Source organism: Rutidosis leptorrhynchoides, chromosome 5, assembly GCF_046630445.1.
Source record: "Rutidosis leptorrhynchoides isolate AG116_Rl617_1_P2 chromosome 5, CSIRO_AGI_Rlap_v1, whole genome shotgun sequence".
Lineage (NCBI taxonomy): Eukaryota > Viridiplantae > Streptophyta > Magnoliopsida > Asterales > Asteraceae > Rutidosis > Rutidosis leptorrhynchoides.
In genome coordinates, this window is record NC_092337.1 from 196,717,832 (window position 1) to 196,862,010 (window position 144,179).

The 144,179-nt window shown below is 35.3% G+C and overlaps 1 protein-coding gene across 1 annotated transcript; it reads left to right on the plus strand.

Moving 5' to 3' along the window:
* Window positions 1-24,943: 24,943 nt before the first annotated feature.
* Window positions 24,944-28,486, plus strand: LOC139849215 (uncharacterized). Its single transcript, XM_071838877.1, has 5 exons — window positions 24,944-25,834; window positions 26,021-26,132; window positions 26,790-27,030; window positions 27,118-27,509; window positions 28,143-28,486. The coding sequence occupies exons 1-5, from the start codon at window positions 24,944-24,946 to the stop codon at window positions 28,484-28,486; spliced, it is 1,980 nt and encodes a 659-aa protein (XP_071694978.1).
* The last annotated feature ends 115,693 nt before the right edge of the window (window positions 28,487-144,179 follow it).

The following is a 144,179-nucleotide window of genomic DNA, read 5'->3' on the forward strand; positions in this document are numbered from 1 at the left end:
TCATTGTTTTTCATTGATGACATACTTATTTACTCAAAGAATGACCAAGAACACGGTGAACATTTGAGAAAGGTGTTAGAAGTATTGAGGAAGGAAGAATTGTACGCTAAATTTTCAAAGTGTGCATTTTGGTTGGAAGAAGTTCAATTCCTCGGTCACATAGTGAACAAAAAAGGTATTAAGGTGGATCCGGCAAAGATAGAAACTGTTGAAAAGTGGGAAACCCCGAAAACTCCAAAACACATACGCCAGTTTTTAGGACTAGCTGGTTACTACAGAAGGTTCATCCAAGACTTTTCCAGAATAGCAAAACCCTTGACTGCATTAACGCATAAAGGGAAGAAATTTGAATGGAAGGATGAACAAGAGAAAGCGTTTCAGTTATTGAAGAAAAAGCTAACTACGGCACCTATATTGTCATTGCCTGAAGGGAATGATGATTTTGTGATTTATTGTGACGCATCAAAGCAAGGTCTCGGTTGTGTATTAATGCAACGAACGAAGGTGATTGCTTATGCGTCTAGACAATTGAAGATTCACGAGCAAAATTATACGACGCATGATTTGGAATTAGGCGCGGTTGTTTTTGCATTAAAGACTTGGAGGCACTACTTATATGGGGTCAAAAGTATTATATATACCGACCACAAAAGTCTTCAACACATATTTAATCAGAAACAACTGAATATGAGGCAGCATAGGTGGATTGAATTGTTGAATGATTATGACTTTGAGATTCGTTACCACCCGGGGAAGGCAAATGTGGTAGCCGATGCCTTGAGCAGGAAGGACAGAGAACCCATTCGAGTAAAATCTATGAATATAATGATTCATAATAACCTTACTACTCAAATAAAGGAGGCGCAACAAGGAGTTTTAAAAGAAGGAAATTTAAAGGATGAAATACTCAAAGGATCGGAGCAGCATCTTAATATTCGGGAAGACGGAACTCGGTATAGGGCTGAAAGGATTTGGGTACCAAAATTTGGAGATATGAGAGAAATGGTACTTAGAGAAGCTCATAAAACCAGATACTCAATACATCCTGGAACGGGGAAGATGTACAAGGATCTCAGGAAATATTTTTGGTGGCCGGGTATGAAAGTCGATGTTGCTAAATAGGTAGGATTGACGTGTTCTAAGGTCAAAGCTGAGCATCAGAAACCATCAGGTCTACTTCAACAACCCGAAATCCCGGAATGGAAATGGGAAAACATTACCATGGATTTGATCACTAAATTGCCAAGGACTGCAAGTGGTTTTGATACTATTTGGGTAATAGTTGATCGTCTCACCAAATCAGCACATTTCCTGTCAATAAGAGAAGATGAAAAGATGGAGAAGTTAGCACGACTGTATTTGAAGGAAGTCGTCTCCAGACATGGAATACCAATCTCTATTATCTCTGATAGGGATGGCAGATTTATTTCAAGATTCTGGCAGACATTACAGCAAGCATTAGGAACTCGTCTAGACATGAGTACTGCCTATCATCCACAAACTGATGGGCAGAGCAAAAGGACGATACAAACGCTTGAAGACATGCTACGAGCATGTGTTATTGATTTCGGAAACAGTTGGGATCGACATCTACAATTAGCAGAATTTTTCTACAACAACAGCTACCATTCAAGCATTGAGATGGCGCCGTTTGAAGCACTTTATGGTAGAAAGTGTAGGTCTCCGATTTGTTGGAGTGAAGTGGGGGATAGACATATTACGGGTCCGGAGATTATACAAGAAACTACCGAGAAGATCATCCAAATTCAACAACGGTTAAAAACCGCCCAAGGTCGACAAAAGAGCTACGCTGACATTAAAAGAAAAGATATAGAATTTGAAATTGGAGAGATGGTCATGCTTAAAGTTGCACCTTGGAAAGGCGTTGTTCGATTTGGTAAACGAGGGAAATTAAATCCAAGGTATATTGGACCATTCAAGATTATTGATCGTGTCGGACCAGTAGCTTACCGACTTGAGTTACCTTAACAACTCGCGGCTGTACATAACACTTTCCACGTCTCGAATTTGAAGAAATGTTTTGCTAAAGAAGATCTCACTATTCCGTTAGATGAAATCCAAATCAACGAAAAACTCCAATTCATCGAAGAACCCGTCGAAATAATGGATCGTGAGGTTAAAAGACTTAAGCAAAACAAGATACCAATTGTTAAGGTTCGATGGAATGCTCGTAGAGGACCCGAGTTCACCTGGGAGCGTGAAGATTAGATGAAGAAGAAATACCCGCATCTATTTCCAGAAGATTCCTCAACACCTTCAACAGCTTAAAATTTCGGGACGAAACTTATTTAACGGGTAGGTACTGTAGTGACCCGAACTTTTCCATGTTTATATATATTAATTAAGATTGATATTTACATGATTAAATGTTTCCAACATGTTAAGAAATCAAACTTATTAAGACTTGATTAATTGAAATATGTTTCATATAGACAATTGACCACCCAAGTTGACCGACGATTCACGAACGTTAAAACTTGTAAAAATGACATGACGATATATATATGGATATACATATGGTTAACATGAGATTATGATAAGTAAGTATCTCTATAAGTATATTAACAATGAGTTATATACATATAAACAAGACTACTAACTTAAGGATTTCGAAACGAGACATATATGTAACGATTATCGTTGTAACGACATTTAAATGTGTATATATCATATTAAGATATATTAATATATCATAATATCATGATAATATAATAATTTAACATCTCATTAGATATAATAAACAATGGGTTAACAACATTAATTGAGATCGTTAACTTAAAGGTTTCAAAACAACACTTACATGTAACGACTAACGATGACTTAACGACTCAGTTAAAATGTATATACATGTAGTGTATTTAGATGTATTAAAATACTTTTGGAAGACTTCAAGACATATATCAAAACACTCATACTTAACGAAAATGGTTACAGTTACTTTTTCCATTCTTTTCTTTCATCAAGAATTCTAGTCGTATTCTTATCCGTATTATACACAGCTTCAAAACGTACTTACTATGAGTATATACCAATAGGAACTAGCATGGGATTCCACTCTTGATGATGTCATGTATGACTAATCAATTTTAACTTCTACCATGAGCTAGTCAACTAACTAGAACTCCTTTTAACCCCACTCACCACTCACCAATTACCACTCATCATTCACTCCATTTCACTACCAATTCTCTTTCTAATTCTATCTCAACACACACACACACACTATAATGAACGTATTTTTCCAGTAGTTAATCATCATCTTCATCAAAAATCACTTCAAGAATCAAGCTATAATCATCATAGGAAGAACACTTCAAGAACACTTCAAAAATCCCTTCAAGTTTACTAATTTACTTCCAAGCTTTCTAATCCATTCCAAGTAATCATCTAAGATCAAGAAACCTTTGTTATATACAGTAGGTTATCTTTCTTATTCAAGGTAATATTCATATTCAAACTTTGATTCAATTTCTATAACTATAAACTATCTTAATTCGAGTAAAAATCTTACTTGAACTTGTTTTTGTGTCATGATCCTACTTCAAGAACTTTCAAGCCATCCAAGATCCTTTGAAGCTAGATCATTTCTTGTCACTTCCAGTAGGTTTACCTACTAAACTTGAGGTAGTAATGATATTCATAACATCATTCGATTCATATATATAAAACTATCTTATTCGAAGGTTTAAACTCGTAATCACTAGAACATAGTTTAGTTAATTCTAAACTTGTTCGCAAACAAAAGTTAATCCTTCTAACTTGACTTTTAAAATTAACTACACACATGTTCTATATCTATATGATATGCTAACTTAATGATTTAAAACCTGGAAACACGAAAAACACCGTAAAACCGGATTTACGCCGTCGTAGTAACACACCGGGCTGTTTTGGGTTAGTTAATTAAAAACTATGATAAACTTTTATTTAAAAGTTGTTATTCTGAGAAAATGATTTTTATTATGAACATGAAACTATATCCAAAAATTATGGTTAAACTCAAAGTGGAAGTATGTTTTCTAAAATGGTCATCTAGACGTCGTTCTTTCGACTGAAATGACTACCTTTACAAAAACGACTTGTAACTTATTTTTCCGACTATAAACCTATACTTTTCTGTTTAGATTCATAAAATAGAGTTCAATATGAAACCATAGCAATTTGATTCACTCAAAACGGATTTAAAATGAAAAAGTTATGGGTAAAACAAGATTGGATAATTTTTCTCATTTTAGCTACGTGGAAATTGGTAACGAATCTATTCCAACCATAACTTAATCAACGTGTATTGTATATTATGTAATCTTGAGATACCATAGAAACGTATACAATGTTTTGACCTATCATGTCGACACATCTATATATATTTCGGAACAACCATAGACACTCTATATGTGAATGTTGGAGTTAGCTATACAGGGTTGAGGTTGATTCCAAAATATATATAGTTTGAGTTGTGATCAATACTGAGATACGTATATACTGGGTCGTGGATTGATTCAAGATAATATTTATCGATTTATTTCTGTACATCTAACTGTGGACAACTAGTTGTAGGTTACTAACGAGGACAGCTGACTTAATAAACTTAAAACATCAAAATATATTAAAAGTGTTGTAAATATATTTTAAACATACTTTGATATATATGTATATATTGTTATAGGTTCGTGAATCAACCAGTGACCAAGTCTTACTTCCCGACGAAGTAAAAATCTGTGAAAGTGAGTTATAGTCCCACTTTTAAAATCTAATATTTTTGGGATGAGAATACATGCAGGTTTTATAAATGATTTACAAAATAGACACAAGTACGTGAAACTACATTCTATGGTTGAATTATCGAAATCGAATATGCCCCTTTTTATTAAGTCTGGTAATCTAAGAATTAGGGAACAGACACCCTAATTGACGCGAATCCTAAAGATAGATCTATTGGGCCTAACAAACCCCATCCAAAGTACCGGATGCTTTAGTACTTCGAAATTTATATCATATCCGAAGGGTGTCCCAGAATGATGGGGATATTCTTATATATATGCATCTTGTTAATGTCGGTTACCAGGTATTCACCATATGAATGATTTTTATCTCTATGTATGGAATGTGTATTGAAATATGAAATCTTGTGGTCTATTATTACGATTTGATATATACGTTTAAAGCATGTTTATTCTCAGGTGAATACTAAGAGCTTCCGCTGTTGCATACTAAAATAAGGACAAGATTTGGAGTCCATGTTTGTATGATATTGTGTAAAAACTGCATTCAAGAAACTGATTTCGATGTAACATATTTGTATTGTAAACCATTATGTAATGGTCGTGTGTAAACAGGATATTTTAGATTATCATTATTTGATAATCTACGTAAAGCTTTTTAAACCTTTATTTATGAAATAAAGGTTATGGTTTGTTTTAAAAATGAATGCAGTCTTTGAAAAACGTCTCATATAGAGGTCAAAACCTCGCAACGAAATCAATTAATATGGAACGTTTTTAATCAATAAGAACGGGACATTTCAAGTGCGTGACCCTTAGGTCATTACAAATCATAGTTTCAAAAGTAATAATGTTTATGAATGCAAGATAAACATTCATGCGGTGACATCTCTAAAGCAGCAGGTGTCTACAGCAAGACTAGTACAACAGCGGAAGCAACCAACCTTAAGCACCTGAGAAAAACATGCTTAAAACGTCAACACAAAGGTTGGTGAGCTATAGTTTAAGTATAACAGTAATGTAAGGTAGGCCACGAGATTTCAGTGCTACAAAGAGCGTTTCAAAACAGTATGATAAAGTATATGTTTAATCGTGGGCACTTGGAAACTAACTTAACGTTTATAACCCCCTGAAAGTACACTTGGCGAGTGCGTATGTTTATGAAGTATTAAACACCCGTTAAATGCTAGTGCTACTAGCCCGAGTGGGGATGTTAAACCCTATAGATCCATATCTAAGATTCGCGTTCACCGGTTCAAAAACCAATGACTAAACGTTACCGAGCTAAAGGGAATGTTTATGCCGTTGTATAACCCACACATATATAAAGTTTCAGTACTCGTGCCTAGTATGTAAAACGTAAAATGCGCATGTATTCTCAGTTCCCAAAATAGTTAAAGTAAAAAAAAAGGGATGCTATAACTCACAGTGGTAAAGTAGTAGTAAAGTTGAGTCGGGAAGTAAGCAAGTATGTAGGTTCGGAAAGTCCTCAACCTAAGTCAAATATTACTAATTCAGTAAATCGTCCCAATAGGTTTAAATGTATGTAAATTAGGTCTTAAGGGTCATCATCATTCATCATCAAACAAAAAGTGTAAAGTAAGTTTCGTTCTAGAAAAGAGTTTAAAACAAAGGCTAACTTCGATCAGTCACCACGGCCTCAATACCTACTGAAATAAGGTGAGACCAGTGGCCATGGCTCCGTATATAAGTCCTTTAGTTGCTGTAAAAGTTCCACAACCAAACTCGTCTTCGTTTGACCATGGCGACGGTTTAAGTGCGAGTAGGTCAGAATTTTCAGCACAACGTTAAAAGGACATAGTGACGTTCGGAGGGCCATAGATCCTAAACCGTAACTCGGATTAAGACAAGTCTTAAACGAAAAATTATATACTCAAACAGAGCTAACTGAAAATCAACTTTACAGTAGCCCAGGTATTCTGATCAGTTCCATAAAATAGTAAACAGTGTGTTCCGGTGGGTTCTTGGTGCTTGACGTTCATCACGGTTCTCATCCTTGATGCATATAGCTTCAAGTGTATAACTCGTTGATGTGTTTACATCATATTTACCAAGTTTTGACCATCATAACACAAGTTTAAGTCTAAGATAAGTAGCACAACTCAATTAAGTGTTGCAAGTAGTTTGATGAACCAAAGTTACATCAAGATCTAAGATCCGACATATACACGAACTCTAAAAGTAATATTAAGCTACAAACTTGAAAGTAAACTAACTAATCAAGATCTTAAGTTGTAGAACATAGTTCTTAGTTTGATCTTGAAGATCCAAGACCCAAAAGTCTAGATCTAAAGTTATTAAGTTTGATCCTAAGTAATAACGCTTGAATCTTTACTTTAATGAAACCATAAGTTATAAAACTTAGATTTTCATCTAGTAAAGTGTATGTAAGCTTACAAGCTCTTGTTTATAACAAAATAAGTAGACCATAAGCTATATAAACTTAGATCTTTCATAAGTATATGAAGTTGTAACTAGAAAGTAAACTTCCATGTTCTTGAACTTACAAAGTTAACTTTAGTTCAAGAAAGTATGAGATCAAGATTAACTAGTAACACTTGACCATTAAAACAACAAATCACGAATTCAAAAGTGCTTGAAATGAAGAAATAAACTAAATAAACAAGTAACTAGTTCATGGTTGTTCATACTTTAAAGATTGAAGCCAAGGCTTTGATCTTTAAGAAAGCAAACTTTAAGTTTACAACATGAACTTCAAGTAATGATTTACAACACATGAACTTACAATCTTTTAAAACATTAAGTGTAGAACATAAACTAGGAAGTTTTGTTCTTGTATGTTCTTGTAAATACAAGATAATATGAAGAATCTAACTAGAAAGTTTGATTCTTGTACTAGTAAGTAAACAACTAACAAAGACAAGTAACAAAACAACAACAACAACAACTAGCAAATAAACATTAAACAAGAACAAGTAATGAATGAATGATGGTGGCGGTTTTGGTTAAGGAGAAAGAAGAGAAATTATTTCATGTTACTTACAAGTCTTGAGAGAAAATGAGAGTAAAAGAGTTGCAAGTGAGAGTGTGTGTGAAATGAATGAAGTTTACAAGAGATTAAGTAATACAAAAATGAAATAAAACCTCCTTGTATCTAGCTAATGCCGACGGTTTTCAAAAGGGAAGGGGGGAGGGAAAAATCCACAAGTTACTTCATGTATTTGGCTCAAAAAGATGGAAATAAGGTTGCATGGTGTTGGAAGATGGTGTAAGGATGTAGTAACTAGATTCCATAAGCACTAAATAATCTAGTTAAGTCTAAATGTAATACTTACATGAAAGATGGGCTAAAAAGTCCATTTAAGTGTGTAGGGTGGGCTTCTAAGTCGATTAGCATTAATAAAAGCCCAAGTTCAAGTAGTTAACAAATAAATCCAATAAAAGCCCAAGTAATTAACTAGTAACCTTAGTTAATTAAAAATGATTAATAATAATTAATCATGGATGCAAATAATATCCGAAATATTATTCGTGAAAAGTTCGTGTGTCACAAAGACGTGTCGGGCATTTAAAGTCATGTATGGTAACAAGTAAATGTATAGAAATACATTCATTAACACGCGAGCATTAATAATAAACATTATTAATAAAAGATGGAAAAACCAGGGTCGTTACACAAACAGATCATCGATTCTAGGCAAAGTATACTTGTTCTTAACTGTTCTCTTATTCAATTCTCGATAATCTATACACATTCTCAGAGTACCGTTTTCTTCTTTACAAACTACACCGGCGCACCTCACGGTGAAGAACTAGGTCTTATAAACCATATGTCTAACAATTCTTGTATCTGAGACATCATCTCTCTAATTTCAGAAGGAGCTAACCTATAAGGAGCCTTAGCTACTAAAGTTGTTCCCGAAACCAACTCAATCTTATATTCCACTTCTCTTACCGGCGGCAACCCCGGTAACTTATCAGGAAATACCTCAGGAAATTCCGAAACCACCGGAATATCGATAACAGATTTCTTCTCTATTTTAGCATCAATAACATAAGCCATAAAGGACTCACACCCCTTAGAAAGTGACTTCTTCACCTTCATCATTGAAATCAATGAAAAACTAAACCCACCCCGTTCTCCTCGCGCCACAACTCGGGTTCCATCATTCAAACGGAAGGTCACAATCTTCTTATCACACTTGATATGGGCCTTATGTAGGCTCATCCAGTTCATCCCTAACACTACATCAAAACTAGGGATAGGAAACACTAAACAGGACATAGCAAGCGGCCTACAATCAATTTATATACTAGCTCCAGACACATACGTTGTGACTAGAACCGTCTTACCATCAGCTACCTTTACTCTAACAGGCTCAGGCAACACAGTAGCAGGTAACACTAACTTAGTATAGAAATCTACAGACATAAACGTCCTATTTGCACCCAAATCAAACAATACTCTAGCAGGTATTGAGTTGATCAAGAACATACCAGTTATGACATCATCATTGTTGGTAGCGGCCTCAACTGTCATCTCAAAGGCCCTGGCCTCCGCAGTCGGCATGTTTTTTCTCTTCTGTCCACTAGAGGCTGTGGAACCCCCGACAGATGCCGAACGCACCCCTGACCTTGCCCTGGAACTTGCTCCCTTTGACGCATGACAACTAGCTGAACGGTGACCCGGCTGGTGATAGCTCCAACTTACATTATCCCTGAAGGAACACCCCTGAGACTCATGAACTACCATACCACATCTTAAACATCTTCTCATTGTCTCTGAACACTGCCCACTGTGAGAAGACTTACAACCTTTACACCATTCTCTCTTTCCAGAACCAGATCTTGAGTTTGCTTGATTACCCTTACCCTTTTGTCTAAACCCAAATGATTTCTTAGACTTAGAACCTGATTGACTGGTAGCCTGAATACCCTACGATACCACATTCCCTATATTCATACCTCTTGCTACTCTAACATCAGTTTCTGATGCGGGTGAGTTGGGCGATGAAACCAGCAACACAACCAGCACAAGTTCAAATGATGTTACACCCGAGTTTGGTCAAGCAATGGTCGTGTTATCATCTCTTTCTTATCATCTAAGTGTTTTTGGAGCTGGCTCAATAAGCTCAGGGGTTACCCTACTTCAGTACTTAAACTGAAGTAGTTATGTTTTCATGAATAAAGTTTTTGATAGTTGAAGGAAAGCCAGCAACGAAGAAGAACCAGCTAGTCGGACCAGCAAATGTACTTTAGTTCAACCAGCGAATGTCCTTAGTTCCACCAGCAAAGCTTTACTCAGCCGATAAAGCTAGTTTAACCAGCAAGACGAACTTCAGTACAACCAGTAAGATGAACTCTAGTACAACCAGCACGAGACGCTGTTTTCTTTCTGAATGGCCAACTTGCTGATATGATTCAAAGTTTTACATTATACTTTTCAATAACCAGGCCAAGTCATGTGCTTAACACGTGTGTGTGGATGTTCTAGAATGTTGAGCTGTCCAAGGAAGATTCTCATCTATCATTGACTGCTTTTTATCATGGAAGGAGCACTACCAAATGGTAAGTTTTTTGCAGATTGTGTCCTTTACTCTTATTGGCTAATTTGTAATTGTTTTTCTTTTTTGTCTCAATTTCATTTTTATGTTTTTGTCTTATCTAGAAAGTAGCTGTTATGCTTCTCCTATAAATAGAGAGCTCTTGTAATTGTAAAAGTTAGTTGATGAATAAATGAAAGTTTGATAGAGCTTATCTATTTACAAAATCTCTGTGTCTTTACGAATCTTTGATTTCGGTGGCTAAGATTGGTTTCTTTATCAGTGTATGTGGTGTTACCTTATCAAACATTGTGGTGAAATCCAAATCTTCATGTATAATATTATAGTTGTGGTGGAATCTTTAGCAGCTGTAGGTGAAGTTTTGGAGTGTTTCTAGATCTCTAATTATGGTGGTATCTTTATCAATTAAGGGTTTAGATTCTTTATCCTTTGTGTTCTTATTTCAGAATTTTATACTGTAGTGACCCGAACTTTTCCATGTTTTTATATATTAAATGAAATTGATATTTACATGATTAAATGTTTCCAACATGTTAAGTAATCAAAATTGTTAAGACTTGATTAATTGAAATAGGTTTCATATAGACAATTGACCACCCAAGTTGACCGGCGATTCACGAACGTTAAAACTTGTAAAAATAATATGATGACATATATATGGATATATATATATATATATAGTTAACATGATATTATGATAAGTAAACATATCATTAAGTATATTAACAATGAACTACATATGTAAAAACAAGACTACTAACTTAATGATTTTGAAACGAGACATATATGTAACGATTATCGTTGTAACGACATTTAATGTATATATATCATATTAAGATATATTAATACATCATGATATCATGATAATGTAATAATTTAACATCTCATTTGATTTAATAAATAATGGGTTAACAACATTTAACAAGATCGTTAACCTAAAGGTTTTACGTGTAACGACTAACGATGACTTAACGACTCAGTTAAAATGTATATACATGTAGTGTTTTAATATGTATTCATACAATTTTTAAAGACTTCAAGACACTTATCAAAATACTTCTACTTAACAAAAATGCTTACAATTACATCCTCGTTCAGTTTCATCAACAATTCTACTCGTATGCACCCGTATTCGTACTCGTACAATACACAGCTTTTAGATGTATGTACTATTGGTATATACACTCCAATGATCAGCTCTTAGTAGCCCATGTGAGTCACCTAACACATGTGGGAACCATCATTTGGCAACTAGCATGAAATATCTCATAAAATTACAAAAATATGAGTAATCATTCATGACTTATTTACATGTAAACAAAATTACACATCCTTTATATCTAATCCATATACCAACGACCAAAAATACCTACAAACACTTTCATTCTTCAATTTTCTTCATCTAATTAATCTCTCTCAAGTTCTATCTTCAAGTTCTAAGTGTTCTTCATAAATTCTACAAGTTCTAGTTTCATAAAATCAAGAATGCTTCCAAGTTTGCTAGCTTACTTCCAATCTTGTAGAGTGATCATCCAACCTCAAGAAATCTTTATTATTTACAGTAAGATATCTTTCTAATACAAGGTAATACTCATATTCAAACTTTGATTCAATTTCTATAACTATAACAATCTTATTTCGAGTGGAAATCTTACTTGAACTTGTTTTCGTGTCATGATTCTGCTTCAAGAACTTTCAAGCCATCCAAGGATCCTTTGAAGCTAGATCCATTTTTATCATTTCCAGTAGCTTTATGCAGAAAACTTGAGGTATTAATGATGTTCATAACATCATTCGATTCATACATATAAAGCTATCTTATTCGAAGGTTTAAACTTGTAATCACTAGAACATAGTTTAGTTAATTCTAAACTTGTTCGCAAACAAAAGTTAATCCTTCTAACTTGGTAACAAATCTATATTAATCATATCCTAGCTAACTTATATTGTATTATACATGTATTCTAATATATTATGTAATCTTGGGATACCATAGACACGTATGCAAATGTTTTGACATATCATATCAACCCATGTGTATATATTATTTGGAACAACCATAGACACTCTATATGCAGTAATGTGGGAGTTAGCTATACAGGGTTGAGGTTGATTCCAAAAATATATATACTTTGAGTTGTGATCTAGCCTGAGACGTGTATACAAATGGTCGTGGATTGATTCAAGATAATATATATCAATTTTTTTCTGTACATCTAATGTTGGACAACTAGTTGTAGGTTACTAACGAGGACAGCTGACTTAATAAACTTAAAACATTAAAATGTATTAAAAGTGTTGTAAATATATTTTAAATATACTTTGATATATATGTACATATTTGTTATAGGTTCGTGAATCGACCAGTGGCCAAGTCTTACTTCCCGACGAAGTAAAAATCTGTGAAAGTGAGTTATAGTCCCACTTTTAAAATCTAATATTTTTGGGATGAGAATACATGCATGTTTTATAAATGATTTACAAAATAGACACAAGTACGTGAAACTACATTCTATGGTTGAATTATCGAAATCGAATATGCCCCTTTTTATTAAGTCTGGTAATCTAAGAATTAGGGAACAGACACCCTAATTGATGCGAATCCTAAAGATAGATCTATTGGGCCTAACAAACCCCATCCAAATACCGGATGCTTTAGTACTTCGAAATTTATATCATATCCGAAGGGTGTCCCGGAATGATGGGGATATTCTTATATATGCATCTTGTTAATGTCGGTTACCAGGTGTTCACCATATGAATGATTTTTATCTCTATGTATGGGATATATATTGAAATATGAAATCTTGTGGTCTATTGTTACGATTTGATATATATAGGTTAAACCTATAACTCACCAACATTTTTGTTGACGTTTAAAGTGTGACGACCCGGAAATTTCCGACCAAATTTAAACTTTAATCTTTATATTATTCCGACACGATAAGCAAAGTTTTTTTAAAGTTAAATCTCAAGAATTTTAAACTGTGTTCATACATTCATTATAACCTCGACCAAATTCTGACGATTCACGAAGCGTTATATATAAATAGATATGTATATGTATATATATATTATAACTTGAGAATATTAATAAAGTATTAAACGTATAATACTTTACACGAACGTATTTGTTTCAATATGATTTTCGACGAAATTAAAAAATATATATTAAATGATCGAATTATCAGAAACATTGAATTATGATTACAAGTCTCTGTTGAGAGGTCCACTATGATTTGAGAAAATCTATTCTTCTTAACGATATTCAGAATAATTTGTAAAGCTATTTATAAATAAAAACAAAAAGTGTCATTTACGAAAGTTAGACAAAAGTTAGTGGAGAATTGGTTTCCATAATATTCTATTAATCTATTTTCAAACGTACAAAGACGTTTTCAGTTTAAAAACAACTTTATTATTAAAATGTATATAACTTTTATAAATATCTAGAATCACTTTTGACAACTCATTACTTAACCAGTATAATAAATATAACGATATTTATATTTTATTTTATTAAATATATATAACGATTTAAATTAATATTATATATATATTTATACGCGTATTATACATACATAGTTTTTATACTTTTACTATACTTTAACTTTACCTTTACTTTACTTTTACTTTACTTTAACTTTAATAATTCACTTTAATAATTCATACTTTAATAATTCACTTTAATAATTCATACTTTAATAATTCACATTAATAATTCATACTTTAATAATTCACTTTAATAATTCATACTTTAATAATTCACTTTAATAATTCATACTTTAATAATTCATTTTAATAATTCATACTTTAATAATTCACTTTAATAATTCAAAAATCTGTTATAAATATAATTCAATAAGTTTCATTATTTCATAGAAACTTGAAAATATATTTCTCTAAACTCTCTCAATCGATTTATATATATATATATATATATATATATATATATATATATATATATATATATATATATATATATATATATATATATATATATATATATATATTTGCTCTTTATTATTTCAAGATATTATTAGTATATATAAAATATTACGACGGAGTGCTGTCCGAGTAATTTCAAAATAGTTTTTTTTTTGAATGAGTCGAAGCTAAGAAAATTATGGGTTATAGCTATGGAGGTGATGGGTATGGTTCATGGGTATGCTCGTGAGGTCAATCTAGTGTTTATCATCTCCGTTGCATCTACGTACTTTCCTGCAATATTGAATCTCAATATTGATACGTTCGTGAATCCGAGGCCAACCTTGCACTTGTTAAATGACGTTACATGTATTTTTACTACGAAATACAGTATTGTGAGTTTCATTTGCTCCCTTTTATATATATTTTTGGGACTGAGAATACATGCGCTATTTTTATAAATGTTTTACGAAATAGGCACAAGTACTAAAACTAATTCTACGTGGGTTTAAACCAGAAATATACCCTTAGCTTGGTAACATTAAACTACTTGTCTATGTACGGTAGGCGCGAATCCTAAAGATAGATCTATTAGGCCTGACAAACCCCATCCTGACTATGGGATGCTTTAGTACTTCGAGGTTATTTTAAACACACCTGATCTGGTGTACTTCAGAGGGTAAAACATGAACGTTAAGGCTTGTTACCGGGTGCCTACAACTTATAGAATACATTTATACACTTACGAGTGTACATATATTTATAAACGGAAATTTTGTGGTCTATTTATATATTGAAATGATTGTTATGATAAACCTATGAACTCACCAACCTTTTGGTTGACACTTTAAAGCATGTTTATTCTCAGGTATTAAAGAAATCTTCCGCTGTGCATTAGCTCATTTTAAGGATATTACTTGGAGTCATTCATGGCATATTTTGAAAGACGTTGCATTCGAGTCATTGAGTTCATCATGATTATTATTATGTCAATTATAGTTGGATGTATTATGAAATGGTGTGCATGCCGTCAACTTTCGTTGTAAAGAGAGTTTGTCTTTTAAAAACGAATGCAATGTTTGTAAAATGTATCATATAGAGGTCAAAATACCTCGCGATGTAATCAACTATTGTGAATCGTTTATAATGTATATGAACGGGTCCTTTCAGTTGGTATCAGAGCGGTAGTCTTAGCGAACCAGGTCTGCATTAGTGTGTCTAACTGATAGTCATTAGGATGCATTAGTGAGTCTGGACTTCGACCGTGTCTGCATGTCAAAAGTTTTGCTCATCATTTTTGTCAGAAATTACCTGCTTATCATTCTTAGTCTAGACACATCTTATTGCAATGATTGCATGAATAGTGTATAGACAAAATTCATATCTTAGCGTATCTGCTAATTCATATCTTAGCGTGTCTGTTACTGTAAACTTTTCCTGACATATTCCGTAAATTCCTCCGTAATCTACGAAACCTTTTGCTCTATATAATTAGAATACCACCCGATAGCCGGAAAATCATTTCATATCGAAAAATTCTTTATTCAATCGTACGAAATGGAATTTGTCATTAGTTCAAGTCCCTCGGATTCCGAAATGGAATCCCACTCAAGTTCCGAAAGAAGTATGACCGGAATGGATCAACCAATTAGTCATCATCTATTATGGATGAATTGGGGATGGGTTCGTAGCCTCCTTAATCATTGGAGACAAGAAGAAGGTGATCCCTTCCATCCACCACATTGTCCTCTTGACGAAGAACCTGAAGCACTTACCGGCGAACCTATCCGAAACACCATTTTCTCTCTTATTTCTAGAGTATCTCGTCACGATTACATACTACACCAAATTCTAGATTTTATTTATCCGCTCATCCGAACCGACAATCACCCCGGTGTAATAGAAGAAGTCAACGAGCTTCGCGCTCGGGTAGTGGCTTTGGAGAATATGGTGCAAAGGTTACAAACACCACCAGCAGCAGCAGCACCAGCAGCATAAACAGTACCACCATCAGCAACACCAACAGTACCATCATCACCACCAACAACAACATCCACATCCCATACCGCAACATCACAATCTGTATCTCAAACATCAACGTCATACGCCCTGTAAATATCCAAGAATATCAACAACAACAAACGATGAAGTATTAATTCATAAACTTCATTGAAGAGATATCTCTGCGACAGTTATGTAATCTCCAAAATCTTAGAGATTATTTAATTCTGAGCGTAAATCAGATGAGTGAACGGAGATGGTAGAGTAGAAACTTTGATCGAAAATGGTGTACGATTTACATGCTAGAATTGTTTTACCAACAGCATCAATAGGACCGTAGCATCATCAACACAGTCAGTGACGTCAGTATCGTCAGAATCAACAGCACCTGTAACATCACAAACTCTGTCAGTTCAAGAATCATTGTAGACATCATTACGAATCAACAACAAATATATTGTATCAACGAGTTATGAAGTATTAACTCATTTCCAATCGAAAGATTTATATGTATATTTTATATGTATAAATTTTTAAACCATAATAAATCTTCCCGTACTAAGCTATTATGTGTGAATCTTAACTACTCAGTTAATTCATATTACAAATATGCAATGATGTACGTCCTTCGTCTGCAACTTAACCATCGTTAATTACAATCTCTATCTCAATTCAATAAAAATCCAATTCATAATAAATCAAGTGTATTATTCGAATATATGTTTGATTTTACACTTTCATCATCGATGTACTCGAAACTTTTCAAATAACATCATTCGTACCTTGCGAAGTTCACAAGAGTTTCACGAAAACCAACAAATAACAAAGTAATGATTCATAATTTCAATATTATTGAAGAAATACTTATGCAATTTATAAAGTTTTAGGGATTACTCAATTCTATTTCCAACCATAAAACAAATGAGTTTAATTTAATATTAACTCATTAAATCTATATTACATCTAAAGAAAATATACACATATATTTTCATAAAGACTGTAATAAACTTCTTTTGTACAAAATATTAATTGTGAAATTTTTTTTTAACGGGTAGGTAATACCCGAGAGATATATAAATTCATAATTAATATATTACATTTTTCGAAACTGATTCAGCAATCATCAACTATACTCCCTACTTTCACAACAATATCCATTCTTTCATATAAATCAAAACAATCATACTCATTCAAATTCAATTATATATTCTGATTTTGAAATCGCATAATTCAATTCGAAATATAACCAGTATCATCACTCTTAGATTCCTATATCTTTCAAAGCTATACTTTGACTTCAAAACTATGTTAGAACATCATATGTATTAACGATTACAATATGTGCTCAAACCCTTCGAAATTCCTGAAGACACTTCAACTAAGGAACAATCGAGATGATGATCATAGCACATGTTACCCACAGTTATACACCTGAAAAACTCTCAAAACCCAAGTCATAGTTCGACACGTATCCGTGTTAGACCCTTTGGCATTTACTAGCTAAAATAACTTTTCAATTCAGTTTCAAAATAGACAGTTTTGTCACAGCTCCAGCAAGTCAACTTCGACTTCTCAATCAAAATAGTCTTATTATAACCTCGATAGATACGTTGCCCTTTTCGCCAACGTTACCGGGGAATCGTTTATATTCACCACATTAGCAATAAACTTACCAACAACTTCATTGATCTTTGACTTTCCAAAAAAAAAAAAAAATCATTATAATTATCGAAACCCTATCATATACTCATTCGTACCTTATAACAAGAATTGTCATACCAATTATTGAGAATCAGCAATCAGTATTTTGAAACCTCGCAACATGTTTACATCAACAATTACATATACACACAACGTCTACCTCCAAGACTTATATTCTTTGAATGAGAAATTTCTGAAAAACACCCTAAACTGCGAACCAGTTCTCGAAATTTTGAAAAATGCTGATGAAGCAGCAAAAACTGTAAACGACCTTAACAGTAAAAAGTTAGATGATAAAGGATAGTATATTGGCAAAGCTCAGAAAAAGAGAAGCTTTGAAACTGGAAAACGGATTGAGCAAAGTATGAAGGAGGCTATGGACAAATCACAAAGGCTAAACCTGTCTTCAAAGAATCCAAATGATTCAGTACTTGCTGAAGTCATTAACCAATACCTTGCTCCTGACTCTAAACCCCTGCGGACAATATCCTTCATCATCCTCTGATATTAGACATTCTAAGATATTTTTATAATTATTCTTATCTGAAATCATTTACCTCTTCGCGCTATCTGTATTATATCATAAAAGAAACTATTTTAGTTTCTAAATTCTGAAACATTCGAGTTTAAAATAGGAATATTCTTGAAAAAGTGTTGGGAGCTGAAGCATGAGTTAGTATAATATAATGACACTTGATCAACGTGATTATATTACAGTAATTCATGCTGAGTTTTTAAATGGAACATGATGATTCACAGATCATAACGTCATCAATGTTACACGACTCTTATATTCTCTTTGATCTCTAAATATCAAGAAAATATTTCTTGATGATTCGGCCTTTTCCGAGGTATTCTGGTAATTTGACAAGTCAAGATCGTGCCATTACAATTTCCTTCCTAGAACATTAACAATGTTCATTCCGAAATTTATATCTGCGAATTCTGGACCATTACAAGCGGTGCTTAATCGCAAGAAGAAGAAAAGAAAGGACAAAGCTCCGAACTAGAAATGGGAGTATAAATCATAGCAAATAGAGGAGAGCATTAACTGTGGATGACAATGATTATAGAAGAAGCAAGGACTTTGAAATATAAGGGAAGATATAAAACCCAACAACAACCCAGAAATCACAAACTGCATATATCAATGCATATAGCAATATAAAGACACGGGAGAACTAAAAACACTATAAAACCAAGAGTATAGTAGAAGTAAATAGATTCTTCCTGAGGCAGATGAAAAAGAAGAGCGACAGATATGAAAGTGAGGAGTATATCAAGAATCAGCACTGGATGAAGCATATTGACAAATACTTTAAAATATGAGTTGAGAAGGTGTGAGTTGTAAGAAAACAAATGAGGTGGATTTATAGTGAAATATCCGACAGAGAAATCAAAATGGATTATCGCATTAATTCCAAGAGGATCATAATTTCCTTAATCGCCGAATAATCAAATCCAATATAGATTACAAAGATTTTCTTTTCGAAGATCAATCGTGATGACGTCAAAAGATACGACGAATCACTATTATCTTATTTCATTCATTTACGATAACTTCACTCACACGCTTCGAGTAATCGAATTATTTTATCCATTCTTCTTGAACATGATAAAACTCTATAATCGTTATAATAACATTCTTATTGTTAGTCATGACGACCTCTATCAAATTTCGGGGACGAAATTTCTTTAACGGGTAGGTACTGTGACGACCCGGAAATTTCCGACCAAATTTAAACTTTAATCTTTATATTATTCCGATACGATAAGCAAAGTTTGTTAAGTTAAATCTCAAGAATTTTAAACTGTGTTCATACATTCATTATAACCTCGACCAAATTCCGACGATTCACGAAGCGTTATATATAAATAGATATGTATATGTATATATATATATTATAACTTGAGAATATTAATAAAGTATTAAACGTATAATACTTTACACGAACGTATTTGTTTCAATATGATTTTCGACGAAATTAAAAAATATATATTAAATGATCGAATTATCAGAAACATTGAATTATGATTACAAGTCTCTGTTGAGAGGTCCACTATGATTTGAAAAAATCTATTCTTCTTAACGATATTCAGAATAATTTGTAAAGCTATTTATAAATAAAAACAAAAAGTGTCATTTATGAAAGTTAGACAAAAGTTAGTGGAGAATTGGTTTCCATAATATTCTATTAATCTATTTTCAAATGTACAAAGACGTTTTCAGTTTAAAAAGAACTTTATTATTAAAACGTATATAACTTTTATAAATATCTATAATCACTTTTGACAACTCATTACTTAACCAGTATAATAAATATAACGATATTTATATTTTATTTCATTAAATATATATAACGATTTAAATTAATATTATATATATATTTATACCCGTATTATACATACATAGTTTTTATAATTTTACTATACTTTAACTTTACCTTTACTTTACTTTTACTTTACTTTAACTTTAATAATTCACTTTAATAATTCATACTTTAATAATTCACTTTAATAATTCATACTTTAATAATTCACTTTAATAATTCATACTTTAATAATTCACTTTAATAATTCATACTTTAATAAATCACTTTAATAATTCATACTTTAATAATTCATTTTAATAATTCATACTTTAATAATTCAAAAATCTATTATAAATAGAATTCAATAGGTTTTATTATTTCATAGAAACTTGAAAATATATTTCTCTAAACTCTCTCAATCGATTATATATATATATATATATATATATATATATATATATATATATATATATATATATATATATATATATATATATATATATATATATATATATATATATATATATATATATATATATATATATATATATTTGCTCTGTATTATTTCAAGATATTATTAGTATATATAAAATATTACGACGGAGTGCTGTCCGAGTAATTTCAAAATAGTTTTTTTTTTGAATGAGTCGAAGCTAAGAAAATTATGGGTTATAGCTATGGAGGTGATGGGTATGGTTCATGGGTATGCTCGTGAAGTCAATCTAGTGTTTATTATCTCCGTTTCGTCTACGTACTTTCCTGCAATATTGAATCTCAATATTGATACGTTCGTGAATCCGAGGCCAACCTTGCACTTGTTAAATGACGTTATATGTATTTTTACTACGAAATACAGTATTGTGAGTTTCATTTGCTCCCTTTTATATATATTTTTGGGACTGAGAATACATGCGCTGTTTTTATAAATGTTTTACGAAATAGGCACAAGTACTAAAACTAATTCTACGTGGGTTTAAACCAGAAATATACCCTTAGCTTGGTAACATTAAACTACTTGTCTATGTACGGTAGGCGCGAATCCTAAAGATAGATCTATTGGGCCTGACAAACCCCATCCTGACTATGGGATGTTTTAGTACTTAAAGGTTATTTTAAACACACCTGATCTGGTGTACTTCAGAGGATAAAACATGAACGTTAAGGCTTGTTACCGGGTGCCTACAACTTATAGAATACATTTATACACTTACGAGTGTACATATATTTATAAACGGAAATCTTGTGGTCTATTAATATATTGAAATGATTGTTATGATAAACCTATGAACTCACCAACCTTTTGGTTGACACTTTAAAGCATGTTTATTCTCAGGTATTAAAGAAATCTTCCGCTGTGCATTAGCTCATTTTAAGGATATTACTTGGAGTCATTCATGGCATATTTTGAAAGACGTTGCATTCGAGTCATTGAGTTCATCAAGATTATTATTATGTCAATTATAGTTGGATGTATTATGAAATGGTGTGCATGCCGTCAACTTTCGTTGTAAAGAAAGTTTGTCTTTTAAAAACGAATGCAATGTTTGTAAAATGTATCATATAGAGGTCAAAATACCTCGCGATGTAATCAACTATTGTGAATCGTTTATAATGTATATGAACGGGTCCTTTCATAAAGCATGTTTATTCTCAGGTGAATATTAAGAGCTTCCGCTGTTGCATACTAAAATAAGGACAAGATTTGGAGTCCATGTTTGTCTGATATTATGTAAAAACTGCATTCAAGAAACATATGTCGATGTAATATATTTCTATTGTAAACCATTATGTAATGGTCGTGTGTAAACAGTATATTTTAGATTATCATTATTTGATAATCTACGTAATGCTTTTGAAACCTTTATTGATAAAATAAAGGTTTTGGTTGTTTTAAAAATGAATGCAGTCTTTGAAAAATGTCTCATATAAAGGTCAAAACCTCGCAACGAAATCAATTAATATGGAACGTTTATAATCAATATGAATGGGACATTTTATATACTCTGTTTTGGGGCTGTTACTGTCACAAATTGGGGGATTCCTGTTCAGCTCTGTTGAGTGAAGAAAACTTGTTCTAAATCGCGTTTTTAAAGTCATAATTACGCATCAAAGTGGTATCAGAGCTTAGGTTGTTTAATCGAAGCTTTATTCTCATTTTTATTGTTGTTTCAGTTCATACTCTGATTTTGAGCAGAAAAGCTTATTTCCAGATCTGATTTGAAATGGTTGAGAATCCTAGAAACATGACTCTTGAAGAAGCTCATAATCTTAGAAGAGATAGAGCTATTGAAGATCTACAACATCAGATGGAAAGAATGGTTAATTTGTTGGAAGATGGTGTGCAAAGAAGAAATAGAACCAGATTTGAAAATGGAGATACAACCATTGTGTCCTCTAGTAATGAATATGAAGATGATAGCCATGGATCTACTGATGGATCTCATGCTTCTTCACAACAAAGAAGAAGGCTTAGGAAAAGAGCTGATGATTTGAAAGATATCAAGATAGATCCACCTGATTTTGAAGGATCTTCTAATCCTGAAGATTTCTATGAATGGGTTCGGACCATGGATAGAATTATTGAGGTTAAAGGCTATTGATGTTATGCGAGGTGTATACGAAATAGTTATATTTTTATTGCGAAATATTATTAAATACGATACAATTTTACACAAGTTATTTATTTATTTATAGAGTGAATATACCTAAACCTTGCTACAATACTATAGGCAGTGTACCTAATCGTAGAGTAGTGTAGTTTTTAGTAAGTTCGGTTCGTTCCGCAGGGAGCTAGCCAAGTTTAATGCTATATTTTTAAACTATATTTGTGTATATATATATATATATATATATATATATATATATATATATAAGTAATATTATTATTATTATAAAAGGGGGGTTTTACCGTTTAGTGACCGGTTTGTCGATTTTATGTCTTAAGTCGCAATTAAAACCTAATGTAAAATAGTAAATATAAATACAACTTAATTTAAAGCGTAAAGCAAATGACGATAAATAAAAATGCGATAATTAAAAGTACGATAATTAAAAGTGGAATAAATAAAATGACAATAAATAAAAGTACGATGAAATATGAAATAAAGGAATTATGCTTATTTAAACTTCCGTAATCATGATGTTCGACGTGTTGATTTTAATTTATTACCATGGGTTAATTGTCCTTTGTCCTGGATTATTCGATATGTCCATTTGGTTTTTGTCCATAACAGTCCATCAGTCATAAATATAAAGTGCGAGTGTCCTCGTCAAATTATCCTTATATCCGAAGTCAAATATTCCAACTAATTGAGGACTTAAACTGTAACAAGGTCTTAATACTTTGTTTAATAATTACACCAGGATATCGACTGCGTGTAACCCAAGATTTTAATACTTTGTTAACAATTACGTCAAGTGTCCTTGTACATAATTCACCCCTGTTTTAATGAGTCCATTGACTATTAATTCATCCCCGTGTCCAGTTAAATGAACGATTATTAGTACTTATAAATATCCCGTCCATCGTGTCCAATCGAGTGTATGTGGTTATTTATAGGTACGTCCAATTGTAAATCTTTATATTAAATTAACGAACTATCATTCAATTAAACAAATATAAAGCCCATTAATAGCCCATAGTCCAATTTCCACAAGTGTCAGTCTTTTGTCCAAACCCCAATTATGGTACAAAGCCCAATAACCCCGTCTTTAATATTTAGCCCAACATCACGATTACTTCGATTTAAATAAGCATAATAGTAATTTAGCTACGAGACATTAATTTAAAAAGGTTGAATATAACTTACAATGAGTATTAATAGCGTAGTGTTACACGGACAGAGTTTCGGCTTACAAACTTAAAACATTCGCCACTATAACCTTATTATTATTAACTTAAAATTAAAATTAAAATTATAAATATATATATATATATATGTATATATATATATATATATATATATATATATATATATATATATATATATATATATATATATATATATATATATATATATTTCAGAGATAGAGAGTAGATGAATATATTGTGTAAATATTTCGTCCAAATTCGCTGCTATTTATAGATGTGGCCAGGTATTGGGTTCCATGCGATCGCATGGGAATAAGCCTTCCTGGCCATACGATCGCATGGCCTGCTTTTCTAGCTCACCAAGCAACAAAAATGTGGGCTGCTGTAATTTAATATATATATATATATATATATATATATATATATATTTAATTATATATATATATATATAATTTTATATAATTATATATATATTATATTATATTCTTGTGTATAGTTGACTTGTAATTTTAGGCCCGTTGCGTCGCGCATTGATAGTTGGTTCATGTCCCGGTTTCGGATTTTCGAACGTCCTTTCGTACTATTTAATATCTTATACTTTGCATTTCGTGGCTCATACTCTTGTAATTTCTAGACGTTTCTCATCAATAAATTGAACCTCTTGGATTGTACTTTGTACTTTTTAGTGTTTTGGTCATTTGCGTCTTCAATTCGTCGAATCTGTCTTTTGTCTTCACCTTATTATTTAAACGAATATCACTTGTAAATAGAACAATTGCAACTAAAAGCTTGTCTTTCTTGAAGGATAATGCTATGAAATATATGTTCGTTTTTAGCATTATCAGTTATGATGACAAAAAGGCCTTTAAAGTTACTGTAATCAGATTAAAGAAATATGCTTCCATGTGGTATGATAATCTGAAAAAGGAAAGGCAGTATGAAGGAAAGAAGACAATCAAAACCTGGTCCAAGTTAAAAGAGTGTATGCAGAAGAGATTTGTTCCTCAAGCTTACAAACAAGATCTATATATACAAATGAATACACTCAAGCAAGGCAGTATGAACGTTGTTGATTACATCAGAGAGTTCGAGCAGCTCAAAATTTGTACCAATGTCAAAGAAGCTGAAGAACACACTATAGCAAGATTCATTGGAGGCTTAAATGCTTCTATTGCTAATCAAGTTGAAATGCAATCTCTATGGACTTTCGAGAGTGCTTGCAAGCTGGCTATTCAAGTAGAGAAACGAGTAAAGAAGAAAAATAATTTTAAGTCTTATTCCAAACCAGTTGTGCTGCCGATGAAGGGTAAATCATCAATGCTGCCTAAGCATAACGAGGCAGCATCAAAAGCAGTTAAAGGCAAAGAGCATGTTGTAGCTGGTCCTAAAGATGATAGAAGGAAATGCTTCAAGTGCCATGGATTTGGGCATTTTCAAGCTCAATGTCCTAACCAGCGTGCTCTTACATTGAAGGAGATTGAAGATTTAGAAGGGGGTTTTGAAACTGAACCAGTATATGATGAGTCTGATAGTGAAGAGTTTGTTGCTGCTGATATTGGAGAGTTTTTAATGGTTCAAAGAGTAATGCACTCAGCAGAAACCATTGAAGATAAGAGCCAACGTGAAAATATCTTTCATTCAAGATGCATAGTTAAGGTTAAAGTATGCAGTCTGATTATTGATGGAGGCAGCTGTGCAAACGCAGCATCTACTCACATGGTGGAAAAGCTTGAGTTGATTTCGAAGAAGCATCCTCATCCCTACAAACTTCAATGGCTTAACCAAGACAGTGAGGTAAAGGTTACTCACCAAGTTACTATTTCATTTTCTATTGGTACTGTTTATCAGGATAAGATTACTTGTGATGTTATTCCTATGGATGCTTGTCATTTGCTGCTTGTTAGACCTTGGTTATTTGATAAGTATGTCTATCATAATGGACACCAAAATAATTACTTGCTGTATGTTAATGGTAAAAAGATCACATTCACTTTTATAAAGCCTACTGAAATACCTAGAGTTGATCATACTGCTAAGAATGATAAAACTTTGTTTATGACTCAAGCTGAAGTTGATACTGAGTTAAAGCATGGTACTGGTGCTTACTTGTTTCTGCTGGTTGAAAGTGATGAGTTGTACTAGCATGATGAAGTACCAGCTCGGGTAAAACCATTGTTGTCCGAATTTTCTGATGTGTTCCCAAGTGAATTACCTACTGGTTTACCACCAATCAGGGGTGTTGAACATCAAATTGATCTTGTACCTGTATCTGTTCTTCCTAACAAAGCAGCTTACTGATGTTCTCCTCATGAAGCAAAAGAATTAGAAAAGCAAGTTAATGAGCTGGTTGCAAAGGGGTATGTTAGAACCAGCATGAGTCCTTATTTAGTACCAGCTTTGCTGTTCCAAAGAAAGATGGTTCCATGAGAATGTGTGTAGACAGAAGAGCTATTTACAACATCACCATCAAGTATAGGTATCCTATACCTAGATTAGATGATATGCTGGATGAGCTGCATGGTTCTTGTGTATTCTCCAAAGTTGATCTTAGAAGTGGGTATCATCATATTCGAATGAAAGAAGGAGATGAATGGAAGACAGCTTTCAAGATCAAGGTTGGATTGTTTGAGTTGCTGGTCATGCCTTTTGGATTATCTAATGCACCCAGAACAGTCATGAAACTTATGAATGAAGTGCTCAGTGACACTTATTGGTCAGTTTGAGGTTGTTTACTTTGATGACATTCTAGTGTACTCAAAAACTAAAGAAGAATACTTGGATCATTTGAGGAAAGAATCTGAGCAATTGAGGCAGTATCAATTATATGCAAAGCTGGAGAAGTGTGATTTCTTTGTCAGCAAAGTAGTGTTTCTTGGATATGTGGTTTTTGAAGAAGGCATTTCACTGGATTCATCTAAGGTGGAAGCAATAAGATCATGGCCTAGTCCTTCTTCCATCACCGAAGTCAGAAGTTTTCATGGTTTAGCTTCGTTCTATTGAAGATTTATCAAAGACTTCTCCACAATTGTTGCTCCAATTACTGATTGTTTGAAAAAATGGTTGCTTGAATGGTCCAGTTCTGCCCAGTCATCATTTGAATCGCTGAAAGAAAAGTTAAGTTCAACACCTATACTTGCTTTACCTAATTTTGATATATTGTTTGAACTTGAATGTGATGCAAGTGATGTTGGCATTGGAGCTGTGCTAGTGCAAGGAAAAATACCAGTAGCTTATTTCATTGAAAAGCTAAATGGGTCCAAACTAAATTATAACACTTATGATAAGGAGTTTTATGCCATCATTCCAGCTGTTGATCACTGGTCTCATTATTTGAAGCCAAGGCAGTTTGTTTTCTTTTCTAATCAAGAAGCATTGAAATACATTAATGGTCAGCACAAACTAAATCCAAGGCATGCAAAATGGGTTGAATTCTTGCAGATGTACTCCTTTGTGTCTAAACACAAGGCCGGTACTTCTAATATTGTTGTTGATGCTCTATCAAGAAGATGTTCTTGTAGGGATGGCAAAAATACCCGTACTCGATGGGTAAACTCGAAACCCGATATTATTGGTCCGGGTTTGGTTCGGGTATACGGGTTTAGGGTGGGGTATGGGTATAGGTTTACTGTTTTTCACGGGTTCGGGTTCGGGTTTGGTTTTAAATAAAAACTCATATAGCCGACCCGTATGCCCAATTAGTTTATTCAATATATTACATTGAAAGTTACAAATAGATACCAACTTGGGCTTATATCCTACTAGCGCATTTCATAAGGCCCACCAAAATGGACAAGAAAAACATGCATACATTACATTCGAGTACAGACATGTAACTGAGATTAATCCTTGGATACTACTATGAACAAGCTGCACAGTTTGTAAATTCTTTAACATTTAATTTAATTTGATTTGAATTAAATGGTTACCCGATTATCAGTGGGAAAATCCGTTACCCGACGGTTAATTAGTTAATGGTTACCCGCCGGGTATGGTACCGGGTTTGGGGGTGAGTTTCTTAATCGGGTTTGGGTTTGATATTGCCTATACCCGACCAAACCCGACCCGATGCCATCCCTATGTTCTTGGTTGTCAATTTTTGAAGCTAGAGTTCTTGGATTCTCATTTGTTAAGGAGTTATATGAAGCTGATCCAGACTTTGCTCCTATTTTGAATTGTTCTCCTGTTAAGTCCAAAAGAGATTATGTGGAGCAAGATGGTTTTCTATTCAAGGGCAGCAGATTATGCATCCCAAAAGATTCAATCAGGGAGTTGCTATTTAGAGAAGCACATGGAGGTGGTTTGGCTGATCATTTTGGGATTAATAAGACATTGGAGATCCTAAATGAACACTTCTATTGGCCATGTATGGATAAAGATGTCAAAGCTATGATTAATCGTTGTGCTACATGCTTTCAAGCTAAGTCGACTTTCACAAGGGTTTTGTGACGACCCGGAAAATTTCAACTTATTTTAAACCAATTCTCTATATGATTTAATAATTTCGTCATGATAAGCAGTGAATTTTGACAAGTTTTAAAACTTTTGAAATGAGTTTTATACAAACAATTGACCATCCATTTGTCCGACGATTCACGAACGTCATAACTTGTATTAGTTATATACTTATGTATATATATGGATTATATCTAACTTGAATATATGATAATTAAGTATCTCATTAAATATATTAACAATGGATTATATACATAAAATGAGACTACTAACTTAAGGACTTCGAAACGATACATATATATATATATATATGTATATATGTATATATATATATATGTATATATATATATGTATATATATATATGTGTATATATATATATATGTATATATATATGTATATATATATATATATGTATATATATATATGTGTGTGTATATATATATATCTATATATATATATATATATATATATATATATATATATATATATATATATATATATATATATATATATATATATATATATATATATATATATATATATATATATATATGTATATATATATATATACATATATATATAACGCTTAACGACGTTATAACTTCTAAGTTAAAATAAATATATATGTATTGTATTAAGATGTATTAATACACAGTTTCTAGATGTATTTACTATTGAAATATACTAATAGGAAAACATCATTTTCAACCTTTTATCATGGAAAATGACATCCTTGTTATTACATATGACTCATGAGACATCTTTAAACACATTAACAAAATAATTTTGTATTTATACCCGTATTATACACAACTTCTGGATGTATTTACTATTCGTATATACCAATAGTAAAACATCATTTTTAACCTTTTTAATCATGGGGGAGACATATTTAACAACTCTTAACATCTAGTATTAAACTTCTAGCTAAAATTTCAACTTGGAATCTCTTTATATCTATATACATATGACATTTTATATATCTATATATATATCATTTCTATTTCAATTTTTATTCTAAGATTTTACTCCCTAAAAACACACACTTGAAAGCCTTTGTTCTACTACTTCAATTCAGCAAAAACACTTCAATTATAAGCCTTAAAACAACCTAAAATTATCATAAGAAAAACCAAACAAGAACACTTCATGAAGATCATCCATTTCAAGTTTATACTTTCAATCTTTTGAACCCATTTCAAAAACTCTTTGAAGATCAAGAATTATACTTCCTTTCCAGTAGCTTTATACAAGTAACTTGAGGTAGTAACCTTATTCATAATCTTATTCGATTCATATTCATAAAGCTATCTTATTTTGAGTTATAAATTATAACAACAAGAACATAGTTTGAATGATTTCAAACTTGTTCGCAAACTAAATAGATCCTTCTAACTTGAATTTTTAAACACTTCAAGACCTGTAATATATCATAAATATATGCTAACTTAACAAGATACAACTTGATTTTACAAAGAACACCTTAAAACTGAATCTACGTCGTCGGAGTGCAACCGGGGCTGTTTTGGGTTGGATAATTAAAAACCATTTTAAACTTTGAATTGGAAGTTCATATTCTGGAAAAATGATATTTATTATGAATATGTTAACATATAAAATTCTCATGGTTTAACTCAAAGTGTAAGTATTTTTATAAAAATGATCATCTAGATGTTGTTTTTTATGACGGAAATGATCACTTTCATAAGATTCACCTAAGTTTGACCTATAACCTGTGATTTCGAATACAAACCAAGGTATTTACTATTCATATTCATAAATAATGGCTCGATCCAAGGAAGTGGCAAGTTGAATCAACAGAAACGGAGTTGTATTGAAGAAACTACGACTAAAACAAAATCGGGTATCCGAAGCTAGTTTAGCTACGAAAATATTTTGACTAAAACCAAACTAATCATATCTTGGCTAATTAACATGATATTTTATATATATTTACTCATGATTTGATTTTACATATTTCAGGACCACCCGTAAACAACACGAGAAGATTAATTATAAGACCTCATGATTGTACACAACACGTCATTTGACAACACGGTACTTTATGTACACAACACGTCATTTGACAACACGGTACCATGGGTCGAGATTAATTCCGATTAATACGAATATGATGGGGTCTTTATCTTATTAAGCAACTAATTGTGGACCACTAACATCGGACTGCTAACTACGGACTAATAGATAATAAAAGTATTATAAGTATATATGTAACGATTATTTGAAAAGAAAATATGTTGATATATTATATATATGGTTAGGTTCGTGATATCTATCGGAGACCAAGTTGTGTTAAATATCTTCAAGGCAAAAGTAAGTATATAGTCCCATTTTTAAACTCTAAATATTTCGGGATGAGAATACATGCATTTTATGATTTACGTTATAGACACAAGTGACTAAAAATATATTCTACGTTGAGTTGTACCACTGGCATACTTCCCTGTAGCTTGGTAACTACTATTTATATGTGGTATTGTAAACGCGAATCCTGTTGATAGATCTATCAGGCCTGACAACCCCAACCGGGCTGGACGACCAGTATTCAACGGTTGCACAGTACTTCATTTCGGTGACTACACTTGGTACGGTGTAGTGAGATTTCATAATAAAGGGAATATGCGACGTTGATTAAATGTTAAGTATGGTTATCGAGTGCTCAACCACTTAGAATATTTTTATTAAAACGTTTATGTATATGAAATCTTGTGGTCTATATTTATAACGCTGCTAGCATTAAACCTATATCTCACCAACTTTATGTTGACGTTTAAAGCATGTTTATTCTCAGGTTTCTAGAAGTCTTCCGCTGTTTGAATATATGTTAGAGAAACCATGTGCATGGAGTCATGCATGTTTTATACGAGGAAGCATTGCATTCACAAAATCATCACCGTGTATTTATTTTGATTGCATTATCAACGGAAGTATTCTTGTAAACTGTTATTTACGGTGATTGTCTATATGTAGAAATCATCAGATGTCGAAAAATATTGAATTTTAAATATTCATTTATGGTATATCTTTTCAAAAGAATGCAATGTTTATAAAACGTATCATATAGAGGTCAAATGCCTCGCGATGTAATCATATGTTATTGTATTCGTCCCTATGGATTGGGTCGGGTCGTTTCATGTGGTATCAGAGCGGTGGTCTTAGCGAACCAGGTCTGCATTAGTGTGTCTAACTGATAAGTCGTTAGGTTGCATTAGTGAGTCTGGACTTCGACCGTGTCTGCATGTCAAATTTTTCTTATCATTTTGTGTCGAAAATCATCTACTTATCATCCGTAGGAAATTACCTGCTTATCATCTTAAGTCTAAACGTGTCTTACTGCATTCATTGCATGAATGGTGTATAGACAAAATTCATATCTTAGCGTATTTGCTAATTCATATCTACGCGTATCTGTTACTATAAACTTTGTCTGACATATTCCGTAAATCTCTCCGTAATCTACGAGATCTTTTTTTCAATATATATGGATATTCTATATAATTAGAATACCACCCGATAGTCAGAAAATCATTTCATATCGAAAAATCCTTTATTCAATCATACGAAATGGAACTCGTCACTAGTTCAAGTCCCTCGGATTCCGATATGGAATTCCACTCAAGCTCCGAAAGCAGTGTGACCGGAATTGATCAACCAATCAGTCATCATCTATTTTGGATGGATTGGGGATGGGTTCGTAGCCTCCTCAATCATTGGAGACAAGAGGAAGGTGATCCCTTCCATCCACCAAATTGCCCTCTTGACGATGAACCTGAAGTACTTACCGGCGAACCTGTTCGAGAAACCATTTTCTCTCTCATTTCCAGAGTATCTCATCACGATTATATACTACATCAAATTCTACATTTTATTTATCCACTCGTCCGAACCGACAATCACCCTGGTGTAATAGAAGAAGTCAACGAGCTTCACGCTCGGGTAGTAGCTTTGGAGAATACGGTACGAAGGTTACAAACACCATCAGCAGCATCAGCAGCATAACCAGTACCGTCAATAACATCAACATCACAAGCCTCAATACCCTAAGCACCAGCAACATCACCAGCATCAACGTTATCACCATCATCAACATCAACAGGATCATTACCACCACCAACAATCACATCCGCATCACACGCCTCAATATCACCATCCGTACCTCGGATATCAATGTCACACGCACCATAGATACCAAGAAGTACCAACAACAACAAACGATGAAGTATTGATTCATAACTTCATCGGAGAAACATTCTATGGTGATTATGTAATCTCTAAAGACATAGAGATTACCTATTTCTGCCTTAACCATAAATCAGATGAGTGGACAGAAATGATAAAAGGAAGAGTAGAAATCCCGACAAGAATGATGCGTAAGGTACAAGCTAGACTTGTTTTACCAACAGCATCAGTAGTACCCTTAGCCTCACCAACACAGTCAGTGCTGTCAACATCGTTAGAATCGTCAGCACCTTTAACATCACAAGCTCCACCAGTTCAAGAATCACCGTGGACATCATCAATAACGCGTATATTGCATCAACGAGTTATGAAGTATTAACTCATTCTTCTGAAGAATTTATATAAATATTTTATATATATGAATTCGGGAACCAAAATAAATCTTTTCGTACTAAGCTATTAAGTATGAATTGAAAAAGGGTAGATACTACTCGTTCAAATTCATACTACAAATATGCAATGATGTACGTCCTTCGTCAGCAACTTAATCATCGTTAACTACAATCCATGTTTCAATTCAATGAATTCCGTTTTATAATAAACCAAGTGTATTATTCAATAATATGTTTGATTTTACACTTTCATCTTCAATGTACTCGAAGCTTACTGGGAAACAACATTCATATCTTGCGAAGTTAGCAAGAGTTCAATGAGTATCAGCATGATTCACTAAGGAAATATATATAAGAATAAATAATGAAGTATTGATCCATAACTTCATTAATATTCTGTGAAGAATATGTGGTTCCTAATCGTTTTAGAGATAACTTATTATAGCTCAAACCGAAAATCAAATGAGTCTAATATTATATTGACTTATTAAATTCATGATTACATCTGAAGAAAATATATATGTACATATATTTTCATAAAGATTGTAATAAAATTCTCTGGTACAAAACATTACTTGTGAAATTTTTTTTAACGGGTAGGTAATACCCGAGAGATATATAAATTCACAATTAATATGATTATATTCTTTGACTCTAATTCAACAATAATCAACTATACTCACTACCTTCACAATAATATACATTCTTTCATAGAAATCAAAACAACCATTCTCATCCAAATTTGATTACGACAAAACAAAATCCAAGTCAAGACTTAACAGAAGACATCACTCTTAGGACTCTTACATCTTTCAAAACTATACTATGACTTCAAAACTATGCTAGAACATCATTCGATTCTTAGAACCCAGAAAAATATTTGTATCATTCAAAGTCCTAAAACATCATATGTATATTAACAATTAAAATCTATGATCAAACCCTTCGAAATTCCTAAAGACACTTCAAATAATGGACAATCGAGATGATGATCTAACCACACATTACCCGCAGTCTTGCATCTGAAAAGCTCTCGAAACCAAGGACATAATTTAACACGTATCCGCGTTAAATCTTTTAGCATTTATTAGCAAAAATAACTTTGTGATTCCTTTTCAAAATAGCAAATTTTGTCACAGTTTCAGCAAGTCAACCTTGACTTTCCATTCGAAGTAGCCTTATTATAACCTGTAATACATGCGATTACCCTTTTGTTACCAGGGAACCTTTTATATTCCACGACATTATCAGCAGATGTACCAGCAACTCGTTACCCCTTTGGCGGAATCAACAATTGGTATTTTGAAATCTCGCAGCGTTTCTATTTCAGCAGTTTTATATATATATATACAACGTCTATCCCCAAGAATTACATATTTCAAATGTGAAGTTTCTGAAAAATGCTCCAGTCTACGAATTAGTGCTATGAAGTTTTGGAAAAGACTGATAAAGTGGTAAAGACAGTAGACAACAATTACGGTCAGAAGTTTGACAATAAAGAATAATAGATTGGAAAAGCTCGAACGAAAAATTTGGTACTGGAAAACGGATTGGACAAAGTATAAAGGAGGTCATGGACAAATCACAAGGATGAAATCTACCTTTAAAGGATTCAAATGATTCAGTGTCTGCTGAAACCGTTAGTAAGAACCTTACTCCTTATTCTAAACCTTCACAGACAGATTTTCCGCGTCATTCCCTGATCTTAGATATTCTAAGATATCATCGTATCTTTCATTATAAATATCTCTGATATTTCTGAAGATATATTCCCAACTATCCTCATCAAAAATCATTTATATCTTCACAATATCTGCGTTACAACATAAAAGAAACTGTGTTAGTTTCTAAATTCTGAAAAATTCGAGTTTAAAATATGAATGTTTTGAAGTAGTGTTGGAAACTGAAGCATGAATTAGTATAATATAATGACACTTGATAAACGTGATTATATTACAGTAATTCATGCTGAGTTTCTAAATGGAACGTGATGATTCACAGATCATAACGTCATCATGTACCATGTTACACAACTCTTACATTCTACCCAATCTCCAAACATATTAAGAACATATCTCCTTGATAATTCTATCTTTTCGGACATTCTGGTAACTTACCAAATCAAGATCGTGCAATTACTATTTCCTTCTTAGAACATTAACTATGTTTATTTTAAAATCCATACCTACGAATTCCGGACCATTATTCGCTTGACTAGAAGTCGGGAAGAGGAAACAGAAGTATGGAACTGTTGAATATAAAAGAAAATATAAAGCTCGACAACAACAAATAAATTACAAACCGTGTATATCAATATGTATTGCAACGTAAAGGCACGGGAGAATTAACAATACTATAACCCCAAGGTAATAGTAGAAATAAGTAAAATCCTCCGGTGGTAGATGAAAAAGAAGAATGACAGAGATGAAAGTTATGAGTATATCCAGGATCAGTACTGGATGAAGCATACTGATAAATGTTTTAAAGTATGAATTGAGGGAGGAAGAATAGAAGGTATGAGTTGTAAGGAAATGAAGGGAGGTGGATTTATAGTAAAAGTTCCGATAGAGCAATCAAAATAGATGATCGTATTTAAAGCAGATTCTAATTTCCTTGATTATCGAAGAATCAAATCTCATTATGAAGATTTTACTCCAAATCTCTTGAACTTGGAAATCAATCCTATCTATGTCAAAAGATATGACAAATCTATACCTACTCATTTCACCCTTTGGTGATAGCCTCACTCGTACTCTTCACAAAAATCAAATTGCTTTATCAATATTACTTGATGATAATAAAACTCTAATTTTCAACTCGTATACGTCATGAAAACATACTTATTGTCAGCCATGACCATCCCATTTAAATTTCGGGACGGAATTTCTTTAACGGGTAGGTACTGTGACGACCCGAAAAATTTCAACTTATTTTAAACCAATTCTCTATATGATTTAATAATTTTGTCATGATAAGCAATAAATTTTGACAAGTTTTAAAACTTTTGAAATGAGTTTTATACAAACAATTGACCATCCATTTGTCCCCTCACGAACGTCATAACTTGTATTAATTATATACTTATGTATATATATGGATTATATCTAACTTGAATATATGATAATTAAGTATCTCATTAAATATATTAACAATGGATTATATACATAAAATGAGACTACTAACTTAAGGACTTCGAAACGATATATATATATATATATATATATATATATATATATATATATATATATATATATATATATATATATATATATATATATATATATATATATATATATATATATATATGTATGTATATAACGCTTAACGACGTTATAACTTCTAAGTTAAAATAAATATATATGTATTGTATTAAGATGTATTAATACACAGTTTCTAGATGTATTTACTATTGGAATATACTAATAGGAAAACATCATTTTCAACCTTTTATCATGGAAAATGACATCCTTGTTATTACATATGACTCATGAGACATCTTTAAACACATAAACAAAATAATTTTGTATTTATACCCGTATTATACACAACTTCTGGATGTATTTACTATTCGTATATACCAATAGTAAAACATCATTTTTAACCTTTTTAATCATGGGGGAGACATGTTTAACAACTCTTAACATCTAGTATTAAACTTCTAGCTAAAATTTCAACTTGGAATCTCTTTATATCTATATACATATGACATTTTATATATCTATATCTATATCATTTCCATTTCAATTTTTATTCTAAGATTTTACTCCCTAAAAACACACACTTGAAACCCTGTGTTCTACTACTTTAATTCAGCAAAAACACTTCAATTATAAGCCTTAAAACAACCTAAAATTATCATAAGAAAAACCAAACAAGAACACTTCATGAAGATCATCCATTTCAAGTTTATACTTTCAATCTTTTGAACCCATTTCAAAAACTCTTTGAAGATCAAGAATTATACTTCCTTTCTAGTAGCTTTATCCAAGTAACTTGAGGTAGTAACCTTATTCATAATCTTATTCGATTCATATTCATAAAGCTATCTTATTTTGAGTTATAAATTATAACAACAAGAACATAGTTTGAATGATTTCAAACTTGTTCGCAAACTAAATAGATCCTTCTAACTTGACTTTTAAAACACTTCAAGACCTGTAATATATCATAATGATATGCTAACTTAACAAGATACAACTTGATTTTACAAAGAACACCTTAAAACTGAATCTACGTCGTCGGAGTGCAACCGGGGGCTGTTTTGGGTTGGATAATTAAAAACCATTTTAAACTTTGAATTGGAAGTTCATATTCTTGAAAAATGATATTTATTATGAATATGTTAACATATAAAATTCTCATGGTTTAACTCAAAGTGTAAGTATTTTTATAAAAATGATCATCTAGATGTTGTTTTTTATGACGGAAATGAACACTTTCATAAGATTCACCTAAGTTTGACCTATAACCTGTGATTTCGAATACAAACCAAGGTATTTACTGTTCATATTCATAAATAATGGCTCGATCCAAGGAAGTGGCAAGTTGAATCAACAAAAATGGAGTTGTATTGAAGAAACTACGACTAAAACAAAATCGGGTATCCGAAGCTAGTTTAGCTACGAAAATATTTTTACTAAAACCAAACTAATCATATCTTGGCTAATTAACATGATATTTTATATATATTTACTCATGATTTGATTTTACATATTTCAGGACCACCCGTAAACAACACGAGAAGATTAATTATAAGACATCATGATTGTACACAACACATCATTTGACAACACGGTACTTTATGTACGCAACACGTCATTTGACAACACGGTACCATGGGTCGTGATTAATTCCGACCAATACGAATACGATGGGGTCTTTATCTTATTAAGCAACTAATTGTGGACCACTAACATCGGACTGCTAACTACGGACTAATAGATAATAAAAGTATTATAAGTATATATGTAACGATTATTTGAAAAGAAAATATGTTGATATATTATATATATGGTTAGGTTCGTGATATCTATCGGAGACCAAGTCTTGTTAAATATCTTCAAGGCAAAAGTGAGTATATAGTCCCATTTTTAAACTCTAAATATTTCGGGATGAGAATACATGCATTTTATGATTTACGTTATAGACACAAGTGACTAAAAATATATTCTACGTTGAGTTGTACCACTGGCATACTTCCCTGTAGCTTGGTAACTACTATTTACATGTGGTATTGTAAACGCGAATCCTGTTGATAGATTTATCGGGCCTGACAACCCCAACCGGGCTGGACGACCAGTATTCAACGGTTGCACAGTACTTCATTTCGGTGACTACACTTGGTACGGTGTAGTGAGATTTCATAATAAAGGGAATATGCGACGTTGATTAAATGTTAAGTATGGTTACCGAGTACTCAATCACTTAGAATATTTTTATTAAAACGTTTATATATATGAAATCTTGTGGTCTATATTTATAACACTGCTAGCATTAAACCTATATCTCACCAACTTTATGTTGACGTTTAAAGCATGTTTATTCTCAGGTTCCTAGAAGTCTTCCGCTGTTTGAATATATGTTAGAGAAACCATGTGCATGGAGTCATACATGTTTTATTCGAGGAAGCATTGCATTCACAAAATCATCACCGTGTATTTATTTTGATTGCATTGTCAACGGAAGTATTCTTGTAAACTGTTATTTACGGTGATTGTCTATATGTAGAAATCATCAGATGTCGAAAACATTGAATTTTAAATATTCATTTATGGTATATCTTTTCAAAAGAATGCAATGTTTATAAAACGTATCATATAGAGGTCAAAAGCCTCGCGATGTAATCATATGTTATTGTATTCGTCCCTATGGATTGGGTCGGATCGTTTCAGGTATGTATACTCCTCTTCCTGTTCTCAACCAGCCATGGGAAGATTTGAGCATGGATTTCATTGTTGCTTTACCAAGAACTCAGCGATGCAAAGATTCAATTATGGTTGTTGTTGACAGGTTTTCAAAGATGGCTCATTTCATAGCCTTCAACAAAACCAATGATGCTGCTATTATTTCTGCTTTATTCGTCAAAGAGAGTGTTCGTCTTCATGGAGTTCGAAAAACCATTGTGTCTGATCAAGATACAAAGTTCTTGAGCTATTTTTGGAAGACATTATGGAAGTTACTTGGTACTAAGCTTTTATTCAGCACTTCTCACCATCCCCAAACTGATGGCTAAACTGAAGTTACTAATAGAACTGTGGGAATGCTGCTAAGAACACTTATGAATAAAAGTTTGAAGGAGTGGGATTAGAAGCTTGCACAGGCTGAATTTTCTTTCAACAGAGCACCTAATTACTCCATTAGAAAATCACCATTTGAAATCTGCTATTGTGCAAATCCACTCACACCCATTGATCTGGTTCCTTTTGTAATTGAGCCTAAGACAATTGTTGAGGCAGTAGCAAAGGCAAAAGAAATGAAGAAGCTGTATGAGCAAGTGAATGCAAAAATTGAGAAGACCAACCAGCAATACAAGGCTAAAGCTAACCGGCATAGAAAGCAGCCCACTTTCATTCCTGGTGATCTTGTATGGATTCATCTAAGGAAGGAAAGGTTCCCAGCAAAAAGAAAGAACAAGTTGATGCTAAGATCTGAGGGTCCATTAATGGTGTTAGAAAAGGTTGGTGATAATGCTTACAAGGTCGATCTACCTGGTAATACTGATGTGTCTAGCACTTTTAATGTGGGTAATTTGATGCCTTACTTGGAAGATGACAGCCTCGAGAACTTGAGGTCAAGTTCCTTTTTAGAGGGGGAGGATCATGCGGGTGAGCTGGGCAATGAAACTAACAACACAACTAGCACAAGCTCAAATGATGTTACACCCGAGTCTGGTCAAGCAATGGTCGTGTTACCATCTCTTTCTTATCATCTAAGTGTTCTTGGAGCTGGCTCAACAAGCTCAGGGGTTACCCTACTTCAGTACTTAAACTGAAATAGTTATGTTTTCATGAATAAAGTTTTTGATAGTTGAAGGCAAGCCAGCAATGAAGAAGAACCAGCTAGCTGGACCAGCAAATGCACTTTAATTCAACCAGCGAATGTCATTAGTTCCACCAGCAAAGTTTTACTCAGCCGATAAAGCTAGTTCAACCAGCAAGACGAACTTCAGTACAACCAGCAAGATGAACTCTAGTACAACCAGCACGTGATGTTGTTTTCTTTCTGAAGATCCAACTTGGTGATACGATTTAAAGTTTTAAATTATGCTTTTCAATAACCAGGCCAAATCATGTGCTTAACACGTGTGTGTGGCTGTTCTAGAATGTTGAGCTATCCAAGAAAGATTCCCATCTATCATTGGCTGCTTTTTATCATGGGAGGAGCACTACCAAATGGCAAGCTTTTTGCAGATTATGTCCTTTACTCTTATTGGCTAAATTATAATTGTTTGTCATTTTTGTCTCCATTTCCTTTTTATGTTTTTGTCTTATCTAGAAAGTAGCTGTTATGCTTCTCCTATAAATAGAGAGCTCTTGTAATTGTAAAAGTTAGTTGATGAATGAATGAAAGTTTGATAGAGCTTATCTATTTACAAAATCTCTGTGTCTTTATGAATTTTTGATTCCGGTGGATAAGAGTGGTTTCTTTATCAGTGTTTGTGGTGTTACTTTATCAAACATTGTGGTGAAATCCAAATCTTCATATCTGATATTATAGTTGTGGTGGAATCTTTAGCAGCTGTATTTGAAGATTTGGAGTGTTTCTAGATCTCTAATTGTGGTGGTATCTTTATCAATTAAGGGTTTAGATTCTTTATCCTTTGTGTTCTTATTTCAGAGTTTTATACTCTGTTTTAGGGCTGTTACTGTTACAAATTGGGGGATTCGTGTTCAGATCTATTGAGTGAAGAAATCTTGTTCTACATCACGTTATTAAAGTCATAATTACACATCAGTTTCCATCATCTTTGCCATCACAAAAGCCTAAAATAACGTCGGCGCGGACCTCACAAACGTCCTGTATTCCGGCAAGATCATTTTCACAAAATGTTAGATTCTTGATTGTTCATCAGGCACCCGTTGTTGCACAAACCTTAACTTGTCCATGTATTTCTTAATCACCTCATCAATTAACATCTGAGGTGTCATCTTCATTTCCAAAAACTCCATCTTGATTCTGTTCATGTCAAACACATTACAGTACTGTTCACATAATTTCGCGTAAAACTGCTCCCAAGTGATCATTCTAACTTGCTCTGGAGGGACACTAGCTGTCACTGATTCCCACCACACCATAGCTCTATCTTTTAACAACCTGCTTGCATAAGTCACCTTCAGTTCTGGCTCACACTGACATGCCTCAAATACCTTTTCAACCTCCCTTAACCAGTTGAGAGTTACCGTTGGATCAGAACTTCCCAAGAAAGGAGATGGTCCACAATCTCAGAATTGTTTAAAGGTATATCCTTTTGGTGGCTGGAATTGTTGTTGAAGTTTTTGTTGTGGAAATGGTTGTAGGTATATGGGTGGTTGAACTTGGTTCATCATCATAGGATTTTGATACTGGTAGTTAATCTGTGGTGGCATGATGTACTGAGGGAATTGATTCTATAATAGATATTGGTATTAGTTCTGGTGTATTTTTGGTACAGTGTGTGACTGAGCAGTGATAAAACCCGGTGGTGTATCCTCATTACCTGAATGTCTTGCTAATTCAAGCTCGGTAACCTTGTCTTGAGCTTCTTTAAGCTTGCTTTCAAGCTCATGCACATATTCTGCCTCATAGATCTCTACTTCATCCTCCTCATTCGGAGCACTAAACGTTCCTGGGTGGATCGGGTTTATAGCGTTTGCATCTCTGTTATCTGCCATTTGGTGCTATAAAACACTCGCACAAAAGCTTAGTGGATAACTGTTAGTTTACTAGACACTAACATGCACAACATCCTACATTCACTAGGCTCCCCACCCCACACACATGTTTGACTTAACTCAGAGTTTAGGAACAATTACGTGCACGTACTTGCTGCTAAACCACGCTCTGATACCAACTTGTAAAACCCTGATTTTTTTACACAGCGGAAGTAAATACTTAATTACCAAATTAACCTTACTTAATGTTTACAAACCATAGTTAAGAGACCAACTTAGTTAACATTCAATATAACATTCCAAAACGACGGTGTTACATAAAAATAGTACAAAAAGAGAAAACATCAGAGTTAAGCTCGTAGTCAAACATGTCTTCAACCCATCCGTAACACCCTTTGATATGGTCAAAAGGGAAGGTTTTATTTGTGCGGTGTCACTAGGTCGCAATACGTCAGAATTAGCTACCAAAAGGGAGTAACGGTTTTAATATTTATATTTAGCTAGGGTTTCCTAGCTATAACTCACATACTTGTTTTCCTTTTAACGAGTAAGTAGTAAATATAACTCAAGTTCGTATTTTTGTATGTTTTCTCTGTAACGTGGGACAAAATTGCCTAAATAGTTAACCCTAGTTGACAAGTGGTGATAGATTAAGATTAACTACTAATGCTATAATATAACTATAAAGATAGAGATGGATAGGTATGAAGAATGGAATCCTGATGGGGAACTATCACAAGAGTTTAACTTCCTAGAATAAACACTAAACCTTAATCAATTAGGCTATGAACCTAACTGATTTGTCACTAAGAGTTTAGGCTTTGAAGATTATGGCTAAGATGGATATCCCTACTCCCAACATTAACCTTAGAGGGTTTAAACGACCTTATGGATAGAATCCTAGGTACATAAACAAAGTGGTATATCCCTAAAGGAAAGTCTCTCCTCAATAGATGTGCAATCTTAGATATTCTAAGGTACTTCTAATTGGATTAGAAGTCTCTCCTTTGCGATCAGTTACACAACCCCGGATCATCTTACAACATCTCAAAAACGTTGCTTCCGACGCGAATCATGCTTCTGAGCAAGCCAATGTTCACTGAACTCTATATTGCCTACTCTAATCACAACCTAAATGGGTAGCTCTTCTTTGACGAATAAATGGTTATTCGTACGTAGCTACTATTTCCCTATTGTGACGTTAAGCACACATAACTACTTACCTTGTACCTTAGGGTTGATCAAGTCCTAATACTAGGTTATAGCCATGTGAATAAGCGGAAAGGGTGATCCGTAAATTAAACTTCTAAACCGTCAAGGTTTCAGCATAACAATAGCATAAGTTTCAGATAAAGTATTCAACACATAATAAACATTTGCAACGGATAGATAAGCATGCAGGATGAAAGCAACTTAAAATAACAAGATAACTTTATTAAATTAAGGAAAGCGTTCACCGTTTACAGACGAGATCTGGACCATTACAAGTGCTGACATCCTCTAGGCCGCTCCTATTACAATCTTCAGCTTTCGCCTCCAGGTACATAATTTCCCGCTCGGAGGTGAGAAGGCCTTGAAATCTCTAGTGAGAGAAAGTGTATTGTAGTGAGAGAGTGAGGAGAGGTGTGTTGAAATTAGATGAAAACAAGCCTTTAAATAGAAGTGGAAATTGCCTGCAAAAGGCTGGCTGGCCGTTTGGCAAGCCGTTTGCAGGGCTCGTTTGACCAGTCAGCCCGTTTACCATGCTCGTTTGCTTTGGGCGTATGGCAGGCCGTTTTCCATAGTGGCAAGTTGTTTGACAGCCCGTTTGGCAAGCCGTTTGGCTTTCTGATTTGTTGGATCGTAACTTGATTTCTTGTCTTTCACCGTTTTCACTCTAGAATCTTCGTTTTAGCTCTGATTCTCATGATTATTTTTGCATCGTCTTCGTAATTACTTTATCTACAAATTTAACCGAAAAACGATTATTTTTCCAATAAATCTTTGAACTTTATACTTTTGGGACTCAATATCGGGGGTAAAAACGTGACTTTTTAGCCGATATCAAATATCCCACACTTAGACTTTGCTTGTCCTCAAGCAAACTTTCGAGCTTTTAACACCGAGGATTTTTATTCGTAGTGATCAAACGTTCTTTGTTTCGCAAGAAGCAGGGGCGAAAATTTGGTTTTAGTCTTTTTGTTATTCCCAAACCCTTTTTCGCAAGCATGAGAGGAGGTTACATAACTGAGGTTATCTCACTCGGGTCACTCAATTCACTAAAGTGTTTCGGGTGTCCTATAGTTCTAAGAAATGAAATTGCTCTTAGCCAGTCATGTTCACATTCTTTGTCATACTTTGATCAAGACTCAAATCTCCATCACTTATTTGAGAGAATTTTCAGTTATGGACTCAGCTTGTATCGTGAAGAGATGGTGATTTTGGAGGTTTTGGGATATGAAGGGTTTGATAGATAAGAGTGCTTTAAAAGATCAGTTTTGGTGATCCTTTCAGCTTTTTGTCGGGAATTTCAGGATGAGCATCCTTCTTTTTGACTGCCAGGAGTTCTTTTCTCGAATCTTTCTGGTTCCGCTCATTTTCTCAGAACCTTTATTCATCAGAATTTTTTTTTTGGCAAGCATCTTTTGCTTTTCTCTTCGAGGTCTCCTTTTATTGGCGGTCTCTTTGATATTTGGTGTGGATGCTCGCATTTTCCATTTGCGTCTTTATAGAAGATTTCTCGTGATTTAAGAATTGTTGGGATTTTATTTCTTTATTTATGAAATGAAACGAGTAGGTAATGGTGGATGAATTTGTGGTGGCTTGGAGTGAAAAATGGGAATGAAGGTATTTGATGGGGGTGTTTTGTCTTCACGAATAGCCGAGGTTCTAACTTAGTAGTTCTCGTCAAAAGGTGTGATTCCGAAATGTAGATCAAGAGCAAGTTCTAATTCAGAGATGCTAACATCGGCGCGCTCAACGAAAGTATAGTGAAGCACTGAAAATGATTGCTGAATAAGCCTTATTTGGGGGTGCCTCAAAACAATTATAATGGGTTAAATTGCGCCTTTCGTTATGTAATGCTCTTTTGGAAAATTTGGTTTGGTTTTCACAAAAAGTTTTTAACCTTGTTATACTCTTTTGTCTATTTTGTAACTAAAACTTTTTGATCGTTTATAGAATTTTATAATCCCTAGTGTTTTATAGCTCAAAAGTTTTAAATTTTGTGAAAAAATTAGTTTAAAAACACTTGAGGATTTTACGAGAATCATTATGTGCAATATTTGCAATCCCACACTTTAAAATAACATTGTCCTCAATGTTAAGGATACGGCGTATCCCACACTTAGGTTTTGAAAGAGACATTTTGTTATTAAAAGTTTATGTTGATGGGGTTGCTAATCCCACACTTAGTGTTTAAAGTGGTATAGTAGTTTGAGTATATTCTATTGAAAAAGCGGTAAAGAAGTATTACTCCCCTAATGTTGCAAGGCGCGTAATAGATGGTTTTCCGATTATGGTTTCTTCTATTCTTGTGCTAGCGCCATCCTCGTTTAGTGCGTCCTTGCTACACGTCGTGCTCCTGTCTTGTTTGGTCTCGATCATCGTTTGTTTGTGAGGTTTTATTCATGTAATTTATTCTAATTATCATAAAAACTTAAAAACATAAAAGTAGTTATGCCCAAGATTGGGCGTACAGACATAGCATAGTAATGTAATAACGTGTCAAAAATTCACAAGTAATCATAAAATGTAGTAGAGAGATAGGGAAAGTCATGGCTGATCTGGATGGTAGGGGAGAGAGTAAGATACACTCGTGCTTGGCCTCGTTGGGTTCCTTAAAGCAGACTGCCCCTCATCGGCCATTGATATGGCCGAATCGGACGGTTTATTTATGCGGTGTCGTTAGGTCACAAAACATCAATTCAGGATATCAACAGAAGAAGTTGATTGTTTAATTTATATATGTTGGGCCTAAATCTATTATTCCTTCCTATGGGTTAGCACAGGCAAATATGACATATGGTCGTTCCTTGAGCGGTCGAATTTGAAACTGAGCATATTCAAATAATTTAGTAATTAAGATTGGATTTGTACACAATTTAGTATCCAACACTAATGGCCAGGTACACCTTGTGTGGAGAGGTGGGATCCTTTTGGTCCCAATAAATTGGCGACTGTTCGGAAAATTCAACAACCAAGTCCAACCGGTTTATTCTAGACACCACTTTATCCGGAATATCAAATTATGTAAAGGAAATAGTTGGGTTGAATAGTTTATATAATTGTAATTAAGATATTAAAGCAATATAATTAAAATAAGCTAGCTAGCATGTAATAACTAAGGACAGAGAAGACGTGGTTCGCCATGATTTAAGATAACGTAGTGTCAGGATGATTGCGAGACACTCATTGGATAGATATACCTTGGTGTAAATACTAGATTCCCTACTAATTGATTTCTCGATTAGCATGTCACGAGGAACTAGGCTATCGTGATTCTGATCGGATGGACTATGCTCAACTCCCGACGCTTTATCCGGTCTAAGGATATAAGCGGCCCATCTTGGATGCAGTATATACCTTGGGCGCACGAATAAAGTAGCACAGCCATATATATAGAATATCCAACCTTTCTTAACACCTTAGTGTATGATACTGTCGAAACGGACGGTTTTATTTGTGCGATGTCGTCGGGCCGCAGTATATACCTTGGGCACACGAATAAAGTAGCACAACCATATATATAGAATATCCAACCTTTCTTAACACCTTAGTGTATGATACGGCCAAAATGGACAGTTTTGTTTGTGCGATGTCGTCGGGCCGCAGCGCGCCAGAATCAACCACCAAGGGGGTAGTACTGTTTAAATTTATATTTAGCGGGGCCTAAATCGTACTAATCCTTAGCATGAGTAAGGGAAGTATGACCTAGAGTCGTATTTTTGATATATCAGTAGAATCGAACCTATATTTAAGCCTAAGATAGTTATGAAGGAGTAGTGGTTACTTAATTTTGGGATTTTCTAATTTATAAGACAGATAAAGTAAATGCGATAAAATTCGTAATTCAGATAAGGTTAAAGTGAGTGCATACTATTATTTCATCAGTTATTCTGCCGAGATTATGGAATGCTGGCTCATGAATAGGCAGAGGCCTTGTATTCATTACACTGGTCCTAAACGCCCCTTTCATAAGACATGTCACTGGGTACTGTGTTAGGCTTAAAGATTCTGAATAGACAGCAACGTCCCTTAACCCCGACGCCCGTGCAGTCTGACTACAGGCATACACGTTCAGACGGCTCATCTAATTGAGCGACTCGGTTGGGTGACGTATTAACATTCCACAATGGTCTAAACTTTCTTAAGCATAATAGAATACATGGTTTACCATATCCGAGAGACGTGATGTGTTTTACTGCTTTCGTTAATGATTGGTTTTAAAAGATAGCTAGTCCCTTAAAAAGAGTTCAACCATAAAGAACACCATGGCCAAGTCAAGCTGACTTCCATGAACACGTTCGGTTATCCTAACGGTCCAATCCTTTATGTGTCTAAACAAACAGTTCCTTAATTAACTAATAATCCCTCAAGCGGGGTGCAATGCTTGAGACCGCGTTATGGTGCAGTGTACTAATCAACACTGATCGGGTTCTATGGCCTTACTTAGCAGAGGTACATCTTACAACAACCGCTGTGCTTCAGCATGCACGTACGAAGTTTATATGCTTGGTGACTACACTAGCATGGTCTGGGACTGACAATGTACTAAGGGTCTAGTCAGATGTTTCACTACAAAAGAGTCCTCAGTCGGAATCCAAAGATTGATAGACTTACTACAACTGGTGTGCCTCAGTCGATCTTACGTTGTATCCGATAGACTTCTCTTACCAAGGGGTGACACAGATAGTGTACACTGAATCGGGGTTCGTGATTTCCCAATAATAGAGCCAGTAACTACGTTCTATTAGTTGGAAAAGCGATTGAGTTTAAAGCATAATCGGAAAGCATTTCAACAGCATACACAAACCATAACATTATTTCGGCATTATAACTGCTTACATCATAGCATACACTAAAGATAACTACTCGCTAATCATGGCAACAATATCACAGAACATAATGATTATATAAAGATAAGGGATAGAAGTACCAGTAGATTAAATGAGTTCCGAATACAAAAGTGACAACTTCAAGACTCCAGACCACTCCTAATACAATCTTTAGCGTTCTTCTCCGGGTACTAGGTTTCCCGCACAGAGTCGAAGGCCTTAAGAGTATGAATAATATTGTACAAAAGAAAGAAAGAAGTGAATGGAAGTGTGGTAGGCCCTTAAATAAGCACAAAATTTGCCTGCAAACTGCTGGTAGGCCGTTTGGCAAGCCCATTTGCTAAGGCAAGCCGTTTAACGAGGCCGTTCGATCTGTGCATTTAGCAGGCCGTTTTCCACACTGGCAGGCCGTTTGGCAGCCCGTTTGGCAAGCCTTTTAGCTTGCTGATTCCCTGGATCATAACTTGATTTCTTGTCTTTCACCGTTCTTGCTCTAGAATCTTCGTTTTAGCTCCGATTCTCTTGATTCTTTTTGCACTGTCTTCGTAATTACTTGTTCTTCAATTCTAACCGATGAAGTGACAAAGTTCGAATCTTTCTTGTTTTTGGACCTTAATACCGGGGTGAAAACGTGACTTTTTAGCCGATATCAGTGTATCACCCAAATGAGTGGTTATGATTGTGTTTCGAATCCCTTTCTGTCAATGGTTTGGTAAAATCTAAGCATTTGTAGACAAATTAGAACCTCTGATAGTTCTCAGTCATCCTTAAAGATTTATAAGCTTGGTTTGTATTGTAGTGCGTTAAACTCTCATTTATGATTTAAACCAGCCCTTACTTAAATCTACCCAATAAACCCCTTAGTTATCCACCATGTACTATACTTATATTGGTTCCATAGCTTCTAACATTGACCATGCTCAAGTGGTCCTATAGTACATCAACACTGTACTCTACTATTGCAATGGTATTTTCTCGAGTCTTATACTCTTGACCAATGTCTTGATCCGGTCCTATGGTAATTCCCCATGTACTTTATAATATTTCCAATGGGTTCATACCTTGACCAATATATAAACACAGATAATTAATTACTTTATAATTGTCGACTTTATAAAAGATTTTAATCACGTTTATTGGTGGAAGATGATAATAACGAGGTTTAATATCATAGACAGAAAGAGAGTACGAAACGATAATCATCCCTAACTAACATTATTAAATCATGGCAAACAATCAAGAAATTACTCACACATCATGGCAACAAGAATTTCTAATATTAATAAATCACAAACATCGAACAAGAATATTATAATAAATTAATAAAAGAAAGGATAGATATTACCGAATAACACCGGCAGAATAACATTTGTATTTCTTCATAATATCCATAGCATCACTAGAGAGCGACTATAGAGAGATATTTGAGAAAGAAGTGAAGAATTGGTGTGTGTTGAAATAGTGGGATGAGCCACCTATTTATAGGAAAGCTTGATGCAAAGTTGTAAATAAATGGCTGAAAAACCCCTGGCAAGTGCGATGGCAGGTGGTATGCATAGTGGGTATGTCTAAACCCCTGGCAAGTAGGATGGCAGGTGGTACGACAGGTAGGATTTTTGTTGAAAAAATGGCTAGCAAACGACTGGCTGGCCGTTTGGCAAGGCGTTTGCAGGGCCCGTTTGACCAGTCAACCCGTTTACCATGCCTGTTTGCCTTGGGCATGTGGTAGGCCATTTTCCATACTGGCAGGCCATTTAGAAGACCGTTTGGCAGAACGTTTGGCTTGCTGATTCGCTGGATCGTAACTTGATTCCTTGTCTTTCACCGTTTTTGCTCTAGAATCTTCGTTTTAGCTCCGTTTCTTACGATTCTTACGCGTTCGTAATTGAATATCCTACAACATGAGATTAAGTAAATAAACTTTTCCAAAAATTATAAAATAAGTTATTTAAACACGAGTTAATCGTTTTACCCGGTTTTGCTCGTTTTTCATTTGTTTTTAGTGATTCTTGAAACATAGCCTTTGTAATGACATAATCTACCAAATGAAGCAAATAAATGCTTATTTAGATGATAAAGTCAAATAGGTTATAATAAATGGGGCTAATATCAGGGGTAAAAACGTGACTTTTTAGCCGATATCAGCTATCTCCTCGTCGGTAGTGAATTGATGTGCCAATTCTGTAGTGTTCATCCCCGAGGATATCCTGAACTGGACCTCGCTTGATCATGTGATCAGTCCTGTGAGTAATAAGGTGCTCATGTGAATCATAGGCCCTGTACGCCACCCATGTCCTTCCTATAGATCTCTACCCCAATCCGTGTTCATACCCATTCCTCCCATACCCTGTGTGACATCCTCAGTCATATACCGGCTCGCAGCCTGATCCCATACACTGGTCTGAGCAGTAGTGGATATGTCTCTGTGGGTGCTGACGCGGGTTGTTCCAAAAAGGCTAGTAATAAAATCCACAACTCTTGTGCTCTGTTCCCTTGGAGGAGATGGAATGACCGTGTATTGTGTATAATGATACTGAGGTGGTGGAGGAGGTGGTGGATACTGATGGCTAGGCCCCGCGTCTCTAAGGTCTCTGTGGGCGAACATCAATGGATACTCGTGAGGATACAGGGGAAGGTTAAGATGCCTGCTCGCGTAGTGCATGAAATGATCTAGTTTCTGAAAGATAGCAGCTTCAGTGAACCACCTCTTCCGTCCGGGCAAATCCCCAATATGATAATGGTACGGCTCAAATCTCGGCTGATCTCCTTGATCTACTGATGAATGTGTGCGGGTGTCAGAGGGCCTTCCCTGCATAGTGGTATCATCCTCATCCCATGGTTCCTGTGAACCTTGTCGTCTCCTACCATCCCTAGTCCTTGTATCAGGCCTAAATCCTTTAACTCTCAGCCCTGGCACTGTTCGATCTTCCGAGTCTGGGATTACTGGATTAGCTACAACTATCAACTGCTCATCCTCTATCCGAATGTACTGCCAAGTGTGCAGTAATCTATACCCTATCTCTTATGACTCAGTTGCCCTTATATACCCAAATCTTTCAATAGTACCTAAAACATGAATCCGGCGAAGGAGTTTGGTGACAACAACTCCCAAAACTAGCACAACTGTTCTCGGGGCATTTCTTTCATTAGTAAATGCTTGAGCTAGAAGGTGTGCTACTTGAATATTTTGGTTATGAATCATGGCGTGCATTAGGAGCATATCATTAACGGTGACAGCACCGCCATATTGGGTTTTCGGATGAAGAGTTTTGGCGATGAGGTGGTGGAGAATGCGATAAACGGGGTTAGTGAAATTTGAGGCCTTTTTACTTGACCTCTAGGCTTCATTGTCGGAGGTGTAGGTCTGCCAGAAAGCTTGATGATCGATTTGGTTTAGTGTGGTGTATCCTCTCTCAAACACTGATTGGTTAACATGAGCTCTCTTATACAGTTCTAGATGAATATGCATATGGTTCTAGTGGCGGAAATGGATGCATTGATGACTATTGTATTCTTCCTGGTCAACATTTTCTTCGAATCTCCATGTTGCCATAAACTCTGCATGCTGCTCCTGATACACTTGTTCATTGATTTTAAACAGATTTTGCCACGCGTTGTTTGTTTTTTCGTGTGACGTAAAACTCAAAATCTGTCTCAGCTCATCGGCCCACCCACACTGCTCCATTATCTCCCAGTTTATGTACTTGTTGGCACCCTTTTGTCTGTTTATCCAGTTTCTCATGAATGGTTCATTATCCGCCAGGTAATCTTGCTCGTAGATGGAGTGGGGCAACTCGTACTCTTCGGGTAGATAATTAGCCATCTGCGAGAGTCAAATAATGTAGGTTATGTTCCAAAATAGTAAGACTTATAATAACACTTAGAAATGAAAAATGCTTATATTTTTCGAAAAAAATTCGAAATGAGGGCTTTAAAAATGGCATTTTCCATATCCCTGTTATAGTCAATTATAGCCTAAATTACCGCAAACAATATCTAATCTTACTATAAACTTATTTCTAAGCAAAATGCAAAGCGTACCCGTGATTGCAACAAATAATGCTAAAAATAATAATTATAGTGAGTTAGTCGTAATAAGCAATTTTGATTAAAGTAAGATAATTTTTAAGCATACAATGATTTTAATGACCATTTTTAATTACCTTAAATATTTTTAAACATCAAACTTTGCCTATAACTTCCTTAAGTCAAGGTTTAAGACCGTTTTTATCGAAAAATATTCATTTTGATCAAAACGTACAAAATAAGAAAAGTCAAAGACTAGGCTCAAATTTCATTTGCAAGTCAATGATATATTCATTTAGGCTAATTTCCAAGTCATCCTAATTTTAAAAATGCTTTAACTATAGGAAAAATCTAAAGCCTAATTTTGTAGTTTTATCAAAACTTCAATTTTCAATCAAACAATCCTAAATTGTTCCAAAACTAGTTTGTAAGCATACTAGATGAATCACTAAGCCTAAATGAGCAAGCAAAACATCAAATTTTCAAAAATTTCACCAATTTCTAACATAAAACTTAAACTAACGAATCGAAAGCTAAAAGTGAACCAAAATGCCTCAATCGGGCCTAAAAACTAACACATATCAATCACATTGTCTAACTAAGCATATAGGAATTCAAAATTGGGCACAAAACACAAATTTTCTCAAAAGTCAAAAATTTGACTTCGAGTAAAAACTCGATTTTTAACAGTAAAAAATTACCTTTTATGCAAAATTGATGATGGAAACGTGTTTAGGAGGCACGAGAGATGCAGATTAGTACTTTGAATCGTTGAATTTGATCAAGATTTAAAGTGTGTGTGTATTTTTTGTTCGGCAGCCGAAGGGAAGGGGAGGGAAGAAGAAAAGGAAAAGGAAAGAAAAGAGGAAGAAGGAGAAAGGAAAAGAAAAATGTGCTCGTGTAGTACACGGGCTTATTTCCCCGACTCGACTCGCGAATTTTTATATTTTTTAAAATTTTAAAATTTTTACTAAATTAATAAAAGATAAAATTTTGCTTCGGATCTTAATCCGGTTATTTTTACTAATTAAAATAAAAGTTAAAAGAAAAAGACAAATGGCCGGAGTAAAATAAAAATTTTATTTTATTAATAACACAAATTACACAGGTTCCACAACTAAGTTTCAGAAATGAAGCGGAAAGAAAGATAAATTCAAAGCTTCTTTGACCATCCAAAGTAAATCAGCGGAGTGTACTGAAAATATTTCAAAATCACTTAGCATTTTACGCTCACGCTTTTGTAAATCTGTGATATCGTCCATAAGTTTAACCAAAGCCCTTCTAACTTTTTTAATGTTTGAAATTCCATCCCTAGGTCCAGTATCTCGATAATTAAGTTCGAAAAGAAGTTTTGACACTGTGTCTTGGAATAAAAGATCTTCCGCGCAGTCAGGATCATCGATAGTAAATTTAAAGTTTTCAGATATTTCCCGAATGATCTTTCTTTGCGGAGTTGTAAATGGAAATTTTGACATAGTGAGGATTTGCACGAGTTCAGAATATATTTCCTTTCTTTTTGCGAAGAAATTCTGATGTATTCTTTCCTCGATTGAATCTGGAAAAACTTCGATTAATCGTTTGATGATAACTGAGGCTGGATCAAAGTAAAAGAAATCTCAATCTCCATATTCTGAAATAGGGTTAGGTTTTTTGCTTTCAATCCAAAATTCTAATTCAGAAATCATTGCAGCGACATAACGGTTGATATGAATTTGAGAAAATTCCTTATCACTGATGTGAGGTAGAAAACTGACAAATGACTCTAAATCAAATTTGAAGTCGATTTCTGCATCCCGATACTTGACAAAAATATCATCTCCACATTCTTTTAACAGTTTGTGAAGAGAACGAAATTGAGATCGCAGCTCTTTTAACAGATTTATTTGAAATGTTGAGAACGGGAAGTCTGATTAATAGAGGTGCCTAATGAATTCTCTATAGACGTCTAACCTTCTGTTAGGATTTAAAAGATTTCCAGTAAATGAAGCTTTTGACTTATCAATGTGTCGTTTCTCTTTTGGATTAAATTCAAACAAGTCTGGATATTTGAAAATAGTTTGGTATTCTTCCCGTATTTCATCTTCCATAATGAGGAGTTCGTTAAGACTGAGCCTCCCTTTTGGATCGTGAAGAGGGTCGAATCTGTAGTGACCCGAACTTTTCCATGTTTATATATATTAATTAAGATTGATATTTACATGATTAAATGTTTCCAACATGTTAAGCAATCAAACTTGTTAAGACTTGATTAATTGAAATATGTTTCATATAGACAATTGACCACCCAAGTTGATCGGTGATTCACGAACGTTAAAACTTGTAAAAACTATATGATGACATATATATGGATATATATATATATATATATATATATATATATATATATATATATATATATATATATATATATATATATATATATATATATATATATATATATATATATATATATATATATATATATATATATATATATATATATATATAGTTAACATGATACTATGATAAGAAAACATATCATAAAGTATATTAACAATGAACTACATATGTAAAAACAAGACTACTAACTTAATGATTTTTAAACGAGACATATATGTAACGATTATCGTTGTAAAGACATTTAATGTATATATATCATATTAAGATATATTCATACATGATAATATCATGATAATATAATAATTTAAAATCTCATTTGATATTATAAACATTGGGTTAACAACATTTAACAAGATCGTTAACCTAAAGGTTTCAAAACAACACTTACATGTAACGACTAACGATGACTTAACGACTCAGTTAAAATGTATATACATGTAGTGTTTTAATATGTATTTATACACTTTTGAAAGACTTCAATACACTTATCAAAATACTTCTACTTAACAAAAATGCTTACAATTACATCCTCGTTCAGTTTCATCAACAATTCTACTCGTATGCACCCGTATTCGTACTCGTACAATACACAGCTTTTAGATGCATGTACTATTGGTATATACACTCCAATGATCAGCTCTTAGCAGCCCATGTGAGTCACCTAACACATGTGGGAACCATCATTTGTCAACTAGCATGAAATATCTCATAAAATTACAAAAATATGAGTAATCATTCATGACTTATTTACATGAAAACAAAATTACATATCCTTTATATCTAATCCATACACCAACGACCAAAAACACCTACAAACACTTTCAATCTTCAATTTTCTTCATCTAATTGATCTCTCTCAAGTTCTATCTTCAAGTTCTAAGTGTTCTTCATAAATTTCAAAAGTTCTAGTTTCATAAAAACAAGAATACTTTCAAGTTTGCTAGCTCACTTCCAATCTTGTAAGGTGATCATCCAACCTCAAGAAATCTTTGTTTCTTACAGTAGGTTATCATTCTAATACAAGGTAATAATCATATTCAAACTTTGGTTCAATTTCTATAACTATAACAATCTTATTTCAAGTGATGATCTTACTTGAACTTGTTTTCGTGTCATGATTCTGCTTCAAGAACTTCGAGCCATCCAAGGATCCGTTGAAGCTAGATCCATTTTTCTCTTTTCCAGTAGGTTTATCCAAGGAACTTAAGGTAGTAATGATGTTCATAACATCATTCGATTCCTACATATAAAGCTATCTTATTCGAAGGTTTAAACTTGTAATCACTAGAACATAGTTTAGTTAATTCTAAACTTGTTCGCAAACAAAAGTTAATCCTTCTAACTTGACTTTTAAAATCAACTAAACACATGTTCTATATCTATATGATATGCTAACTTAATGATTTAAAACCTGGAAACACGAAAAACACCGTAAAACTGGATTTACGCCGTCGTAGTAACACCGCGGGCTGTTTTGGGTTAGTTAATTAAAAACTATGATAAACTTTGATTTAAAAGTTGTTATTCTGAGAAAATGATTTTTATTATGAACATGAAACTATATCCAAAAATTATGGTTAAACTCAAAGTGGAAGTATGTTTTCTAAAATGGTCATCTAGACGTCGTTCTTTCGACTGAAATGACTACCTTTACAAAAACGACTTGTAACTTATTTTTCCGACTATAAACCTATACTTTTTCTGTTTAGATTCATAAAATAGGGTTCAATATGAAACCATAGCAATTTGATTCACTCAAAACGGATTTAAAATGAAGAAGTTATGGGTAAAACAAGATTGGATAATTTTTCTCATTTTAGCTACGTGAAAATTGGTAACAAATCTATTCCAACCATAACTTAATCAACTTGTATTGTATATTATGTAATCTTGAGATACCATAGATACGTATACAATGTTTTGACCTATCATGTCGACACATCTATATATATTTCGGAACAACCATAGACACTCTATATGTGAATGTTGGAGTTAGCTATACAGGGTTGAGGTTGATTCCAAAATATATATAGTTTGAGTTGTGATCAATACTGAGATACGTATACACTGGGTCGTGGATTGATTCAAGATAATATTTATCGATTTATTTCTGTACATCTAACTGTGGACAACTAGTTGTAGGTTACTAACGAGGACAGCTGACTTAATAAACTTAAAACATCAAAATATATTAAAAGTGTTGTAAATATATTTTGAACATACTTTGATATATATGTATATATTGTTATAGGTTCGTGAATCAACCAGTGGCCAAGTCTTACTTCCCGACGAAGTAAAAATCTGTGAAAGTGAGTTATAGTCCCACTTTTAAAATCTAATATTTTTGGGATGAGAATACATGCAGGTTTTATAAATGATTTACAAAGTAGACACAAGTACGTGAAACTACATTCTATGGTTGAATTATCAAAATCGAATATGCCCCTTTTTACTAAGTCTGGTAATCTAAGAATTAGGGAACAGACACCCTAATTGACGCGAATCCTAAAGATAGATCTATTGGGCCTAACAAACCCCATCCAAAGTACCGGATGCTTTAGTACTTCGAAATTTATATCATATCCGAAGGGTGTCCCGGAATGATGGGGATATTCTTATATATGCATCTTGTTATTGTCGGTTACCAGGTGTTCACCATATGAATGATTTTTATCTCTATGTATGGGATGTGTATTGAAATATGAAATCTTGTGGTCTATTGTTACGATTTGATATATATAGGTTAAACCTATAACTCACCAACATTTTTGTTGACGTTTAAAGCATGTTTATTCTCAGGTGAATATTAAGAGCTTCCGCTGTTGCATACTAAAATAAGGACAAGATTTGGAGTCCATGTTTGTATGATATTGTGTAAAAACTGCATTCAAGAAACTGATTTCGATGTAACATATTTGTATTGTAAACCATTATGTAATGGTCGTGTGTAAACAGGATATTTTAGATTATCATTATTTGATAATCTACGTAAAGCTTTTTAAACCTTTATTTATGAAATAAAGGTTATGGTTTGTTTTAAAAATGAATGCAGTCTTTGAAAAACGTCTCATATAGAGGTCAAAACCTCGCAACGAAATCAATTAATATGGAACGTTTTTAATCAACAAGAACGGGACATTTCAGTTGGTATCCGAGCATTGGTCTTAGAGAACCAGAAAATTTGCATTAGTGTGTCTTATTGAGTTTGTTAGGATGCATTAGTGAGTCTGGACTTCGACCGTGTTTTCTTTAAAAATGATTGCTTAACATTTTTGTTGGAAACTATATATTTTTAACATATGAATATTATGTGATATATTAATCTCTTAACGTGTTTGATATTATGTGATAGATGTCTACCTCTAGAACAAGTCCCATTGACTCACCTAATAATAATGAAGAGTCAAATGTAAATTGGAATGATTTGTGGACTGATTCACAAGTTCCCGAAGAGGAACCGGAAGAAGAGTCGGAACCGGAAGAAGAATCGGAACCGGAAGAAGAATCGGAACCGGATGAAGAAATAGAACCGGTGGGGGAAATAATAAAACGGTTAAGTAAAAGAAAATCCTCAACCAACCGACCAAAGTTAATTATGGTCAATGGTGTTTCCGCCAAGGAAGCAAAATATTGGGAGGATTACCAATTCTCCGATGAATCGGATTCCGACGAGAATTCCGATGATGTTATAGAAATTACCCCAACTGAATTTAAAAAGGCAAAAGAAAATAATAAGGGAAAGGGCATAAAAATAGAGAAATCTAATTCCAACCCCGATGAACTTTATATGTATCGTCAACCCCCGAAGTCCTTAAGTTGTAACAATGACCCGGGAACCTCTAAACCACCAGGTTTTTCTAAACCAATGTGGATAACGACGGCTCGTATTAGGGGAACATCATATATCCCTAGAAACTTGGCAAAACGAACCAAAACCGAAGAAGAAGAAACAAGCGAGTCGGAATAAGATAGTTGTATTCGTGTGGTGTAATATATGTAATATAGTGTGCTTATGCTTTATGATATATGTAAAAATTGCTTGTATTAATAAGTATTTTTTTTTATGAATCTAACTCTTGTCTATTTTACAGTATAAAAACACAAAATGGATAGACAACCCAATATTTTAAGAGACCTACCCGGAGACATGATTGATGAAATCTTGTCTAGAGTCGGCCAGAATTCTTCGGCACAACTATTTAAGGCGAGATCAGTTTGTAAGACATTCGAAGAACGTTCCAAGAATGTCTTGGTTTATAAGAGACTTTCATTTGAAAGATGGGGGATATCACATTGGGAAACCCATAAGTTACGATGTGTTTACTTTGACGCATATATTGCGGGGAACCCAAATGCTATTTTACGCAACGGGTTAAGAAATTATTTTGACTCAATATATCCGAATATTGGACTTCGTGATTTAGAAAAAGCGGCTAACATGCAACATAAAGAAGCATGTTATGCTTACGGATTAGTAATGTTCGCTTCTCACCAAAGTGAGAACAAGAACATCGGGCTACAACTATTAAACAAAACGTTTCCACAAGTGACGGACTCGGTAATTGGGGTAAGAAATGAGGTTTTTAGATTATTACGGGACTGTTGGACATTACGAAACCCTCGTCCCTTTGATGACGTTACAACACGCTGTCTTATCAACGGCCATAACGGTTATGTTGCACAAGACCAAGGATGGGAAGTAGTCCTAGTAAAACCAGAATGCATGACTTGTTTCTGGACGTATGAATTACGTGTCTTTATTGCCTTTGCTGAACGACTTGTGTACTAGCTAGAATTGTCTTCACAACTATCTTGTATCAAAGTTATTGTGTGCTATATTTCATGCTTTATGTAAAATAAGCGGTATTGTAAGTTTGTAAAATATTGTATAAAAGTTTGAACGCGAAATATTATTACAATCAGTTTTTCATATAGAATTGTAGTAGTTGAATTGTATATTAGCTACTAAGTATGAACTTAACGGGTAGGTACTACCCGAATTTAAACTTATAAAACGCTAATATGAAGAAAAAGCTTTTATAAATGAGTTCATATTATGCTACGAAATACTATTAACTACTCTTAATATTCTGTATGATTAACTTGTTCCATTTAACTATTTTGAAGGAAATGGCACCGACTACTCGACACACCGTGAATATGAATGAAGAGGAATTCCGTACTTTTCTAGCTTCAAACATAGCCGCAGTACAGGCTGCGCTACATACCAACAATAACCTTGGATCTAGCAGTACAGGAAATCGTGTAGGATGCACCTACAAAGAATTCACTGGCTGCAAACCTTTGGAATTTGATGGAACCGAAGGACCGATCCGATTGAAACGGTGGACCGAGAAGGTTGAATCGGTGTTTGCCATAAGTAAGTGTACTGAAGAGGACAAAGTGAAGTACGCTACGCATACCTTCACAGGTTCTGCGTTAACATGGTGGAATACCTATCTAGAGCAAGTGGGACAAGATGATGCGTACGCACTACCGTGGTCAGCATTCAAGCACTTGATGAACGAGAAGTACCGTCCCAGAACCGAGGTCAATAAGCTCAAGACAGAACTTAGAGGGTTACGAACCCAAGGATTTGATATTACCATGTACGAAAGACGATTCACAGAATTGTGCCTATTGTGTCCGGGAGCATTCGAAGATGAGGAAGAGAAGATCGACGCGTTTGTGAAAGGATTACCGGAAAGAATCCAAGAAGATATAAGTTCACACGAGCCCGCCTCCATACAACAGGCATGTAGAATGGCTCACAAACTAGTGAACCAGATTGAAGAAAGAATTAAAGAACAGACTGCTGAAGAGGCCAATGTGAAGCAAGTCAAAAGAAAGTGGGAGGAAAACGGTGATAAGAATCACCAATACAACAACAACAGCAATTACAACAATAATCGCAACAATTATCCCAACAATCGCAACATCAATCGCAACTACAACAAACGGCCCAACAACAACAACAACAACAACAACAACAGCAACTACAACAATCATCCCAACAACAATAATAACTGCAACAACAACAACAATCAGAAGCAGCTATGCCAAAGGTGTGAAAAGAATCACTCGGGGTTCTGCACCAAATTTTGCAACAAGTGTAAAAGAAATGGTCATAGCGCGGCGAAGTGTGAGGTCTACGGACCAGGGGTTAATAGAACGAAAGGAACAAATGGTGTCGGAACGAGTAATGGCGGAACAAGTAGTGTCGGAGCAAGTTATGCCAATGTAGTTTGTTATAAATGTGGAAAACCAGGCCACATTATTAGAAATTGCCCGAACCAGGAGAACACGAATGGACAAGGCCGTGGAAGAGTTTTCAATATTAATGCGGTAGAGGCACAGGAAGACCCGGAGCTTGTTACGGGTACGTTTCTTATTGACAATAAATCTGCTTACGTTTTATTTGATTCGGGTGCGGATAGAAGCTATATGAGTAGAGATTTTTGTGCTAAATTAAGTTGTCCATTGACGCCTTTGGATAGTAAATTTTTACTCGAATTAGCAAATGGTAAATTAATTTCAGCAGATAATATATGTCGGAATCGAGAAATTAAACTGGTTAGCGAAACATTTAAGATTGATTTGATACCAGTAGAGTTAGGGAGTTTTGATGTGATAATCGGTATGGACTGGTTGAAAGAAGTGAAAGCGGAGATCGTTTGTTACAAAAATGCAATTCGCATTATACGAGAAAAAGGAAAACCCTTAATGGTGTACGGAGAAAAGGGCAACACGAAGCTACATCTTATTAGTAATTTGAAGGCACAAAAACTAATAAGAAAAGGTTGCTATGCTGTTCTAGCACACGTCGAGAAAGTACAAACTGAAGAAAAGAGCATCAATGATGTTCCCATTGCAAAAGAATTTCCCGATGTATTTCCGAAAGAATTACCGGGATTACCCCCACATCGATCCGTTGAATTTCAAATAGATCTTGTACCAGGAGCTGCACCAATAGCTCGTGCTCCTTACAGACTCGCACCCAGCGAGATGAAAGAACTGCAAAGCCAATTACAAGAACTTTTAGAGCGTGGTTTCATTCGACCAAGCACATCACCGTGGGGAGCTCCTGTTTTGTTTGTCAAGAAGAAAGATGGTACATTCAGGTTGTGTATCGACTACCGAGAGTTGAACAAACTTACCATCAAGAACCGCTACCCACTACCAAGAATCGACGACTTATTTGATCAACTACAAGGCTCGTCTGTTTATTCAAAGATTGACTTACGTTCCGGGTATCATCAAATGCGGGTGAAAGAAGATGATATTCCAAAGACTGCTTTCAGAACACGTTACAGTCATTACGAGTTTATGGTCATGCCGTTTGGTTTAACTAATGCACCAGCTGTGTTCATGGACCTTATGAACCGAGTGTGTGGACCATACCTTGACAAGTTTGTCATTGTTTTCATTGATGACATACTTATTTACTCAAAGAATGACCAAGAACACGGTGAACATTTGAGAAAGGTGTTAGAAGTATTGAGGAAGGAAGAATTGTACGCTAAGTTTTCAAAGTGTGCATTTTGGTTGGAAGAAGTTCAATTCCTCGGTCACATAGTGAACAAAGAAGGTATTAAGGTGGATCCGGCAAAGATAGAAACTGTTGAAAAGTGGGAAACCCCGAAAACTCCGAAACACATACGCCAGTTTTTAGGACTAGCTGGTTACTACAGAAGGTTCATCCAAGACTTTTCCAGAATAGCAAAACCCTTGACTGCATTAACGCATAAAGGGAAGAAATTTGAATGGAATGATGAACAAGAGAAAGCGTTTCAGTTATTGAAGAAAAAGCTAACTACGGCACCTATATTGTCATTGCCTGAAGGGAATGATGATTTTGTGATTTATTGTGATGCATCAAAGCAAGGTCTCGGTTGTGTATTAATGCAATGAACGAAGGTGATTGCTTATGCGTCTAGACAATTGAAGATTCACGAACAAAATTATACGACGCATGATTTGGAATTAGGCGCGGTTGTTTTTGCATTAAAGACTTGGAGGCACTACTTATATGGGGTCAAAAGTATTATATATACCGACCACAAAAGTCTTCAACACATATTTAATCAGAAACAACTGAATATGAGGCAGCGTAGGTGGATTGAATTATTGAATGATTACGACTTTGAGATTCGTTACCACCTGGGGAAGGCAAATGTGGTAGCCGATGCCTTGAGCAGGAAGGACAGAGAACCCATTCGAGTAAAATCTATGAATATAATGATTCATAATAACATTACTACTCAAATAAAGGAGGCGCAACAAGGAGTTTTAAAAGAGGGAAATTTAAAGGATGAAATACCCAAAGGATCGGAGAAGCATCTTAATATTCGGGAAGACGGAACCCGGTATAGGGCTGAAAGGATTTGGGTACCAAAATTTGGAGATATGAGAGAAATGGTACTTAGAGAAGCTCATAAAACCAGATACTCAATACATCCTGGAACGGGGAAGATGTACAAGGATCTCAAGAAACATTTTTGGTGGCCGGGTATGAAAGCCGATGTTGCTAAATACGTAGGAGAATGTTTGACGTGTTCTAAGGTCAAAGCTGAGCATCAGAAACCATCAGGTCTACTTCAACAACCCGAAATCCCGGAATGGAAATGGGAAAACATTACCATGGATTTCATCACTAAATTGCCAAGGACTGCAAGTGGTTTTGATATTATTTGGGTAATAGTTGATCGTCTCACCAAATCAGCACACTTCCTACCAATAAGAGAAGATGACAAGATGGAGAAGTTAGCACGACTGTATTTGAAGGAAGTCGTCTCCAGACATGGAATACCAATCTCTATTATCTCTGATAGGGATGGCAGATTTATTTCAAGATTCTGGCAGACATTACAGCAAGCATTAGGAACTCGTCTAGAAATGAGTACTGCCTATCATCCACAAACTGATGGGCAGAGCGAAAGGACGATACAAACGCTTGAAGACATGCTACGAGCATGTGTTATTGATTTCGGAAACAGTTGGGATCGACATCTACCGTTAGCAGAATTTTCCTACAACAACAGCTACCATTCAAGCATTGAGATGGCACCGTTTGAAGCACTTTATGGTAGAAAGTGCAGGTCTCCGATTTGTTGGAGTGAAGTGGGGGATAGACAGATTACGGGTCCGGAGATTATACAAGAAACTACCGAGAAGATCATCCAAATTCAACAACGGTTGAAAACCGCCCAAAGTCGACAAAAGAGCTACGCTGACATTAAAAGAAAAGATATAGAATTTGAAATTGGAGAGATGGTCATGCTTAAAGTTGCACCTTGGAAAGGCGTTGTTCGATTTGGTAAACGAGGGAAATTAAATCCAAGGTATATTGGACCATTCAAGATTATTGATCGTGTCGGACCAGTAGCTTACCGACTAGAGTTACCTCAACAACTCGCGGCTGTACATAACACTTTCCACGTCTCGAATTTAAAGAAATGTTTTGCTAAAGAAGATCTCACTATTCCGTTAGATGAAATCCAAATCAACGAAAAACTTCAATTCATCGAAGAACCCATCGAAATAATGGATCGTGAGGTTAAAAGACTTAAGCAAAACAAGATACCAATTGTTAAGGTTCGATGGAATGCTCGTAGAGGACCCGAGTTCACCTGGGAGCGTGAAGATCAGATGAAGAAGAAATACCCGCATCTATTTCCAGAAGATTCGTCAACACCTTCAACAGCTTAAAATTTCGGGACGAAATTTATTTAACGAGTAGGTACTGTAGTGACCCGAACTTTTCCATGTTTATATATATTAATTAAGATTGATATTTACATGATTAAATGTTTCCAACATGTTAAGCAATCAAACTTGTTAAGACTTGATTAATTGAAATATGTTTCATATAGACAATTGACCACCCAAGTTGATCGGTGATTCACGAACGTTAAAACTTGTAAAAACTATATGATGACATATATATGGATATATATATATATATATATATATATATATATATATATATATATATATATATATATATATATATATATAGTTAACATGATACTATGATAAGAAAACATATCATAAAGTATATTAACAATGAACTACATATGTAAAAACAAGACTACTAACTTAATGATTTTTAAACGAGACATATATGTAACGATTATCGTTGTAAAGACATTTAATGTATATATATCATATTAAGATATATTCATACATGATAATATCATGATAATATAATAATTTAAAATCTCATTTGATATTATAAACATTGGGTTAACAACATTTAACAAGATCGTTAACCTAAAGGTTTCAAAACAACACTTACATGTAACGACTAACGATGACTTAACGACTCAGTTAAAATGTATATACATGTAGTGTTTTAATATGTATTTATACACTTTTGAAAGACTTCAATACACTTATCAAAATACTTCTACTTAACAAAAATGCTTACAATTACATCCTCGTTCAGTTTCATCAACAATTCTACTCGTATGCACCCGTATTCGTACTCGTACAATACACAGCTTTTAGATGCATGTACTATTGGTATATACACTCCAATGATCAGCTCTTAGCAGCCCATGTGAGTCACCTAACACATGTGGGAACCATCATTTGGCAACTAGCATGAAATATCTCATAAAATTACAAAAATATGAGTAATCATTCATGACTTATTTACATGAAAACAAAATTACATATCCTTTATATCTAATCCATACACCAACGACCAAAAACACCTACAAACACTTTCAATCTTCAATTTTCTTCATCTAATTGATCTCTCTCAAGTTCTATCTTCAAGTTCTAAGTGTTCTTCATAAAATTCAAAAGTTCTAGTTTCATAAAAACAAGAATACTTTCAAGTTTGCTAGCTCACTTCCAATCTTGTAAGGTGATCATCCAACCTCAAGAAATCTTTGTTTCTTACAGTAGGTTATCATTCTAATACAAGGTAATAATCATATTCAAACTTTGGTTCAATTTCTATAACTATAACAATCTTATTTCAAGTGATGATCTTACTTGAACTTGTTTTCGTGTCATGATTCTGCTTCAAGAACTTCGAGCCATCCAAGGATCCGTTGAAGCTAGATCCATTTTTCTCTTTTCCAGTAGGTTTATCCAAGGAACTTAAGGTAGTAATGATGTTCATAACATCATTCGATTCATACATATAAAGCTATCTTATTCGAAGGTTTAAAGTTGTAATCACTAGAACATAGTTTAGTTAATTCTAAACTTGTTCGCAAACAAAAGTTAATCCTTCTAACTTGACTTTTAAAATCAACTAAACACATGTTCTATATCTATATGATATGCTAACTTAATGATTTAAAACCTGGAAACACGAAAAACACCGTAAAACTGGATTTACGCCGTCGTAGTAACACCGCGGGCTGTTTTGGGTTAGTTAATTAAAAACTATGATAAACTTTGATTTAAAAGTTGTTATTCTGAGAAAATGATTTTTATTATGAACATGAAACTATATCCAAAAATTATGGTTAAACTCAAAGTGGAAGTATGTTTTCTAAAATGGTCATCTAGACGTCGTTCTTTCGACTGAAATGACTACCTTTACAAAAACGACTTGTAACTTATTTTTCCGACTATAAACCTATACTTTTTCTGTTTAGATTCATAAAATAGGGTTCAATATGAAACCATAGCAATTTGATTCACTCAAAACGGATTTAAAATGAAGAAGTTATGGGTAAAACAAGATTGGATAATTTTTCTCATTTTAGCTACGTGAAAATTGGTAACAAATCTATTCCAACCATAACTTAATCAACTTGTATTGTATATTATGTAATCTTGAGATACCATAGACACGTATACAATGTTTCGACCTATCATGTCGACACATCTATATATATTTCGGAACAACCATAGACACTCTATATGTGAATGTTGGAGTTAGCTATACAGGGTTGAGGTTGATTCCAAAATATATATAGTTTGAGTTGTGATCAATACTGAGATACGTATACACTGGGTCGTGGATTGATTCAAGATAATATTTATCGATTTATTTCTGTACATCTAACTGTGGACAACTAGTTGTAGGTTACTAACGAGGACAGCTGACTTAATAAACTTAAAACATCAAAATATATTAAAAGTGTTGTAAATATATTTTGAACATACTTTGATATATATGTATATATTGTTATAGGTTCGTGAATCAACCAGTGGCCAAGTCTTACTTCCCGACGAAGTAAAAATCTGTGAAAGTGAGTTATAGTCCCACTTTTAAAATCTAATATTTTTGGGATGAGAATACATGCAGGTTTTATAAATGATTTACAAAGTAGACACAAGTACGTGAAACTACATTCTATGGTTGAATTATCAAAATCGAATATGCCCCTTTTTACTAAGTCTGGTAATCTAAGAATTAGGGAACAGACACCCTAATTGACGCGAATCCTAAAGATAGATCTATTGGGCCTAACAAACCCCATCCAAAGTACCGGATGCTTTAGTACTTCGAAATTTATATCATATCCGAAGGGTGTCCCGGAATGATGGGGATATTCTTATATATGCATCTTGTTATTGTCGGTTACCAGGTGTTCACCATATGAATGATTTTTATCTCTATGTATGGGATGTGTATTGAAATATGAAATCTTGTGGTCTATTGTTACGATTTGATATATATAGGTTAAACCTATAACTCACCAACATTTTTGTTGACGTTTAAAGCATGTTTATTCTCAGGTGAATATTAAGAGCTTCCGCTGTTGCATACTAAAATAAGGACAAGATTTGGAGTCCATGTTTGTATGATATTGTGTAAAAACTGCATTCAAGAAACTGATTTCGATGTAACATATTTGTATTGTAAACCATTATGTAATGGTCGTGTGTAAACAGGATATTTTAGATTATCATTATTTGATAATCTACGTAAAGCTTTTTAAACCTTTATTTATGAAATAAAGGTTATGGTTTGTTTTAAAAATGAATGCAGTCTTTGAAAAACGTCTCATATAGAGGTCAAAACCTCGCAACGAAATCAATTAATATGGAACGTTTTTAATCAACAAGAACGGGACATTTCAGAATCCTGGTTCATTTGAGTAAAACTTATCTAAAAGCAATGAAATCTCTAAGTCGGATGAAGTTATCCTGCTTCTTGGACTACAAGGATCAAGAATTAATTCTTGATAAGATTCATCAGGGTTTAGATTTGTTTTGGTTTTATAAAGAAAAACTTCTCTGAATTCCGAAGTTGTGGGAGAGCAACTGCCTTTCGCACTTTCTTCGTAATCAGTTTGAACTGGAATCTACAGAAATTAATACCATAATTAATATTTTGTTTTTATAGTTTTTAAAAGGGTTTACTATAATGGCGACTTTAAATCCTATACCGACAAACTCCCTGTTTGTTAAACATGTGTGTTCCTTATCAATTTATCTTTGAAATAAGTGGTCAGGCCGACAACGGAGAGGCAGGATCTTTTTTGTTACAATATAATTGGAGACTGTTCAGAAAATCCAACAACCAAGTTCGTGTATAATTGTCTTTCTTAGAGACCACTCAAGAATCTCAGATATCTTGACAAAATCAACGATTACCTTATGTAAGACCCTAATATTTATTGTACATAGAGTATTATTGGTGTACATCAAGTGTCTGAAGCGTGGAACAATTTATAAACTGGCAGGCTGTTCTGACCTCTGTGCGCGCCGCGCAAGGTCAAGGGTGCACACCGCGCACCCCATCAGGGATAATTTTCCTGTTTCGTTTTGATTAGAGTTTAATGAGGGGCTTTTTGGTCTTTTCACTTGAGTACAGATCTGAGAGCTTATCAGCTGGTTTGGATCCAATTTTGGATCACTTTCACATCCATTCAACACTCTCATCCATTCTTAGAGAGAGAAAGAGTTCTAGAGAGAGATTTGGGGTTTTGGAGAAGAAGAAGCTCGAATTGATCAAAAGCTCGAGTGTTAAAGTTGTTCACCTCGTTCCTAGCTACATTTTGGTTGTTGCGGTAAGTTCTAACTCCGAATTTCAATGTTTGATTTGATATTCAAAGTTAGGGTTTGAACTTGAATTGTAAAAAAACCCATTTAAACTCTTGAAGTGAGTTCGTTGATGCTAGTAATCGGGTTTATTGTTGTTGTTGGTGGGTTTTGGGTTGAAAACCGACTTGGCCATGATTTAGGACTTCGAATTGGGTTTAATCACTAGGTTTGATGATTATGGAACTGTTGAAATCCATTTTAGTGTATTTGAAAGACTAATTTTGAATTTTGAATTGAGTCAAAATTAGGGTTTATGGGTGATTTTGAGAATGATAAGTGTTTAACACTTGTGTTTAAGTTTAATTGGCGTATTAGGACCATTTTCACTTGTGTTAATGATTATTGGTTAGTTTGGGCGCGTTTTATGCTTGGAAGTACAATTGGTCGAAATTGCACTAAGTGTCGTTTTGAGTTGGTTTATAAATCCACTCTAAGTGTGTTACTTGTATTGTGATATTGAAATAGGTACATTCTGTAGTGACCCGAACTTTTCCATGTTTATATATATTAAATGAAATTGATTTTTACATGATTAAGTGTTTCCAACATGTTAAGCAATCAAACTTGTTAAGACTTGATTATTTGAAATGAGTTTCATGTAGACAATTGACCACCCAAGTTGACCGGCGATTCACGAACGTTAAAACTTGTAAAAATGACATGACGATATATATATATATATATATATATATATATATATATATATATATATATATATATATATATATATATATATATATATATATATATATATATATATATATATATACATATAGTTAACATGAGATTATGATAAGTAAGTATCTCCATAAGTATATTAACAATGAGTTATATACATAAAAATGAGACTACTAAGTTAAGAAAGTCGAAACGATATATATAACGATTATCGTTATTACAACGTCTTACTAAATACATATGTATCATATTAAGATATTTTTACACTACATTTAACATGATAAAATGATAATTATATATGTTAACAATGAACTACATATGTAAAAACAAGACTACTAACTTAAGGATTTTAAAACGAGACATATATATATAACGATTATGGTTGTAACGGCATTTAAATGTATATATATCTTATTAAGATATAATAATATATCATAATATCATGTTAATATAATAATTTAACATCTCATTAGATATAATAAACAATGGGTTAACAACATTAATTGAGATCGTTAACTTAAAGGTTTCAAAACAACACTTACATGTAACGACTAACGATGACTTAACGACTCAGTTAAAATGTATATACATGTAGTGTATTTAGATGTATTAATATAATTTTGGAAGACTTCAAGACATATATCAAAACACTCATACTTAACGAAAATGGGTATAGTTACATTCCCATTCTTTTTTTCATCAAGAATTCTAGTCGTATTCATACTCATATTATACACAGCTTCTAGACGTACTTACTGTGGGTATATACCAATAGGAACTAGCATGGGATTCCACTCTTTATTATGTCATGTATGACTAATCAATTTTAACTTCTACCATGAACTAGTCAACTAACTAGAACTCCTTTTAACCCCACTCACCACTTACCACTCATCATTCACTCCATTTCACTTCCAATTCTCTTTCTAATTCTCTCTCAATATACACACACACTTATGAACAAATTTTTCCAGTAGCTAATCATCATCTTCATCAAAAATTACTTCAAGAATCAAGCTATAATCATCTTAGGAAGAACACTTCAAGAACACTTCAAAAATCCTTTCAAGTTTACTAGTTTACATCCAAGCTTTCTAATCTATTCCAAGTAATCATCTAAGATCAAGAAACCTTTGTTATTTACAGTAGGTTATCTTTCTTATTCAAGGTAATAATCATATTCAAACTTTGATTCAAATTTCTATAACTATAAACTATTTTAATTCGAGTAAAAATCTTACTTGAACTTGTTTTTGTGTCATGATCATACTTCAAGAACTTTCAAGCCATCCAAGATCCTTTGAAGCTAGATCATTTCTTGTCACTTCCAGTAGATTTACCTACTAAATTTGAGGTAGTAATGATGTTCATAACATCATTCGATTCATACATATAAAACTATCTTATTCGAAAATTTAAACTTGTAATCACTAGAACATAGTTTAGTTAATTCTAAACTTGTTCACAAATAAAGTTAATCCTTCTAACTTGACTTTTAAAATCAACTAAACACATGTTCTATATCTATGTGATATTCTAACTTAATGATTTAAAACCTGGAAACACGAAAAACACCGTAAAACCGGACATACGCCGTCGTAGTAACACCGCGGGCTGTTTTGGGTTTGATAATTAAAAACTATGATAAACTTTGATTTAAAAGTTGTTCTTATGGGAAAATGATTTTTCTTATGAACATGAAACTATATCCAAAAATCATAGTTAAACTCAAAGTGGAAGTATGTTTTTCAAAATGGTCATCAAGACGTCGTTCTTTCGACTGAAATGACTACCTCTTACAAAAATGACTTGTAACTTTTATTTCCGACTATAAACCTATACTTTTTCTATTTATATTCATAAAATAGAGTTCAATATGAAACCATAGCAATTTGATTCACTCAAAATGGATTTAAAACGAAGAAGTTATGGGTAAAACAAGATTGGATATTTTTTTTGATTGTTGTAGCTACGGAAAATATTGTAACAATTCTATACAAATCATAACTTAACAAACTTATATTGTATTATTCATGTATTCTAATATATATTATGTAATCTTGGGATATCATAGACACGTATACAATGTTTTGACATATCATATCGACCCATCTATATAATATATTTTGGAACAACCATAGAAACTCTATATGCAGTAATGTTGGAGTTAGCTATACAAGGTTGAGGTTGATTCCAAAATAATATATATAGTTTGATTTGTGATCTAGCCTGAGGCTTGTATACACTGGGTCGTGGATTGATCCAAGATAATTTATATTGATTTATTTCTGTACATCTAATTGTGGACAACTAGTTGTAGATTACTAACGAGGATAGCTGACTTAATAAACTTAAAACATTAAAACGTATTAAAAATGTTGTAAATATATTTTGAACATACTTTGATATATATGTACATATTTGTTATAGGTTCGTGAATCGACCAGTTGCCAAGTCTTACTTCCCGACGAAGTAAAAAATCTGTGAAAGTGAGTTATAGTCCCACTTTTAAAATCTAATATTTTGGGATGAGAATACATGCAGTTTTATAAATGTTTTACGAAATAGACACAAGTAATTGAAAATACATTATATGGGTGAATGATCGAAGCCGAATATGCCCGTTTTACTTGGTAACCTAAGAATTAGTAAACCGATCTACTAATTGACGCGAATCCTAAAGATAGATCTATTGGGCCTAACGAACCCCATCCAAAGTACCGGATGCTTTAGTACTTCGATGTTGTTTTTATCATGTCCGAAGGATTTCCCGGAATGATAGGGGATATTCTTATAAGCATCTTGTTAATGTCGGTTACAAGGTGTTCACCATATGAATGATTTTTATCTCTTTGTATGGGATGTATATTGAAATATGAAATCTTGTGGTCTATTATTATGATTTGATAATATATAGGTTAAACCTATAACTCACCAACATTTTTGTTGATATTTTAAGCATGTTTATTCTCAGGTGATTATTAAGAGCTTCCGCTGTTGCATACTAAAATAAGGACAAGATTTGGAGTCCATGCTTGTATGATATTATGTAAAAACTGCATTCAAGAAACTTATTTTTGATGTAATATATTCTTATTGTAAACCATTATGTAATGGTCGTGTGTAAACGGTATATTTTAGATTATCATTATTTGATAATCTACGTAATGTTTTTTTAAACCTTTATAGATAAAATAAAGGTTATGGTTGTTTTAAAAATGAATGCAGTCTTTGAAAAACGTCTCATATAGAGGTCAAAACCTCACGACGAAATCAATTAATATGGAACGTTTATAATCAATATGAACGGGACATTTCAGTTGGTATCAGAGCGTTGGTCTTAGAGAACCAGAAAATTACATTTGTGTGTCTTACCGAGTTTGTTAGGATGCATTAGTGAGTCTGAACTTCGACCGTGTTTTTCTTCAAAAATGATTGCTTAACATTTTTTGTTGGAAACTATATATTATTAACATGTAAATATTATGTGATATATTAATCTCTTAACGTGTTTGATATTGTGTGATAGATGTCTACCTCTAGTTCAAATCCCATTGATTCACCTAATAATAATGAAGAGTCAAATATATTTTAGGATGATTCACAAATTCCCGAAGAGGAACCGGAAGAGGAGGAACCGGAAGAAGAGGAACCAGAAGAGGAGGAATCGGAAGAGGAGGAACTAGAAGAAGAAGAGGTTCCAGAGGAAGAAATATTGATACCTATAGTAAATCAATTACATAAAAAAAATCCTCAACCAACGGACCAAAGTTAATAATGGTCAATGGTGTTTCCACCGAGGAAGCAAAATATTGGGAAGATTACCAATTTTCTGATGAATCAGATCCCGATGAGGATTCCGATGATGTTATAGAAATTACCTCGACCCAATTTAATAAAGGGAAAGAAAATAATAAAGGAAAAGGTATAAAAATAGAGAAACCCGATTCCAACCCCGATGAACTTTATATGTATCGACAACATCCGTATTTCCTAAAATGTAACAATGACCCGGGAACCTCTAAACCACCAGGTTTTTCTAAACCATTATGGAAAATGACGGCTCGTATTAGAGGAACACCATATATTCCTAAAAAATTAGGAAAACGAACCAAGTCCGAAGAAGAAGAAACCAGTGATTCAGATTAGAGGGTTGTAATCATGTTGTGTATTATATGTATTGTAGTGTGCTTGTACTTTTATGTTCTATGTAAAAAATGCTTGTATTGTTTGTTAATTATCTTTTACGAATCTAATCCTTGTCTATTTTACAGTATAAAAACAAAATGGACGTTAAGGGTAGACAACCGAATATTTTAGAAGACCTACCAGAGGATATGATTGAGGAAATCTTGTCTAGAGTCGGCCAAAATTCATCAGCACATTTAGTTATGACGAAATTAACTTGTCAAACATTTGAAAGACTTTCCAGAAATGCCTTAGTTTATAAAAGGCTTTCCTTTGATAGGTGGGGTATATCACATTGGGGAGACCGTAAGTTACGCCGTGTTTTCTTTAAAGCATTAAATGCGGGGAACCCAAATGCAATTTTACACTACGGGTTAGAAAGAGCTTCTAACATGCAACATAAAGAAGCATGTTATACTTACGGGTTAGTGATGTTCGCTTCTTACCAAAGTGAGAAAAAGAATATCGGATTACAACTTTTAAATAAAACCTTTCCACAAGTGACGGATTCAGTAGTTGAGGTGAGAAACAAGGTTTTTAGATTATTACGGGGCTGTTGGACATTACGAAACCCTCGTTCTTTTGACAACATTACAACATGCTGCCTAGCCAATGGTCATAACGGTTATTTTCCACAAGACCAAGGATGGGAAGTCATCTTAGTAAAACCAGAATGCATGACTTGTTTCTGGACTTATGAATTACGTGTCTTTATTTCCTTTGCTGAACAACTTGCGTATTAACTAGATTTATCTTCAAAACTGTCATGTATCATAGTGTACTATATTTTATGTTATATGTAATATAGCGAAGTTGTAAGTTTGAAGAATATTTATATGTGATATATTATTATAATCCGTTTTTCATATGGAATTGTAGTAGTTGAATTGTATATTAGCTATTAAGTATGAACTTAACGGGTAGGTAGTACCCGAATTTAAACTTATAAAACGCTAATATGAAGAAAAAGCTTTTATAAATGAGTTCATATTATGCTACGAAATACAATTGACTACTCTTAATATTCTGTATGATTAACTCGATTCAGTTGGCTATTTTGAAGGAAATGGCACCGACTACTCGACACACCATGAATATGAGCGAAGAGGAATTTCGTACCTTTCTTGCTGCAAACATAGCCGCAGTACAGGCTGCGCTACATACCAACAATAACTCTGAATCTAGCAATGCAGCTAACGGCGCAAGAAATCGTGTAGGATGCTCCTACAAAGAATTCACTGCCTGCAAACCTTTGGAATTTGATGGAACCGAAGGACCAGTTGGATTGAAACTGTGGACCGAGAAAGTCGAATCGGTGTTTGCCGTAAGTAAGTGTACTGAAGAGGATAAAGTTAAGTACGCTACGCATACCTTCACAGGTACTGCGTTAACGTGGTGGAACACCTATCTTGAACAGGTAGGACAAAATGCTGCTTACGCGCTACCGTGGTCGGCATTCAAGCAATTGATGAACGAGCAGTACCGTCCTAGAAACGAAGTCAATAAACTCAAGGCAGAACTTAGAGAGTTACGAACACAAGGGTTAGACGTTACCACATATGAATGACGATTCACAGAGTTGTGCCTATTCTGTCCGGGAGCGTTCAAAGATGAAGAAGAGAAGATCGATGCGTTTGTAAAAGGGTTACCAGTAAGGATTTAAGAAGATGTGAGTTCACACGAGCCCGCTTCTATACAGAAGGCAAGTCGAATGGCTCATAAAGTCATAAATCAGATTGAGGGAAGAATTAAAGAGCAGGCGACCGAAGAAGCCAATACGAAACAACTCAAGAGTAAGTGGGAGGAAAATGGTGATAAGAGTCACCAGTACAACAACAACAACAACAACAACAACAACAATTACAACCACAATCGCAACAACTATCCTAACAACCGCAACAACAATCGCAACAATAACCGCAATCCTAACAATAACTACAACAAACATCCCAACAACTATAACAACCGTTTTAACAACAATAACAATCCCAACAATAACCTCAATAACAACAACGGCAACAAAAACCAAAAACAGCCATGTCATAGCTGTGAAGAAAATCATCAGGGGTTTTGCACGACATTTTGCAACAGGTGTAAAAGAAATGGTCATAGCGCGACAAAGTGTGAGGTCTACGGACCAAAGTTTAACAGAACTAAAGGAACAAATAATGTCGGAACAAGTAATGCCGAAACAAATAGTGTCTGAGCAAGTAATACCAATGCTGTTTGTTATAAATGTGGAAAATCTGGCCACATTATTAGAAATTGCTCGAATAAGGGGAATACTAATGGGCAGGGCCATGGAAGAGTTTTCAATATTAATGCGGCAGAAGCACATGAAGACCCGAAGCTTGTTACGTGTACATTTCTTATTGACGATAAATCTGCTTATGTTTTATTTGATTCGGGTGCTTATAAAAGCTATATGAGTAGAGAATTTTGTGCTAAATTAAGTTACCCATTGACGCCTTTGGATAGTAAATTTTTACTCGAATTAGCAAACGGCAAATTAATTTCAGCAGATAACATATGTCGGGAGAGAGAAATTAAACTGGGGGATGAAACGTTTAAAATTGATTTAATAACAGTCGAGTTAGGGAGTTTTGATGTAATAATTGGCATGGACTGGTTGAAAAAGGTGAGAGCAGAGATCGTTTGTTACAAAAATGCGATTCGCATTATGCGTGAAAAAGGAAAACCTTTAATGGTGTACGGAGAAAAGAACAACGCGAAATTAAAACTTATTAGTAGTTTGAAGGCGCAAAAACTAATAAGAAAAGGTTGTTACGTCATTCTAGCACACATCGAGGAAGTTAAACCTGAAGAAAAGAACATCAGTGATGTTCCCGTCGCAAAAGAATTTCTCGATGTATTTCTGAAAGAATTACCGGGATTACCCCCACATCGATCTGTTGAATTTCAAATAGACCTTGTACCAGGAGCTGCACCAATAGCTCGTGCTCCATACAGACTCGCACCCAGCGAAATGAAAGAATTACAAAGTCAGTTACAGGAACTTTTAGAGCGTGGTTTCATTCGACCAAGCACATCACTGTGGGGAGCTCCTGTTTTGTTTGTCAAGAAGAAGGATGTTACATTTAGGTTGCGTATCGACTACCGAGAGTTGAACAAACTTATCATCAAGAACCGCTACCCACTATCGATTCTCGACGACTTATTTGATCAACTACAAGGCTCGTTGTTTTTTCGAAGATCGATTTACGTTCTGGATATCATCAAATGCGGGTGAAGGAGGATGATATTCCAAAGACTGCTTTTAAGACGCGTTATGGTCATTACGAGTTTATGGTTATGCCGTTTGGATTGACTAACACACCAGCTGTGTTCATGGACCTCATGAACCGAGTGTGTGGGCCATATCTTGAGAAAAGAAACACTGTATGCTAAGTTTTCAAAGTGTGCATTTTGGTTGGAAGAAGTTCAATTCATCGGTCACATAGTGAACAAAGAAGGTATTCAGGTGGATCCAGCAAAGATTGAAACCGTTGAAAAGTGGGAAACCCCGAAAACTCTGAAACACATACACCAGTTTTTAGGACTAGCTGGTTACTACAGAAGGTTCATCCAAGACTTTTCCAGAATAGCAAAACCCTTGACTGCATTAACGCATAAAGGGAAGAAATTTGAATGGAAAGATGAATAAGAGAAAGCGTTTCAATTGTTAAAGAAAAAGTTAACTACGGCACCTATATTGTCATTACCTGAAGGGAATGATGATTTTGTGATATATTGTGACTCCTCAAAGCAAGGTCTCAGTTGTGTATTAATGCAACGAATGAAAGTAATTGCTTATGCGTCTAGACAATTGAAGATTCACAAGCAGAATTATACAACACATGATTTGGAATTAGGCGCGGTTGTTTTTGCATTAAAGACTTGGAGGCACTACTTATATGGGGTCAAAAGTATTATATATACCGACCACAAAAGTCTTCAACACATATTTAATCAGAAACAACTGAACATGAGGCAGCGCAGATGGATTGAATTGTTGAATGATTACGACTTTGAGATTCGTTACCACCAGGGGAAAGGAAATGTCGTAGCCGACGCCTTGAGCAGAAAGGACAGAGAACCCATTCGAGGAAAAGCTATCAATATAATGATTCACACTAACCTTACTACTCAAATAAAGGAGGCACAACAAGGAGTTTTAAAAGAGGGAAATTTAAAGGATGAAATACCCAAAGGATCGGAGAAGCATCTAAATATTCGTGAAGACGGAACCCGGTATAGGGCTGAAAGAATTTGGGTACTAAAATTTGGAGATATGAGAGAAATGGTACTTAGAGAAGCTCATAAAACCTGATACTCCATACATCCTGGAACGGGGAAGATGTATAAGGATCTCAAGAAACATTTTTGGTGGCCAGGTATGAAATCCGATGTTGCTAAATACGTAGGGAAATGTTTGACGTGTTCTAAGGTCAAAGCGGAGCATCAGAAACCATCAGGTCTACTTCAACAACCCGAAATCTCGGAATGGAAATGGGAAAGCATTACCATGGATTTCATCACTAAATTGCCAAGGACTGCAAGTGATTTTGATACTATTTGGGTAATAGTTGATCGTGTGATGCCCCGTACAAAACCATCGTGTACGAATCATCAACAACAGGATCATTACAAGGTTAAGTACTATATACTGTAATAAAATAAGTTGCATTCACGATAAAAAAAAGGTGATGTCATAACCGACATCAAATGTTTTACAATCCAAAAGCATGCTTCACTAAGTAGAAGCAAATAATAAGTGTATGTGACCACAACAGTCGTTACAAGTCATAGTTCAAAAGTACGAAAGTTTGAATGCAAAATAAAGTAGTTCATGCGTTGTCAACTCTAAGCAGCGGGTGTCTACAGCACAACAAGTACACAGCGGAAGTAAACCTTACGCACCTGAGAAAAACATGCTTAAAATGTCAACACAACGGTTGGTGAGCTATAGTTTAAGTATAACAGTAATGTAAGTAGGCCACGAGATTTCAGTGCTACAACGAGCGTTTCAAAAGTATGTAAAAGTATATGCTTATCCGTGGGCACTTGGTAACTAACTTAACGTTTATACCACCTGAAAGTACACTTGGCAAGTGCGTATGATTACGAAGTATTAATCACTCGTTAAATGCTAGCGCGACTAGCCCGAGTGGGGATGTCAAACCCTATGGATCCATATCTAAGATTCGCGTTCATGGTTCAAAAACCAATGATTAAACGTTACCGAGCTAAAGGGAATGTTTATGCCGTTGTGTAACCCACACATATATAAGTTTAAGTACTCGTGCCTAGTATGTAAAACATAAAATCCACATGTATTCTCAGTTCCCAAAATAAGTTAAAGTAAAAAGGGAATGCTATAACTCACAATGATAATGTAGTCGTAAAGTCGGTTCGGAAAAGGTGTGCAAGTAATTGGTCCGAAGGTCCTCAACCTAAGTCAAATAGTACTAAGTCAGTAAATCGTCCAAATAGTTTTAAAAGTATGTAATTAAGGTCTTAAGGGTCATCATCATTCATCATTTAACAAAAGGCGTAAAGTGAGTTTCGTTTATGAATGTATTTTAAAACAAAGGCTGACTTCAGTCAGTCACCACGGACTCTACCCTCACTTAATTAAGGTGAGACCAGTGGTCATGGCTCCGTCTATGAGTCCCTTAAGTGTGGTAAAAATTCCAGAAGCAAACTCGTCTTCGTTTGACCGTGGTGACGGTTTAAGTGCGAGTAGGTCTGAAATTTCTGCACAACGTTAAAAGGACCTAGTGACGATCGGAGGGCCATAAATCCTAAACCGTAACTCGGATGAAGACAAGTCTTATATGAAAAGTTATCTACACGAACTGAGCTATCTGAAAGTAAAGGTTACAGTAGCCCAGGTGTACTGGTCTTTTACAGAAACCAGGAAAACAGAAACTGTAAACAGAAAACAGAAAAGTAAATGGACATAGTGACGCTCGGAGGGCCGTAGATTCTAAACCGTAACTCGGATTAAGACGAGTCTTATATGAAAAGTTATCTACTCGAAAAGTTCTATCTAAAAATCATGGTCTCAGTAGCCCAGGTCTACGGTATGTTTAGAAACAGCAGGTCAGTAGGGTTTGGACAGAACAGTAAGTTTAAGTGAGTTCCGGTGGTCTTGGTGCTTGATGTTCATCATGGTTCTCATCCTTGATGCATATAGCTTCAAGTGTACAACTCATTGATGTGTTTGCATCGTCTTAACCAAGATTTGGCCATCATAACACTAGTGTAAGTCTATGATATGGAGCACAACTCACTTAAGAGTTGTATGAAGTTTGATGAACCAAAGTTGCATCAAGATCATAGATTCAACACATGCATGAATTAGAAAAGTAATATTGTACTACAAACTTGAAAATAAACTAACTAATCAAAATCTTAAGTGGTTAGTTTGATCTTGAAGATCCAAGACCCAAAATTTATTAAGTAAATTTTTATGTTCTTGAACCTTTTAAAGTTAATCTTTAGTTCAAGATAAATGAGATCAAAGTTAACTTGTAACACTTGACCATCTATAACCAAAATCACGATTTTAATACATGAACAAATGAGGAAATAAACTAATTACAAAGTAGTAAGTTCATGAGTTTCATCCTTTTAAAGATTCAAGCCTAAATCTTGATCTTTAGAAAGTAAACTTTTAAGTTTACTAACATGCATTCAAGTAATGATTTTTACAACCATGAACTTACAATCTTTTAAAACAATAGAGGTAGAACATAAACTAGGGAGTTTTGTTCTTGCATGTTCTTGTTAACACAAGATAAATGAAGAATCAAACTAGAAAGTTTGCTTCTTAGTAATTTGTATGTAACAATAAGGAACTAGTAATCAAAACAACTACAAATAAGTAACAATAACAAGAACAAGTAACAACAAGTAAATGATGATGATTAAGGGGTGTTGTAGTTCGGTTTTAGCAAGGAGAAAGAAGGGAGAATTACTCATAATACTTACAAGAACTAGAGAGAAAAAGGAGAGAAAGTAGATGCAAGGTTGAAGTGTGAAAGGGTGAAGTGGAACAAGAGTTTATGTAGTCAAACTTGGAAACCAAAAACCCCCCCTCCCCATGCTTGTGGCCATGATTTTCCACCACCAATGAGGGTGGGAGATGCCCACTAACACTTGCATGCTTATTGACTAAAAGGATGGTAATTAAGGGTGCATGTATGGGGATGAGGTGCAAGTAAATGGTAAATAGATTTTTACTAAGTTTTTCATCTAGCTAATTCCTAAGGTAGTACTTACATAGGTGTTGGGCTAATTAAGTCTATTAAGGTGTAGGGTGGGCTTATAAGTCCATAACCATGAGTCCACAACATTTAGCAAGCCCAAGTTCAAGTAATTCACAAATTATTCCAACTAAAGCCCAAGTAGTTAACTAATAACCATAGTTAATCAAAATGATTACTAAAACTAATCATGAATGTAAATAATATGTGAAAATATTATTCGTGTAAGTTCCGGGTGTCACAAAGACGTTTCGGGCATTAAAGAATCAAGTACGGGCAATCATGGCAACAAGTGAATGTAATAACATACATTCGTTTAAATCACATGTATTAATAATAATAATTACTAATAAATAAACGTTGGAAAATCCAGGGTCGTTACATCACCCACCTGTTAAAGAAAATTTCGTCCCGAAATTTTAAGCTGAGGTAGATGGAGGAGTCGGGAAAAGGTGAGGATACTTCCGCATCATTTGATCCTCTTGCTCCCAAGTAAACTCAGGTCCTCATTTGGCATTCCATCGTACTCGGACGATCGGAATCTTGTTGCGCTTCAAAGTTTTGATCTCACGATCCATAATTTCAACAGGTTCCTCCACAAAGTGGAGTTTGTCGTCAATCGTAAGTTCCTCAAGTGGTATGATAAGTTCAGGTGCAGCAAGACACTTCTTCAAGTTTGACACGTGGAAGGTAGGATGAACTGAACTCAATTGTGCTGATAGATCTAAACGGTAAGCAACGGGTCCAACACGTTCCAAGATTTCAAATGGGCCAATGTATCGTGGGTTTAACTTTCCACGTTTTCCAAAACGGATCACACCTTTCCAAGGTGCAACCTTTAACATTACAAGATCACCAACGTTAAATTCAAAGTCCTTACGTTTAAGATCGGCATAACTCTTTTGGCGATCACGGGCAGTCTTAAGTCTAGCTTGAATCTGAGCAATCTTCTCCGTGGTTTCGTGGATTACCTCGGGTCCGGTGATTTGCTTTTCGCCTACTTCAGCCCAACAAATAGGAGATCGGCACTTACGGCCATACAGCATTAATGCTCAGGTGGTAACTGTTGTTGTACGAGAATTCGGCTAGTGGCAAATGCCTTTCCCAGGCCTTTCCAAAATCAATGACACATGCACGCAACATGTCTTCCAACGTCTGAATCGTTCGTTCACTTTGCCCGTCAGTCTGAGGATGATAAGCAGTACTCATGTCAAGACGAGTTCCCATGGCTTCTTGCAAGGAACGCCAAAATCTAGAGGCAAAACGGGGATCACGATCAGAGATGATCGATAAGGGTACACCATGACGAGATACAACCTCCTTGATGTATAGTTGAGCAATTCTCTCCATCGTATCCGTTTCCTTCATCGCTAGAAAGTGTGCAGATTTAGTAAGGCGGTCAACAATAACCCAAATAGTATCGTATCCGCCCACCGTCTTTGGCAGCTTGGTGATGAAGTCCATTGTTATCCTTTCCCACTTCCATTGTGGGATTTCCAGTTGTTGGAGTAAACCAGAAGGTCTCTGATGCTCGGCTTTAACCTTCGAGCAAGTCAAACACTTACCAACATAAGTCGCAACGTCCTTCTTAAGATTCGGCCACCAATCCTGTTCCTTAAGGTCATGGTACATTTTGCCCACTCCAGGATGAATCGAATATCTCAATTTGTGTGCTTCATCAAGTATAAGGGTCTGTAGATCTCCATAACGAGGTACCCAAATTCTTCCGGCATAATATCGGAGTCCAGTATCTCTAACCTCGAATCGAGAGATAAGTATGTTCAAATGTTCATGAGATATATTCTCCTCCTTGAGAGCCTCATCTTGGGCTACTCGGATCTGATTGTTAAGGTTCGAATGGATGGTGATGTTCAGAGCCCGAACACGAAGAGGTACCGTCCTCTCCTTTTGACTCAAAGCGTCAGCTACAACATTGGCCTTGCCAGGGTGATAACGGAGTTCACAATCGTAGTCGTTAAGCGTCTCGATCCATCGACGCTGTCTCCTATTCAGTTGCTTCTGATCGAAGATGTGTTGAAGACTCTTGTGATCGGTGAAGATAGTACTTTTAGTTCCATACAAATAGTGTCTCCATAATTTGAGCGTGAAGACAACGGCTCCAAGTTCGAGATCGTGAGATGTGTAGTTCCGCTCATGAATCTTCAATTGTCAGGATGCATAGGCAATAACCTTTGATCTTTGCATCAATACGCAACCAAATCCATTCTTCGATGCATCGCAATAAACAACAAAGTCGTCACTGCCCTCAAGAAGCGATAGGATAGGTGCGGTGGATAACTTCTTCTTCAAGGTTTGAAATGCTGATTCGTGTACGGGTTCCTAAATGAACTTCTTGCCCTTGTGAGTCAGTGCGGTCAAAGGACGCGCAATCAGAGAGAAACCTTCGGTAATAACCGGCGAGACCTAGGAATTGGCGAATATGAGTCGGAGTGGTGGGGGTTTCCCACTTGCTGATAGCTTCAATCTTCGCGGGATCAACTTTGATACCCTGGTCGCTCACAACATGGCCCAGAAACTGTACTTCCTTCAACCAAAATTCGCACTTGGAGAATTTGGCGTAAAGTTGCTCTTGTCTTAAGAGTTCAAGCACTAATCGGAGGTGTTGCTCATGTTCTTCTTCGCTTTTGGAGTAGATGAGGATATCATCTATGAAGACGATAACAAACTTGTCCAAGTACGGCTTGTAGACACGATTCATGAGGTCCATAAATACGGCAGGTGCATTGGTCAATCCGAACGGCATTACGAGAAATTCATAATGACCATAGCGTGTCCTAAATGCAGTCTTCATCACGTCACTCTCTTTCACCCTCAACTGGTGATAACCAGATCGCAAATCGATCTTAGAGTAAACGCTCGATCCTTGCAGCTGATCGAAAAGATCGTCAATTCGTGGTAGTGGATACCGATTCTTGATTGTCAATTTGTTGAGTTCACGGTAGTCGATACACATACGGAAGGATCCATCCTTCTTCTTCACAAACAAAACAGGTGCGCCCCACGGCGAAGAACTTGGTTGGATAAACCCTCGATCTAGGAGTTCCTGTAGTTGGCTTTATAACTCTTGCATCTCGGAAGGTGCAAGTCGGTACGGTGCGCGAGCTACAGGTGCAGCTCCTGGCACTAAATCGATCTGAAATTCCACTGCCCTCGGCGGTGGTAATCCTGGTAACTCCTCTGGAAAGACATCAGGAAACTCGTTCACAATCCGTACGTCGTTCACACTCTTCACCTCGGTTTCTACCATTTTCACATGTGCTAGGACAGCAAAACGTCCCTTTTTCATAATCTTTTGTGCCTTCACGCAACTAATGAGGTTCAACTTCGACGTACATCTCTCCCCATAGATAATCAGCGGCTCGCCATCTCCTTGTGGTATACGAAGAGCTTTATCTCCACAAATAATATCGGCCCTTACTTTGGTCAACCAATCCATACCGACGATCACGTCAAAACTTCCCAGTTTGATAGGTATCAAGTCAATTTCGAAATTCGCACCAGCGATATTAATAATAGCCCCTCGGCCAATTTAGTCAACCTTTTCAAGTTTACCGTTGGCTACCTCGACAAGTATACTTTCTTTTAAAGGGACTAATGACCAATTTATCTTATCACAGAAGTGTCTACATACGTAACTTCTATCGGCACCGGTATCAAATAGGACAGAAGCTAAAAGATTGTTGATAGTGAATATACCTGTCACCAAGTCGGGGTTCTCGCGTGCATCCCTTGCATTAACATTAAAAGCTCTACCTCGTGGTGGTCCGCCGTCCTTTCGCTTGTCGGGGCACTCATTCCTGAAGTGACCCGTCTTTCCACATCCGTAGCACTTCTTCGGCCCGGTGGGATTTGCCCTTGCATTCAAAGTTGTGACCTTGCAATCCTTGCCTATATGTCCAGACCGTTGGCACTTCTCACAAACCACGTTACGATACCCAGTTTGATGTTTGTAACACCTCTTGCATTGCGGTAGGGTACCTTTGTAGTTCGGGTTGGAGCTTGTGCCGGGTTTGGGATTTCCACCGTTGTTGTGTCTCTTAGTGGGGGTTTGATCGTAGTTTCTCCCCCTGTTGTTGTTGTTGTTGTTGTTGTTGTTGTGATTGTTGTCCCATTTCCTCTTTTCGCTACTACCAGCCTCAAACTTAGCCTTCTTTGGCTCATCAATAAGAATCTGATTCATGAGAGTATGTGCCATGCGCATTGCTTCGGGAACATTCGGTGGTTTGGACAATGTGACGTTTCCTTTGATGGACTTAGGGAGTCCCCAAAAGTATCTCTCCATACGCTTGAATTCCGGGGTGACCATTGTCGGACACATAAGAGCTAACTCAAGAAACCTCCTGTTGTAACCATCAAGGTCGTTCCCAACGGCCTTTAACTGCATGAATTCCATTTCCATCTTCTAAATTTCGGTTCTTGGACAGTACTTATCAATCATAGCAGCTTTGAATTCCTCCCATGGTGTAGCATACGCCTCATCAATGCCCTTCGCTTGAGCTAACGTGTTCCACCACGTTAGCGCGCTGTCAGATAGCGTGCAAGATGCAAACTTGGTCTTGTTGTCCTCCGAACAGTTGCTAACTCGGAATACTGATTCAAGCTTTTCGAACCATCTGGTGAGACCAACCAGTCCCTCGGTTCCACTGAAGTTATGCGGTTTGCAGCTCTGGAATTCCTTGTAAGTGCACCCATTTCGAACGGGTGGGATAACCGGTGGTGGTGGCGGTGGAGCTTGGAGATTTCTTTCAGCTAGGGCTGCAGCGACCCGTTCGTTGATCATGTCCTCAATCTGGGCAGCGGTAGGTGTGGATCTTCCGTTGGCCATGATATTCTAAACAAACATTTTGACTCAAGTCAAAATCTAGTATGCAAATAGTAATAGTACAGTATATAGTAATCAACATGGAATCAAAACATCTCATGTTATTAAATAATGCATCTAGGTACAAATACAACAGAATCATCGTAAAGTAATGTAAATAGAACATCGTGCAAGAATTAAATAACGCAAAGTTCCATTCATTAATAATAATAAGTTTCATACATCTGAATAAGTCCGTACAATACATGAGTAATACAATAAACTACAACTAGATTACATATCGAAATCTAAATACAAAAGTCCTACGGTGAAGGCGGGTGAACTGCTCCTCGAGCCAATTGCTCCTCGAGCTCAGTGACTCGAGCTCGGAGAGTCTCAATCTCCCTCATCAGTTCCTCGTTAGAGGGAGCTGGTGGGGCAGGCGATGCAGGTGGGGCGGGTGGTGCTGATGTAGATGGTCCGGCTCCAGATGTAGACGGTACGTCCCTAGATGTAAGTGGTCCATATCTAAATCTAGGTGGTACGGTTCTAGGAATAGTCAATACGTAACGGGGAACCTTACGTATCTGTGGGTCGGCAGGGTATGGCACAACTTGTTTACGAGCAGTAACCCTACGGCGATGGCCAAATGTGTCAGTAAAAGCGCGACCTCCATTCACCCCTGGAATGACGGTGCCGTCGAAAAGGTACCGCTTCTTCGGCGGGGTGGAGGGTGTCTGAATAGGTCTATCAGCAGGATCCTCATCATCGCTGGAGTCGTCTAATGATGAAGAATCGGCGGATGATGAGTCATCCGAATCGTGTGGTGGTGATACTGGTGGCTGAGCTGGTAATCCGAAGCGTCCGAAGGCGGCCAACATCTGTCTGTGTCTGCCTGGCGGAATCACGACTAAACGTCCGTCGGGAGTGCGTCGGCAAGGTGTGCGCATGTAGTTAAGAAACGGCCCTTCCCCGAACTCCGCGGGGATCTCAATACCACCAATGCGGGGTTGTCACCTCGAGGGTCCGGGAGCAGACACTGGAGCTGGTGCACTAGTACCAACTCCGGAAGTAGAAGCGCCGGGATCACTAGTAGGTGTCGGGGCCGGTGTATCGGCAGTAGCAGCATCAGGTGTAGCAGTAGGTAGGGCGACGGGGTCTGAGTCTGTACTGCCCGAAACGCTAGAAGGTGGAACATCCGACATCTGAACAAGGAAAAATAAATTTTCCATGTCAGTAAGTCATAAAGCAAGCACATATTAGGCCAACAGTTTAAATCATGTATAACAGTAACTAGCATGGCAATAACAGCAATTTGTATGAAAGTAGCATGTAATCAAAAGCAAGTAGCATCATGCAGTAGTGATATCATGTAGTAGCGTACGGCATATAGCAGAAAAAGTAAGCAGCGGCATGCAGTAAGTTCAGCGAAAACAAGTTAACTAGCAAGTTGTAGATTAGTACTATTAGTGAATCCTAATCGGGTCGGTCTTAGACTCACTAATGCATCCTAATTCCCTACAACCTGGCTCTGATACCCCGTCCAAAAACCATCGTGTACGAATCATCAACAACAGGATCATTACAAGGTTAAGTACTATATGCTGTAATAAAATAAGTTGCATTCACGATAAAAAGGTGATGTCATAACCGACATCAAATGTTTTACAATCCAAAATCATGCTTCACTAAGTAGAAGCAAATAATAAGTGTATGACAACGGTCGTTACAAGTCATAGTTCAAAAGTACGAAAGTTTGAATGCAAAATAAAGTAGTTCATGCGTTGTCAACTCTAAGCAGCGGGTGTCTACAGCACAACAAGTACACAGCGGAAGTAAACCTTACGCACCTGAGAAAAACATTCTTAAAATGTCAACACAACGGTTGGTGAGCTATAGTTTAAGTATAACAGTAATGTAAGTAGGCCACGAGATTTCAGTGCTACAACGAGCGTTTCAAAAGTATGTAAAAGTATATGCTTATCCGTGGGCACTTGGTAACTAACTTAACGTTTATACCCCCTGAAAGTACACTTGGCAAGTGCGTATGATTATGAAGTATTAATCACTCATTAAATGCTAGCGCGACTACCCCGAGTGGGGATGTCAAACCCTATGGATCCATATCTAAGATTCGCGTTCATGGTTCAAAAACCAATGATTAAACGTTACCGAGCTAAAGGGAATGTTTATGCCGTTGTGTAACCCACACATATATAAGTTTAAGTACTCGTGCCTAGTATGTAAAATCCGCATGTATTCTCAGTTCCCAAAATAAGTTAAAGTAAAAAGGGAATGCTATAACTCACAATGATAATGTAGTCGTAAAGTCGGTTCGGAAAAGGTGTGCAAGTAATCGGTCCGAAGGTCCTCAACCTAAGTCAAATAGTACTAAGTCAGTAAATCGTCTGAATAGTTTTAAAAGTATGTAATTAAGGTCTTAAGGGTCATCATCATTCATCATTTAACAAAAGGCGTAAAGTGAGTTTCGTTTATGAATGTATTTTAAAACAAAGGCTGACTTCAGTCAGTCACCACGGCCTCTACCCTCACTGAATTAAGGTGAGACCAGTGGCCATGGCTCCGTCTATGAGTCCCTTAAGTGTGGTAAAAATTCCAGAAGCAAACTCTTCTTCGTTTGACCGTGGTGACGGTTTAAGTTCGAGTAGGTCTGAAATTTCTGCACAACGTTAAAAGGACCTAGTGATGATCGGAGGGCCATAAATCCTAAACCGTAACTTGGATGAAGACGAGTCTTATATGAAAAGTTATCTACAAAAACTGAGCTATCTGAAAGTAAAGGTTACAGTAGCCCAGGTGTACTGGTCTGTTACAGAAACCAGGAAAACAGAAACTGTAAACAGAAAACAGAAAAGTAAATGGACATAGTGACGCTCGGAGGGCCGTAGATTCTAAACCGTAATTCGGATTAAGACGAGTCTTATATGAAAAGTTATCTACTCGAAAAGTTCTATCTAAAAATCATGGTCTCAGTAGCCCAGGTCTATGGTATGTTCAGAAACAGCAGGTCAGTAGGGTTTGGACAGAACAGTAAGTTTAAGTGAGTTCCGGTGGTCTTGGTGCTTGATGTTCATCATGGTTCTCATCCTTGATGCATATAGCTTCAAGTGTACAACTCATTGATGTGTTTGCATCGTCTTAACCAAGATTTGGCCATCATAACACTGGTGTAAGTCTATGATATGGAGCACAACTCACTTAAGAGTTGTATGAAGTTTGATGAACCAAAGTTGCATCAAGATCATAGATTCAACACATGCATGAATTAGAAAAGTAATATTGTACTACAAACTTGAAAATAAACTAACTAATCAAAATCTTAAGTGGTTAGTTTGATCTTGAAGATCCAAGACCCAAAATTTATTAAGTAAATTTTTATGTTCTTGAACCTTTTAAAGTTAATCTTTAGTTCAAGATAAATGAGATCAAAGTTAACTTGTAACACTTGACCATCTATAACCAAAATCACGATTTTAATACATGAACAAATGAGGAAATAAACTAATTACAAAGTAGTAAGTTCATGAGTTTCATCCTTTTAAAGATTCAAGCCTAAATCTTGATCTTTAGAAAGTAAACTTTTTAGTTTACTAACATGCATTCAAGTAATGATTTTTACAACCATGAACTTACAATCTTTTAAAACAATAGAGGTAGAACATAAACTAGGGAGTTTTGTTCTTACATGTTCTTGTTAACACAAGATAAATGAAGAATCAAACTAGAAAGTTTGCTTCTTAGTAATTTGTATGTAACAATAAGGAACTAGTAATCAAAACAACTACAAATAAGTAACAATAACAAGAACAAGTAACAACAAGTAAATGATGATGATTAAGGGGTGTTGTGGTTCGGTTTTAGCAAGGAGAAAGAAGGGAGAATTGCTCATGATACTTACAAGAACTAGAGAGAAAAAGGAGCGAAAGTAGATGCAAGGTTGAAGTGTGAAAGGGTGAAGTGGAACAAGAGTTTATGTAGTCAAACTTGGAAACCAAAAACCCCCCCTCCCCATGCTTGTGGCCGTGATTTTCCACCACCAATGAGGGTGGGAGATTCCCACTAACACTTGCATGCTTATTGACTAAAAGGATGGTAATTAAGGGTGCATGTATGGGGATGAGGTGCAAGTAAATGGTAAATAGATTTTTACTAAATTTTTCATCTAGTTAATTCCTAAGGTAGTACTTACATGGGTGTTGGGCTAATTAAGTCCATTAAGGTGTAGGGTGGGCTTATAAGTCCATAACCATGAGTCCACAACATTTAGCAAGCCCAAGTTCAAGTAATTCACAAATTATTCCAACTAAAGCCCAAGTAGTTAACTAATAACCATAGTTAATCAAAATGATTACTAAAACTAATCATGAATGTAAATAATATGTGAAAATATTATTCGTGTAAGTTCCGGGTGTCACAAAGACGTTTCGGGCATTAAAGAATCAAGTACGGGCAATCATGGCAACAAGTAAATGTAATAACATACATTCGTTTAAATCACACGTATTAATAATAATAATTACTAACAAATAAACTTTGGAAAATCCAGGGTCGTTACAGATCGTCTCACCAAATCAGCACACTTCCTGCCAATAAGAGGAGATGATAAGATGGAGAAGTTAGCACGACTGTATTTGAAGGAAGTCGTCTCCAGACATGGAATACCAATCTCTATTATCTCTGATAGGGATGGAAGATTTATCTCACGATTCTGGCAGACATTACAGCAAGCATTAGGAACTCGTCTAGACATAAGTACTGCCTATCATCCACAAACAGATGGGCAGAGCGAAAGGATGATACAAATGCTTGAAGACATGCTACGAGCATGTGTTATTGATTTCGAAAACAGTTGGGATCGACATCTACCGTTAGCAGAATTTTCCTACAACAACAGCTACCATTCAAGTATTGAGATGGCGCCGTTTGAAGCACTTTATGGTAGAAAGTGCAGGTCTCCGATTTGTTGGAGTGAAGTGGGGGATAGACAGATTACGGGTCTGGAGATAATACAAGAAACTACCGAGAAGATCATCCAAATTCAACAACGGTTGAAAACCGCCCAAAGTCGACAAAAGAGCTACGCCGACATCAAAAGAAAAGATAGAGAATTTGAAATTGGAGAGATGGTCATGCTTAAGGTTGCACCTTGGAAAGGCGTTGTTCGATTTAGTAAATGAGGGAAATTAAATCCAAGGTATATTGGACCATTCATGATTATTGAGCGTGTCGGACCAGTAGCTTACCGACTTGAGTTACCTCAACAACTTGCGGCTGTACATAATACTTTACACATCTCGAATTTGAAGAAATGTTTTGCTAAAGAAGATCTCACTATTCCGTTAGACGAAATCCAAATTAACGAAAAACTTCAATTCATCGAAGAACCCGTCGAAATAATGGATCGTGAGGTTAAAAGACATAAGCAAAACAAAATACCAATTGTTAAGGTTTGATGGAATGCTCATAGAGGACCCGAGTTTACCTGGGAACAAGAAGATCAGATGAAGAAGAAATACCCGCACTTATTTCCAGAAGATACGACAACACCTCCAACTGCTTAAAATTTCGGGACGAAATTTATTTAACGGGTAGGCACTGTAGTGACCAGAACTTTTCCATGTTTATATATATTAAATGAAATTTATTTTTACATGATTAAGTGTTTCCAACATGTTAAGCAATCAAACTTGTTAAGACTTGATTATTTGAAATGAGTTTCATGTAGACAATTGACCACCCAAGTTGACCGGCGATTCACGAACGTTAAAACTTGTAAAAATGACATGACAATATATATATAGATATACATATAGTTAACATGATATTATGATAAGTAAGTATCTCCATAAGTATATTAACAATGAGTTATATACATAAAAATGAGACTACTAAGTTAAGAAAGTCGAAACGATATATATAACGATTATCGTTATTACAACGTATTACTAAATACATATGTATCATATTAAGATATTTTTACACTACATTTCACATGATAAAATGATAATTATATATGTTAACAATGAACTACATATGTAAAAACAAGACTACTAACTTAAGGATTTTAAAACGAGACATATATATAAAGATTATCGTTGTAACGGCATTTAAATGTATATATATCTTATTAAGATATAATAATATATCATAATATCATGTTAATATAATAATTTAACATCTCATTAGATATAATAAACAATGGGTTAACAACATTAATTGAGATCGTTAACTTAAAGGTTTCAAAACAACACTTACATGTAACGACTAACGATGACTTAACGACTCAGTTAAAATGTATATACATGTAGTGTATTTAGATGTATTAATATACTTTTGGAAGACTTCAAGACATATATCAAAACACTCATACTTAACGAAAATGGGTATAGTTACATTCCCATTCTTTTTTTTATCAAGAATTCCAGTCGTATTCATACCCGTATTATACACAGCTTCTAGACGTACTTACTGTGGGTATATACCAATAGAAACTAGCATGGGATTCCACTCTTTATTATGTCATGTATGACTAATCAATTTTAACTTCTACCATGAACTAGTCAACTAACTAGAACTCCTTTTAACCCCACTCACCATTCACCACTTACCACTCATCATTCACTCCATTTCACTTCCAATTCTCTTTCTAATTCTCTCTCAACACACACCCACACACTTATGAACAAATTTTTCCAGTAGCTAATCATCATCTTCATCAAAAATTACTTCAAGAATCAAGCTATAATCATCTTAGGAAGAACACTTCAAGAACACTTCGAAAATCCTTTCAAGTTTACTAGTTTACATCCAAGCTTTCTAATCCATTCCAAGTAATCATCTAAGATCAAGAAACCTTTGTTATTTACAGTAGGTTATCTTTCTTATTCAAGGTAATAATCATATTCAAACTTTGATTCAAATTTCTATAACTATAAACTATCTTAATTCGAGTAAAAATCTTACTTGAACTTGTTTTTGTGTCATGATCCTACTTCAAGAACTTTTAAGCCATCCAAGATCCTTTGAAGCTAGATTATTTCTTGTAACTTCTAGTAGATTTACCTACTAAATTTGAGGTAGTAATGATGTTCATAACATCATTCGATTCATACATATAAAACTATCTTATTCGAAGATTTAAACTTGTAATCACTAGAACATAGTTTAGTTAATTCTAAACTTGTTCGCAAATAAAGTTAATCCTTCTAACTTGACTTTTAAAATCAACTAAACACATGTTCTATATCTATATGATATGCTAACTTAATGATTTAAAACCTGGAAACACGAAAAACACCGTAAAACCGGACATACGCCGTCGTAGTAACACCGCGGGCTGTTTTGGGTTTGATAATTAAAAACTATGATAAACTTTAATTTAAAATTTGTTCTTATGGGAAAATGATTTTTCTTATGAACATGAAACTATATCCAAAAATCATGATTAAACTCAAAGTGGAAGTATGTTTTTCAAAAAGGTCATCAAGACGTCGTTCTTTCGACTGAAATGACTACCTCTTACAAAAAAGACATGTAACTTTTATTTCCGAATATAAACCTATACTTTTTCTGTTTATATTCATAAAATAGAGTTCAATATGAAACCATAGCAATTTGATTCACTCAAAACGGATTTAAAACGAAGAAGTTATGGGTAAAACAAGATTGGATATTTTTTTTGATTGTTGTAGCTACGGGAAATATTGTAACAATTATATACAAATCATAACTTAACAAACCTATATTGTATTATTCATGTATTCTAATATATATTATGTAATCTTGGGATACCATAGTCACGTATATAATGTTTTGACATATCATATCGACCCATCTATATAATATATTTTGGAACAACCATAGAAACTCTATATGCAGTAATGTTGGAGTTAGCTATACAGGGTTGAGGTTGATTCCAAAATAATATATATAGTTTGAGTTGTGATCTAGTCTGAGGCTTGTATACACTGGGTCGTGGATTGATCCAAGATAATTTATATTGATTTATTTCTGTACATCTAATTGTGGACAACTAGTTTTAGGTTACTAACGAGGACAGCTGAGTTAATAAACTTAAAACATTAAAACGTATTAAAAATGTTGTAAATATATTTTGAACATACTTTGATATATATGTACATATTTGTTATAGGTTCGTGAATCGACCAGTGGCCAAGTCTTACTTCCCGACGAAGTAAAAATCTGTGAAAGTGAGTTATAGTCCCACTTTTAAAATCTAATATTTTGGGATGAGAATACATGCAGTTTTATAAATGTTTTACGAAATAGACACAAGTAATTGAAACTACATTATATGGGTAAATGATCGAAGCATAATATGCCCCTTTTGCTTGGTAACCTAAGAATTAGTAAACCGATCTACTAATTGACGCGAATCCTAAAGATAGATCTATTGGGCCTAACGAACCCCATCCAAAGTATCGGATGCTTTAGTACTTCGATGTTGTTTTTATCATGTCCGAAGGATTTCCTGGAATGATAGGGGATATTCTTATATGTATCTTGTTAATGTCGATTACCAGGTGTTCTGTAACAACCCAAACCAAACCAATACAAAACCCGTTAATTTTCACAACAACAAAAAAAAAATATCCTGAACAGCATACCCGCGCGCCGCGCCCCCTACCTGGCGCGCCGCGCCAAAACGGGCTGTCCCCGGGACTTTTAAGTGCGAAAAAGATAAGCGAGTTCCCGACACATTTAACCAAAACGCTTTTAGACACAAGTTTATATATGTTAAACTAGCACATAACTAAGGTGTGAACAAGTTTTACAAAGCGGGGCCCACATCGACCCAAATTACCACTTAAGTACCAATTACACGTTTTTGACCATAAGACTTTTAATACACAATAAAGCCGAGCATGGCGATCGGGGATACGCTACCCAATCCTAAACAATCCAGAAGCAAGTCTCTAAGCAACTATGCAAGTCTTCTAGTCCTCGCGCTTACCCGAGCCACCGTCCGCATGCAATCTATAAAAAAGTCAACAACGAGAGGGTAAGCTAACGCTTAGTGAGTGATAATATACTACATACATATATATGTATAAAATGAATACGCCACCCAAATAACAAATACCGCATACCGAACGTCCAAGCATAAAGGCAAGCTAGTCTAGGCGTACCGTACAAACACTAAGCACCAAGCTAATAATATCAACAAATATAAGTTCACAGTAACGATGTGAACGATGCCAATTAGCTACACCCATAAGGTTAGCCACATAACGACAATGCAACATTATACGTATACAATATACATATATAACAACGCGTAAAAACACCCAAGGTTAACCATAACGCTATGGTGCTACCGGCTCGTGGTTCACACCATACGCATTTGAGTCTCACTCGTTTATAGTGCTACCGGCTCGTGGTTCACACTCGATGCTACCGGCTCGTGGTTCACATCAATTATTTTATAGTGCTACCGTCTCGTGGTTCACACTCGATGCTACCGGCTCGTGGTTCACATCAATTATTTTATAGTGCTACCGGCTCGTGGTTCACACTCGATGCTACCGGCTCGTGGTTCACATCAATTACTTTATAGTGCTACCGGCTCGTGGTTCACACTCGATGCTACCGGCTCGTGGTTCACATCAATTATTTTATAGTGCTACCGGCTCGTGGTTCACACTCGATGCTACCATAACATCCACAAACAAATACGCCCAAAACATGAACGCATAATTATTCCACTCACAATAATAACCCTTCGCCATTGGGGTTATATGTAACACCGGCCATTTTTTTTTTTTAAATACACAGCGGAAGACTTTATTAACAAACACAATATAAGTCACGTCATTACGTTTAAGTTTACACAACGGTGTTACGTTATCACAAAACATTATTTATACAAAAGTCCACATCAGAGTTGGGTTGTCAAACATGTCTTCTGCAATAGCACCCTTCCCGACTGGCAGTACCTAAACCTGCAAGGGGAGAATATGTGGGGGATTAGCGCACCGCTAAGTGAATGGAATCTCTCTAACAGATATAGCTTAAGTCACACACAAGCTATATACTAACAACAACACATGCTAACTATCAACTAGCATACAATAAGACAATACGAGGATCGGCGGCTTGTACGAGCACACGACTCCTAGCTGATCGGACTTGAGTCTACCGATAGTCCCTGCTACTCAATTCACAGTATAGTTATCCAGATGCAGGGGATGCATCATTCACACTATACTCTACAATCAGTAGCCTATGGACCCAACCTCCCCTAGGCACGGTTGACCTCATACGGACTCTAACCTCTCCTTGGCACGGTTTCGAGTCCCCAGTCTCCCTAGGCCCGACTGGTGTCATTCACACAGTGTACACATAAATCACATACAACATCAGGCATACTATATCATTCTAACATGGCAATTTCTACACTATGCATGGTAAAAGAGTCAACCACAGTAGCATGATATGCTACTTAAACTCTATCCGGAGATAGACCCACTCACCAATTACCAGCAACTGCTCAGTTATTATTTCTGAGCTTCCTCCTTGTCCTTATAACCTGAGAACAACACAAACAAAGTTAATATACATATCCAATAAATAATATAATCATTTCATATAATTAACTAGGTCATAACACCATATATTCATAATTTTATGAGTCTACATTATGACTCCATTCAATAATGGCATACAGGTGCGTGCAAAACACGACATACACACTAAAACTCCTTTTTCGACCTAAAAACAGTTTGATCTAGTTTCTTAAAAGTTTATCATTGAAAAGTACTCTTCAATACGATTCCAACGATATTTGATTCATCAAAAACGGAGTTACGGTTTGAAAGTTACGCCCGTTTCAATTTCATAAAAGGTACTGTAGCAAATAGTGATTTCCGAACACTGTAGCAGCACGGTACTGTAGCAACACGGTACTGTAGCAACTCGGTACTGTAGCAAATAGTGGTACTGTAGCAATACCGAACACTGTAGCAAATAGCAACACTGTAGCAAATAGTGATACTGTAGCAAATAGTGATACTGTAGCAGTTCGGGTACTGTAGCAAAATACTGTAGCAAACACTGTAGCAACTGGTTCGAACACTTACGCTGATTTCGAACATTTTTCGCCCAAAACTCGATTTTTGAGCGATTTTGATCAAATTTTAAGCACATGGAAGCTACTAAACATATATACAACCTATTTCTAACATCAATTGAGCATAACAAACATCAAACAACTAAATTTGAGCTAATTTCTTCAAAAACTCATAAGAACACTAAAACCCAATTTCTATGAATTAAAGCACGAATTCAAGCTAACAAACCTGGATAAATGATCACAAGGATGATATGAATCAATCCTTAAAGCCTCACAATCCAATTTAAAACTTAGATTCAATTAGGGTTTGTGAAGGGATGAAGTTTGAGTACGGAGTACTTATTTTCTTATTTAGGGAAATGAGAAGAAACATACAGAAACATACATATAAATGGGTTATAAACCCATACCCCATATCACACGGATATTTACCAGTTATCTTATCTGATAACCTTTCGTATCTCCTTAGGTGGTCCTAACGGAGTCCAAATTAAATAAACCAACCTGTTCTGGGACCCTTGTCACAAACTGGTCACACCACAATTATAATAAAACACTAATAAAATAATTAAAATAAAAGCACTTAAGACTAAGCACAAACCCTAAGGGCAAAATAGGCAACTTACAACTAGCTCGGGTTTCAGTCTGTTACAAATCCACCCCCCTTAAGAAGATTCCGTCCTCGGAATCTGGTCTTGGTCAAACAAACGAGGGTAGCGATTTCTCATCAACTCTTCTGTCTCCCACGTAAAGTTAGAACCCAAACTGTGTTTCCACTCAATCAACACCATCAGAATCTCTTTCTTTCTCAGCTTAGTCACCTTTTGGTCAACCACACGGACCGGCTCTTCCACCAATTTCTTTTTCAAATCGACCCTTAAATCTTCTAAAGGAAGAAGTTGTGTTTCATCGTCGACTTTACACTTACGAAGATAACATACGTTGAATGTATTATGAATACCGGCTAACTCTGACGGAAGATCTAACACCACAGTCTGATCATTCAACACTTCACTGATCGGAAACGGACCAATAAATCTCGGTGCTAACTTACCACGTTTACCGAATCTGATAACCCCTTTCCACGGCGAAACTTTCAGATACACTCGTTCACCCACATTAAATGTTACTGGACGTCTACGCGGATCAGCATACATTTTCTGCCTATCTCTAGCAGCTTTCAACTTTTCTCTCGCAATTGCAACTTTTTCGGCTGTCATTTGAACAATTTCGGGACCTGCAAACTGTTTCTCCCCAGCTTCTAACCAACAAGTCGGAGTTCTGCAACGACGACCGTATAACATTTCATAGGGCGGCATCCCTATACTCGAATGATATGAATTATTATACGCGAATTCGACCAACGGCAAATGTGTATCCCACGAACCACCGTATTCTAACACACAAGCCCTTAACATATCCTCCAAAGTCTGTATCGTTCTTTCACTCTGACCGTCTGTTTGAGGATGATAAGCTGTACTTAAATTCACACGTGTACCCAAATTCTGTTGAAGACTATTCCAAAAATTCGACACAAATCTGGAATCTCTGTCTGAAACGATCGATAATGGCACACCATGTCTACTAACTATCTCGTTTATATACAATTCGGCTAACTCACTTAACGAAGCTGTTTCACGAGTAGCAAGAAAATGAGCACTTTTAGTTAGGCGATCCACTATTACCCAAATCATATCATGTCTTTTCTGAGTTCGAGGTAATTTGGTCACAAAATCCATCGTTATATGTTCCCATTTCCACTCTGGAATCTGTAACTGACGTAACGAACCATAAGGTTTCTGATGTTCGGCCTTCACTTGAGCACATATATGACACTTTTCGACATAACGGGCGATATCTGATTTCATTGTTGGCCACCAATACACTGTTTTCAAATCATGATACATCTTATTACTACCCGGATGTACTGTCAATCTGGATTTGTGAGCTTCCGTCATGATTAAATCCCTCAAATCTCCAAGCTTAGGCACCCAAACACGATTGTTTAAGGTCTTTAGTCCACGTGAGTCATCAATTAAGTCCACTTTTCGTTTGGTCATTTGTTCAGATTTAATATGTTCGTCCTCTAAAGCACAGGCCTGAATGGTTTTTAAGCTGTTAATCAAATCTGAAGTTATATTCAAACGAAGAAATTTCACATTTTCACTTGACTTTTTACGACTTAACGCATCTGCAACCACATTTGCCTTACCCGGATGGTATTTAATTTCACAATCGTAATCTTTGATCAACTCTTGCCATCGTCTCTGATGCATATTCAATTCTTTATGTGAGAAGATATACTGCAAACTCTTGTGATCTGTACATATAACACAATGGGTTCCATACAAATAGTGTCTCCACAGTTTCAAAGCAAACACTACTGCAGCCATTTCAAGATCATGCACTGGATAATTCTTCTCATGAACTTTCAACTGTCGCGAGGCGTAGGCGATTACTTTATCTCTTTGCATTAATACACAACCCAACCCAGCATATGATGCATCACAGTATGCCACGAAGTTGTCTGAACCTTCTGGTAAAGCTAACACTGGTACCTGACACAGTAGCTATTTCAAAATCTGAAAAGCCTTTTCCTGTTCATCAGTCCATCGAAAGGCTACATCTTTACGAGTCAACTTAGTCAACGGACCCGCTATTTTCGAGAAATCCTTGATAAATCTGCGATAATAACCGGCTAATCCCAGAAAACTCTTAATCTCAGTCGGAGTCTTCAGAGAATTCCAATTCATTACTGCTTCTATCTTTGTCGGATCAACTTTTATACCTTCGGCACAAATCACATGACCCAAAAACTGCACTTCACGTAACCAAAATTCACACTTTGAAAATTTTGCAAATAGTTGTTCACGTTTCAACATGTTCAAAACCTGTCTCAGATGTTCAGCATGTTCACTTTCGGTCTTTGAATACACTAGTATATCATCTATAAACACAATCACAAACTTATCTAAGAACGGGCGACACACTCTATTCATTAGATCCATGAAGATTGCTGGCGCATTCGTCAACCCAAACGGCATGACAAGAAATTCATAATGACCATACCTTGTTCTGAACGCTGTTTTTGGTATATCTGATTCAGCAACACGAACCTGATGATATCCGGATCGTAAGTCTATCTTAGAAAAGAATGAAGCACCCTGTAACTGATCGAACAAATCGTCTATTCGAGGTAACGGATACTTATTCTTCACTGTTCTTTTGTTCAATTCACGATAATCAATACACATACGCATTGACCCATCTTTCTTTTTAACAAACAATACCGGAGCACCCCACGGTGAAGAACTCGGTCGGATAAACCCACGATCTAATAGTTCTTGAATCTGTGACATCATTTCACGGATTTCAGATGGCGCTAATCGGTATGGAGCTTTTGCAACTGGAGTTGTTCCAGGAACCAATTCAATCTTATATTCAACTTCCCTTACCGGCGGCAGACCTGGTAACTCATCTGGGAACACTTCAGAAAATTCTGATACTACCGGAATATCAGCCACTGTTTTCTTTTCTTTCTTCGCATCAATTACATATGCAAGAAATGATTCACAACCCTTGGACATCGACTTTTTCGCTTTCATCATGGTTATCAACGGAAAATTATACCCGCTCCGCTCCCCTCGGGCTACAACACGGGTTCCATCGGTCGAACGAAAGGTAATCATTTTCCTATCACACTTAATATTAGCCCTAAGCGAGCTCAACCAATCCATTCCTAGTACTACATCAAAGCTAGGAATAGGTAACACTAAACAAGTCACCGGGAAAGACTTCCCTTCAATCTCTATACAAACCCCAGTCACATAGTCACGGGTGTGGTCTTACCATCAGCTACTTCTACACTAATCGGCTTGGGTAACATAGTAGCTGGTAAATTCAACTTAGCACAGAAATCTAGGGACATAAAACACCTATTGGCACCACAATCAAACAATACGCGAGCAGATATTGAGTTGATTAGAAACATACTGGTGATTACTTCGTCGGTTGCCACAACATTTTCCACCGACATCTGAAAAGCTCTAGCCTCTGCTGTTGGAGGGTTCTTCCTCTTCTGCCCACTCGAGGCAGTTGACCCTCCAGCTGATGCTGAACGCGCCCCTGACCCTGCCCCGGAACTACCACTCTTCGACGGACAACTAATTGCACGATGCCCTGGTTTGTGACAACTCCAACACACACTATTCGGATACGGGCATGCTGAAGACTCATGCCTAACAACACCACACTTTAAGCATCTTCTTGTAGCCTCAGAACACTGACCACTGTGAGAAGATCGACACGTGTGACACCAATTCCCTTTACCTGATCCAGATCCAGTACTACTCTGACCACTTTTACCCTTCAATTTAAACCCACTAGACTTCTTGAATTTAGATCCTGATTGACCAGATACTTGCCCACCTTGTTGTAGCACATTACCAAACATTCTGTTTCTGGCAGCCTGAACATCACTTTCTACCATCTTAGCCTTCACAACAGCTTGAGACAAGGATGTAGCTGTTCTAACAAAAGTTCTGTACTCAGGCAGAATGATATTAACAAAATGCTGGATACGAGAAGCTTCGTCTGGCACCCACTGTTGTACAAATCTCAGTTTATCCATATACTTCTCTACTACTTCATCAATCGTCATTTGAGGTGTCATTTTCATTTCAAGAAACTCAGTCTTGATTCGGTTCATATCAAATGGATTACAATATTGTTCACACACCTTCCCATGAAACTGCTCCCATGTGATCATACTCACTTGCTCTTTTGGTATACTAGAAATCAAAGAATCCCACCAAATCATAGCCCTACCTTTCAACAGTCTACTAGCATATGTTACCTTCAGCTCAGGTTCACACTGACACGCTTCAAATACCCTTTCAACTTCTTGCAACCAATTAAGAGTTACAGTCGGATCAGTACTTCCAGAGAACTCGGAGGGTTTGCAATCACGGAAGTTCTTATACGTACATCTTTTGGGTGGTTGCATGTAAGGTTGATGGAACATTTGCATTTGGTATGGATTCATCATCATGGGATTTTGGTAAGTAAAGGTGTTTTGTGGTGGCATATAATATTGGTTAGGTATTTGATTTTGAAACTGGTTCTGGGGCACATTAGGTATCGTTTGGGATTGCGCGGTTGGGAATCCAGGTGGTGTATCATCATTTCCAGAATGCCTCGCCAATTCAAGCTCATTAATTTTGTCCTCGGCCTCTTTTAGCTTGCTTTCTAACTGAAGGATGTAACTACTCTGATCATCATCTGACTCAACACCTTCTGCTGGTGCTCTGAATGTTCCGGGGTTAGATGGGCCAGTTGCGTTTCTATCAGCCATACCTGTGCTACAAAACAGCTCACACAAAAGCTTAGTGGATAACAGTTAGTTCAATCACAACTAACACACGTATATCATATTTTCACTTAGCCCCCACTCCCACAGACATGTTTGACTTGCCTCAGGCTTTGGGAACAAAATACGCGCACGTATTTGCTGCCAAACCATGCTCTGATACCAACTTGTAACACCGGCCATTTTTTTTTTTAAATACACAGCGGAAGACTTTATTAACAAACACAATATAAGTCACGTCATTACGTTTAAGTTTACACAACGGTGTTACGTTATCACAAAACATTATTTAAACAAAAGTCCACATCAGAGTTGGGTTGTCAAACATGTCTTCTGCAATAGCACCCTTCCCGACTGGCAGTACCTAAACCTGCAAGGGGAGAATATGTGGGGGATTAGCGCACCGCTAAGTGAATGGAATCTATCTAACAGATATAGCTTAAGTCACACACAAGCTATATACTAACAACAACACATGCTAACTATCAACTAGCATACAATAAGACAATACGAGGATCGGCGGCTTGTACGAGCACACGACTCCTAGCTGATCGGACTTGAGTCTACCGATAGTCCCTGCTACTCAATTCACAGTATAGTTATCCAGATGCAGGGGATGCATCATTCACACTATACTCTACAATCAGTAGCCTATGGACCCAACCTCCCCTAGGCACGGTTGACCTCATACGGACTCTAACCTCTCCTTGGCACGGTTTCGAGTCCCCAGTCTCCCTAGGCCCGACTGGTGTCATTCACACAGTGTACACATAAATCACATACAACATCAGGCATACTATATCATTCTAACATGGCAATTTCTACACTATGCATGGTAAAAGAGTCAACCACAGTAGCATGATATGCTACTTAAACTCTATCCGGAGATAGACCCACTCACCAATTACCAGCAACTGCTCAGTTATTATTTCTGAGCTTCCTCCTTGTCCTTATAACCTGAGAACAACACAAAAAAAGTTAATATACATATCCAATAAATAATATAATCATTTCATATAATTAACTAGGTCATAACACCATATATTCATAATTTTATGAGTCTACATTATGACTCCATTCAATAATGGCATACAGGTGCGTGCAAAACACGACATACACACTAAAACTCCTTTTTCGACCTAAAAACAGTTTGATCTAGTTTCTTAAAAGTTCATCATTGAAAAGTACTCTTCAATACAATTCCAACGATATTTGATTCATCAAAAACGGAGTTACGGTTTGAAAGTTACGCCCGTTTCAATTTCATAAAAGGTACTGTAGCAAATAGTGATTTCCGAACACTGTAGCAGCACGTACTGTAGCAACACGGTACTGTAGCAACTCGGTACTGTAGCAAATAGTGGTACTGTAGCAATACCGAACACTGTAGCAAATAGTGACACTGTAGCAAATAGTGATACTGTAGCAGTTCGGGTACTGTAGCAAAATACTGTAGCAAACACTGTAGCAACTGGTTCGAACACTTACGCTGATTTCGAACATTTTTCGCCCAAAACTCGATTTTTGAGCGATTTTGATCAAATTTTAAGCACATGGAAGCTACTAAACATATATACAACCTATTTCTAACATCAATTGAGCATAACAAACATCAAACAACTAAATTTGAGCTAATTTCTTCAAAAACTCATAAGAACACTAAAACCCAATTTCTATGAATTAAAGCACGAATTCAAGCTAACAAACCTGGATAAATGATCACAAGGATGATATGAATCAATCCTTAAAGCCTCACAATCCAATTTAAAACTTAGATTCAATTAGGGTTTGTGAAGGGATGAAGTTTGAGTACGGAGTACTTATTTTCTTATTTAGGGAAATGAGAAGAAACATACAGAAACATACATATAAATGGGTTATAAACCCATACCCCATATCACACGGATATTTACCAGTTATCTTATCTGATAACCTTTCGTATCTCCTTAGGTGGTCCTAACGGAGTCCAAATTAAATAAACCAACCTGTTCTGGGACCCTTGTCACAAACTGGTCACAACACAATTATAATAAAACACTAATAAAATAATTAAAATAAAAGCACTTAAGACTAAGCACAAACCCTAAGGGCAAAATAGGCAACTTACAACTAGCTCGGGTTTCAGTCTGTTACAAATCCACCCCCCTTAAGAAGATTCCGTCCTCGGAATCTGGTCTTGGTCAAACAAACGAGGGTAGCGATTTCTCATCAACTCTTCTGTCTCCCACGTAAAGTTAGAACCCAAACTGTGTTTCCACTCAATCAACACCATCAGAATCTCTTTCTTTCTCAGCTTAGTCACCTTTTGGTCAACCACACGGACCGGCTCTTCCACCAATTTCTTTTTCAAATCGACCCTTAAATCTTCTAAAGGAAGAAGTTGTGTTTCATCGTCGACTTTACACTTACGAAGATAACATACGTTGAATGTATTATGAATACCGGCTAACTCTGACGGAAGATCTAACACCACAGTCTGATCATTCAACACTTCACTGATCGGAAACGGACCAATAAATCTCGGTGCTAACTTACCACGTTTACCGAATCTGATAACCCCTTTCCACGGCGAAACTTTCAGATACACTCGTTCACCCACATTAAATGTTACTGGACGTCTACGCGGATCAGCATACATTTTCTGCCTATCTCTAGCAGCTTTCAACTTTTCTCTCACAATTGCAACTTTTTCGGCTGTCATTTGAACAATTTCGGGACCTGCAAACTGTTTCTCCCCGGCTTCTAACCAACAAGTCGGAGTTCTGCAACGACGACCGTATAACATTTCATAGGGCGGCATCCCTATACTCGAATGATATGAATTATTATACGCGAATTCGACCAACGGCAAATGTGTATCCCACGAACCACCGTATTCTAACACACAAGCCCTTAACATATCCTCCAAAGTCTGTATCGTTCTTTCACTCTGACCGTCTGTCTGAGGATGATAAGCTGTACTTAAATTCACACGTGTACCCAAATTCTGTTGAAGACTATTCCAAAAATTCGACACAAATCTGGAATCTCTGTCTGAAACGATCGATAATGGCACACCATGTCGACTAACTATCTCGTTTATATACAATTCGGCTAACTCACTTAACGAAGCTGTTTCACGAGTAGCAAGAAAATGAGCACTTTTAGTTAGGCGATCCACTATTACCCAAATCATATCATGTCTTTTCTGAGTTCGAGGTAATTTGGTCACAAAATCCATCGTTATATGTTCCCATTTCCACTCTGGAATCTGTAACTGACGTAACGAACCATAAGGTTTCTGATGTTCGGCCTTCACTTGAGCACATATATGACACTTTTCGACATAACGGGCGATATCTGATTTCATTGTTGGCCACCAATACACTGTTTTCAAATCATGATACATCTTATTACTACCCGGATGTACTGTCAATCTGGATTTGTGAGCTTCCGTCATGATTAAATCCCTCAAATCTCCAAGCTTAGGCACCCAAACACGATTGTTTAAGGTCTTTAGTCCACGTGAGTCATCAATTAAGTCCACTTTTCGTTTGGTCATTTGTTCAGATTTAATATGTTCGTCCTCTAAAGCACAGGCCTGAATGGTTTTTAAGCTGTTAATCAAATCTGAAGTTATATTCAAACGAAGAAATTTCACATTTTCACTTGACTTTTTACGACTTAACGCATCTGCAACCACATTTGCCTTACCCGGATGGTATTTAATTTCACAATCGTAATCTTTGATCAACTCTTGCCATCGTCTCTGAAGCATATTCAATTCTTTATGTGAGAAGATATACTGCAAACTCTTGTGATCTGTACATATAACACAATGGGTTCCATACAAATAGTGTCTCCACAGTTTCAAAGCAAACACTACTGCAGCCATTTCAAGATCATGCACTGGATAATTCTTCTCATGAACTTTCAACTGTCGCGAGGCGTAGGCGATTACTTTATCTCTTTGCATTAATACACAACCCAACCCAGCATATGATGCATCACAGTATGCCACGAAGTTGTCTGAACCCTCTGGTAAAGCTAACACTGGTACCTGACACAGTAGCTGTTTCAAAATCTGAAAAGCCTTTTCCTGTTCATCAGTCCATCGAAAGGCTACATCTTTACGAGTCAACTTAGTCAACGGACCCGCTATTTTCGAGAAATCCTTGATAAATCTGCGATAATAACCGGCTAATCCCAGAAAACTCTTAATCTCAGTCGGAGTCTTCGGAGAATTCCAATTCATTACTGCTTCTATCTTTGTCGGATCAACTTTTATACCTTCGGCACAAATCACATGACCCAAAAACTGCACTTCACGTAACCAAAATTCACACTTTGAAAATTTTGCAAATAGTTGTTCACGTTTCAACATGTTCAAAACCTGTCTCAGATGTTCAGCATGTTCACTTTCGGTCTTTGAATACACTAGTATATCATCTATAAACACAATCACAAACTTATCTAAGAACGGGCGACACACTCTATTCATTAGATCCATGAAGATTGCTGGCGCATTCGTCAACCCAAACGGCATGACAAGAAATTCATAATGACCATACCTTGTTCTGAACGCTGTTTTTGGTATATCTGATTCAGCAACACGAACCTGATGATATCCGGATCGTAAGTCTATCTTAGAAAAGAATGAAGCACCCTGTAACTGATCGAACAAATCGTCTATTCGAGGTAACGGATACTTATTCTTCACTGTTCTTTTGTTTAATTCACGATAATCAATACACATACGCATTGACCCATCTTTCTTTTTAACAAACAATACCGGAGCACCCCACGGTGAAGAACTCGGTCGGATAAACCCACGATCTAATAGTTCTTGAATCTGTGACATCATTTCACGGATTTCAGATGGCACTAATCGGTATGGAGCTTTTGCAACTGGAGTTGTTCCAGGAACCAATTCAATCTTATATTCAACTTCCCTTACCGGCGGCAGACCTGGTAACTCATCTGGGAACACTTCAGAAAATTCTGATACTACCGGAATATCAGCCACTGTTTTCTTTTCTTTCTTCGCATCAATTACATATGCAAGAAATGATTCACAACCCTTGGACATCGACTTTTTCGCTTTCATCATGGTTATCAACGGAAAATTATACCCGCTCCGCTCCCCTCGGGCTACAACACGGGTTCCATCGGTCGAACGAAAGGTAATCATTTTCCTATCACACTTAATATTAGCCCTAAGCGAGCTCAACCAATCCATTCCACCGTCCGCATGCAATCTATAAAAAAGTCAACAACGAGAGGGTAAGCTAACGCTTAGAGTGTGATAATATACTACATACATATATATGTATAAAATGAATACGCCACCCAAATAACAAATACCGCATACCGAACGTCCAAGCATAAAGGCAAGCTAGTCTAGGCGTACCGTACAAATACTAAGCACCAAGCTAATAATATCAACAAATATAAGTTCACAGTAACGATGTGAACGATGCCCATTAGCTACACCCATAAGGTTAGCCACATAACGACAATGCAACATTATACGTATACAATATACATATATAACAACGCGTAAAAACACCCAAGGTTAACCATAACGCTATGGTGCTACCGGCTCGTGGTTCACACCATACGCATTTGAGTCTCACTCGTTTATAGTGCTACCGGCTCGTGGTTCACACTCGATGCTACCGGCTCGTGGTTCACATCAATTACTTTATAGTGCTACCGGCTCGTGGTTCACACTCGATGCTACCGGCTCGTGGTTCACACTCGATGCTACCGGCTCGTGGTTCACATCAATTATTTTATAGTGCTACCGGCTCGTGGTTCACACTCGATGCTACCAACGCGTGGTTCACATCAATTACTTTATAGTGCTACCGGCTCATGGTTCACACTCGATGCTACCGGCTCGTGGTTCACATCAATTATTTTATAGTGCTACCGGCTCGTGGTTCACACTCGATGCTACCATAACATCCACAAACAAATACGCCCTAAACATGAACGCATAATTATTCCACTCACAATAATAACCCTTCGCCATTGGGGTTATATAATCCACATCACACGCCCATGTGATAACGTACACACAAAGTGTGCACCTCGTCAAAGGTGGTCAACCAAAACGCACAACCGTGCCAATTGGACCTATATCCAAGTCCATCAATCCACCTATATGTGAAGTGAGCTCTATAACCGAGAACCACTTCACCCGACCCGCACCCATCCTACACATACATATGCATATAGGATATTAACACTCACCTTGTCGCCTTGATGAATGCTTCCAAGTAATCCGCAACTCGTCAATGGAAAGTACCTATTCCATTATCACAAATTCAACAACACACTTAGATTGGATTTACAAACCAACCCAATTCGACACTTAGTGCAAATTCGACCCAAATGCACTTCCAAGCACAAACCGCGCCCAAAATTAACCAATAATCACTAACACAAGTGAGAATGGTCTTAATACGCCAATTAAACCCGATCATAGGTGATAAACACCTATCTTGCCCAAAAAGACACTTAAACCCTAATTTTGACCCATAAAGGTCAAAATCTCACCCTTTACAAGTTTTGACACCAAAACACATTTAACTCGGTTTAATACTTCAACTTAATCCATTTTAAGTTTACAAACCTCATTAAATCGACAATTGGGTCATAATCACCACTAAACCCTAATTTTGACCCGAAGTCAAAACTAGTCAACCAAATAACCCTAAATGGGTTTCAATACTTCCATAATCACTAAACCTAGTGATTAAACCCAATTTCAAGTTCTAAACATAACCAATTTGTTCACCAACCCGAAATCCACCAACAATAACAATAAACCCGATTACTAGCATCACTAACCCACTTCATGAGTCTAAATGGGTTTATCAACAAATCAAGTTCAAACCCTAACTTTGAATAGCAAAATCAACAATGAAATTCGGAGTTAGAACTTACCAATACCGCCAAAATGATGCCGTTGACGAGTGGAACAACTTTAATACCCGAGGTTTGACCCGAAACACCCTTCTTCTTCTCCAATTGGAGCTCTCTCTCTCTAAAGCTCTACTCTCACTCTAGGGTTTGAAGATGAGAGTGTTTGATGAGTGAAAAATGTGATCCAAACTGATCAAAGGATCAGTTTTGATGACCCCAAACCGACCCCAAGTGAAAAGACCAAAGTACCCTTCATTTAGAGCCTTTAAAAAGGCTGAAAATTGCTTCAGCAGTGATCGGCGCGCCGCGCCACAAGGTGGGGCGCCGCTCCAACTGACAGTTCAGTTTTCAGAAACTTGTTTTGGCCATAACTTTTTGACCGTAGCTCCGTTTTCGATGAATCAAATATCGTTGGGAACGTAATAAGATTTCCTTTCCAATGGTAAGGCTTTGAAGCATTAACACAAACTTTATTTGGGGTTGAAAAGATACGTACACTCCTTGTCACTTCAGACAACGTCCAGTTTCCTTCGACATTCGAGCAAGCAACACGTACATGCTTCGTACACTTCATACATGCATAGTACACCATAAATACATTATGTACAATAAATATTTGGGTCTTACAACTCTCCCCCACTTAAACTCGATCACGTCCTCGTGATCTTCTCCACTTAAACAATCCGTACCTACTCAACGATCCTCACTCAAGTCTCAATACGAACTTCCCTAGACAATTCTTCCCAATGGATCACTTTCAACAACCAAAATCGTCAACCGTGATTTATCAAAACCACAATCCGAGCACTGAAACCTGCTCAATTTCCCATATCGGGAAAAACTCAACCAACCTCGTACCGAGATATAAATTCCTTAGCGTACCTTTACTGAGGACAACGCTAAAAACAACCAAGTCTCAACCTAAAGTCAACAATCCGAAACGATGAAGACCGAACCAAACGAATCCTTACGGATAATATTAATCACTAACATCCCTTGCAGTGCACAAATACGACCTATACGCAACTACCATAGCATCAAAATCCAACTGCTAAAACCAAAAGCGCCCAAAACGACTATGGCAACGCTAAACCTAAGGTGTACAAAATCGACTATTGTCACACCCGTAACAACATGTGAGCGAAACACGGCTATCGCATCAGTAATCACACAACACGGTTCTCACGATCCCACCATAGGTGTATAAAACAACTGACAGATAACTCAACACCGGATGAAGTCAGCGGACCCCGTCAACGGTCGTGCTTCACCGATATATCACCACGCTCATGATGAAGTCAGCGGACCCTGAAAGTCATGCTCCACCAATCACGTACTCCCATGATGAAGTCAGCGGATCCTAAAGATCATGCTTCATCAATCAACCATACCATAATGAAGTCAGCGGACCCCGAAAGTCATGCTTCATTAATCAACAATCCCATGATGAAGTCAGCGGACTCCGAAAGTCATGCTTCATCAATCATCAATACCACGATGAAGTCAGCGGACCCCGAAGGTCATGCTTCATCAATCACATACGCACTTTCGGCCTCAAACAACGAGTAGTGCAACATCGCGCTCTGCTACACTATAGTGGACCCTAGCGGACCACTAACCACCCATAATCGAGCAAGAACCACCTATATCAAACATAGGTACCGAACAATAATTCTCCAAAAGAGAACCCGACACACACCTCCCTTAACCGAAGGATTTCACTTTGCTCGCCAAACACGTCCATTATCTCTCAATGAGATTTACCACGTTACCACCTTGGTGATAATTCAAATCCAAACCATATGTACAATTTATCCGAAATTGTACTCTACCACATATCGACCAAGAACTAGGTCTCGACAACATTTTCCGGATCTACCAAAGGCATCATCCGAAATCTCACACTAAAACTTCCTCGTGCGGGAGTGTAACTCCCCCACTTGGAACCACGTTCCAATATCATAACTCGTACAACCGTACCATGCTACCAAAGGTAGACTTTTCCCACAATTGGGTTCACACGACCCATCACCACATCTTGCTCTGTCCTTGAGCACGCGAAGGATTTCAAACAATCCTTAAGCACTTCGAACGAAAAGTGTACCATAAATTACACAAACTACACCCTCGCAATCATCCAATTGCTTTAGTTTGTCAAATTCCACCTAGTCACTCATGTACCTAAGGGTTTCACCTCGGTACCCTAAGTACAATGTAACCACAACACACTCGGAGTCGAACACCACGCTAGTAGGTATAAAAGAGGCACCTAATGTCGCGTCATAAAGACTCCATTACCAACACACATCGAGATTTTAAACACTCGATCTCAGGGGTTCCAATCACCCGACGAACCTCCTGGTTCATCACTTCAACATAAAAGCGAACACGCGCTTAACAATCGAACACCAAAACCATTTCCATGGCTTGGTAGAAACATTTTTCCAAATACTAAGGAATGCTTGGTTGCACCAGTGTTACGCCCTTCGCCCGTCAATCAAACATCAACATAGGGTACTTCCATTAGGAACGTCACCCGTAACAATAACATGCACAACACAATGCATTTAACAACTCAAACTCAAACGGCACCGAACTTCCCCAAGACTTGTGACTCCTCATGCCACAATCGTAACATCTAGACGCGCTAGAATTCGATATACCCGTCCGCGTACCACCCGTGCTCACGCTCAGACCCTTAGTCCTCTTACTCAGAGCACCATACGAAACAACCCTTCTCTCGCTTGAAGGCTCACTCATCTTCGATCGCGAGTATGACTCGAAACTCCTAGTCAAGTCGAATAATTCCGAAAACAATTTCGCTTGACCCCGGCAAGTTTTACTCTTCATGTCATTATTCAAGGTCCGATAGAAATCCCTCATTAACAAACGATCATTCCCCAATTATTCCGGGCAAAAACGAACCTTCGCCATAAAGGTCGTCTTAAGAGTACTCAAATCCATAGATCCTTTTCGCAAATTTTCGCAACTCATTACGCAATTCCCGCAAATCGGCCGAAGTTCGGAACTCCTCGAAGGATTCCTCCTTAAACTCGTCCCAACGATAAGGCCATAAACGTTTCGCCACCGACAAGATCAGTCTTACCATCCAACCAATCCCTCGCCCTACCCCGCAACAAACTCGTAGCGAGTCTCGTCTTTCTCTCGGGAGGGCAATCAATAGTACGGAAACACCCTTCGACGTCCGAAATCTAAGTTGTGCTTACCAAAGGATCCAGTTTCCCGTCATACATCGGGGGTTTAGTCCTCATGAAGCTCTTAAGATAACGCTCCATTTCACCACTACTTTGAAGTTTGGAATACTTCCTACCTATTTCTTCTCGAAACGCTCTCATTTGCTCCGCAACGGCGGCTTCAACTCTAGCGTTAAACTCCACGTTATTCGCCTCGATCTCGTTTCGCGTCGTCAATCTCAAAATGCAAAACGATTAGATCACGAACGTATAAAATCGCACGCACAACTCCGTCCCATCTTGCTAAACACTCGTCGTACATCACTCGTTAGACGCGATTTGCACCCGTAATAAGGTTTGCAAGTTCTTATTACGCACACACGCCGCATCGACTTGTTAGTACAACGACCGTCTCGCTCGATGATATAAACAAACACAACAAGATTCTACGCGATACAAACATACGCGAGAATTATTTTCACAACACAAATAACATATTAATAATATCCGCATTACTAATACAAACGTTAGTCAACCTATAACAAGGCACTAACTAAACCCATTCCGACCCGTAATCCTACAAGTCCCGCAACAAATTAAGCACACACAAAAGTCTAAGTCTAGGCACCTATCTCAAGTCACCTAAATCCCTTAGATCATGCTCTGATACCACTTGTAACAACCCAAACCAAACCACGACAAAACCCGTTAATTTTCACAACAAAAAGAAAAAAAATATCCTGAACAGCATACCCGCGCGCCGCGCCCCCACCTGGCGCGCCGCGCCAAAACGGGCTGTCCCCGGGACTTTTAAGTGCGAAAAAGATAAGCGAGTTCCCGACACATTTAACCAAAACGCTTTTAGACACAAGTTTATATATGTTAAACTAGCACATAACTAAGGTGTGAACGAGTTTTACAAAGCGGGGCCCACATCGACCCAAATTACCACTTAAGTACCAATTACACGTTTTTGACCATAAGACTTTTAATACACAATAAAGCCGAGCATGGCGATCGGGGATACGCTACCCAACCCTAAACAATCCAGAAGCAAGTCTCTAAGCAACTATGCAAGTCTTCTAGTCCTCGCGCTTACCCGAGCCACCGTCCGCATGCAATCTATAAAAAAGTCAACAACGAGAGGGTAAGCTAACGCTTAGAGAGTGATAATATACTACATACATATATATGTATAAAATGAATACGCCACCCAAATAACAAATACCGCATACCGAACGTCCAAGCATAAAGGCAAGCTAGTCTAGGCGTATCGTACAAATACTAAGCACCAAGCTAATAATATCAACAAATATAAGTTCACAGTAACGATGTGAACGATGCCCATTAGCTACACCCATAAGGTTAGCCACATAACGACAATGCAACATTATACGTATACAATATACATATATAACAACGCGTAAAAACACCCAAGGTTAACCATAACGCTATGGTGCTACCGGCTCGTGGTTCACACCATACGCATTTGAGTCTCACTCGTTTATAGTGCTACCGGCTCGTGGTTCACACTCGATGCTACCGGCTCGTGGTTCACATCAATTACTTTATAGTGCTACCGGCTCGTGGTTCACACTCGATGCTACCGGCTCGTGGTTCACACTCGATGCTACCGGCTCGTGGTTCACATCAATTATTTTATAGTGCTACCGGCTCGTGGTTCACACTCGATGCTACCAGCTCGTGGTTCACATCAATTACTTTATAGTGCTACCGGCTCATGGTTCACACTCGATGCTACCGGCTCGTGGTTCACATCAATTATTTTATAGTGCTATCGGCTCGTGGTTCACACTCGATGCTACCATAACATCCACAAACAAATACGCCCTAAACATGAACGCATAATTATTCCACTCACAATAATAACCCTTCGCCATTGGGGTTATATAATCCACATCACACGCCCATGTGATAACGTACACACAAAGGGTGCACCTCATCAAAGGTGGTCAACCAAAACGCACAACCGTGCCAATTGGACCTATATCCAAGTCCATCAATCCACCTATATGTGAAGTGAGCTCTATAACCGAGAACCACTTCACCCGACCCGCACCCATCCTACACATACATATGCATATAGGATATTAACACTCACCTTGTCGCCTTGATGAATGCTTCCAAGTAATCCGCAACTCGTCAATGGAAAGTACCTATTCCATTATCACAAATTCAACAACACACTTAGATTGGATTTACAAACCAACCCAATTCGACACTTAGTGCAAATTCGACCCAAATGCACTTCCAAGCACAAACCGCGCCCAAAATTAACCAATAATCACTAACACAAGTGAGAATGGTCTTAATACGCCAATTAAACCCGATCATAGGTGATAAACACCTATCTTGCCCAAAAAGACACTTAAACCCTAATTTTGACCCATAAAGGTCAAAATCTCACCCTTTACAAGTTTTGACACCAAAACACATTTAACTCGGTTTAATACTTCAACTTAATCCATTTTAAGTTTACAAACCTCATTAAATCGACAATTGGGTCATAATCACCACTAAACCCTAATTTTGACCCGAAGTCAAAACTAGTCAACCAAATAACCCTAAATGAGTTTCAATACTTCCATAATCACTAAACCTAGTGATTAAACCCAATTTCAAGTTCTAAACATAACCAATTTGTTCACCAACCCGAAATCCACCAACAATAACAATAAACCCGATTACTAGCATCACTAACCCACTTCATGAGTCTAAATGGGTTTATCAACAAATCAAGTTCAAACCCTAACTTTGAATAGCAAAATCAACAATGAAATTCGGAGTTAGAACTTACTAATACCGCCAAAATGATGCCGTTGACGAGTGGAACAACTTTAATACCCGAGGTTTGACCCGAAACACCCTTCTTCTTCTCCAATTGGAGCTCTCTCTCTCTAAAGCTCTACTCTCACTCTAGGGTTTGAAGATGAGAGTGTTTGATGAGTGAAAAATGTGATCCAAACTGATCAAAGGATCAGTTTTGATGACCCCAAACCGACCCCAAGTGAAAAGACCAAAGTACCCTTCATTTAGAGCCTTTAAAAAGGCTGAAAATTGCTTCAGCAGTGATCGGAGCGCCGCGCCACAAGGTGGGGCGCCGCTCCAACTGACAGTTCAGTTTTCAGAAACTTGTTTTGGCCATAACTTTTTGACCGTAGCTCCGTTTTCGATGAATCAAATATCGTTGGGAACGTAATAAGATTTCCTTTCCAATGGTAAGGCTTTGAAGCATTAACACAAACTTTATTTGGGGTTAAAAAGATACGTACACTCCTTGTCACTTCAGACAACGTCCAGTTTCCTTCGACATTCGAGCAAGCAACACGTACATGCTTCGTACACTTCATACATGCATAGTACACCATAAATACATTATGTACAATAAATATTTGGGTCTTACATGTTCACCATATGAATGATTTTTATCTCTATGTATGGGATGTATATTGAAATATGAAATCTTGTGGTCTATTATTATGATTTGATAATATATAGGTTAAACCTATAACTCACCAACATTTTTGTTAACGTTTTAAGCATGTTGCATACTAAAATAAGGACAAGATTTGGAGTCCATGCTTGTATGATATTATGTAAAAACTGCATTCAAGAAACTTATTTTTGATGTAATATATGCTTATTGTAAACCATTATGTAATGGTCGTGTGTAAACGGTATATTTTAGATTATCATTATTTGATAATCTACGTAATATTTTTTTATACCTTTATAGATAAAATAAAGGTTATGGTTGTTTTAAAAATGAATGCAGTCTTTGAAAAACGTCTCATATAGAGGACAAAACCTCACGACGAAATCAATTAATATGGAACGTTTATATTCAATATGAACGGGACATTTCACATTCCATCAGCGAGTTGCGAATTATTCGGTAGCATTCATCAAGACGACAAGGTGAGTGTTAATATCCTATGTGCATATGTATGTGTAGGATGGGTGCGGGTCGAGTGAAGTGATTCTCGGCTATAGAGCTCACTTCACATATAGGTGGATTTGATGGACTTGTGTATAGGTCCAATTGACATGGTTGTGCGTTTTGGTTGACCACCTTTGGCGAGGTGCACACTTTGTGTGTACGTTATCACATATGCTTGTGATGTGGATTATACAACCCCAATGGCGAAGGGTTGGTATTGAGTTGTGATTGGAGAAGTGGATCACGTGTGGATGCGGATTCACGATGACGCCTGTAGTTTCGGTCATCTTATTGAGGTAGTGATCTCGTGTGGTTGCAGATTCACTAAGGCTCGTGTAGTTCGGCCAACCTCGATGTTGTTGTGGTAATGAAGATAGTAGTCTCGTGTGGATACGGATTTACTATGGCTCGTGTAGTTCGGCCAATCTTCATTGTGATAATTAACTTTTGGCATTGGGTTAAGGGGTTAACCTTGGACGTTGTACGCTTTATTGTTATATATATTGTTGTATCGTTGTGATGTAGCTAACCCTCCGGGTATAGCTTGTTGGAGTGGTTCATATCGTCGTTGGGGAACTTACTTGTTGATTATTAGCTTGTTATATAGCGGTTGAATGGTATGCTTAGTTTGCCTTATACGTGGATGCTTCGGTATGTGTTATTTGATTATTTGTGTGGCGTGTCCATTTTATGCATATATATGTATGTAGTATATTCTCACTCACTAAGCGTTAGCTTACCCTCTCGTTGTTTACATTTTTTTTATAGATTTGCATGGAGGCGGTGGCTCGAGTAAGCGTGGGAACTAGTGGACTCGCGTAGTTTGCTTTAGAAGACTTGCTTTTGGATTTGATTAGGATTGAGTAGCGTATCCCCAATCGCCATGCTCGGCTTTTATGTTGTGTTAAAAACATGTAGTTGAAAATTGTATTTCGTACTTAATTTGTAAAACGGGCCGATGTGGGCCCGGTGTCGTAAAACTTGTTTTATTATAAAAATGTGTGAGTTTTACCTATTATAATGTGTTGCGAAAACCGTTTAGTCTAAAAGCGTCGGGAAGCAATAGATCTTTACCGCAAAAATGTAAAATCCGGACAGAAGCTGAATGGCCTTGTGCGCGGCGCCGCGCACCCTACTGTTATTAAAAAAAAAATCTTCCTGCGTTTTCGGTTGGATAACGGGTTGGGTCGTTACAAGTGGTATCAGAGCATGGTCTAAGGGATTTAGGTGACTTGAGATAGGTGCCTAGACTTAGACTTTTGTGTGTGCTTATTTGTTGCGGGACTTGTAGGATTACGGGTCGGAATGGGAATTTGGTTAGTGCCTTAATTTGTAGGTGGACTAACAGTTACATTATTAATATACTTTGCATTGTGTTTGTATTTGTGTTTGCGTTGTGAATAACATCGAGCAAAATAGTCATTGTACTAACACGTTGATTCGGCATGTGTGCGTAATAAGGACTTGCAAACTTTATTACGGGTGCAAATCGTGTCAAACAAGTGATGTACGATGAGTGTTGAGCAAGATGGGGCGGTATTGTGCGTGTGGTTTACTACGTTCGTGGACTAATCGTTTTGCATTCTTTAGAATGACGACGCGAAACGAGATCGAGACGAAGGACGTCGAGTTTAATGCTAGAGTTGCGGCCACTGTTTCGGAGCAAATGGGTGCGTTGGAAGAAAGAATGGATAGGAAGTATTCCGAATTTCGAAATAGTGGTGAGATGAAGCGTTGTTATAAGAGCTTCATGAGGACTAAACCTCCGATGTATGACAGGAAACCGGATCCTTTGGTAAGCACAACATGGATCTCAGATGTTGAAGGGCGTTTTCGCACTATTGAATGCCCTCCCGAGAAGAAGACGAGACTCGCTACTAGCTTGTTGCGGGGTAGGGCGAGGGATTGGTTGGATGGTAAGATTGATTTTGTAGGTGGTGAACCGTTTATGGCGTTATCATGGGACGATTTTAAGAAGGAATTCTTTGAGGAGTTCCGGACTTCAGCCGATTTGTCGGAAATGCGTAATGAGTTGCGAAATTTGCAACAAGGATCGATGGACTTGAATACTGTGACGACCCGGAAATTTCCGACCAAATTTAAACTTAATCTTTAAATATTTTTGACACGATAAGCACAGTCTGTAAGATTGAGTCTCAAAAAGTTTGAACTGTTTCATATATTCATTTACTTTGACTATTCCAGACGATTCACGAACAATTGTTTGTAAATAATTATATATATATATATATATATATATATATATATATATATATATATATATATATATATATATATATATATATATATATATATATATATATATATAATTTGAAGTTATAATATATAATTTAAACATTTGAATTAAATATGTAAAATAAGGTACAAAATAATGAATCTATAAAAATATATATGACTTCTATGTAAAATCATTATTATATGTATATTGTAATTTATATATAAAATATATAATAATAAATATTCAATAAGAATTATTACATATTAAGACTATTGAATATTACAAGCTAAAAATATAACTGTTATAGTTACTTTTAATATTACTATAGATATTAATATCAATATTAGCATTATTAATAGTATTGTTATTATTATTAATGATATAATTATAGGTAAAAGATTATGATCATGAAATAAAAATGTTAACTATAACAATTATTAAGACTAGAATTTTTTATTAATATTAATCCTATTATTGTTATTAATAGTATTAATATTTTTATTACCAATATTATTATTATTATTAACATCACTATGAACAATATTATTAATAATTATTATTATCAGTATTATTATTATTTATTTATTATTATTATTATTAATTATTATAAGCTTTATTAGAATTAATATTAATATATTATTTAATTATTCATATTATTGGAATATAATCCTTAAAAACAGAAAATTCGTGCAATTTGGTAAACATCTCAATCGACCTATATATCCCTGTCTCTAATTTGGATAACACAACAGATTTACGATCCATAACAGATACAAAAAAGTCGATTTCCAATCTATAGAAGCAGCCAAATTCAGTTTGATGTCACGAATCACTTTTTATTTCTTAATTATATTTTTTTCTGAATTATTCTTGCTGTCAAAGATTTTGAATATAAAACTCGATTAATTTAGTTGTAATGGAAACCAAAATGAGTCACAATATCAATCATTAATCATAAACTCCTTTAACAGCTCTGATTTATTCGAATTAAACCCAAAAAGTGGAAGGACACAGGTTATTACCTCTGTTCTTGACTTCTTTTACCAATAGCTCGATTTAGAAATTAATTGCAAAATCTATAATTGCAGATGTATTAGGAATCTCACGCTTAAACTATCTGCAAAAGATTATTTTCCAATTCTCCCTGGTTACTCTGAATTTTCAAGTCAACGTTTAGAAATAAAAAGTCAACGAATTTGTCCATCCTAAAATTCGAAGTCAGGTTTATGTTTTGGATTAAATTAAGGGTCCAGGGAGTTTATAAAATCGATTTAGGACCCTTTTCATGTTTTAAGCATAGGCTAAAACATCCAAAAATTTCAAAATTGATTTAGAGTTCATACGAACTCATCAGAACCTGTTTCCCACTTCTGTTTTCTTTCTTTATTGTTTTAAATGATTTTAGAAGTCATGAAAAGTTTCTGTTTAGTTTATGAATACAAAAATCTAACACATTTGGTTATGGTTATAGTTGATTGGGTTTCTGGTCGATTAAGTTAAAGAAGAAGAAGAAACAGTTAGAGAAATTGGGTATATTTTCTATTCTGTGAGATAAATCAGAAAGAAACACATAGAGCGACGGTTTGAGGGGCTGCTCGGTTAATGAAGGGTCGAGGGTTCGATCCTAGGTCGTGGCATTTTTTGTGTGTTAAAGGTAGTCCTTTCTTATTAATATTATTGTCATTTTTATTATTATTATTATCATTATTATTATTATTATTTTTATTATTATTAATAATATTGATATAAGTATTATTATTATTATTATGATTATGATTATTTTAATTAGTGTTATTATGAAAATAAAACAAGTTATTATTAGTGTTATTATCGATTTTAATGAACATAAGTTTTATTACTAATATTATAATTATTATTATAAAAATGATTATCATTATTAGTATTATCATCATTAATATTAATATTGAGATTATTATTAATCTTACCACTAATATAATTATAAGTATTATCATGAATATTACAATTATGTAACTACTAAAATCATTATCATAACTATCATTAACAGTAAAATTAATACTTTTATAGTTATTATCATTAATATCATTATTAGTATTATCACTAATAGAAATATTAACATTATTACCTTTATTAGAAAAAGTTAAGTATTATAATTATTATAATTTTACCATATTTAATATTATTTTAGTATTATTATAATTATTATTTTTCAAACAAATGATATATATATATATATATATATATATATATATATATATATATATATATATATATATATATATAGGGGCAGGATCAATGGGGAAGTAACCAATCGGGGGGAAGCGGGGGGAAGCAAATTTTTTTTTTTCGTTTTTTTTTGAAATTTTTTTTTCCGGCATCAAGATCACACGAAAAATATGAACATTTAGAAGAGACACTTCGTGATGAATGTTATTATTTAGGCAGGAAAACGATCGACAAAAATAACATTCAAGATAATATTGTTCGTGAAGAATATGAACGTTTTTTTTCATGTTTTGTGAAGTAAAATTTAGCCCGATTTAGAGTTTAGGGTTTAGGGTTTAGGGTTTGGTGTTTTGGGTTTATTCCATAAACCCAAAACACCAAACCCTAAACCCTAGACCCTAAACCCTAAACCCTAAACTCTAAACCGTTCGTGTTAAAAACTCAATCTAAATCCTAAATCTAAACCCTAAACCCTAAATTTCTAAACCCTAATATCTAAACCCTATAAACCCTAATATCTAAACCCCAATAGCTAAAACCTCAAAATACGCTCGAAAAACACGATAATTGTTATATATTACTTCTTCGAGCGTTTTCCCGCCAAAATAAAAACATTTATCACAAAGTGTCTTTACTAAATGTTCATATTTTCATCTCATCTATAATGTTCGTGAACAAAGTTTTTTCAAAAAACGAAAAGGAAAAAAAAGTTTTTGCTTCCCCCCGCTTCCCCCCGAATGGTTACTTCCCTCTTGATCCTACCACTATATATATACATATAACATAATAAAACTTATATTTTTATATACAAAATGAAAATATGAAGACATATACATATTATTAATATAAATATGACATAACTAATAAATTCATATATATACAATTGTTCGATTTCAAAAATATGTGTATTAATATATACAAATGATATAGGTTCGTGAATCCGAGGCCAACTCTGCATTGTTTAATGTCGTAATATGTATTTTTACTACAAAATACAGTAGGTATGAAAGAAATCTTCTGCTGTGCATTTGCTCATTTTAGAGATATTACTTGGAGTTATTCATGACATATTTCAAAAGACGTTGCATTCGATTCGTTGAATTCATCAAGATTATTATTAAGACAATTATAGTTGGATATATTATAAAATGGTATGCATGCCTTCAACTTTCGATGAAATGAAAGTTTGTCTTTTAAAAACGAATGCAATGTTTGTAAAATGTATCATATAGAGGTTAAGTACCTCGCGATGTAACCAAATGTAATGTATTCGTCCTAATGGATTAGGACGGGTCATTAAAGTTGGTATCAGAGCGGTGGTCTTAGCGAATCAGGTCTTGCATTAGTGTGTCTAACTGATAGTTTTTTAGATGCATTAGTGGGTCTGGACTTCGACCGTATCTGCATGTCAAAAGTTTTGCTTATCATTTAGTGTCGAAAAATTATTTGCTTATCATCCTTAAAGTCTCGACACGTTTTATTGCAATTATTGCATAGATGGTGTACAGACAAATTCATATCCAATCAAATTAGACCTTGTCTGACACGTTTCTTTAATTTCCTCCGTAATCTACGGGATCTCCTGTACCATTGATAGTGCTCTAAATGAACATATATTTAGTCGCAATATCATCCTAATATGTAAAGTTTTTAGTTGTAATTGTTCTATTTTTAAGTTGTAATTGTTTAAATAAATAAATGCGAAGACGAAGCACGAAGATTAAAGAATTGAAGAAAAAGTGCCACTAAAACTGGAAAAGGGTCCTTAAAGCCATAGTGCACTCAAAAGCATCCTAAAAAGTGAGTTAAAAGACTTGCGCGGATTTTGGGAGTTAAGGAAAATAATTTTTTGTGCAAATTACAAATTGAGAAACGCAAAGTACAAGATATCTACGCGTACGAAAGGACGTTTGAAAATCCAGAACCGGGACCAGAGTCAACTCTCAACGCGCGATGCAACGGAGCTAAAATTACGAGTCAACTATGCACAAGAATATAATATAATATATATATATAATTAATAAAAATTATATATATTATATATATTATATATATATTAAATAAATACGTCGACAAAGAAAAAAACAAATTGATGTGTGCTGTACAAGGCGGCCATGCGATTGCATGGCCTGGAAGCTCTTTTTCCATGCGATCACATGAAGCCAGAAATCTGGCCAGGTCCTATAAATTCAGCATTTTTCGACGAGTAAAACACATCTTTTTCTTTTCCTTCTCTGTAAGATATATATATATATATATATACATATATATATATACATATATACATATATATATATATACATACATACATATATATATATATATATATATATATATATTTATAATATAAAGTTTAAATTAAGTTTAATAATAATTGGGTTAATGTAAGAAATGTTTTAAGGTTTTGTAAGTCGAATTTCTGTCCGAGCAACGCTACGCAATTAATCACCACTGTAAGCTATGTTCTTCCTTTTTAATTTAATGTCTCGTAACTAAGTTATTATTATGCTTATTTGAGCCAAAGTAATCGTGATGTTAGACTAAATATTAAGACGGGGTTATTAGATTTTGTACCATAATTAAGGTTTGGACAAAAGACCAACACTTGTGGACATTGGACTATTGACTATTAATAGATAGGGGGTATTATCTAATCGAATGACAAATCATTAGAATCTGTCGAACCTATCTTCAAATTAGTTAATCTAATAATTATTAAAATGATTATATATGTTCTATTTAGTGACGTTTATACGACATCTTTTACGATCATTTAATTAATTATTCGGGTTGGGTAATTGATTATTCATTCTGATCAAGTGGGTAAATTAATATTCATATCTCATTAAAACAGGGGTGGATTGAAATGTCCCGTTCTTATTGATTAAAAACGTTCCATATTAATTGATTTCGTTGCGAGGTTTTGACCTCTATATGAGACGTTTTTCAGAGACTGCATTCATTTTAAAACAAACCATAACCTTTATTTCATTAATAAAGGTTTTAAAAAGCTTTACGTAGATTATCAAATAATGATAATCTAAAATATCCTGTTTACACACGACCATTACATAATGGTTTACAATACAAATATGTTACAACAAAATAAGTTTCTTGAATGCAGTTTTTACACAATATCATACAAGCATGGACTCCAAATCTCGTCCTTATTTAAGTATGCGACAGCGGAAGCTCTTAATAATCACCTGAGAATAAACATGCTTAAAACGTCAACAAAAATGTTGGTGAGTTATAGGTTTAACCTATATATATCAAATCATAATAATAGACCACAAGATTTCATATTTCAATACACATCCCATACATAGAGATAAAAATCGTTCATATGGTGAACACCTGGTAACCGACATTAACAAGATGTATATATATAAGAATATCCCCATCATTCCGGGACACCCTTCGGATATGATATAAATTTCGAAGTACTAAAGCATCCGGTACTTTGGATGGGGTTTGTTAGGCCCAATAGATCTATCTTTAGGATTCACGTCAATTAGGGTGTCTGTTCCCTAATTCTTAGATTACCAGACTTAATAAAAAGGGGCATATTCGATTTCGATAATTCAACCGTAGAATGTAGTTTCACGTACTTGTGTCTATTTTGTAAATCATTTATAAAACCTGCATGTACTCTCATCCCAAAAATATTAGATTTTAAAAGTGGGACTATAACTCACTTTCACAGATTTTTACTTCGTCGGGAAGTAAGACTTGGCCACTGGTTGATTCACGAACCTATAACAATATATACATATATATCAAAGTATGTTTAAAATATATTTACAACACTTTTAATATATTTTAATGTTTTAAGTTTATTAAGTCAGCTGTCCTCGTTAGTAACCTACAACTAGTTGTCCACAGTTAGATGTACAGAAATAAATCGATAAATATTATCTTGAATCAATCCACGACCCAGTGTATACGTATCTCAGTATTGATCACAACTCAAACTATATATATTTTGGAATCAACCTCAACCCTGTATAGCTAACTCCAACATTCACATATAGAGTGTCTATGGTTGTTCCGAAATATATATAGATGTGTCGACATGATAGGTCGAAACATTGTATACGTGTCTATGGTATCTCAAGATTACATAATATACAATACAAGTTGATTAAGTTATGGTTGGAATAGATTTGTTACCAATTTTCACGTAGCTAAAATGAGAAAAATTATCCAATCTTGTTTTACCCATAACTTCTTCATTTTAAATCCGTTTTGAGTGAATCAAATTGCTATGGTTTCATATTGAACTCTATTTTATGAATCTAAACAGAAAAAGTATAGGTTTATAGTCGGAAAAATAAGTTACAAGTCATTTTTGTAAAGGTAGTCATTTCAGTCGAAAGAACGACGTCTAGATGACCATTTTAGAAAACATACTTCCACTTTGAGTTTAACCATAATTTTTGGATATAGTTTCATGTTCATAATAAAAATCATTTTCTCAGAATAACAACTTTTAAATCAAAGTTTATCATAGTTTTTAATTAACTAACCCAAAACAGCCCGCGGTGTTACTACGACGGCGTAAATCCGGTTTTACGGTGTTTTTCGTGTTTCCAGGTTTTAAATCATTAACTTAGCATATCATATAGATATAGAACATGTGTGTAGTTAATTTTAAGATTCAAGTTAGAAGGATTAACTTTTGTTTGCGAACAAGTTTAGAATTAACTAAACTATGTTCTAGTGATTACGAGTTTAAACCTTCGAATAAGATAGTTTTATATATATGAATCGAATGATGTTATGAACATCATTACTACCTCAATTTTAGTAGGTAAACCTACTGGAAGTGACAAGAAATGATCTAGCTTCAAAGGATCTTGGATGGCTTGAAAGTTCTTGAAGTAGGATCATGACACAAAAACAAGTTCAAGTAAGATTTTTACTCGAATTAAGATAGTTTATAGTTATAGAAATTGAATCAAAGTTTGAATATGAATATTACCTTGAATAAGAAAGATAACCTACTGTATATAACAAAGGTTTCTTGATCTTAGATGATTACTTGGAATGGATTAGAAAGCTTGGAAGTAAATTAGTAAACCTGAAGGGATTTTTGAAGTGTTCTTGAAGTGTTCTTCCTATGATGATTATAGCTTGATTCTTGAAGTGATTTTTGATGAAGATGATGATTAACTACTGGAAAAATACGTTCATAATAGTGTGTGTGTGTTGAGAGAGAATTAGAAAGCGAATTGGAAGTGAAATGGAGTGAATGATGAGTGGTAATTGGTGAGTGGTGAGTGGGGTTAAAAGGAGTTCTAGTTAGTTGACTAGCTCATGGTAGAAGTTAAAATTGATTAGTCATACATGACATAATCAAGATTAGAATCCCATGCTAGTTCCTATTGGTATATACTCATAGTAAGTACGTTTTGAAGCTGTGTATAATACGGGTAAGAATACGACTAGAATTCTTGATGAAAGAAAAGAATGGAAAAGTAACTGTAACCATTTTCGTTAAGTATGAGTGTTTTGATATATGTCTTGAAGTCTTCCAAAAGTATTTTAATACATCTAAATACACTACATGTATATACATTTTAACTGAGTCTTTAAGTCATCGTTATTCGTTACATGTAAGTGTTGTTTTGAAACCTTTAAGTTAACGATCTCAATTAATGTTGTTAACCCATTGTTTATTATATCTAATGAGATGTTAAATTATTATATTATCATGATATTATGATATATTAATATATCTTAATATGATATATATACATTTAAATGTCGTTACAACGATAATCGTTACATATATGTCTCGTTTCGAAATCCTTAAGTTAGTAGTCTTGTTTATATGTATATAACTCATTGTTAATATACTTATGGAGATACTTACTTATCATAATCTCATGTTAACCATATGTATATCCATATATATATCGTCATGTCGTTTTTACAAGTTTTAACGTTCGTGAATCGCCGGTCAACTTGGGTGGTCAATTGTCTATATGAAACATATTTCAATTAATCAAGTCTTAAAAAGTTTGATTGCTTAACATGTTGGAAACATTTAATCATGTAAATATCAATCTCAATTAATATATATAAACATGGAAAAGTTCGGGTCACTACAGTACCTACCCGTTAAATAAATTTCGTCCCGAAATTTTAAGCTGTTGAAGGTGTTGACGAATCTTCTGGAAATAGATGCGGGTATTTCTTCTTCATCTGATCTTCATGCTCCCAGGTGAAATCGGGTCCTCTACGAGCATTCCATCGAACCTTAACAATTGGTATCTTGTTTTGCTTAAGTCTTTTAACCTCACGATCCATTATTTCGACGGGTTCTTCGATGAATTGGAGTTTTTCGTTGATTTGGATTTCATCTAACGGAATAGTGAGATCTTCTTTAGCAAAACATTTCTTCAAATTCGAGACGTGGAAAGTGTTATGTACAGCCTTGAGTTGTTGAGGTAACTCAAGTCGGTAAGCTACTGGTCCGACACGATCAATAATCTTGAATGGTCCAATATACCTTGGATTTAATTTCCCTCGTTTACCAAATCGAACAACGCCTTTCCAAGGTGCAACTTTAAGCATGACCATCTCTCCAATTTCAAATTCTATATCTTTTCTTTTAATGTCAGCGTAGCTCTTTTGTCGACTTTGGGCAGTTTTCAACCGTTGTTGAATTTGGATGATCTTCTCGGTAGTTTCTTGTATAATCTCCGGGCCCGTAATCTGTCTATCCCCCACTTCACTCCAACAAATTAGAGACCTGCACTTTCTACCATAAAGTGCTTCAAACGGCGCCATCTCAATGCTTGAATGGTAGCTGTTGTTATAGGAAAATTCTGCTAATGGTAGATGTCGATCCCAACTGTTTCCGAAATCAATAACACATGCTCGTAGCATGTCTTCAAGCGTTTGTATCGTCCTTTTGCTCTGCCCATCAGTTTGTGGATGATAGGCAGTACTCATGTCTAGACGAGTTCCTAATGCTTGCTGTAATGTCTGCCAGAATCTTGAAATAAATTTGCCATCCCTATCAGAGATAATAGAGATTGGTATTCCATGTCTGGAGATGACTTCCTTCAAATACAGTCGTGCTAACTTCTCCATCTTGTCATCTTCTCTTATTGGCAGGAAATGTGCTGATTTGGTGAGACGATCAACTATTACCCAAATAGTATCAAAACCACTTGCAGTCCTTGGCAATTTAGTGATGAAATCCATGGTAATGTTTTCCCATTTCCATTCCGGGATTTCGGGTTGTTGAAGTAGACCTGATGGTTTCTGATGCTCAGCTTTGACCTTAGAACACGTCAAACATTCTCCTACGTATTTAGCAACATCGGCTTTCATACCCGGCCACCAAAAATATTTCCTGAGATCCTTGTACATCTTCCCCGTTCCAGGATGTATTGAGTATCTGGTTATATGAGCTTCTCTAAGTACCATTTCTCTCATATCTCCAAATTTTGGTACCCAAATCCTTTCAGCCCTATACCGGGTTTCGTCTTCTCGAATATTAAGATGTTTCTCCGATCCTTTGGGTATTTCATCCTTTAAATTTCCCTCTTTTAAAACTCCTTGTTGCGCCTCCTTTATTTGAGTAGTAAGGTTATTATGAATCATTATATTCATAGATTTTACTCAAATGGGTTCGCTGTCCTTCCTGCTCAAGGCATCGGCTACCACATTTGCCTTCCCCGGGTGGTAATGAATCTCAAAGTCGTAATCATTCAATAATTCAATCCACCTACGCTGCCTCATATTCAGTTGTTTCTGATTAAATATGTGTTGAAGACTTTTGTGGTCAGTATATATAATACTTTTGACCCCATATAAGTAGTGCCTCCAAGTCTTTAATGCAAAAACAACCGCGCCTAATTCCAAATCATGCGTTGTATAATTTTGTTCGTGAATCTTCAATTGTCTAGACGCATAAGCAATCACCTTCGTTCGTTGCATTAATACACAACCAAGACCTTGCTTTGATGCGTCACAATAAATCACAAAATCATCATTCCCTTCAGGCAATGACAATATAGGTGTCGTAGTTAGCTTCTTCTTCAATAACTGAAACGCTTTCTCTTGTTCATCATTCCATTCAAATTTCTTCCCTTTATGCGTTAATGCAGTCAAGGGTTTTGCTATTCTGGAAAAGTCTTGGATGAACCTTCTGTAGTAACCAGCTAGTCCTAAAAACTGGCGTATGTGTTTCGGAGTTTTCGGGGTTTCCCACTTTTCAACAGTTTCTATCTTTGCCGGATCCACCTTAATACCTTCTTTGTTCACTATGTGACCGAGGAATTGAACTTCTTCCAACCAAAATGCACACTTTGAAAACTTAGCGTACAATTCTTCCTTCCTCAATACTTCTAACACCTTTCTCAAATGTTCACCGTGTTCTTGGTCATTCTTTGAGTAAATAAGTATGTCATCAATGAAAACAATGACAAACTTGTCAAGGTATGGTCTACACACTCGGTTCATAAGGTCCATGAACACAGCTGGTGCATTAGTTAAACCAAACGGCATGACCATAAACTCGTAATGACCGTAACGTGTTCTGAAAGCAGTCTTTGGAATATCATCTTCTTTCACCCGCATTTGATGATACCCGGAACGTAAGTAAATCTTTGAATAAACAGATGAGCCTTGTAGTTGATCAAATAAGTCATCGATTCTCGGTAGTGGGTAGCGGTTCTTGATGGTAAGTTTGTTCAACTCTCGGTAGTCGATACACAACCTGAATGTACCATCTTTCTTCTTGATAAACAAAACAGGAGCTCCCCACGGTGATGTGCTTGGTCGAATGAAACCACGCTCTAAAAGTTCTTGTAATTGGCTTTGCAGTTCTTTCATCTCGCTGGGTGCGAGTCTGTAAGGAGCACGAGCTATTGGTGCAGCTCCTGGTACAAGATCTATTTGAAATTCAACGGATCGCTGTGGGGGTAATTCCGGTAATTCTTTCGGAAATACATCGGGAAATTCTTTTGCAATGGGAACATCATTGATGCTCTTTTCTTCAGTTTGTACTTTCTCGACGTGTGCTAGAATAGCATAGCAACCTTTTCTTATTAGTTTTTGTGCCTTCAAATTACTAATAAGATGTAGCTTCGTGTTGCCCTTTTCTCCGTACACCATTAAGGGTTTTCCTTTTTCTCGTATAATGCGAATTGCATTTTTGTAACAAACGATCTCTGTTTTCACTTCTTTCAACCAGTCCATACCGATTATCACATCAAAACTCCCTAACTCTACTGGTATCAAATCAATCTTAAATGTTTCGCTAACCAGTTTAATTTCTCGATTCCGACATATATTATCTGCTGAAATTAATTTACCATTTGCTAATTCGAGTAAAAATTTACTAACTGTAATGACCCGGAAATTTTTGACCAAATTTAAACCTTAATCTTTATAGGTTTCTGACACGATAAGCAAAATCAATAACGTTGAGTCTAGAAAGTTTGAAATCTATATTCGGATAATCAGTTACCCTTTGACCATGCCTGATGATTCACGAACAATTGATTATAAATAAATATATAGACATATAAATATGTGTATATATAATAAATGTGAAATAATAATATATGATTTAATTTCTTAAACTAAAATTTTAACATAATAAAATGATATGATAAAGTTGTTATATTAATTACTTTCATTATTAGTATTACCTTGATGTTATTATTAATAATAATATTTAAATATATAACTTATAGATAATAAATTAAATATATATAATTTGTTTAATTAACTAATAATATTGTTATTATTATAATTAGTGTTATAATTATTATCATTAATAAAATTACTATTATCACTTTATTATTATTATAATTAAATATCAATAATATTAATATCATTATTATTCTTAATATTATTTTGATTATTATTATTATTATTTTTTACAATAGTTATTATTAGTATTAGTATTTTATATTATTAATAACATTATAAAACATTAAAGTTTATGGATTATATACATAAACAGATTTATATAAATACTAATAAATATATATAAAATACAGATATAGATACATAATTTTATATACAGATATAGATATTTACGTGATGTTATTAGTTACCAAATTCTTTATCTTTTTCTATATTTTTTCTGTTGTCCTGTGAACGTTTGTCTACCATGATCACCACTACAAAACATCTATATACACACGATTTATCTCATCTATCTCATCTATATACTTACGATCATACATATACATATGCAGAGCATATGATCACCACCAATCACCACAACTATTTAAACTTCACTTCCACAAACTCATCGCCACCTTCACCCTTCTTCTACCTCTTCCATCATCGCCAATCACCATGTGAGATCACCATCAATCCTCACCATGGTTCACTAGCTTCGTTTGTTGCAACTAGAGTCGACTACCATCACCTTAAAATCTTTCTTCGCTACTTCACCACCTTCCATCATTAAAACCCTTCACCTTAAGAACCATTGGCCAAAGTGTTTTAGTTTCTGTTATATTTTATTTGGTTACCAAAACAGACGCACACATCCACAAAACCCATTTTACCTTGTTGATAATCGATGTTGGTGCTGTCATATGATTTCTGATTCGAACCATAACTGTAGCCCCAAACTTACATTTCTATTCCTATCTTTTCCTCTCCTCTTTTGTTTTCCTTAATTCGAATATTGTAGCCCTATTGATGCTGAATTGTTTCTGATTAAAATCGACGCCAGCAACAACTTTGTGTACCTGTTCCTTAACATGCCATACTACAACAATCATGATAATAAATATAGAATGATAATAAAAGCAAATGTTGATTAATAAGTGAGATAACTAGTGGCTGTGTTTTTTTTATATATTTCTTGTCAAATACTTTACATGTGGGGAAAAGCACACTTAAATGAAATCCTTTACAGCTCATCTTATATGTTTCCATATGGTTGTTAATTGATGGGATGATTATCGACCAACATGGGTCCAAGGAAAACAACGGATGGTTAATATAATTTTTTTTTTATGATGATTAACTAAGTGACGAAAGGATTGTGATATTGAAGACCCCCGTAACAACCAAATCACTCGGTTTTGCTATTTTTACAACGAAAACTGATAAGCTTGGGTCACGAATTTTTGATTAGGTTGTAGGGCCGAGATCCATGTTTGTTTCTTATTAGGCTTCAAGGTTAATTGGGCTGTAAAATTAATTGTGATAGTTGGGCTGGATCTTGATTGATTGGGCTTTTCAGATTGGATATAGAAAACGGGTTATAATAAATTAAACTGGGTTTAAGTCACAAAAACAAGGACAGCTGAATGGTTTGGATGGGAGTTGGTTAAGCAAGAGGTCTAAGGTTCGATTCTGGTCTAAAGCATTCTTTTTATTAAAAGGCTTGAAGGTAGTTTACTCAATTTTATTATTATTATTAACATTGTCATTACTAATATTATTATTATTTTTGTATTATTCTTAAGTATTAGTATTATATAGATATTAAAATCATTATCATAATTATCATTAACAGTAAAAGTAATATTTTACAAGTATTATTATTAATAACACTATTATTATCATTGATATAGTTATTATTAACATTATTATTATTTTTTTTAGTAATATTAATTACTATAATTATTATCATTTTCACTAATATTAATATGACTTTAGTATTATTATAATTACTATTTTTAACAATTAACTGATATATATATATATATATATATATATATATATATATATATATATACTAATAAAATAAAAATGATATAATTGATAAATTAACTATATATAAGCTTATTCGACTACAATAATGTGTATTAATAAATATACCAATGATATAGGTTCGTGAATCTGAGGCCAACCTTATACTTGATCAATGATGTTATATGTATTTTTACTACAAAATACATTAGGTGAGTATATAGTCCCTTTTAAACTCTAAATATTTTGGGATGAGAATACATGCATTTTATGATTTACGTTATGGACACAAGTGATTAAAAATAAATTCTATGTTGAGTTGTACCATGGCATATTTCTTTATACTTGATAGCTAATATTTACATGAGGAATGTAAACGCGAATCCTGTTGATAGATCTATCGGGCCTGACAACCCCAACCGGGCTGGACGACCAGTTTTCAACGGTTGCACAGTACTTCATTTTTGTATACTACACTTGGTACGGTGTAGCGATTATTTAAGAATATGCTGCGATGATTTAAATGTTAAGTATGGTTATCAAGTGCTCAACTACTTTTATATACACTTGCGAGTGTATTATGTTTATAAATATGAAATCTTGTGGTCCATAGTTATAACGCTGCTAGCATCAAACCTATATCTCACCAACTTTATGTTGACGTTTTAAAGCATGTTATTCTCAGGTACGAATTAAGTCTTCCGCTGTGCATATGCTCATGTTAAGGACATTACTTGGATTCGATCATCGCGATGGAACCAAATGTTGATGACTTCGTCCAGGAGGATTAGGACGGGTTGTTAAAGTTGGTATCAGAGCGGTGGTCTTAGCGAACCAGGTCTTGCATTAGTGTGTCTGACTAGTAGTTGTTAGGATACATTAATGAGTCTGGACTTTGACCGTGTCTACATGTTAAAAGTTTTGCTTATCATTTCTAATCGGAAATCATCTTCTTATCATCCTTAGGGAATTGCCTGCTTATCATCCTTAAGTCTAGACACGTCTTACTGCATATAGTGCATCGATAGTGTATAGACAAAATTCATATCTTAGCACATCTGTAGACTTGCCTGACATATGCCGTAGGCTCCTCTGTAGTCTACGAAATCTTTAGTATTATATATATAGATATTCTATATTGATAGAATATCATCCGATATCTGAAAATTATTTCACATCGGAGATCCATTCCATCCACCAAATTGCCCTTTCGGTGATGAACCTGAAGCACTTACCGGCGAACCTATTTGAAACACCATTTTCTCGTTCATTTCTACAGTATCTCGTCACGATTATATAATATCACATATCATGAATCTTGTTCATCCGCTCGCTTCAACTGCCAATCATCCCGGTGTACTAGTAGAAGTTAACGAACTTCGCGCTCACGTGACGGCTTTGGAGAACCTGGTGCGAAGGTTACAAACACCAGCAGCAGCACCAGCAGCATAATTAGCACCACCATCATCAACGTCAACAGTACTCTTATCACCCCCAAACCACAACCGCGCCGTAACTCTCAACATCACAATCTGTATCTCGGATATCAACCTCACACGCTTCAATATCACCATCTGTACTTCGAGTATGATCTTCGTTTTACATATCGTTCTACATCGATTATTTTCGTTTTACGTAACGTTCTACCTCATTTATCTTCGTTCGAAATGACAATTATGTAATCTCTAATGTTTTAGAGACCATGTAATCTAGTACTAACGATAAATCAAATGAGTTTAATATCTTATTGACTCATTAAATCCATGATTACATCTGAAGAAAATATATATGCAAGTATATTTTCATAAAGATTGTAATTAGAAATTCTTTCGTATAAACTGTTAATGATGAAAATATTTTAACGGGTAGGTAGTACCCGAAGAATATTTAGATTTCACATTAATAAGTTACATTGTACACTCTTCGAATCTGATTCAACAGTCATCTACTATCCTACTTACAACTACCGATATACGTATCCGTTCACCACAAAATAACCATTTCCATTCAAATTTCATATTTGGATTTTGACCTATCAGAATCCAACAAGTGGCATAATGAAGAAAACATTGGATATAATATAATTTGTTAGAAACAAATGGATTAACTAATTGAAATATTGTTAAGATTCCACGCTAACTGTTCCTAGCTAACTATTCCTAGCTAACTGTTAATTCCGTATTACATTTTATTTATCGCAATTTAATTTAACGTCATTTAATTTCTGTTATTTACTTTTACGCATTTTAAATCAGGACACATGTACACAATACGTCGGATTAATTCTGAGACAATACGTTGTACACGGGTCATGATATATATTTATTTATTTTACGCACTTTAAATAACGGGACACGTATACAAGGTTTCGACTTATCATATCGACCCATCTATATATATATTTTTCGGAACAACCATAGACACTCTATATGTGAATGTTGGAGTTGGCTATACAGGGTTGAGGTTGATTCCAAAATATATATATGGTTTGAGTTGTGATCAATACTGAGACCAGTACACGGGTCACGATACGTATTAATTAATTTGAATATTATATATTAAACTATATACGAACTATTGGACTATTGGACTGCTAACTTTGGACAATTAAAATGAATTAAAATATTGATTATAACATATGAAACTAAACAATTCTTCAAGTTTGCCACTTGATTTCATCTTAAACCTCATTTGAATCTCGACGATTATAATCCGCGTTCAAATCTTTCATAATCCTTGAAAATACCTCAATCAAGAAGTTGAACCAACCGCACTTCATCTACGGAAGAAAATATTTATGCACCTGAAAAACTCTCGAACCCAAAGTCATAGTTTAACACGTACCACGTCGAATTCTTTATCATTTATTAGCAAAAACAACCTTACGATTCCTTTTCAAAGTAGCCAATTTTGTCACAGCTCCAGCAGAACAACTTCGACCTTTCATTCGAATAAAGTCTTATTATAACTTTGATATATACGATTGGCTTTCCTCATCGTTACAGGGGAACCTTTCATATTCCATCATGTTATCATCAGCGTTTAATCATCTAAAAACACAATTCTTCTGAAACCACCTCGGGTTGATAACCGATGACCCAGATCCGTTAACTTTGAGAATGCTGACGAAGCAGCATGTTGTAGATGGACTTAATGGCCAAAAGTTGAAGACAAAGAATGGAGTATTGGAAACACTCAATAGAAAATTTTGCACCAAAAAGTGGATTATGCGAAACTATGAAGGAAACCGTGAACAAATCACAAAGAATAAGTTTAACTTCAAAGAATCCAAATGATTCAGTGCCTGCTGAAACCGTTAGTAAGAACCCTACTCCTTATTCTAAACCTTCCCAGATGATATTCTTCATCATCATCTTATCTTAGATATTATAAGATATCTTCATATCCTCCGTTATAAGTATTCTCCATATATCTGGAGATATTTTCACAACTATTCTTATCTGAGATCATTTATCTCTCCATAATATCTGTGTTACAACATAAAAGAAACTGTGTTAGTTTCTAAATTCTGAAACCTTCGAGTTTAAAATAGGAATGTTTTGAAGCGGTGTTGGGAACTGATGCATGAGTTAGTATAATATAATGACACTTGATCAACGTCATTAGATTACAGTAATTCATGTTAAGTTTCTAATGGAATGTGACGATTCACAGTACCATCATCATGTGCCATGTTACATGGCTCTTACATTCTATCTAATCTCTAAACATATCAAGAAAATATTTCTTGAAGATTCGGTCTTTTCCCGGGATATTCGGGTAATCTGACAAATCAAAATCGTGCCATTACCAATTCTTTCTTAGAACATTAATTATGTTCATTTCGAATTTCATACCTATGAATTTCGGATCATTGCTCGCTTGACTTGAGGACGGGAAGAAGAAACGAAGGGACAAAGCCCCGAAATAAAAAAAAAAATTTGGAGTAAAAATCGCAGTAAATAGGAAAGAGTATTAACAGTAGATGATAATGATTATGGAAGACAGAAGTAGGGACATCGAAATATAAGAGAAAATATAAAACCCAATAACAACCCCGAAACTACAAATCGTGCATATCAATACGTATTGCCATGTAAAGGCACGGGAAAATTAATAACACTATAACCCCAAGATAATAGTAAAAGTAAATAAGATCCTCAGATGGTAGATGAAAGAGAAGGATGATAGATGTGAAAATTAAGAGTATATCAAGTATCAGAATGGGATGAAGCATATTGGCGAATGTCTTAAAGTAGGAATTAAGGAGAAAGAGTAGAAGATGTGAGTCGTGGAAAATAAGGAAACGAAGGGGTAGATTTATAGTGAAATATTCGACAGAGAAATCGAAACAGATTGCCGTATTAAATATAAAAAAAATCCGGATTGCCGAAGAACCAAATCTTATTACGTAAGATTTTCTTTAAATCCCTTAAATCCCGGAAATCAATAATAACTACGTCATTGGTTGAAATGAACATATTATTTACTCATTTCATTTTTTTTTATAGCTTCACTCGTGCGCTTCACATGATCGAATCGTTTTATCTATATCTCTCAAAAATGATAAAACTCCATTATTACCTCACATTCATCATGAAAACATTTTTACTGTTATCTATGACGACCTCTATCAAATTTCGGGGACGAAATTTCTTTAACGGGTAGGTACTGTAATGACCCGGAAATTTTTGACCAAATTTAAACCTTAATCTTTATAGGTTTCTGACACGATAAGCAAAATCAATAACGTTGAGTCTAGAAAGTTTGAAATCTATATTCGGATAATCAGTTACCCTTTGACCATGCCTGATGATTCACGAACAATTGATTATAAATAAATATATAGACATATAAATATATGTATATATAATAAATGTGAAATAGTAATATATGATTTAATTTCTTAAACTAAAATTTTAACATAATAAAATGATATGATAAAGTTGTTATATTAATTACTTTCATTATTAGTATTACCTTGATGTTATTATTAATAATAATATTTAAATATATAACTTATAGATAATAAATTAAATATATATAATTTGTTTAATTAACTAATAATATTGTTATTATTATAATTAGTGTTATAATTATTATCATTAATAAAATTACAATTATCACTTTATTATTATTATAATTAAATATCAATAATATTAATATCATTATTATTCTTAATATTATTTTGATTATTATTATTATTATTTTTTACAATAGTTATTATTAGTATTAGTATTTTATATTATTAATAACATTATAAAACATTAAAGTTTATGGATTATATACATAAACAGATTTATATAAATACTAATAAATATATATAAAATACAGATATAGATACATAATTTTATATACAGATATAGATATTTACGTGATGTTATTAGTTACCAAATTCTTTATCTTTTTCTATATTTTTTCTGTTGTCCTGTGAACGTTTGTCTACCATGATCACCACTACAAAACATCTATATACACACGATTTATCTCATCTATCTCATCTATATACTTACGATCATACATATACATATGCAGAGCATATGATCACCACCAATCACCACAACTATTTAAACTTCACTTCCACAAACTCATCGCCACCTTCACCCTTCTTCTACCTCTTCCATCATCGCCAATCACCATGTGAGATCACCATCAATCCTCACCATGGTTCACTAGCTTCGTTTGTTGCAACTAGAGTCGACTACCATCACCTTAAAATCTTTCTTCGCTACTTCACCACCTTCCATCGTTAAAACCCTTCACCTTAAGAACCATTGGCCAAAGTGTTTTAGTTTCTGTTATATTTTATTTGGTTACCAAAACAGACGCACACATCCACAAAACCCATTTTACCTTGTTGATAATCGATGTTGGTGCTGTCATATGATTTCTGATTCGAACCATAACTGTAGCCCCAAACTTACGTTTCTATTCCTATCTTTTCCTCTCCTCTTTTGTTTTCCTTAATTCGAATATTGTAGCCCTATTGATGCTGAATTGTTTCTGATTAAAACTGATGCCAGCAACAACTTTGTGTACCTGTTCCTTAACATGCCATACTACAACAATCATGATAATAAATATAGAATGATAATAAAAGTAAATGTTGATTAATAAGTGAGATAACTAGTGGCTGTGTTTTTTTTATATATTTCTTGTCAAATACTTTACATGTGGGGAAAAGCACACTTAAATGAAATCCTTTACAGCTCATCTTATATGTTTCCATATGGTTGTTAATTGATGGGATGATTATCGACCAACATGGGTCCAAGGAAAATAACGGATGGTTAATATAAATTTTTTTTTATGATGATTAACTAAGTGACGAAAGGATTGTGATATTGAAGACCCCCGTAACAACCAAATCACTCGGTTTTGCTATTTTTACAACAAAAACTGATAAGCTTGGGTCACGAATTTTTGATTAGGTTGTAGGGCCGAGATCCATGTTTGTTTCTTATTAGGCTTCAAGGTTAATTGGGCTGTAAAATTAATTGTGATAGTTGGGCTGGATCTTGATTGATTGGGCTTTTCAGATTGGATATAGAAAACGAGTTATAATAAATTAAACTGGGTTTAAGTCACAAAAACAAGGACAGCTGAATGGTTTGGATGGGAGTTGGTTAAGCAAGAGGTCTAGGGTTCGATTCTGGTCTAAAGCATTCTTTTTATTAAAAGGCTTGAAGGTAGTTTACTCAATTTTATTATTATTATTAACATTGTCATTACTAATATTATTATTATTTTTGTATTATTCTTAAGTATTAGTATTATATAGATATTAAAATCATTATCATAATTATCATTAACAGTAAAAGTAATATTTTACAAGTATTATTATTAATAACACTATTATTATCATTGATATAGTTATTATTAACATTATTATTATTTTTTTTTAGTAATATTAATTATTATCATTTTCACTAATATTAATATGACTTTAGTATTATTATAATTACTATTTTTAACAATTAACTGATATATATATATATATATATATATATATATATATATATATATATATATATATACTAATAAAATAAAAATGATATAATTGATAAATTAACTATATATAAGCTTATTCGACTACAATAATGTGTATTAATAAATATACCAATGATATAGGTTCGTGAATCTGAGGCCAACCTTATACTTGATCAATGATGTTATATGTATTTTTACTACAAAATACATTAGGTGAGTATATAGTCCCTTTTAAACTCTAAATATTTTGGGATGAGAATACATGCATTTTATGATTTACGTTATGGACACAAGTGATTAAAAATAAATTCTATGTTGAGTTGTACCATGGCATATTTCTTTATACTTGATAGCTAATATTTACATGAGGAATGTAAACGCGAATCCTGTTGATAGATCTATCGGGCCTGACAACCCCAACCGGGCTGGACGACCAGTTTTCAACGGTTGCACAGTACTTCGTTTTTGTATACTACACTTGGTACGGTGTAGCGATTATTTAAGAATATGCTGCGATGATTTAAATGTTAAGTATGGTTATCAAGTGCTCAACTACTTTTATATACACTTGCGAGTGTATTATGTTTATAAATATGAAATCTTGTGGTCCATAGTTATAACGCTGCTAGCATCAAACCTATATCTCACCAACTTTATGTTGACATTTTAAAGCATGTTATTCTCAGGTACGAATTAAGTCTTCCGCTGTGCATATGCTCATGTTAAGGACATTACTTGGATTCGATCATCGCGATGGAACCAAATGTTGATGACTTCGTCCAGGAGGATTAGGACGGGTTGTTAAACTATCCAAAGGCGTCAATGGACAACTTAATTTAGCACAAAAATCTCTACACATATAGCTTCTATCCGCACCCGAATCAAATAAAACGTAAGCAGATTTATTGTCAATAAGAAACGTACCCGTAACAAGCTCCGGGTCTTCCTGTGCCTCTGCCGCATTAATATTGAAAACTCTTCCGCGGCCTTGTCCATTCGTGTTCTCCTGGTTCAGGCAATTTCTAATAATGTGGCCCGGTTTTCCACATTTATAACAAACTACATTGGCATAACTTGCTCCGACACTACTTGCTCCGCCATTACTCGTTCCGATACCATTTGTTCCTTTAGTTCTATTAACCCCTGGTCCATAGACTTCACACTTCGCCGCGCTATGACCATTTCTTTTACACTTGTTGCAAAATTTGGTACAGAACCCCGAGTGATACTTTTCACACCTTTGGCATAGCTGCTTCTGATTGTTGTTGTTGCGGTTATTATTGTTGTTGGGATGATTATTGTAGTTGCTGTTGTTGTTGTTGTTGTTGTTGTTGTTGGGCCGTTTGTTGTAGTTGCGATTGATGTTGCGATTGTTGGGATAATTGTTACGATTATTGTTGTAATTGCTATTGTTGTTGTATTGGTGATTCTTATCACCGTTTTCCTCCCACTTTCTTTTGACTTGCTTCACATTGGCCTCTTCAGCAGTCTGTTCTTTAATTCTTTCTTCAATCTGGTTCACTAGTTTGTGAGCCATTCTACATGCCTGTTGTATGGAGGCGGGCTCGTGTGAACTTATATCTTCTTGGATTCTTTCCGGTAATCCTTTCACAAACGCGTCAATCTTCTCTTCCTCATCTTCGAATGCTCCCGGACACAATAGCCACAATTCTGTGAATCGTCTTTCGTACGTAGTAATATCAAACCCTTGGGTTCGTAACCCTCTAAGTTCTGTCTTGAGCTTATTGACCTCTGTTCTGGGACGGTACTTTTCGTTCATCAAGTGCTTGAATGCTGACCACGGTAGTGCATACGCATCATCTTGTCCCACTTGCTCTAGATAGGTATTCCACCATGTTAACGCAAAACCTGTGAAGGTATGCGTAGCGTACTTCACTTTGTCCTCTTCAGTACACTTACTTATAGTAAACACCGATTCGACCTTCTCGGTCCACCGTTTCAATCCGATCGGTCCTTCGGTTCCATCAAATTCCAAAGGTTTGCAGGCAGTGAATTCTTTGTAGGTGCATCCTACATGATTTCCTGTACTGCCAGATCCAAGGTTATTGTTGGTATGTAGCGCAGCATGTACTGCGGCTATGTTTGAAGCTAGAAAAGTACGGAATTCCTCTTCATTCACATTCACGGTGTGTCGAGTAGTCGGTGCCATTTCCTTCAAAATAGTCAAATGGAACAAGTTAATCATACAGAATATTAAGAGTAGTTAATAGTATTTCGTAGCATAATATGAACTCATTTATAAAAGCTTTTTCTTCATATTAGCATTTTATAAGTTTAAATTCTGGTAGTACCTACCCGTTAAGTTCATACTTAGTAGCTAATATACAATTCAACTACTACAATTCTATATGAAAAACTGATTGTAATAATATTTCGCGTTCAAACTTTTATACAGTATTTTACAAACTTACAATACCGCTTATTTTACATAAAGCATGAAATATAGCACACAATAACTTTGATACAAGATAGTTGTGAAGATAATTCTAGCTAGTACACAAGTCGTTCAGCAAAGGCAATAAAGACACGTAATTCATACGTCCAGAAACAAGTCATGCATTCTGGTTTTACTAGGACTACTTCCCATCCTTGGTCTTGTGGAACATAACTATTATGGTCGTTGATAAGACAGCGTGTTGTAACGTCGTCAAAGGGACGAGGGTTACGTAATGACCAACAGTCCCGTAATAACCTAAAAACCTCATTTCTTACCCCAATTACCGACTCCGTCACTTGTGGGAACGTTTTGTTTAATAGTTGTAGCCCGATGTTCTTGTTCTCACTTTGGTGAGAAGCGAACATTACTAACCCGTAAGCATAACATGCTTCTTTATGTTGCATGTTAGCCGCTTTTTCTAAATCACGAAGTCCTATATTCGGATATACTGAGTCAACATAATTTCTTAACCCGTTGCGTAAAATAGCATTTGGGTTCCCCGCAATATATGCGTCAAAGTAAACACATCGTAACTTATGAATTTCCCAATGTGATATCCCCCATCTTTCGAACGAAAGCCTTTTATAAACCAAGGCATTCTTGAAACGTTCTTCGAATGTCTTACAAACTGATCTCGCCTTAAATAGTTGTGCCGAGGAATTCTGACCGACTCTAGACAAGATTTCATCAATCATGTCTCCGGGTAGGTCTCTTAAAATATTGGGTTGTCTATCCATTTTGTGTTTTTATACTGTAAAATAGACAAGAGTTAGATTCATAAAAAAATACTTATTAATACAAGCAATTTTTACATATATCATAAAGCATAAGCACACTATATTACATATATTACACCACACGAATACAACTATCTTATTCCGACTCGCTCGTTTCTTCTTGTTCGGTTTTAGTTCGTTTTGCCAAGTTTCTAGGGATATATGATGTTCCCCTAATACGAGCCGTCGTTGTCCACATTGGTTTAGAAAAACCTGGTGGTTTAGAGGTTCCCGGGTCATTGTTACAACTTAAGGACTTCGGGGGTTGACGATACATATAAAGTTCATCGGGGTTGGAATTAGATTTCTCTATTTTTATGCCCTTTCCCTTATTATTTTCTTTTGCCTTTTTAAATTCAGTTGGGGTAATTTCTATAACATCATCGGAATTCTCGTCGGAATCCGATTCATCGGAGAATTGGTAATCCTCCCAATATTTTGCTTCCTTGGCGGAAACACCATTGACCATAATTAACCTTGGTCGGTTGGTTGAGGATTTTCTTTTACTTAACCATTTTATTATTTCCCCCACCGGTTCTATTTCTTCTTCCGGTTCCGATTCTTCTTCCGGTTCTGACTCTTCTTCCGGTTCCTCTTCGGGAACTTGTGAATCAGTCCACGAATCATTCCAATTTACATTTGACTCTTCATTATTATTAGGTGAGTCAATGGGACTTGTTCTAGAGGTAGACATCTATCACATAATATCAAACACGTTAAGAGATTAATATATCACATAATATTCATATGTTAAAAATATATAGTTTCCAACAAAAATGTTAAGCAAGCATTTTTAAAGAAAACACGGTCGAAGTCCAGACTCACTAATGCATCCTAACAAACTCGATAAGACACACTAATGCAAATTTTCTGGTTCTCTAAGACCAACACTCTGATACCAACTGAAATGTCCCGTTCTTATTGATTAAAAACGTTCCAAATTAATTGATTTCGTTGCGAGGTTTTGACCTCTATATGAGACGTTTTTCAGAGACTGCATTCATTTTAAAACAAACCATAACCTTTATTTCATCAATAAAGGTTTTAAAAAGCTTTACGTAGATTATCAAATAATGATAATCTAAAATATCCTGTTTACACACGACCATTACATAATGGTTTACAATACAAATATGTTACAACAAAATAAGTTTCTTGAATGCAGTTTTTACACAATATCATACAAGCATGGACTCCAAATCTCGTCCTTATTTAAGTATGCGACAGCAGAAGCTCTTAATAATCACCTGAGAATAAACATGCTTAAAACGTCAACAAAAATGTTGGTGAGTTATAGGTTTAACCTATATATATCAAATCATAATAATAGACCACAAGATTTCATATTTCAATACACATCCCATACATAGAGATAAAAATCGTTCATATGGTGAACACCTGGTAACCGACATTAACAAGATGTATATATATAAGAATATCCCCATCATTCCGGGACACCCTTCGGATATGATATAAATTTCGAAGTACTAAAGCATCCGGTACTTTGGATGGGGTTTGTTAGGCCCAATAGATATATCTTTAGGATTCACGTCAATTAGGGTGTCTGTTCCCTAATTCTTAGATTACCAGACTTAATAAAAAGGGGCATATTCGATTTCGATAATTCAACCGTAGAATGTAGTTTCACGTACTTGTGTCTATTTTGTAAATCATTTATAAAACCTGCATGTACTCTCATCCCAAAAATATTAGATTTTAAAAGTGGGACTATAACTCACTTTCACAGATTTTTACTTCGTCGGGAAGTAAGACTTGGCCACTGGTTGATTCACGAACCTATAACAATATATACATATATATCAAAGTATGTTTAAAATATATTTACAACACTTTTAATATATTTTGATGTTTTAAGTTTATTAAGTCAGCTGTCCTCGTTAGTAA

Excerpts from the sequence above, each read along its gene's own strand:
- LOC139849215 (XM_071838877.1), top strand. The coding sequence starts at position 24,944 with ATGTGGTATGATAATCTGAAAAAGGAAAGGCAGTATGAAGGAAAGAAG. Across the intron at positions 26,133-26,789 it reads TGATACTGAGTTAAAGCATG|TGTACTCAAAAACTAAAGAA; the intron begins GTACTGGTGCTT and ends ATGACATTCTAG. Across the intron at positions 27,031-27,117 it reads AGTTTTCATGGTTTAGCTTC|TTCTGCCCAGTCATCATTTG; the intron begins GTTCTATTGAAG and ends TGAATGGTCCAG.